This window comes from Stegodyphus dumicola, chromosome 6 (genome assembly GCF_044657685.1).
Source record: "Stegodyphus dumicola isolate Sdum_Otavi_A_Nest chromosome 6, ASM4465768v1".
In the NCBI taxonomy this organism is placed as follows: domain Eukaryota; kingdom Metazoa; phylum Arthropoda; class Arachnida; order Araneae; family Eresidae; genus Stegodyphus; species Stegodyphus dumicola.
Window position 1 is genome coordinate 190,152,156 of NC_140773.1, and position 144,179 is coordinate 190,296,334.

The 144,179-nt window shown below is 33.3% G+C and overlaps 2 protein-coding genes across 4 annotated transcripts; one reads left to right on the forward strand and one right to left on the reverse strand.

Moving 5' to 3' along the window:
• The first annotated feature begins 6,793 nt into the window (after positions 1 to 6,793).
• On the forward strand, positions 6,794 to 99,439 carry LOC118196548 (kelch domain-containing protein 1-like). 2 transcript variants are annotated; one of them, XM_035368010.2, is made up of 11 exons: positions 6,794 to 7,115; positions 7,235 to 7,311; positions 35,722 to 35,952; positions 58,784 to 58,865; positions 61,564 to 61,632; positions 70,797 to 70,936; positions 82,643 to 82,755; positions 87,694 to 87,854; positions 89,387 to 89,439; positions 92,010 to 92,044; positions 96,274 to 96,376. In XM_035368010.2, exons 1-10 carry the CDS (start codon positions 7,011 to 7,013, stop codon positions 92,026 to 92,028), a joined length of 1,050 nt encoding a protein of 349 aa, XP_035223901.1. In that variant the 5' UTR covers positions 6,794 to 7,010; the 3' UTR covers positions 92,029 to 92,044; positions 96,274 to 96,376. The 2 variants fall into 2 exon arrangements, with proteins under 2 accessions (XP_035223901.1, XP_035223900.1); XM_035368009.2 differs by lacking the exon at positions 92,010 to 92,044 and having other exon boundaries at positions 6,796 to 7,115; positions 96,274 to 99,439.
• A 17,443-nt stretch (positions 99,440 to 116,882) lies between these two features.
• LOC146996913 (uncharacterized) lies at positions 116,883 to 122,037 on the reverse strand. Of its 2 annotated transcripts, none has more exons than XM_085819278.1 (2): positions 121,797 to 122,037; positions 116,883 to 121,096 (listed from the first exon to the last, which is right to left on the reverse strand). In XM_085819278.1, the coding sequence occupies exon 2, from the start codon at positions 120,731 to 120,733 to the stop codon at positions 119,978 to 119,980; it is 756 nt and encodes a 251-aa protein (XP_085675404.1). In that variant the 5' UTR covers positions 120,734 to 121,096; positions 121,797 to 122,037; the 3' UTR covers positions 116,883 to 119,977. Both variants share the same exon structure in this region, with proteins under 2 accessions (XP_085675404.1, XP_085675405.1).
• Positions 122,038 to 144,179: the final 22,142 nt, after the last annotated feature.

Sequence of the window (144,179 nt, forward strand, 5' to 3'; positions counted from 1 at the left end):
TTGGATATATACATTAAGTAAAACTATGAGAGAAACTTTGATAGAGAGTTACAAAAATATAAACAAAGAATAAATTATGAGTAAAATCGAAGTTCTCCAGATAAACCTACAGCACTCTGGGGGTGCTACTACATACTTAACAGAACATTTAGAACAAAATAAAGATATAAAGACAGCATACGTAAAAAACAATCATCTACCAGTATTCCCCACAAAATTAAGAAAATTCTACACAACACAAAACAACAAAACAGCAATCACACCTACGGACCAGGCACTCCCTGCCTTAGAGGTCATAAGCACAGATAACATCAGAGCAGTGCGAATCGAAGGAAACCACCCTTTCCTGATTGCTTCTGTTTACTGCTCTCCACCACAGGAAATTGAGCCTATATTGGTCTTGCTAGAGAACTTAATCATAACAAATGATTCTATCTCAGTTATAATCAGTGGGGACTTCAATAAAAAACATCCAATTTGGAATCTTACCCAGCCAGACCTAAGAGGTCTCAAGATCTGTGAACTACTAGCAGCCACGAGTTTAGCTGTCATTAATAACCCTGATAGCCCTCCTACCTTCTCTGGTTCCATTAATACCTCGTGGATTAATCTCACTTTATTTCGGAAAGAAAAATCCAATTGAGATTTCAGATTGGAAGGTCCAGGAGGAAGCACACCTTAGTGCCATAACTACGTCCAATATGACATCAATAATGTAGACTTACAGACCAAAAACACCAACAAGATAAAACAAAGTCATATAGACTGGATGACATTCAGGCAAAAACTCAAAGAACAAGCAGTTCTGCATTCTGCAGTTTCACTACCACATACCATCACGGAAATAAATAAGCACACAGAGATCACCACGAAACTCATGAGCACACTCAAAAAGTTGGTAATTCAAATAACAGCTAGGTGGTAATTTCAGCTAATTGACTTCGTTGACTATGCACAATACGGTTGAGCGGTCTCACACCATGCTTGTTCTTGGTTAATTGTCCTTTGCAATTTGCCTTGATGGCTAGTTCATTTTCACAACATCTGTGTATTCTCAATATACTCTTGACACTATCGACCTTGAAACTCATAGCCCACTGAGGATTTTGGAAATTGAATGGCTCATGCGTCGAGTGCCTACTATCTGTCCGAGATTGAAGCTGTCTAAATCAGAAGTTTTACCCATACTGGTAATTGAAACATCTAATTAACAACAACCATAGTACTAGCCGTATGTGCATTTACCACAACTTCCTCACGTGAGCAGAGATGCTACGCAACGCTATAAAATTCCCATAGCCATGTCTATCCCTAATTCGGTGGCACTTCAGTGTAGTTGAGAATGAAAACATCTCAATAACAATAGCGTGGGAATTCTTAACACTACAATTACAGTATTTTAAGAAAGAAAAAAAAAAAAAAAAGAAGAAGCAACAACGACTTACATTGAAAAAAATGTTTAACCGAATAAATAGTCAGCTTTTTATTTTTATTACCTTAACTCTTTTGCATTGTGGAGGTCCCAAAATCTACTTCACTGAAACATATGAAATGCCCGTACATATGTGTAGTTTTGTTGAAATGGATTTCCTTCCCTCATGACAAGCAGAATGCTACAGAGATCAGATTCAGATTCTATGGTGCAGATTCTTTCTTCATCCCAGAAATGTTATTAAACTGCACTATGATGGATGTGCTGATATGCAAGTAACCAGAATTCTTTGCTGTCATGACAGTGTACCATCATACATTTGTGCTAAGGCCAAAGCTGCAGAATATCAACTGCTATTTCACCTTTTACAATCTTTCTTCAAGTGAGACAAGATTTAAATTTAATGGTAAAAACTCTTTAAAAACCTGAAGAATGAATGGTTGATCTTTGGATTATGGTAACTTGTCGATTTTTTGGCGAAAATTTGGCGACCAACTCTGCTACAGCAACCCTCTATTTTTTTTTCGCCGCCATTTTGTCTTCACGAAGTAAAGACATGTTTCTTTTCTTTTTATTTACTCAACACTTTTTCCAATAATCTACTAGCCGAATTTTACACTTATGCTAGAAATTTTATGTAACAAAACTGCATAATCATGACAAATATTAACTGCAAAATTGGGAAAAAGTGCACAATCGCAAACTCCTTGCGTGTTTTTCAGAATAGCACATACACATAAACCATTTACACATCGACTTATTTTTACTTAAAAAAACATCCCAGAATTGCACAAAAATGGCATTGCACACACTCTTAACTTTATCAATCTACACTGCTATTTTCTCATTACAAAAATTTGCACGAAAATGCAGAATTTTCTGAATCTTTAGACTCGGTAAAAAGCACATATATGAAATTACCTGATCGCGAAAAAGTATATACCCTTTCCAAGGATGAACATTTCCACGTATAAAATAAATAAAATATCCAAAAACTTTTACCTCTAAATTATCTATTATATTATAAACGTCAGCAACGAATTTCTACCGCAAACATTAAAAATACTTAGTGTCAAATATTTAAATTATTTCCATGCACGTTTACTTCAACTGAAACGTATACCAAATTGCTATAAACATAAAATTCACAAAATAACTATCATTTAATTAAAATATAACTAAACCATGTACACATCGACTTATTTTTACTTAAAAAAAATCCCAGAATTGCACAAAAATGGCATTCCGCACACTCTTCACTATATCCATGTACACTGCTTTTTTCTCATAAATTAGAAAAATTTCACGAAAATGCATGAAAATACTCAACGTATACTACTCAAACGTATTCCAAAATACTACAAACATATAACTCACAAAATCACGATCATTAAATTAAAATATAATTAAATTAAAAAACACTAATTAAAATATAAATAAGCACATACATTAAATTAATAAAAATTAGATTACAATCCTAATTACTTTAAACTAAATCATTGCTAATAACAATTTTTCAATAATACCATATTAATTTATTTACTCTTTACGTTTAGAACAATGCTTAAAAATAATATCCTCAAATGATTAAAAATACTAACTTACCTAATCTTCTTCAGAATCTTCATTACGTGGCACGCACACTTCCCTACAGAAAGAGTTCCAATCGGCTGCAGTACTACTGCTAATTTCTAAATCCGAAATCCAGTAGTCAACTGGCAGTCGATTCACCAAGTAATAAGAAATTAATAAAATTTCACCCATACTCAAACTACTTTCAGCAAACTATGTACCCTTCCTTACACTCCGTTTCACAAAATGTCCATTTTCACCAGATTTCTTGCACCGCCATTCAAACTTATCTGTAATATCCTTCCTTTCACACAATCTCAACTTATTATTACAATATTATCAGATAAACGCATTAAAAATTTAGAATTCACTTTACATAGCGCCATGCAATCCGAAAATTAATCAACACTATTTCATACAACACACAATGAAGCTTAATACAAAATAATATAGTACTACAGATATTTTTCCAAATTTTTACCCCCTTTTCCGATTAAAGAACTGTAATTCGTCCATTAATGTCACATGACATATCTCATGATCTCTCATTTCCCTCACACAAAATAATGCGTAATCGGAACTGAGTACTTTTCACATTATTACCAAAGTCCAATGTAGTAACCTTTATCACCTCTAAAATGTCGCCAAACTACCTGTTACCATATTCGAAAGATCAGCCAAATTATCTATTATATTATAAACGTCACCAACAAATTTATACACAAACATTAAAAATAGTTACAAATACTTAGTGTCAAATATTTAAATTATTTCCATACGTTTACTTCAACTGAAACGTATACCAAATTCCTACAAACATAAAATTCACAAAATAACTATCACTTAATTAAAATATCACTAAACCATGTACACATCGACTTATTTTTACTTAAAAAAACATCCCAGAATTGCACAAAAATGGCATTGCGCACACTCTTCACTAAATCCATGTGCACTGCTTTTTTGTCATAAATTAGAAAAATTTCACGAAAATGCATGAAAATACTCAACGTATACTACTCAAACGTATTCCAAAATACTACAAACATATAACTCACAAAATCACGATCATTAAATTAAAATATAATTAAATTAAAAAAACACTACTTAAAATATAAATAAGCACATACATTAAATTAATAAAAATTAGATTACAATCCTAATTACTTTAAACTAAATCATTGCTAATAACAATTTTCCAATAATACCATATTAATTTATTTACTCCTTACATTTAGAACAATGCATAAAAATAATATCCTCAAATGATTAAAAATACTAACTTACCTAATCTTCTTCAGAATCTTCATTACGTGGCACGCACACTTCCCTACAGAAAGAGTTCCAATCGGCTGCAGTACTACTGCTAATTTCTAAATCCGAAATCCAGTAGTCAACTGGCAGTCTATTCACCAATTAATAAGAAATTAATAACATTTCACCCATACTCAAACTACTTTCAGCAAACCACGTACCTTTCCTTACACTCCATTTCACAAAATGTCAATTTTCACCAGATTTCTTGCACCGCCATTCAAACTTATCTGCAATATCCTTCCTTTCACACAATCTCAACTTATTATTATTATCAGATAAACGCATTAAAAATTTTAAATTCACTTAACATAGTGCCATGCAATCCAAAAATTAATCAACACTATTTCACACAACACACACACAATGAAGCTTAATACAAAATAATTTTTCCAAATTTACCCCCTTTTCTGATTAAAGAACTGTAATTCGTCCATTAATGTCACATGACATATCTCATGATCTCTCATTTCCCTCACACAAAATAATGCGTAATCGGAACCGAGTACTTCTCACATTATTACCAAAGTCTTAGATAGTAACCTTTATCGCCTCCAAAATGTCGCCAAACTACCCGTTACCATATTCTAAAGATCAGCCGAATGAACACTGCAGTACGTATTCTATATGTGAAGATGATGCTATGAACGACATTTATAACTGGTTTTTACAACTTGAGGAATTTTTCTCTCAGAGATTAAATGAAAAGTCTGAGAAAAGTGCTTTGCCATAGGAAAGGGTTATATTAAAAATAAATGTGTTGGTTCACTTACCATTATGGTTAGAATAGATTTAAAGTTACCCCTTGGATTATCGCTAAGTTGTCTGTTATATGGTAACCTGAGTAGTTGAATGTGTGCATTAGATAAGTACGTTGTTATTTTGTGGTTTACACGGTACAATGGCTGAATGTGGTAAGATTAATTTGAAGTTTCTGTACAATTTGGAATGAAAAGGTAAAAAAGCATTAATTGATTGGTGTGCAAATGAAGGTTTACTTAGTAGCCATTATTAAGTGTCCTCTTTGTAGGAAGGAAATGTGTATGTTCGAATATCGGATATTTTCGATTGGAGGACATTTTTTAATCTTATTTTTGTGAATTTATGTGGTGAGGTCAGTATAGGTTCTAGTTCAGATAATTTTAGGAAGTGTTTGGATGATGTTAAGGAATTTTGTTTGACTGAGGACACATAAATTCATAAAATAAGGTAAATGGATATTTCCTTCATGTAGTGCTACGATGAATTTCCCTTTTCATGTTATGTCATTGTTTGATTTAAAATGTGGTTTATTGAGATTATATATATTTTTTGTTGACCGCTCCTTTGATGTTTTTAGTGAACATTGTTCGATGTGTACATGAACAAAGTCAAGGGAGTGTGCAATGCTTACTTTGTGCAATTCTCTGATGACTTTTTTTTTTTTTTAATGAAAATAAGTCGATGTGTACATCGATAAAGTTAAGGGAGTGTGCAATGCCAAATTTGTGCAATTCTGGGATTTTTTTTTAAGTGAAAATACGTTGATGTGTACATGGATACCGAGTTTGTGCAATTCTTTGTCTTGCTATTTTGGCTTTGTGTAACGGCGCTGCTACACAAGCCAAAGAATTGCACAAACTCGGTATCCATGTACGGCCAATTTTCGCCAAGGGGTACCCATTAATATACTTTTACCGACACTTTTTATTTACAGAACAGCCATATTTCCAGGTCATGCTCTCTTCTTTAATCTTAGGATTAGTATGGGAAACCTATATTCACGTACCTGACAGAATATGTAACATAACAAAAACAGAGTTTGTTCTGTCAGGTTTTCCTATCGAAAATTTCTTTCTTTTCTTTCAGTAGCATTTTACATTAATTTTTATGATTTTATGGACTAATAAGTTAATAAAATAGTAGAAAACTTTCCAGATCGCATTCCAAACAACAGAAGCAAAAAAATGTACAATTTAAATGAATATTATTAATTGCGAACTTAAAAACATAATAATATATGCGTAAAGTATACAGTACTAAAAAAAAAGTGCATGAAAAATCACTTACTGAAACTTAAAAAAAAATTACACAACTGTTATGATCTAAATAAAAATTTACAACATTAAAACAAATTATGAAAGTATCACTTGTTTCAAGACAGTCAATACAACGGAAATCATAACAAACAGTATATTGGTGAGTTGAGTTGTTTGATTACGCTTAAGCAATCAGTAAAAATAATAATAAAATATTTATTAAGATTTCAATTAACAGTGATTCACATATAAATAATATACTATTAAAAACAACTGTTGCATTTCATGATAAATATAAGAATCACGCAATACGTAATATTTGTGTCAATTTTTTATTTATCTCCACAACAGGGCATTTTTCTTTATTTTTCCTCAGGGTATGTATGACTTTTTGTTTTCTCAACACTATTAACGTTCAAACGCAGAGTATTTAACTCCGCAGTAGAAACAGAAAGCAAGGCCAGCTTAGTTGAAACCGAGGAGGCAGAAACTGAGTAAAACCTTTGAGAAACTGGTCTACGCATTTGAGAAATCTAATATTGGATCGCTACCAGATTTTGCAATGGAAAGTCATTGACCGTCAACTTGTAAACAACTGTAAGATATAATTAGTAAACGCTTTAAGGTGAGGTAAATTGTGATTCTTTCCGAAGTTAGTACCGATTCATTGCTCAATGGATGATATAGTTCGAACAGCAGAAAATGATTCGCCTCCTGGGCGAACAGGACATATTGCTGCTGTACATGAAAAATGTATGTATGTGTGGGGAGGATACAGAGTAAGTAAAATCCTAAATTATCTAATCTTAATTAATTTTGTTTTGCTATAATTCTTTTTTCCTCGTACTTTATATTTTTCTTGTGTTAAGCCTTGAAGTTAAATCGCAATTTTTCATAGGAAAACCCGGGCGTTCTAACTAACACTTACTTCGGTGGTTGTGAATTATGGATGTATAATGGCTTTTCAGAAAAGTGGTAAGATTTGCATTCTTATTGTTCATAAAAATAAGAAATCTGGAATTTTAATTTCTGTTGCTTGTTTTTAAGAATTCTGTCATTTACGATGAATTCTTGTTTTGCGTATGTATATATATTTAACATTTTTAAATTCATTGTTGCATTTATATGATTATTGGAAATTTATTAATTATGAATTTCAATTTCTTTGTGAGAGTTCTAAATTTCTTACTTTATATATAAAGGAAATTCATAATTAATAATTTTTATATAATTTTATATAATAATATTCATAATTAATAAATTAAATTACTTTATATATAAGGAAATTCATAATTAATAAATTTCCAATAATCATATAAATGTAACAATGAATTTAAAAATGTTAAAACCTAAACATTTCAAACAAGCAAAACCGCACTTCAAAAATTATGAAATTAAAAGAAAAATGAACAAAAACAGAAGAGGAATTCAATCAACCTCAATATCACTTCAATAGGAGGGAGGCATTTTGAAATTAATTGAAATTTCTCTTTTACAAAAACCTTGCTTTTCTGTATCCAGAATTAGCTGATGAACCATTTCAGTGTATTTTTAATTATAATAGTTCACCCGAAAATTCTGGCTGTTTCCCAAAGCAAGGAAAAATTCTGGGGTAGAGTAGACTTTAAAGTACCCCTTGTATTATGGCGAAATTGTTGTTTAATTTATCGCCAAGTTGTTGTTTCATTTATGGTAGCCTGAATAGTTGAATGTTATGGAAACTCTATTGTGACGTAATCGGGTGCATGATTTTGGGAAATTTTGAATCATGGGATGTTTTGTAAGCATTTTTGTTTTGTGTGTTGGTTTAATTCTTTAGACGGTAGAATGGCCGAATGTAGTAAGATTAATTTGAAGTTTCTGTACGATTTGAAGCGAAAGGGGAAAAGAGCTTTAATTGACTGGTGTGCAAATGAAGGTTTACTTGGTAGCCATTATAAGTGTCCTGTACGTAGGAAGGATATGCGTCTAGTCGAACGTAAAAAACCGTTTAGACGGATTTGAATGGGTTTGTAGGAAGAAAGGTTCAGATGGTCACTATGTGAAGCGTTCGATCAGAAAGAGTACCTGATTTGAAAAATGTCATTTGAGTATGACTGATATTTTGATTTTTACATGGCTCTGGGTGTGTGGAGTGAACTCGAAATTCATGGTAAGTGAATATTTGCTTTTCGTAGTGCTTAAATGTATAACATGTTTTTCCTTTTTTTATGTTATTTTGTTGTTTGGTTTAAAATGTATTTTATTAAGATTATGTATTTTTGTTTGCCTATATTGTGGAATTTGGTGCTTCTTTGACTTTTTAAGTGAAAATATATCGATGTGTACGTGAACAAAGTAAAGGGAGTGCGCAATGCAAGTTTGTGCAATTTTAGGATTTTTTTTAAGTGAAAATAGGTCAACGTGTACATGGAGAAAGTCAAAGGAGTGCGCAATGCCATTTTTGTGCAATTCGGGGATTTTTTTTTTAAGTGAAAATAAGTTGATGTGTACATGGATACCGAGTTTGTGCAATTCTTTGTCTTGTTATTTTGGCTTTGTGCAGCAGCGATTTTTGGCGCGAAAATCGCCGCTTCGCAAGCCAAAATAACAAGTCAAAGAATTGCAACAAATCGGTATCCATCAATGACTTCATATAACAGGTAGACAGCTCACCCAAAGAGAATTTGTCTGCTAGGGTGTCTCCAACATATACCACATGACTTATGCTCTTGGGGAGTGATAGCTTAGTCTGTTCATCGCCAGTTTGGCGTGCTTTTGATATGCCAGGTAGTCCTTTTTATTTCCGTCTGTTGGCAGTCAGCAGACAACGGCCTCGAATTAGGTTATTCGATTTTTGACAATTATTCTTAGATATAACGTAACCCCTTTTTTCCTGAATATTTTATCTATATTTTTAATAATTGCTTTAAATTATTTGCGCCATTGTTTAAGATGTTTAGGTTAAATAATTTTGGGAAGAAAATAAAAAATTGAGAGGGAAATTTTAATTTTGAATAACGTTTAAAAATTAATTGCACTACTGTTATAATATTTGAGAAGGTAAAAAAATTCTCGTTTATTTTTAATGCATTGCATCCTAAAGAGAAAAAGAAAATCACATTGTAATATATGTATTTAGGCAATTCATGAAATATATACTTACAGACTGTTGACTTTCACCTGGAACTATAAACTATTACTGTCCAAACTTATAGTATGGTTTATGATTCAAAAAAATAAATTACACTGAAATCTTATTACAGAAAAATATTTTACTTTCTTATATTTAAGTATAATTTTACTTAATTTAAAGCCAGAAATAGTTTTTGGAACAACTTCATTTACCTTTGACTTTTCAGTGTTACTAATAGTACTTGCATTCTGGAAATGAACAATAGTAAATAAAATTTTTATTTTTAAAAAGATCTTTCACTGATTGTAAGTGCCCATTTTTTTCAGTTACTTGCATATTAAAGTGCTTATAAACTGAGCAATGTCCAGAAAATAATTTCATGCAAACTTGGAAGCTACTGCCTTAACTGTATGCTGCTATACATTAAATTTAGTAAGATTTCATATTTTGCACATCAGCTGCAAAATGTACATTTCCAAAATAAAATTTTCTTTCTGAATTATAAATTCAAACATGACAATACATATTCTCTATTTTATTCATGTATCCCAATTAAATAAACACATTACGAAAATGTGCATCTAAATACAGTCAAAAGTCGTTAATTCGGACACCCATAATCCGGAATGATCTATAATCCGAACCTCAAAGCTAAAATTTTTCTGCGCATGTGCCGCGTTGACACATGCACAGAGGCGTTTACGCGTGCGCGTAAGACCTTTTACGTCTGCGCATATGCGTGGGCGCAAGTGCAGAATACGTTTTCGCGTGAGCGTTTTATGTATAACGGATGGTATAAACTAAAAATTATCTATTTCAGTTAATGTTGATGATTGCGTTGTTCCTTAATTTTCGAATTGGATCCGGCTTATTATTTTTTGCAGCCTGTAAGAGCAATACTATAAAAGTAAACTTGAACTTTCAATTATGTCAAATAGAATTTCCGATTCTGGAGCTCCCAAAGGATCATACAAAACGAAAGTATGTTTCGATGTCCATCAAACAAAAAGTGGAATTGCTGCAAAAAATGGATAAAGACATGAAGAATGTGACAGAGAGGTTAGTGAAAACGAAAAAATTTCGATTGACAAGTTAGTCGGTATTCTCGGCACAGCAATTAACGGGACTTGAACAGCGGAACTTTGTAACTGAACAAGAAATTATGTCTGTTTATAGAATTAAAGAGAAAGTATTATCACATAAAACGAAGCAACTTAAACAACTTACATTGAAAGAAATGTTTAATAAAGTAAACAAATAAATATTAAGCTTTTTTTTTTTTTTTTTTTTGTAAATTTTGATACCCTTTAGATCATAATTGTTCTTTATTTCATAAATTACGGTTTCATATTTTTAATTTTAGAATTTCTGCATGCCATCTTACGAGATTTAAACTGATGATCTATAATCCGGAAAAATCGATAATCCGGAATCGCCGAAGTCCGGATTAACGACTTTTGACTGTATAGTATTTACTATAAAGTAAGTGGATTTAAGTGGATTAATGCTATTTTTTTATTTATTTAAATTATTTTTTCTAAAGTATATCAGGAACAAGTACCAAAAATCACCTACTCAAACTAGTAGTCAAGTGTATTCCAAATTACCTATTTTTGATATGTGAATAAGTAATGAGCTTTTTAACACAAAAACACACAATTTGGCCAAAATATAGAAACTACACATTATTATATACTACATGCATATCTTTATGAAATACATTACCCTATATAAGGCTCTGATATGGGAAATTTGACTTATGAAACTTTTTTTTTTGGAGATAATATAAATTAAAAAAAAATTAGCTTGTAAAACTATTGAAATCTTTATAGATATATAAAGAATGTGATATTTACTTTTAAAAAATCAATATATAAAACAGTGTAAATAAAATACAAACTACAAATTAAAAATACATGCTTATATTTTAACAAATACATGGCTTAAATAAAACTGACTGTTTCACAGAAGAAAAAAAAAAAAAGCTTTTATGAATAGAAAGTGAAAACTAGTAAAGGTATAATGATGAAAGCCTCGTGCAAACCTGCATAGGTTCACTCAGATATAGTTTTGATGGTTTTTTTTTTTTTTTGACAAACTATATATATATATACACTGTTTGTATGCAACAAAAAGTTAAGGCCTGTTTTCAAGGATTTTTTTTTTTTTAAATTTAACTCTTACTAAAAATCACTTAATCCTTATTATAAATTTAAAAAAATTCTATAGTTATGATATATTTATGTTGCTAAAAAATAGTTTTAAAGGAAAAGGTTTTTAAAAAATCTTAAATTAAACAAATATTACTATGAAAGCAAAAACTCTGCAATCAAATATTGAGGTGATTAAGTTATAAATAGGTGGCACTTTTAAGTATAGGCAATCTGTTGACATTACAAGTTAATACCATTTTATTCCTTATACCTATAATGTAAGTTCGAATTCACTGCCACTTTATTTCTGCTTTACCCGATCATTCGTATGCATTGGCTTAAATTTAAAAAATTTAGGATTTATTCATGCATTATTAGCTAAGGTACACTATTTACACTATTATACAGATTTTCAGCTCATTTATAGATTTTGAATTAGTTTTTTTTTTTTTTTTTTTTTTTTTTTTTTTAACAAAGTAAACATATCACACAATCTTATCTCAATAATTTAATAATAATAGCTTTTTTATTTTATTTATTTATTTTTTATTTATTATTATTTACTTATTTTTTTAATTGCAGGCAGTACTTGTTTACAAAACCAAAACGTGTACGACTTGGCGAATAAAGGTTAGCGCCAATTGGCGCAGCTTTCTTTTTCAACAGAGTACGCGGAAAAAGAACATAAAATGCAATTATTTGTAAAAGGTGATTCCAGTAAATAATGTCACAGTATTTATCACATTTTGATGCTATTAATACATGCTGAAAATGTCATATACAGCAGCAATTTTCTTATACAATATGGCTGAAACTTTCTAACCAATTCAACAGAGATTGAAAGGTTCCGGGTCCTCCTTTTACAAAACTTTCTTTACATTCATAGGCACTGCAGCGGATAACCATTTTTTCTTAAATTTTATGTGACCAAGCAGAGCAGGCGTCTTTCGTCCCATAGAAATGAATGTAAAGTATTTCCTGACTTTCGGAATTCGACCAGCAGTCACGTGACACTAATGTTGGAACCGGTTGGAGATTGCAATAAGCTCTCTACCTATATATATCTCGTTGATATCCGTGTACCGCCAAAAATTGCCAAGTTTCACCAAGGGGTACCCTAAACTATACTTTTACCAAATTCTGATTAGAATAATCTTAAATAAAGAGAATTCTATCCCTTTAAAAGAATTGAAGTTAAAAAAAAAAAAAAAAAGCAATTTACCATAACTAAAATTTATAGAGCAAACAATAATTTCAGTATTTTATGAAAAAATTCTACAATGATTCATTTCAAAATGAACTTACAAATTCTACTATCTGTAGTATCTGCAAAAATAAAGAAAGAACTGTTATTAACAAGATTTCTGCCTTTCACAAAAAATAGAGAATTTCTCTCTTCATTACAAATAACAGATTTTCCAATCTTTATGCCTTACCAAAATTTCATAAAAATCCTGTAAAATTTAGATTTATCACTAATAGTACCAGAAACTTCAAGAAGAATTTTGATAATATTTTTACCAATCTACTTAAGACTGTTTGTAAAGTAGTGTTTGAACAAGTTAAAGAAGACAAAAACTTCTGCTGGATTATTTACGACAACATGAAAATGATTGAAGTTGAAAAATTTGCAACATTAACTGCTATGACTTTGAAAACCTCTATATGACCCTGCCACTCCAAGAAATCTACGAAAGTCTTATAGAGATGACACTTATATAGATTCCTGAAATACTTAATGTACTGGATTTACAAAAATGGAAAGAATTTCTACATTTTTCACTGTACAATAACTATTAAACATTCAAACTTTCTTTACCTGCAAACACAAAGAATTCCAATGAGGAGTTCATATTCCACTCATATTTGTAACCTATTTCTATTTTCTAAAGAATTTAAATTCCTTAAAAGCTTTTCTGGTGATGATTTCTGTAAATTTGAACACACTTAAGAACACATTGATGGCATTATTACTTTCAATAATTTTAATCTCGTGGAAAATGGGGGGATGATACTCAGATAACCGGCACTTGGCGAGGTTCCTGAAATTGTGTTCGCCAACTTGAGCGATAGACGCCAAATAGTGGGAAGAGTGTTTAGGTTGCTAGCCCAGATGTTAACTAAGGTAGGGGAAAGGAAAGGGATTTTTTCTTTCTGTATGGTTGATACTTCACGTTGGGTGTCCTGACTTTGCAGATAAATCTTTGTGCTGATGATCACATGACTTTGTCAGTAGCATAGAGTATAATTATACTCCGTGGTCAGCAGACGCTTTGAATTCTCTGTTTATTATTTTTTAATTAATTAATTTGTGTGAATAATTTATTTTCTAAATACATTAATTACACTTGCAATTAGGTGGTAAAAGTTTACAGTTGGGTGCCCTTTTCTTTTTTGACGGCCAGGAAGACACAATTTCAAGATTCCTGCTGCACAAAATCAAAATTAAAAGTCAAAGAATTGCACAAACTCTGTGTCCATGTACACATCAATCTGTTTTCACTTAAAAAAACATCCCAGAATTGCACAAACTAAGCATTATGCACTGCCTTAAATTTCTTCATGTACACATCAATCTATTTTCATTTAAAAAAAATCAGGAAGCTAAAACAAAGTTAAAACTATCATAATAATCAGAAATGAGGTTTCATCGGCAAAATTTTTTAAAAAATTGATCACTAATCAAAGTGGCACCCAATTCTACACTAGAGCCGTAATTAGAATAAGATAATTTTATTTTTATACAAGAAAATTACAAAATATGTTTCTTTTCCCTACTTATGGCTCACATTATGCCATGTGTAATTAATTTCTAAATAAATTAATTACACTTCTAATCGGAATAAAATGATTTCATTTTTATAGAATAAAATATGCTCTTTTTCTGACTTATTGCTCATATTTCCAGATAATTTCTAATTAGAATGAAAATTTTTTTAATTATTTAAATATTTAAATATATGGAGGTCTGGCCATAATAAACATGAATTAATTATATATTTTTTAATTTATGGAAGTAATTTGTTTAATCTAACCAGATGCCTTTTTTCTAATTATGTCCGCATATAAATACGATTAGGATTATTTAGAATATCAAAAGCACTCCCAGACTATTTGCTTAAGGAGAGGGAAGTCTGTTAGCCATGGCTGGACTTCGAGACGAACTACCAGTGTGTAACAGTTTTACCCTTGAGCCACTGGAAGACAGCCTGTATCATAAAAGCAGTTTTTTAACCCCTCATAATTATATTTATATTTATAATTATAATTATATTTATATTCAAATATAATTATTAAAAATGCAATAAAATTATAATCAGACTGTGAAATGCTAATAAGTTAGTATAAAATATTAAACATTATTCTGCTGTTTTTCTACATTGAGCATATTTCACTGATTTCTTTATATAGAGGATTTTGTGGATTGAAAGTTGGATATATCAGTAAAAAATCTAAACCATTAGCCAAAACATGAGCATTTCTTTATTTTTTCTCAAAAACGAATAAAAGTTAATTAAATTTGTATTTTCAAATCATTGAATAAGATTTATATTATTTCTGACGTGTTTCTCATGTTCATGTTTAATAGTCATGAATGCAAAATAAACTGAAACTTCAAATAAGTAAAAGATAGAAATCTTTGCATCACTGCATTTGCAACAAATGCATAACTGAAATACATTCGGCAACCACATAAAATTGCTTCAGGGGCCGGCAGTTTGAACCCACTGTTATAGACAATGTTCAGATTGCACAAAAAATAATATTTTAGTTTCATCAAAATAGTATTTTAGGATTTAACTTTTCATGGAATAAATACAGACAACTTCAAATACCCTTATCCTATTATATTTGATTGGTCTCTTTCTGAAACTTAAACAATTGCATAACATCGTGAAAAGCCATAGAAGCGCTTGTTATAAATCTTGTTTCCCTGCAGTTATCCAATTCAGGATTACATTTCTTTGGTTACCTACATGAAAACTATTTTCACACTTAAACGAGAAACAAAGAATAAAAATAACCTTCTTAACCTTATTAATTGAAATTATGTGCATAGAAGAATCCAGAATGTAAAATATCAACCTGACTGGATGATCGAATAGCCTGGAATACATTTCAAGGATGCAATATTATTGTGGAAATACATGCATATTTTATTATTTTAAACTTTTATCATTGACTGTGTGATATATATAGCATTTTCTTGATTATTACTGCATTTATATAAAGCACATGTGTTCAAACATATATAATCATTATTACGGATAATTGTTCAAATTAATGGTAAGAATTCAAAAAGCGAATTATAAAAGTTAATGGTGCTGGAGTTATATATATGTTATATATATATATTAAATACTAATATGAAAAAAGTGCGTAGGTTTACTTAATCACAACAATAACTAATCGTTTACAATTTGTTCTATGTAAATAGTTTATCATCTCAATGCAAACGCTACACTTTGCGTTACGCAATTTTTGCCCAGCAAAGCTTTTCACCCGATATTGAGCTGAGGGGGGAATTTTCGGAAAGCGCCTTTGGATGCCATTTCCCACTTGGTGTCAAAAAATTCTTCCCGAGGATATAGCAATTTTTCGAGATTCAAGATGGTGGTAAAAATTGCTTCAAGTGCCGCTTATCTGAGTTTTCCCGAAAACAGCAATATCTACCCAAATTGTCTAAAACTAAATAAAAAAAACTAATTAAAACCAAACAGACATAGTTTATCTTGACCTAAGTATTCATAAAATCAAGGAAATTAAACTTTTTAATAAAAGAAAAGCTTTTAATTTTTCTACTAATAAACTTATTAATTGGAATTCTAACATATCTAAAAAAAGTTATTGCAAATACTATTTTTAACCAAATTAGTAGAATTAAGAAAGTTTTCACTGAAGTGGAAACACAGAAAGAAGAAATTGTAATTCTTATCAATATTTTAAAAGAAAATGAAATTCTTTTATAATTCATCAACATGTTGAATGCCACGCACATTTTACGGGATTCGGCCGTGGTGCCAAGATGAATTTTTTATTATTCGATGCGTACTATGTTGAAATATTATGTACAGAAGATAAGGTGAGTCATGTAATCGTGTTTAATGCATTTTTCCTGGTGGGGATCACCTCTCACCCCCTGAGGGGCTGCAGACCATTTTTGTGATTTATTATTAAAATTTTTGCGATCTATTACTCTTCAAAATATTATACAGTACAAGGTCTGTAATCTGGACCTCAAAGCTACAAACTTAATGCATGCACATAGAGAATGCGCATAATGTATGCTTTATTGCTCTTTATTTCATAAATTACGGTTTCATATTTTTAATTGTATAAATTCTGCATGCCATCTTACAAGATTTAAATTGATGATCTATAATCTTGCATCGCCAAAGTTCCGACGAGTCTTGATTATGGACTTTTTACTGTAGTAACAATGATTACTATTTAAAAATTTATCTGTATCGATATTTACTCTAATCATATATTTTTACTGTTGGTCGTGTTGTTCAATCACCGGTGGCCCCCATGTGCTGTAGCCAAGTTGAGTGCTGGCCACTGGTGACCCCCAAGGAAGTCAACGTGTTAATAGTATGTTAAAGAAATTGGGAGTAGTCTACACCCTATAATACTGTTTTAAAGTATGAATTTTTTATTTGAAAGTTCCAAAAGAGAAGGATAAAGATAGATGTTTTAAAGGGTAAGGTTTTTTTTTAAATTTTTTTATTTATATTTTTATTTTAATTACTATTCTGTTACTAACATGGCCTTATATATTTTCAAAGTCATCATAAGAAGCCAATGACGTGAAGACCTTTTTACTTTTCTAACGTAATTCCTTTACTTCCTTTTCCACTTTTTCTGTAATTTAAAGTATAAAATTTTATAACTAAAATTCAACTTCATTGACATATTACTCTACAAAACATTATTAAAAACTATTTGATAACTTTTTGAGTTTTTAAAGGATTAATTGATTTTAAAATGTAATTAGATTTTACACTAAACTATTATTCATTCAATTGGTATTTTCCCCCTTTTTGTTTTACAAGATTAAAAAATTTTAATTAAATTTCATAAAATTAATATGCATTTTTTTCTTTGACTAAAATATAAATATAAATGTTCCTTGCAATATTTAAAGTCTTTCTTTTAATTTCAAAATGACATTTGCATACAAGATTTTAGCCTTTGGAGCAATTAATTTCTTGCCAAAGTTTTTTAGTTTCGCCTATAAAGTCAAAATGGCAAACCTGTACGTACCATTCTGCATCGCATCTCATATTTAGACTAGAGTCTAATGAGAGTGATGATATAAGATATTTCTCTCACTTCTCTAGTGTGCCTTCATGGTGTAATGGTAGCACACTGGGCCGGTATTCCAGATGTCTGTGGTTCGATTCCCGGTGTAACGTTTCCCTTCTCTGAAGACCACTTGGTCACCCGCCTTAAAAGAAAGGACAGAGAACCCTCTGCTCGCCTCGGCCAGAAGAGGGGAGTGGACTTTCCCCCCTGGTCGCAGGTGGGAGTAAGAGGAGATTGAGATGTGAAAGAGCGGACGCTGGCTTGCGCGCTCTACTGAAGTGAAAATGTATTTTAAAGTATTTCTAAATTGTAATCTGTACATAGTTGTATATAAAGATAAATATTTAGCCTAGAACAGGTCTTGTTTATTTGACGGAGGTACGACTATGGTACAACTGGTGGCAGCAGCGGTGGGATTTTAAAAGGCCCACTAGTCAAACGAAGAAGTGATGTTTGAATTCGACAGTGTTGAGTAGAATCATCATGATTCTAAGAGGTTTGCAGTTTTGAATGAATCATCCTGATTTAATGAAGTTTTGACAGCACCCTCACGATTCTGTGCAGTTTAGAAATCTGCTCAAATTCTGATGTTGATCTACATAAGTTGATGGACCAAAATCATCCTGATTTTCACATCCAATGAATCATCCTGATTCCAGTTTCTTCGTTTAATCTAAGTGATATTTTAGAGAACCGTGACGGTTCTGCACAATGAGTTTTCTTTATCAAAAACTCAAATCATCCTGATTCCAGTTTCTTCGTTTGATCTAAGTGATATTTTAGAGAACCACCACGGTTCTGCAAAACGAGTTTTTTTTCATCAAAAATCATCCTGATTTTAGTGTTGTAATCATATCAATTCCAGTTTCTTCATTTGGTCTAAGTGATATTTTAGAGAAGTGCCACGGTTCTGCACAATGAGTTTTCTTCATCAAAAATAATCCTGATTTTTGTGTTGTTGTAATCATATCAATTCCAGTTTCTTTGTTTGATCTAAGTGATATTTTAGAGAATCGCCACGGTTCTACAAAATGAGTTTTCTTCATCAAAAATCATCTTAATTTTTATGTTATAACGTTAAAGTTCCATGTTGTGAAGGAAGAGTCAGCACGTTCTACAGAAGTTGATCATATAAATTCTGTGTTTGTGGGAATCTTGTGATTCCGAAGATCGTATAAAATAGATATAGTGTCAATGAATCTTCATCTAACTAATCATCAAATGGGTTAAGTACCTTGATTTTTACATTAAGGCAGTGACTTATCCTAAGTAGTTAATTTTGTTAAAAGTTGATACATTGTCTTCCTTGCTATGCATTTTAACTCGTATGTATGCGTATGTTATGGTGTTAGTTCATAATGATTTCTCATAACAATTTGCATAATTTTTTAAATAATAAGGTAGAAATTCAGTAGTATAGAAAATACTGAAAGTCTTTTTACTGTTGTTATTCGTTTGTCCTGTTTTAACATATTTGAATGTAAGATCCAACAAAAATTAACTATGTTTGGAATTAATGTATATTGGTTTTATTGTTATTTAACAGTATAAGAATTATTGACAATTTTATATTGTTTTTTTAATGTATCAGAAAACACATCAGCACTACTTTAGTAGTGAAAACTGAGATTTACTAAATTAAGTACAGTTGAAATTTATTTAATTGGATTGTTACTGATGTTGGGTTTCTTGTGTACTAATTGTTATTGAAGTTGCGATGAATTACTTACTGTTTTTATTAGTATGTACTCAGGTAAAAACTTACTAAAACTCAATTCATTAATTCTGTAAATGTTGCCTTAGTGTGTATTAGATTTTAATAATATTAAGGAATTTCAAGCGTTTTGAAAATTGTAATACTGAGTATACTGAATTCTTGTTATATTAAGATTCAGATCATTTACAATGTTTGTAAAATCACTGTGCATTAATGGTTACTATTAATAATGATAATCTAGGGCAAACGGAAATTTGGGAAACGAAGATTCAGAGGATGTTAGATTTGCACATAATCGAGGTAGGGAATCGGACTACACTTCGCCTATGATTCTAGTGGAGGCACCCGGGAAAGACCCGAGACCGTGTATAGATTACCGGCATCTAAATGAAGTAATATGCACTGAGTTCCTTCCCCCTGCCAAATATAGAGGAAAGAGTGGAGCTTGTTTCGTCTGCCAGGTATATAACAATTCTAGATTTGGCAAAAGGATACTGGCAAATTCCTCTAAGGGCCCAAAGATTGGCCACTTTTGTCACGACATTTGGGGCATATAGACCACTGCGTATGCTCTTTGGGTTGAAAAATGCTCCCTACTTTTTCAGTAAGTTGATGGCTGAGTTATTAAAAGGGTGTGAAGGTTTTGCTGCCCCGTATTAGGACGATGTTGCTATTTTTTCCAATACTTCAGAAATAAAAAAAGCATTAAAATTGCAATTGCATTTATAAAGCATTTAAATTGCATTTTGGGAAAAATAATTGCAGCAAATTTGACCATTAAGCCATCAAAATGTTGTTTTGCTCAAAACCATGTAACGTATCTGGGGCACATCGTAAGACAGGGAATCAGATGACCAGCTGATGCAAAGGTTAAAGCATTACCTGATTATCCCACTCCGAAAACAAAAACTGAAATAAGGGCATTTTTAGGTTTGGCAGATTATTACAGCAGGTATATTCTCATGTTTTCGGTTATAGCTTCTCCACTGATGAATCCCTTAAAGGGGAAAGCAAAGAAGGGGGAAATTCGTTGGACAAAGGAATGCGAAGACGCATTTATTCAGTTGAAAGAAAAATTAACGAAGGAACCTGTACTACACGCACCAGATTTTAATAGAGAATTTATGGTGCAAACTCATGCTTCCGATTTAGGGATGGGAGTAGTATTAACACAAATGGATGAGAACACCACCGAACATCCCATCTTGTACTTAAGCAAGAAGTTTTCAGCGATGGAAGCTAAGTACAGCACAACTGAAAAAAAAATGTGCATGTATAGTTTTTGCTGTAAAAAAAATTGCATTATTATTTGGACGGTCTAAAATTTACTACAGTCAAAAGTCTTTAATCCGGACTCGTCGGGACTTCGGCGATTCCGGATTATCGATTTTTCCGGATTATAGATCATCAGTTTAAATCTGGTAAGATGGCATGCAGAAATTATAAAATTAAAAATATGAAACCGTAATTTATAAAATAATGAGCAATTATGATCTAAAGGGTATCAAAATTTACCAAAAAAGATGCCTAATATTTATTTGTTTACTTTATTAAACATTTTTTTCAACGCGCGGATGCGTAAAGCATACCTTACGCATAGCCGAAATTAGAAAATTGCAACCAGAAAACTATTTGATTTGTATTCGTGATATTTATAATGACGAGGAATTTGATTTAAATCATATCAAAGACGGAGTACATCGAAATTAAATACTACATTTAGTAAGGAATTATAAGCACAATAAAATAAAAACATCTGCCCTGAAGATAATGATAGTGTTGACAGATCAACTTCCAGTTCATTGCGCGCCGCGACGTCCCCCCCCCCCCCCGCGCAGAGCAGTGTGAAATTGATAAACAGATTTCGGAAGGGTTAGATAAACAAAGGATATGCTTTTATCCATTTTTTGTAGCAATTCGTTTTTTGTTTGATGGACATCGAAACATACTTTCGTTTTCTAGATCCTTTGGGAGCTCCAGCATCGGAAATTCTATTTGACATAATCGAAAGTTCAAGCTTACTTTTAGAAAATTGCTCTTACAGTCTGCAAAAAATAATAAGCCGGATCCAATTCGAAGATTAAGGAACAACGCAATTATCAACATTAACTGAAATAGATAATTAGATAATTTTAGTTTATACCGTCCGTTATACATTAAACGCGCACGCGAAAACGTATTCTGCACTTGCGCACACGCATATGCGCAGTAGTCAAGGTCTTACGTGCACGCGTAAAACGCCTGTGCGCATGTGGCAACGCGGCGCATGCGTAGAAAGTTTTTAGCTTTGAGGTCCGGATTATAGATCATTCCGGATTACGGGTGACCGAATTAACGACTTTTGACTGTATAATTACTCACCACAACCCCTTAGTTTGGTTAAAAACTAATGCAAGCTCTAATCCCAGGCTAATGCGGTGGGCGTTAGCCCTGCAGCCGTATAATTTCCAAGTTATTCATAGATTTTAATTGTGTCACTTGCCTTGATGTAATACCATGGTACTTCTATGTGATTTTTTTTTTCTATGTATGTGTGTAACTAACTCTATCTCAAATATACTTAAACATTTTGATGAGCAAAATGTTTCTTCAAAGGGGAAAGGAGCTGTAACGTTTCCCTTCTCTGAAGACCACTTGGTCACCCGCCCTAAAAGAAGGGACAGAGAACCCTCTGTTCGCGCCTCGGCCAGAAGAGGGGGGGAGTGGACTTCCCCCTTGGTCGCAGGTGGGAGTAAGAAGAGATTGAGATGTGAAAGAGAAAAGAGCGGACGCTGGCTTGCGCGCTCTACTGAAGTGAAAATGTATCTTAAACTATTTCTAAATTGCAATCTGTACATTGTACTTAAGCAAGAAGTTTTTAGTGACGGAAGCTAAGTACTGCACAACTGAAAAAGAATGCGCATGTATAGTTTTTGCTGTAAAAAATTTGCATTATTATATGGACGATCCAAAATTTACTATAATTACTGACCACAACCTCTTAGTTTAGTTAAAAACTAATGCAAGCTCTAATCCCAGGCTAATGCAGTGGGCGTTAGCCCTGCAGCCATATAATTTCCAAGTTTTTCATCGAGCTGGGAAGAGCCATAAAAATTCTGACACTCTAAACAGGTCTGCAACTTTAAAAAAAAAAAAAAAAAGAAAACTTTAGCTTTAACTTGTATTTATCTCTGTATTCTTTTGTGAATTTTATGTATTTTAATTGTGTCACTGGCCTTGATGTAATGTCACAGTACTTCTATGTGATTTTTTTTTTCTTATGTATGTGTGTAACTAACTCTTTATCTCAAATATACTTAAACATTTTGATGAGCAAAATGTTTCTTCAAAGTGTGTGTGTGTGTGTGATTATGGCAAAGCCTCGAGGGCTATCTGCCTAAGGGGAGGGATGCCTTTGTGGAGGACTTTCTAAGGGAAACTAGCTTGTATACACGTTACACATGGGTAAAACCACGAAAACGCCCATGCAGCCAGCCCGTTCGTGGGATTCGAACCTCGGACCGAACTACCAGTGTTCAGCGACTTTACCGCTCGGCCGCTGGTGGGCTCTTCGAAGGGGGAAGGAACTGTAACGTTTCCCTTTTCTGAAGACCACTTGGTCACACGTCCTAAAAGAAGGGACAGAGAACCCTCTGCTCGTGCCTCGGCCAGAAGAGGGAAGTGGACTTCCCCCCCCCTGGTCGCAGGTGGGAGTAAGAGGAGATTAAGATGTGAAAGAGAAAAGCCAGATGCTGGTTTGCGCGCTCTACTGAAGTGAAAATGTATTTTAAAGTATTTCTAAATTGCAATCTGTACATTGTTGTATATAAAGATAAATATTTAGCCTAGAAAAGGTCTTGATTATTTGACGAAGATACGACTATGGTACACTGGCGAAGGTGGTTGCATGTTTTTCATCTTTTCTGCTTCCAATTAACCTAATGACTCTACAATGAAAGTTCTTAATTACTTTTTGTGTGTTATAAATAGGTTTTTCAACTAGGTCTTGATTTACTGGATTGTCTGTTTAAAGGTAAACATTTCGATGTAAAAAAATTTTCACTGAAGTATTTTGTTTTTTCACTTTCATTTTCAATTCTTTTAAAAGGATAGAATTTTCTTTATTTAAGATTTTTCTAAAATTTAATTAGGTTTTACATTAAATAATTTTCCCCCTTTTTTTTGTTTTACAAGAGTAAAATTTTACTTAAATCTCATTCATTTAGTATGGTATTCTTTCATTAAAATATAAACATAAATTTTCCTTGAAATATTTAAACGTTTTCCTTTTGATTTCAAAATTGCATTTATGTACAAGATTTTAGCCTTTTGAGCGATTAGTTTCTTGCCAAAGTTTTTTAGTTTTGCCAATGAAGCCAAGATGGCAAACCTGTACTATCATTCTGCATTGCCTCTCATATTTAGTCTAGAGTCTAAGGAGAGTGAGGGAAGTTCTTAATTACTTTTTGTGTGTTCTAAATAGATTTTTCAACTACATTACTTAATTCATTGGATTATCTGTTTAAAGGTTAACATTTTGATTTAAAAAATTTATTACTGAATTGTTTTTTCACCTTTGTTTTTCACTTTCGATTTCAATTCTTTTAAAGGGATAGAATTCTCTTTATTTAAGATTATTCTAATGTTTCCACTTAGAATTTACTCTGTTTCTTTCCTTGCTTTGGGGTAAAGCCAGTATTTTTGGGTGAACTATTATAATTTAAATACATTGAAATGATTAATCGGCTAATTCTGGGTACAGAAAAGCAAGGATTTTTGAAGAAGAGAGATTTCAATTAATTTCAAAGTTCCTCCACCCTGATAAAGTGACATATAGGTTGATGGAATTCCTCATCTGTTTTTGCTCATTTTTCTTTTAATTTCATAATTTTTGAATGGGGTTTTGCTCGTTTGAAATGTTTAGGTTTTGACATTTTAAAATTTTTTGTTGCATTTAATGATTATTTGAAACTTATTAATTATGAATTTCAATTTCTGGTGAAAAAGTACAATTTTCGCAAAGATATGATTGTGTGTGAAGATGTATTCACTGATAAAAATGGGGCAATTTTAAGAATTCCGAGAAAACGTCCAATGTTAAAAGACGATGCATATTTAACGGCTGTCCAATATCTATATAACGGAAAACTTACCGACAGTCGGGAGAAGCAGAACGGAAAAATTAATGGAAAAGGAGAAATATTAACACTTTTAATGGAAAATGACAAAGTTAATGGCTTTGATAAATTACTAATAAATGTTGACATCAAAATTAGAGAAACTGTGAATGAAAATACAAAATTCATTACCTATAAAAATTCTGATGAACTGTTTATGTTTTTACGTATTCAAAAATGCTTAGTTTAATCCTAGTATACGGTACACTCGAGATTTGGCAACATTGACATTAGAAATGTTTTAGCGAGCCTGATGAATATTTTTTCCTAAATATAATCTTGTGAACATTGTTCATAATTCTATTCAGTTGAAATAATTCTTCTAGGCCATTTAAAAAAGATTTTATTAAATTATCAGAAGAACCGTCGAAAGGTTTAATGCAATCGTATAAATCGCTGAAAAGTTACACTGAATTGCTGTTCGACCGATTGACATTCTATGTATATTATTTACTGGATGATTATAGAAACGAACATCTGAGTTCGAGATTTGTGTGCTTTGGCTAGCTGCCAAATTCAAACAAGTAACTGTGAAATTAATTTAGATTCCAGCAGTTTTTTCAAGTAATTTGGTAAAGATGCCATCTGTAAGGCATTTGAAAAGACTGACTTCATGTTTGAAATTGAATCAATCAATGACTGATATAAATGATATTGCTTATATTAAAAGTAAATGTAATACATTGTCAATCAAAGAACGCACTGTGAATCTTATCATTGTTCTGTCCCTATCTACTTATTTCAACTGCCTTCAGTGAGTGAATTTGCATTGCTGCGAGACTAGGCAAGATAAAGCAAGTGAATTATTTGGTCACGTTAAATATTCAAAATTTTGATTTGCCGAAGATACGGGATTTGGAAGTTTTAGGGATTACAGATCTTGTAGAAAGTGAAAATAAGATTCTTCTTGAAGAAGAGACTTTGATCCATTTCAAGAAAACCTTAAGGATATGTGAAGATGGAGGTTATGAAGTAGCTTTGCCGTGACTAGCTGGGTATCCTGCTCTTTATGATGAGTACGATCTGGCTGAATCACGATTTCACACTGTAACAGAACGTTTGTTAAATGAAAATAACTTTGAAGCCTATGATGCTGTATTCCAACAGTGGAAATTAGAAGGCATCTCAGAAACTGTTCGAATAAAGCAGCTGCTTACGCTCACTCATTGTCTGTCTCATAGGCATGTTATCAAGCCGTTCAGCAGTACTCCAAAAGTTCGCCCAGTGTTTGACATTTTTTTCAAACGGCCTGGATATGCTTCTTTAAATGAGTGTTTAAGTCTTGGACTGAGTCTGGTACATCAGATACTGCCACTACTGCTGAGATTCCATTTAGGGCTCTTGTGAGTAGTTACTGATATAAAGCAAGCTTTTCTGCAAATAGGCTTAAGGACCGAAGAACAGAAATGTACTGAGGTTCTTGTGGTGGGAAGATGATGAACGGTACAAGCTTAAGATTTATAGACACTGCCAAGTGGTTTTTGGTATCACTTCCAGTCATTTTCTTCTGAATGCCACAATAAAATATCATTTAGGACTGCAGAAATTCCAAACAGAAAACTTTCAAAATACAATTGATAAATTGAGAGAACAGTTTTTATGTTGACAACCTAGTCACAAGTGTCATTGATGTAAAAGAATTGGAGCAACTGAAATCTCAAACTATGAAAGTAATGAATGAAGCGGCATTTGATGTTGGGCTTACTCCAGACTTCTCAGGAAAGTCAAAGTGTACTTGCTTTCAATTGGGATACAGAAACCGTTGAACTTTACTGCGTTGGTTCTCAAGTTGACATGAAATTTAGTAAAGTTGTAATGAAGAGAATGTTACTTTCTGTTGTTAACAGCATATATGATCCCATAGGCTTTACTTCACCTGCTGTAGAAATAAGTTAGACTGGGACGAAGAGTTGCCATCCAGTTTCCAATTACATTGTCGAAGATGGGCTAAATATTTAGATCTTGTTCAGAAATGTGGAATCCCTCGAAGGATATTTTATGGAACTTTCGGAAATGGCCAGCTTACATATATTTACTGATGCTTCATCTCAAGTATATGCTTGCTGTGTATTTCTACACTGTGAAGAATAGGAAGAAGTGAAAGTTTCAGTGATTTTGGCAAAGGCTAGAATAGCTCACGTTAAGAGACGGACAATTCTGCGACAAACTTTTAGGAGCTATCGTGGGAGCTAGAATTGGTTCAACAGTATTATAAGTTTTGAATTTTCCTTTGAAAAAATATTTTTGAATGGACTCTGTGATCGTCTTGGCATGGATTACAAACACAGAACCATTGGAAATCGAGTGAAAGAAATCAGGAAACTGACCTATATAGATGATTGGAGACATGTTCCCGGAGACATCAACCGAGCACACTTACCTACCCGAACTTGTGACTGGTCGGACGTACTGCAGCGTCAATGGTGGCAGGGACCAAATCTGTTGTAATGGAAGGGAAGAATCTTGGCCAATATCGGAACTGTTGGTTCCAGAGGACGCACTTCTGGAGGGACACAAAACAGTTATCACAAATTTAGTTACTGAGAAGGAAAGGAAATTTAGCGTAACATTTCTGTACATTTCAAGCTACAAAAGAATTCTTTGCATGACTGCTTATGTTTTGAGATTTTGTAACAATATCAAGGCAAAGTCTATGAAGCTGAGAAATGAGATTTCATGTGAAGAAATTGAAAGGGCAGGAAAAATTCATTCAGTCTGAATGGCCTTCTGAAAATATGTGAGAAGTATAATACTGTGATACAATTTTACATGGAAAATGGAATCTGAAGGTTCAGACAAGACTCATTCTTAGTCAAGATCCAGAGGATTTTACACGTCCTATTGTTTTTCCGGACTATCCTAATATAGAGAGATTGATATTACATACCCACCTCTCTTTGATGCACGCTGGAGTATTAACGACATTGACGCAGTTAAGAGAAAGTTTTTGGATTCCGAAAGGACAGAGAGTTGTTTGAAGAGTTTTATAATAATGCATACAGTGCAAGAAATTAACTTCAAGAAATCTTAACCCAGATTCAGTGCCTTTGCCTCCTGACAGAATACAATGAGTTGCAGCATTTCAAGTAACTAGTGCGGATCGAGCTGGACCTATTTCCTAATGTTGAGGGAGCAAAGCATAAATAGTCCTTTTCTCGTGTGCTGTCTATCAAGCAGTTCATCTGGAACTAGTTTCCTCCCTGACCACTGAAACATTTATGCAAGCATTACGCAGATTTTGGGCAAGGAGAGGAAGATTTTCTACTCTTTATACTGATAATAGTACTAACTTCACAGGAGCTGCAAATGCTTTAAAATCTTTGGACTGTGATAGTGTTTGGGAAAATCCTGTGTCACATATGAAAAAATGTTGCCTTTGCTCACTGATTGTGAGGCCACTATAAATGGACAACCATTGACATGTTTGTCTGACAACACTAACGAATTGAAACCACTTACGCCTGCTCACTGTTGTAAAACATTTTATAGCCTCGAAATTTCACAACAAAATTAATAAAAATAGAGAGCAAAATGATTCTTCTTACCTTGTATCCAGCGCAGCATCAAGCGAGATCATACCTAATTAACTTGTAATCTAAAATAGGTGTAGACGGTAATTGTAAAATCACAAAAACACATTCTTTATTGATACATGAAAAATAGATAAAAATTCGTTAGTATTCCAAATACATATTGAAAAAGGAGTTATATTATAGAGAGTGTCATATCACTGTCCTTTCCTGAAGGAGTGAGAAAAGTAAGTGTAAAGAATAAGAGTTAACTCTTTTGCAGGGTTTCCAGTTCATACAGTTTATCGTGCTATTGGCGACAGTCCATTATTATATGCATACCAACACCCCTACTTGATGGGCAGGATCGCCATTTGCAGTGATTCTCGAAGTTTCTCGAACACAGGTTTGCCTGGTGGTTTGGTGAGTAGATCCGCAATCATGTCGAAGCTTCTGCAGAAGTCTAGGCTCAGGATCTCGTTTTGTTGAAGTTCACGCAAGTAGTGGTATTTCACGTCTATATGCTTTGTTCTGGAGCTATTTTTCTCCGTTTGTGATAGTTTGATGCATGATTTGTTATCTTCATAAAGAGTAATCGGCAGATTTTGTTTTAGTCCTAGATATTTAAGCAAATTTAACAGCCACTGTGCTTCTTGTGCTGTATTAGCTGCCGCAATATATTCTGCTTCAGTTGAAGATAGTGCAATGCAGTTTTGACGTTTGCTGCTCCATGAAATGCAGTTATTTCCTATTTTGAATATGTATCCGCTAATGAATTTTCTTGTTGTTCTGTCACTTGCCCAATCTGCATCCGAATATGCAGTTAGTATAGGTTCTTGAATTCTGTTAAAGATCAACTTAAGTCTTTAGTTGTATGCAAGTATCGAATGACTTTCTTGACAGCATTCCAATCTGTGTTCTGAGGTTTTTCGTTTCTTCTACTCATTAGATTGACTGCACATGCAATATCTGGTCTGCTGACTGTTGCAATATATAATAATGCCCCTACTTCTTGTCTATATTCTGTATTATCCTCTAGAAGATCATCTTCAGCTTCTAGTTTGCAATAATTTGTTTCCATTGGCGTTTATGTTGGTTTTTCGTTCTGAAGTTCAAACTTTTGAACTATTTCTTCGATTTTATTCTTTTGGTTTATGGCAAAAGTTTCATCTTTAAATCTTTCAATGTTTATGCCGAGGTAGTAGGTGACTTCTCCTAGGTTTTTGATTTCGAATTTAGCGTTCAATTGTTGGATTGTTTCCATTACATCTTCTTCTCTTTCACTTCGTACAAGCATATCATCTACATAAAATATTATATACGTGAATTTTCCATTGATGTTTTTGAAAAACAAGCATGGGTCGGCTTTACTTTGTTTAAATGACATGTTTAGAAGTATTTTTCCAATTTTCAGATTCCAAGCTCTAGCGGCTTGTTTTAAACCATATATGGATTTCTTTAGCTTGCAATTTTTATTTTCATTTCCAGCTTTTGAGTATCCTCTGTGTTGAGTCATGTAAATTTCTTCTTCTAGTTCTCCATAAAGGAAAGCTGTTTTGACATCGATTTGTCTGACAGACATGTTCTTATACGAAGCTGCACACAGGAAGGCTCGTAGCTATGATGTATTTTACTACAGGAGCAAAGGTTTCATCATAGTCAGATCCAAACTTCTGGCTAAATCCTTTTGCGACTAATCTGGCTTTGTATCTTTCAATTTTTCTTTCTGCATTGAGCTTTGTCTTGAAAGACCATTTGCGTCCTATTGGTTTTCTTCCTTTTGGTAAATCAACTAATTCCCAAGTGTTGTTTTCGTCTAGTGAATTAATTTCTTCTCGAACAGCTGTTAGCCATTTTCTTTTTTCATTTTCTTCCAAACTTTGAATTTCCTTGCAAGTTTTGGGTTCGGAGGAGATTGGATATTTGGCATGGAATCCGTAGCGATCAGGAGGTTTACCTTTTGTGAGTCTGTTCGATTTTCTGAGTTCCAAAGGTTCTTCTTCGTGTTCTGATATTTCCTCCTCTTCGGGTTCTTCTATTTTTATTTCTTCTCGTTCTGAGCTTTCTTCCTTAGAATTTTCTTCATCCTTGTTTAAAGAGATGCTTACAGGCTCGTCCGTTCCAGTGTCTTCAATAAATCGCACAGATCGACTTATTATAATTTTGTCTTCAGGAATTAAAATTCTGTAGCCATTACTTCTGCTGTCATAGCCGACGAGTATTCCTTCGATAGCAATATCATCCAATTTACCTCTTTTAGATTTGTGGATGTAAGCAAAAGCCTTGCACCCGAAAGTCCTCAGATAAGAGAGGTTGGGTTTCTTGTTATTCCATAATTCGTATGGAGTTTTTGCATTTGGTTTTGTAGGCATACGATTCTGTAAATAATTTGCAGTCAGCACTGCTTCGGCCCAGTATCTGTGAGGTTGACCTGAGTCAGCTAAAAGACATCTTGTCATCTCCATCAAAGACCTATTTGTGCGTTCACTGACCCCATTTTGTGCTGGACAATACCGTACAGTAAGCTGGTGATTTATACCTTGTTTTATAAGATATTCTTCAAGTTCCTTACTTGTGTACTCACCACCGTTATCACTTCTTAGCGTTTTTACCTTTCTCCCGAATTTATTGTTTGTAAGAGCAATGAATTGTTTTAGTTTAGAAATTACTTCATTTTTGTTTTTCATTAGGTAAATGATTGTGAACCTGCATTAATCATTTTCATCAATAAAAGTTACGAAGTATATCCACTGACAGACGGTGTTTGTACTGGTTCGAAAACATCAGTGTGAACGAGTTCTAGTGTTTTAGATGCTCTGAATTTCGATTCTTTGGGATACGGAAAATCAGTTAGTTTACATTTTATGCACTGAATGCATTTTGTATCATGTTAACAATTATCTAGTTTAATTCCTTCAGCGAGTTCTTATTTCGATTCTTTGGGATACGGAAAATCAGTTAGTTTACATTTTATGCACTGAATGCATTTTGTATCATGTTTACAATTATCTAGTTTAATTACTTCAGCGAGTTCTTTGTTTACAAGTTGCTTGATTGCGTCATCGTTTCTGTGGCCAAGGCGTCTGTGCCAAAGTTGAACACAATTCTCATTTTTGCACTGAAATGCTACATGAACTGATGGTTCATTATTCCTGTTAATTGGTTTAATTTGGTAAAGATTATTAGTTGCATGACCTTCTAGAATAATCTGATCTCCCTTCATGATCATACATTTATTTCCTTCAAACAGAACCGGAAGTCCTTTTTCCGTTATTTTCTTAATTGAGATTAAATTCGTTTCTAATTCAGGAGCTTATAAAACTTCCGATAAGAGAACGTCAATTATTTTTTGTTTAGCATTTTAATGTTTTAAAACAGACAGTTCCTATCGCCGTTGATTTAATACATTGCCCATTCGCAGTTATAATATCTGACGGATTTATGGGTTTACATTCCGTGAAATATTTCTTATTATTTACCGGGTGATTACTTGCTCCGCTGTCGAAAATAAAACTCTCGGATGATTGATGTAAGTTAATAGACAGAGCGACTCTGTCACATCTGGATTCGATTTCACGTGTTTTAATTTTTGTTTGTTGTTGATTCATCGCGAGGTTACCGACATTCTTTGCTTGGCGTGTTTTAGAATCCGCGTATGTTTTCTTTGAGTTTTGGCGCGGTTCATTTCTTTGTTTCGATTTTAGATGATAACACTCTGATCTAAAATGTTATTTTTATGACAATATGAGCAAAACTTTTCTCTCTTTGTCTTGTTTTGAAATGAGGCTTTAAGCCTTTCTTTTAATCTGATGAATTATTTTCAACTCTCTTGTTAAATTCGTCAATTAATTTTCCTTTTAAGAATTCTGGATTCAGTTCCGATTCTGCTCTGGCTTCAAGAGCCGTAATGAGCGTATCGTAAGAACTAGGCATTGAACAAAGCAAAAGTGCCGAAACGTGTTCGTCTTTTATGTTCTCACCTATTGATTTGAGTTTATCCACCAACTCCAGTAATGTATTTATATGTGTTTGCATATTTCCGTCTTTCTTCAAGCTTCAAACTGTAAAGCTTTCGCAAAAGAAATAGTTTACTTGAAAGATTAGACCTTTCATGTACCTACCTGAGTTTTTCCCAGGTGGCTTTAGCAGTAGTTTCATGTTTAATGTGAATTATTTGGCTGTCTTCGATAAATAAATTTATCATCGCGCGTCATTGCCGATCCCGTTTACTCCATTGTTCTGTAATGGGGCTTGGAGGTACATCTTCGATTACATCGTAAAGATTCTCCTTTATTAGTAGCATTTGCATTTTGAATTTCCATGTTGAGTAATTGCTGGAATTCAGTTTTGCAATTTGCATTTGACTTGAATTCAACATTTTTGTATTGTCGAAAAAATTTATTTTCGGTTTTGATATGAAACTACAGTTTAGCTTTTACAGTTTTTTTTTTCTTTATTATTATTTAATTAAGCTATGATCTTTTCATCAGTCTCATAATCTTTTGTTGTAAAACATTTTATAGCCTCGAAATTTCACAACAAAATTAATAAAAATAGAGAGCAAAATGATTAGCAAAATGATTCTTCTTACCTTGTATCCAGCGCAGCATCAAGCGAGATCATACCTAATTAACTTGTAATCCAAAATAGGTGTAGACAGTAATTGTAAAATCACAAAAACACATTCTTTATTGATACATGAAAAATAGATAAAAATTCGTTAGTATTTCAAATACATATTGAAAAAGGAGTGTTATATTGTAGAGAGTGTCATATCACTGTCCTTTCCTGAAGGAGTGAGAAAAGTAAGTGTAAAGAATAAGAGAGTTACACAGTTAACTCTTTTGCAGGGTTTCCAGTTCATACAGTTTATCCTGCTATTGGCGACAGTCCATCACTATATGCATACCAACACTCACTTTATTCAAGATTTAGGGGAACGAGAAACCATTGATTTGGATTTAATTGACTCTCAGCACTTACCAGAATGTGTACGTTATCTTTATACTTTACGGCTAAATATACGAAAACGTTTTTCTAAAGAATATCTTGGAGAATTAGTAAGAAGTCCTAAATAATCTTCAAGGAGAAAAACGATTTATACGGGAAAAATTGTTCTAGTTGAATCAAAGAATCTAAACAGGATAAATTTGCCTTTAGCCCAGGTGATTGAACTGTTTCCTGGCAAAGACAATATCGAACGTGTTGCAAAACTACGAGTCGCCAGTGGTGAAACAATATGGCCTCTTCAGCGAATTTATCCTTTGGAGCTTACCTCTGCTGACAACTTCATTCAATGAAGAACTTCAAAAACCTGAGACTATGCCAGAATCAGAAACTTGCGAATACAAGATTCCGTAAAATGTAAAGGTAATGTGCAGCAGTCGTCGAGTAGTGTCTGTTAAACGTATGGACTTATGAACTGCTATTGACTTTTTTCCTCAGACGTTGATAATTATAATATCATTTGTGCGTTTATTGTTCTTTGATGTTATATTCACGTGTTTATAGTTCTTAGTTTAGTTTCATGGCTTGTGTTAAAATTTGTCTATTATATGTATACATTTTCATTACTTAATTTTGCATTGCTTTAAGAAAACATGCCTGCAATGCAAAAGGGGGGAGGATGTTACGACTCCTATTAAGTTTAGCATTTCCCATTTCAAATTATTTTATTAAATAATAAGAAACGGGCAATGCTAAACTTAATACTAGTCACAATATCAACAAACAATAGTTTGTTGTTGTTGCGACTCCTATTAAGTTTACTAAATAATTATTATTCATTAAATTACAAAACAAACTATTGTATGTTTTTCAATTTTGTTTGATGTATGAATCTAGCAACCAGTTTCGTTTTCGAATATTGTGATCAAGGAAATTCCCGTTCTTCTAGGTAAGCAGCAGTTAAGTTAGTTAACGTTACTGAAATATTTAATGCTTTTTCATCATTAAGATGTACTGATCACTTGATCTTTATGCTAAACTCTACATGTAAATTATCATATTTATCTGTATGTGTTCGTAAAGTGAAATAAATTGGATATAAAATGAAGTTGGATTTCGAATCAAAACAGTTTTTCGGTATTTACAAATGCATAATTACATTTGTATTCTTTGGCAATTTACAATTTTAATAGGATTCTTGCATTTATTTGCACAATGACCAGCCTTTAAACAGCGCCCCTTATCTCTTAAAAGGTTTTGCCTTTCTGAAAATGGCATTTTTTTGGCTTAACAATTAAAGGAATCGTGTTTTCTACTACAAAACATGTTTTATGCTTAGCAGGAGAATTAGCACTCAACAAACTTGCTGCTATTAAAAGTCTTTCATGAACAATTTTAATATATTTCATTCTTAAGGACCTTTCATTCTGCAAACCAAAACTAGCTGTAGCTAAATGTATGAAGTTTCAGATTATACTTTTGATTTCTAAAATTTTAATAAACTATCCAGGCTATATTTTGGGTCTAGATTATGGCCAATATTTGCACTTCTTTTATAGCTTTAAAAAAAAATCTGGTAAGCAAGCCTCAACTAAGGGATAAAGATGTATAGCACTTTTACCTGTAGTGATGTCAGCTGTACCCAGGCCCGAATTTGTTGTTCGAAGTTATCATACAGTACACATAATTTATTAGAAAAATTACTGGAATTTTCATTTCTCATGACCAATTTTAAAAATTCTCTCGCATAAAGCAAGTCATTTAGATCAAAACAAGTCTTCAAACATTCATGGCCTTGGGATAATTAGCAGCTGTAGGGAGAAAGCTTTCTATAATCTCCTTTTAAACTTGCTTATAAGCCCTCAATGGTGACTTGTAATAAATAGTGAAGTTTATCCACTGTCAAAAATAGTAGTATCTTGGTCCATTTTTTTCCATAGTGAAAAAAAGGCCACTCCTTAATTTTACCTTCATATTTTTGTAATTCAAGCTTTGGCTATTTAAATGTACATTTGCTTAAATTCTTATAAGAGATGCATTCAAAATCAAATACTTTCATTTTGAAGATTCTTAAGAATATCTTTCACTTTTTCAATTCTGACAACCTTATATCTGTAATCTTCAATAGCATCAAACTCTGCATGTTGAAAAGCATATTGAAATGCAGTTGCTCACCAACTGTACTGCAATGTCTGGTAGATGGTTTACATATTTTATGTTTTACCTTTAATATTTAGGGGACTGTATATGGGCTTGCTGGGGATTTAAAAAAAATTTATATGATACTGAACAGAAGCAGTGAAATTTCTGGAGGAATAATAGTTAATAATTATTTTATCTTAAAATTACTTAATTGAGTTGGAGTATAAATCTAATCCTTAACTAAGAGGTGAAATTTAAATCCATTTTCTTTCGGGGGGGGGTTAAAAAATTTTCAGTTTCTTTAAGCATATTGTAATATTAGAACTGTTCTTTTTAGGTTGTTGATAAGTTGTGTAAATTCAGATTTTCCACCGGGAATGTCTGGATCTGCAGCAGTAATGATTGATGAATACTTATATTTGTTTGGTGGTTATGGGTACAATGGTGAAGGTTGTACCAATAGACTGTACAGACTTAATCTTGAAACATACGATTGGGAACATCTAAATCCAACTGGACTAGCTCCATCCCCTGTAGATAAAATGGTAGGATGGCAGTATAAAGGCAAGTAAGTGATAATTGATTCTTTTTTATGTGAAACCATTAATATATATATGTAATGTATGGTGTATGTATATTTATATAGCTGAAATAAATATGTATGTATAGTTTACAGGCTTCATCATATCAAGCTATTAGATATTCTGAAAAGTTGTGCTGATGCAAAGGTTATATCTTACAGTTGATTCTTAAAGTACATGAGGTTTGGGGACACTAGTATCCTATACAGTTTCTGCAATTTTTTAACTTCAAATAATAAATAGATTGCTATTGATCACAAGTTTGATTAATGGCATAAAGATTAAATTAACACAGTGGTTTCCAAACTGTGTGTTACGGCCTTTTCACAGGAACGTAGCAAAGTATTATAAAAGGTTCGTAATTAATTAAAACAAGGTGTTTGGCCTATCTAAATAAGAAACAAGTGAGAAACTAAAAATATCTAGATACTTTTTTCTGTGTGTGCAATTTATTCTTACTTGACATTGTAAAGTTGCTGGAGTTGAATATTTTTGTGAACTTGAGATGGCAATGGCCTTCTCTATTGCGCCGATATACCCCTCGACAGTCTAACCTGAGAACACATACAGGCTAGAACAAAATTTTCATGACTCATTCCATAAAAAGAATCTGTGAACATTTCTTTGTATTGCTGCTGAAGTTACCTCATCATGTCATTTGATTCAGGTTTTTGTTTACAAACTTTCAGAGGTAATTTTTTTCCATCGAGTCGAAAATCGACCATTTTCCTTCGGGTTGTATTTTATGCTATTTATGCTTGCTACAGAAACAGCAGACAAATCAACAACAAAAGTAACAACTTCGATATTGGATTTATTAGGAAAATGCTCCCATAACTTGAAAAAAGTGCTCATAATGAATAATCTAAATAGAAATGTGTAATGTTTTTTCCAGTCTTGTGAGGTTTAGAAATTATACACATATGTCAAAGATAGTCCAGAATTGTTTTCTTCTAATCACTGTCAGTAAATCAATGAATGCTTTAATTGCTTTTTTCATTGAGAGTGTGGTGAGGTCGGGGTTGCTAGAATTTACAGTCTTCATAATTAATTATGCCAGAAAAGGGAATGCCTGCTTATTATTTATTCTATTAGTCATCAAATGATTGACATGATATTACTAAATTTTTAAATAAAAAGACAGATACAGCATTATCTATTGTTTTGCATACTTTTTTCATTCAGTTCTCTTTGCTCAAGAGTATTTACATTTCAGGCACATATATTCCATACATATATCGCAATACGACATCTCGAAATGGTAGAACTGTATTCTACAGCAGATGCATAAACTTTCTACTATATCCAGTGTTCTCATCTAAGGTTGGACAGTAGTATAGGTTTGTATTGGTGCATAGACCCTTTACAACGAATTTGGACTGTTTTGGAAGATCTTGCAGAAAGCATATAAGCAAGCATTGCCAGATCAATTCAATCAGTCAGTTTATAATATAGATCTAGTGAAATTAAACTTAGCACCTCATATAAATAAATAGTAATTTAAATTATTTCATGTAGTATAGTTAATGATAATTATTTCTTGTTTGTTGTTTTTGATAAAGATTGTTGTGATTTTTTTGGCTCTTGTATCTTTGATGATGGACTGATTTTTAAACAGTAATCATAGATTCCAACCTGCAGCAAAACTTGCCAGTAGTCAACGCGCGAACAACATTTTTACAACTTTGAAAATGCACATGTAATGTTTTAATTAACCTTTCATTAATTTTTAATTAATTATTCATTGTAATCAATTTTATTGCATTTAAATACTCGAATGCAAATTTCGAATTTATTCAGTTTATACATATAAACTGAATAAATTCGAAATGTCTTGTAAATTATATGCATATATAATTAGAAATTTTCATTTAACTCCTCAAGCCATCTATATCACTAGATCTACTAATATATGATTGAAGGAAGTATTTTAAATCACTACTAATCACAGAAAAACTCAGAATCCATAAATCATATATCTTTATTCTAGATTTGATTTCCGCAGAGAAATAAAATTAAAAATAATTTAGATAACCAAGAGTAATACATATAACTATTGAAATATATGTATGAGTAATGAATGGAAAGATTTATATGTAACATGCTTAGCAAGCTTAAGTTCTGATTTTGAGAATGTCTTTTTATAACACATTTCTTCATTTGCCTGCTTATTTATTTTTTCAATCAAAACTGCTTCGAGAGCTTTAGGACCTAAATTTTGTTGAAATTCAGTCTGATTTTTTTAACAATCAGGGTTGCCACGCTACCTGGAAAACCTGAAAAAGTCAGGAAACTCGAAATTTGACCAAAAATGTCAGGGAATTTAAATATTTTAGTCAAAATCTGGAAATTCATACGGAGTTTCATACGGCAATCTCCTCAAAAAAGCAAGTTTTGCACCGACATTGGAAGCGATCACTTTCTTGGCTAATTATGTATCAGGTGAGCATCATTCGGGCAGCTGGCATACAGCCAATTTTCGCAGCTCCAATCAGATTGTCTTTTAGAAAGGCAAAGCAAGTTTCCAGTAACCTTGAGAATCGCATGTGCTGTGCGTGTTGAATTAAACAAAATACTTTATCTCATATAAAACGAAATCAGTTTAATCCTAGTATAGGGTACAGTGGAGGTTAGAATCAAAGAATATGTATTGTTAAGAAGGAAAACTCCACAACAGGAGTGGTGTCGTTCCAGCGTAGAGAGAAACAGCTGTGCATGCGCGGAATATCTGTCGACAAAGTTCGAAGCCAGTGTTGAAGTTCAAAGGTCACGTTATCTTGAGTTCATAAAATGAATATCGTGTAAAATTTCTTTAAACTTTAAATGGAAAGAAAATATTTTTTCACATAAGTAAATTAATTAATGAATTAGTTATTTTGAGGGGGGGAAACACTATGAAAATCCATGTTTAAATTATTGTGAAAAATCAAAGAAGAAAGGTTTTGTCAAAGAATGTTTTTTCTTAACACGTGTTCCTTGATTTCCTGTCCAACATCGTGGGGGGAGAATTCACGCCGCCAGGTTCCGTTGCCAAATCCCTTGACAAACTTCCCTCTGCTTTCTGGCAGTGTAATAATTACGTTTAATGAAGCTTTCCTTCTTTGCATGGACATTCTTTGGTTAGAATAGCCTCCATGTATTCTATTCTAACCTCTGTGTACAGTACACATGGGATTTGGCGACTTTATGATGAGCAGTAACAACACTACCCAAGAGTTAAGTCTCGAGTCTTAACTGTCGGTGGTATCGGCTCATTTTGAAGTTTCCGACAATTTTCAAAATCATGCCCGAAGCCTTAGCGTATACTAGGATTTTACTGTAAAATCTTTTAAATAATGCCTTATTTGGCATTTTGCAGTAAGATAGAAAAAATAGTAATCAGCCAACTCTGCAAACCATTTAATATATTTGCTAAAATATTGTTGATTATTCCAATTCAATTTTGAAGTAATTATCTTTATTTTTATGTTATTCATATCATTTAATCTTGCTTCTTCCCTCTAAATTGATTTATTATTAATAAATAATACTTTCAAATTTCAGGAAATTTTTTCTGGCATAATTAATCCTGAAATTAATTCTAGCAGTATACTGACATACCATCATGAAATTTAATGCACATATTTTTTGCTTATGTATGCTGCTAAATAAACATAAAATACCTGAATTTATTTAAAAATATTATTAAAAAGACTTTTTTTTTTATCTAGGTTGGGCAGATTCTAATATCAATCTTTAGTGGAGAAAACAACTCCTATTATAGTTATAATAGTAATGCTTTGTGAATTATATATATATATTATTTACTAAAGAAATATTGATTATATTATCTCTTGAGATCAATTTTAGTAGAATTATCTAAAAAGAGTGAATCCAAGTAATACCATAATTAATTTGCTTCTTAACATAGCCAGTGTGCATTATGCGTATAGACTAGAATTTTCTTAAAACACACCTAGAAAAGTCGGGGAATTTCATTCTATTGTTTGAGTGGCAACTCTGAACAATAGAAAAAATTCTTTTGCAAGCTGCATTTGAATGAGGTATTATTAACCTGCGAGCGCTGGGTCTAATGGACCCACCCGATTAGAGAAACCTTTCTGAAAACACCCCTATTTTTCCAAAGTGGTTGTTTTTCAGTGTGGTTGGGGTCATCCAAAGCCATCTTCTTTATGTTTCCAAAATTTTTCGACAGAAATTTGATTTAAAGTTTTCATTTGATTGGATCGGATCTCTCAGATTCGCACAGCGCACCTATTCGCATTGCTGTAAAATAGTTCATTTGTGGTAGCACAGAAAGCTGCAAACATATAGCGTAATTTATCCTATAAGGAAGAAATGTTATGTTTTAAAAAATTATTAGAGTATGGGTCAACTTTGACGACTCCATTGAAGAAACCGATGATGTAAGTTATAATGAATTTTTTAGTTCTCATGATACTGATTCAGAAATCGAGATGCATTCTGAAAATGAAAGTGAGAATGACATTTATTATTTATTGTTTTTTGTCTTTTATTGGAAAAGACAAAAAAACCAATAGTCAAAAGAAAAGCCTAAAGCTGATGTTAGAACTCCCGCTCATAATATTACTACAGTCAAAAGTCGTTAATCCGGACTCATCGGGACTTCGGCGATGCCGGATTATCGATTTTTCCGGATTATAGATCATCAGTTTAAATCTAGTAAGATGGCATGCAGAAATTATAAAATTAAAAATATGAAACTGTAATTTATGAAATAAAGAAAAATTATGATCTAAAGGGTATCAAAATTTACAAAAAACAACAACAAAAAAAAAAAAAAAAAAGCTTAATATTTATTTTACATAAGTTCAAGTTTACTTTATTAAACATTTCTTTCAATGTAAGTTGTTGAAGTGGCTTCATTTTATGTGATATTACTTTCTCTTTAATTCTATATTCTATAAACAGACATAATTTCTTGTTCAGTTACAAAGTTCCGCTGTTCAAGTCCTATAATTGCTCTGTCGAGAATACCGACTAATTTGTCAATCGAAATTGTTTTGTTTTCAATAATCTCTGTGTCACTTTCTTCACTATCGGAAGCGAATTATAATGACGAGGAACTTGATTTAAATCATATCAAAGACGGAGTACATTGAGTTGAAATACTACATTTAGTAAGGAATTATAAGCCAAATAAAATAAAAACATCTGCTCTGAAGATAAGGATAGTGCTGACAGATCAACTTCCAATTCATTGTGTGCTGCGGCGTCCCCCCCCCCGCCGCCGCCTTTATCCATTTTTTGCAGCAATTCCTCTTTTTGTTTGATGGACATCGAAACATACTTTCGCTTTGTAGATCCTTTGGGAGCTCCAGCATCAGAAATTCTATTTGACATAATCGAAAGTTCAAGCTTACTTTTACAAAATTGCTCTAACAGTCTACAAAAAATAATAAGCCCGATCCAATTAGAAGATTAAGGAACAACGCAATCTGCAACACTAACTGAAATAGATAATCAGATAATTTTAGCTTATACCCTCCGTCATACATTAAATGCACATGTGTAAACATATTATGCGCATGCGCACACGCATATACGCAGCCGTAAAGGTCTTATGCACATGCGTAAACACTAACGACTTTTGACTGTACTAAATTGCCTGGAAACATCGGTAAGGCAAAATATGCGCAGACGCCAAATGAATCGTGGGAACTTTTACTAAATGAACAAATGTTGCTGAAAGTCGTCAATATATATAGCATCTATTTCTGACAGCTTTCAAAGAGAGGGAGATGTTTGTCAAGCAACTCTAACTGAAATTCGCACTTTTATAGGTCTTTTATATTTTTGTGACATAAGTCATCTCATGTAAATGTGCGGGATTTGTAGGCAATAGATGGAACCGGCTTAGAAATTTTCCCCAAACCTGTCCTACAAATGTTTTCTTTTTTTTATCGAGATGTTTGTGTTTTGATGACATAGGAACTCGCGTCTTCAAGAATAAAAAAACTTGTACCTGTAAGAGAAGTTTTTTTTTTTTAACATTTTGCAAATACCGCCAGAAATATAACACTCTCGGTAAGTTCATAACAATTAATGAAAAACTCAAAGCTTTCCTAGAAAGATGTTCTTTCAGGCGGTATATTCGTAATAAACCTGAATAATAATATAATGAATTCCTAATAAATCATACATTAATATAATACAATTTTCTGTTCTTTTAAAAAACTTTTATTTCATAAAAAAATACTATAGAAATTAAAATTTTAATTTTTATAATTTGCTTATTTTTTAAGTTTGATCATAATATTTTGGTATAAATTTAACACTTTTACTTCAGGTAAAAGTGTTAAATTTAGAACAAATAAAGAACAGTTTTTTCTACAAAAAATTTGAGTCGGGAGCGCGCATGCTTCCGTGTTAAGATGGCAAACTTCATACATAGAAAACTCAATTTCCTCTTGATTAACTGTTTGACTGCGCCGCGTTCATGCGAGTTTCAGTGTGTCTTTGTTGCTCCTCCTGGGTGCGAACATAGTCTGACCTCACGCGTACTTTGTAACACGAGTGCATTCTAAAATAACTAACTGCTTCGTGGTTTTCGAGACAAATGAATGCAGCGCTTTTGCGCCACATAGCAGTCAAATGGTTAAGATATTTTACATCAATAATGGACGGGGAAATATTCATCATGAAAAAAACAGATGAAAATGGAACTTCAGTTCTCAAGTTGATCTCAGCAACTTCACCATGTTTTAGAAATAGATCACTTGGTAGAAATTTATCTATTAAATATGAACATGCAGTTACAAAAAAGCTCACACAGAATTAAAAAATGATTTCAATTCACTTTCATTCAACTTCGCATTTTAAAAATATATTGTTGTTTCTTCTCCAATCAACATTTTCATTTTCGTTAGAAATTACTGATGGTTTTATAAATCTAACAAATAAATTCATTAAAAGTTCAAGAAGTTCTCTTCTCAATTTATGTATATAAAGAGCTTTTTGTTGCAAATTAATGTTTACTGTTATAAACAAAGGCAAAGTGTTTTTCAAAAAATAAAAAGTACAACTTGGTGGTAGGTGACTGTAACCTTTTTTTTATTTTTTTTATTATGTTTTACAAAGTCTTTCCTTCATTCTTACTGTTATCTGGTTGATTACCAAAAAAATTAATCAGAGCATCCCACTGCTCCAAAATCCTTGTTATAGATTCTAAAAGAAACAACCATCCCATACTGCAGTATTTCAAAATTTTATGAGATTTTGCATTCTGTCCCAAAATTTGTTGAGCAGCTTTGAAACTGCTTCCATTTCGAACTTTTCTCCAAATAAAAAAGTATATCTATTAACAACATTTCGATCAAGCCAATTAATTTTCCAGTAGCTTTTTTTGCAGCTATATGCAAGAGGTGGCATGTACCTCAGATGATTATATTTGGTTGATGCATTTTGATAAACAATGCTACAACTTTAAATGTTCCCATCGTATTACTAACATTATCTGAAGAAAATGATAAGCAATTTTTCCATTTTAAACCATTGCTTTTAAAGATTTCTTTTATACAATTAAGAATACCTTCTCCAGTATTATTTGTGCATTCTAAAACAGAAATCAGTGAAGTAATTATCACTCCCTTTTTTTACTATAATATGTTATAATCAAAGGGTGCAGTTTGTTATCATTACTTCCATCAGTGGCTTAGAGAAAATGATGTATTGCACACTGCTTGTATAACATCAGCAGCAGTACTTTCTGCAAAAGTTTTTACAATAGCAAAGCAGTTTTGGTATGGCCGCAGCTAAATTTTTCTGCTATGGTAGAATCTGGAAACATTGCTTTGAAAACTGTTTGGAATTATCTGAAACTGAAATCTGTAGATTATGTACAATTAAAAATGGAACAAAATAGCATTTGGCTTTTATAGCATCTGCTTCATCATCTTTTGTTAAGGAATTCCGTTATTTCTTTATATTTTTTGGTGCCAAATTCTTTGCTCTTTTGAGATGCCGTTTACAGTCATCTTTTCCGCCATGCGCATCTGAGAAGTCTGTGTTGCATACACTACAATGTGCATGATTCACAGAAATTTCGGATGTTTTAATGCATGGAAATTCTGAATAATCTGAATCTTTAAATTTCTGCTTTGATAATTTTAGCTTCTTTGTTTGAGGCAGCGTAATTAACAAAAAACTTCCAGTGAATCACAGCTCCGAAGGCACACGCTACGCTGTCTCCATAATCTAAACATTGGAGCTGAGGCAGGCTAAATGTCTAGCCTTGGCATGGTTTTATGCTTAACACATGTGCAATGACAAGCTTTGCTGCCGTCCGTTATACAGAATTGGCGATGTATCACGAGATTGGCAACTAAAGACATGTTGTTATTCTGCTAAATTTTGCCACGTTGCAGAAGTTAAGCCTGAATTTGAAGCCTTGAAAAAGTTAAGGTGTTACTTATTTCTTATATTTAGCATGATTATTATGGAAGGCAATTTTGTATGTTTGGAATGTTCGAAGACCTATTTTGGATTACCACTAAGGTAAGGTAATGTAATCAAGAATACGAAAAGAGAGGACCAAAATATGTTATTTTGCTGAATGCCTGTTAAAGATAAAATTTTATGATACCTGTAAATATAAAATTAAAAAAAAAAATTTGTAAAATGGGATTAAATTAATTGATTATGTTAAGATCTCAAGCATTATTTGCCTAGGATGAGACATGCCTTTGTGGAAAGCATGAATTTGAAAAGAAATTTTATGATAACAGTAAATATAAGATGAAATATCAAACAAAAATAAATTTGGAAATAAATATAAAATATGATTAAATTAATTGATTATTGCAAGTTACGAAAACCTACAGCATTAATTTAAGCAGTTCATAAACATAACTATGAGTGAAAAAAGAATAACGTCTATTTTGCCATATGCTTTTTCCAAGTCCCCAGTAAATAAATTCTCACATATTTGAGCAAAAAGCTCACCCCATACGATTTTAAATCCCTGGCAAATAATTTCTCTCATAATTGGGCACAAAGTGAACAAATTTCATACATTTTGCAGCACTTCACATGTGCATCGCTTAAGTGTGAACTGTGAGTTCATCGCCAAGCCAAACATATATAGATGTTGTATGGTGTCTCTCTTCATGAGTCATAAATTCAAAGATCGTTTCGTTTCAGGAGTCAAGGTTGGGAGAGCATTAGAATTTCAAAGCAAAACTTCAAGATTTCTTAGAACATAGAAATAACATTTATTAACGATAAACTTATATTACTTCCGCCTATAGCGGCCATGAAACATAATCAAGCATCAAATAAATATGACATGCCTCATTGTTCATGTTCAAGCGCCAAGTGATATATTTTCCATCGGCGCGCATCAAGAGCGCCACCTATCTACCAAAAAGATGGAACATACTCCGCCCCGATGAACATTGGTTCATTACAACATTATTATAAAAATCTTCAATTTTAGATTTAAACAAGTTTTCCAAAAGTTCAACAGTATATCATATAAAATAAAAATGCATAATGACAAATTTAAATTGAATAACAACATTAAATTTAGTACAAAATTTTACAAATAAAACATACTTACAATCTCTAGAAGGAAAACAAAATAATGAAACTGCTAAATTACCATAATCCACAATTGTGGTCCATTCTATGAATCTGAAACATAATTGAATTAATAATAATAATAATAAAGACACAAATTATGAATATACAATTAATGGTTTTTTTTTTTTTTTAGAGTCTTATTCACTCAATGGTAAGCGGGAAAGTTTATGTATAGGACGCTTCATTTCGCCCAATAAAGTTTTTAGTTTCACAACACGAACTTTTTCATCAGCACCAGGATATAGTTCAATTACTCGTCCAAGTCGCCACTTTAATGGAGGCAAATTTTCGTCCTTTATCAAGACTAAGTCATTGAGGGCTAAATTTGGTTTATCCCTCAACCATTTGGTACGCCCTTGTAACTGTGAAAGATAATCTCTAGACCAACGTGTCCAAAAGCTCTGGAAAATTTGCTGTGTCAATTTCCATCTTTCAGCAGGGGTTAGCTTATTATTTGTAAGATCAAGTTCAGGAATTGCTGTTAATGTAGTCCCAATTAGGAAATGTCCAGGTGTTAAAGGATTAAAATCTTCAGGGTCAGATGAGATGGAAACTTATTGGCCTTGAATTCAGACACGCCTCGATCTGTGTAATTAAGGTGTGAAATTCTTCGTATGTCAGAACCTGGGTTCCAACAGTCCGCTTTAAGTGAATCTTCATTTGTTTCACTCCAGCCTCCCAAAGGCCTCCAAAGTGAGGCCTAGCAGGAGGATTGAAGATCCATTGAATATTTTCACCGCTCAGGTAGTTTTGAATTGCTTCGTCAGAGGAAAGTGTAGCTATGTATCTTGTTAATTCTCGATCAGCCCCAACAAAGTTGGTGCCTCTATCGGAAAAGATTTTCTTGGGTTTTCCTCTGCCTGACACAAATCTTTTCAGAGATGCTAGGAATGCTTCAGTTGTTAGATCACTGACTACTACTAGGTGAATGGACTTTGTGGTGAAGCATATGTAAAGGCAAACGTAACATTTATATCTCGTTCCTCCTCTTCCTTTCCTAGCTTTAATTAAAAAGGGGCCTGCAAAATCTAGTCCTGTATTCGAGAATGTTCTATCCGGCAATACGCGAGAAGCAGGTAGGTCGCCCATTATCTGACTGGATGTGCTTGTTCGATTTTTAAAACATTTTATACATTTCCAAATTATTTTTCTTACAATTTCTCGGCCATTAACGATCCAATATTTCTGTCGCAGAGCAGATAATGTTAATGTGGCTCCTCCGTGAAGGTTCACTTCGTGAAAGTGTTTGACTATCAATTCAGTAGCTTGGTGACTTTTGGGAAGAATGATTGGATACTTTGTGTTTTCTGAAAGATTCGAGTTACAGAGTCTACCACCGACTCTAAGGATTTCTTCACTATCAAGAAAAGGATTTAATTTAAGGATTTTACTGCTGAGATTCAATTTCTTCCCTGCTTTCAAAAGTCTAATTTCTTCTCTAAATTCGGAATTTTGTGCATGATTTTAAAAATCAAATTGCTTGCCTTATCCAATTCTTGAACTGTTAAAAAACCCTTGAGTTTTAAAGATGTAGGTTTAATATTGTGGCAGAATCTTAAACACCATGCAGTTACGCGTTTCAATTTTTTCCAGGATGAAAACCTGGATGTCAATTCAAATTCAGCCTCTTGGCTAATAACAGAACATACAGTAGTTTGACGCTGTTCTACCTGTACCTCTTCCACCATAGGCTCGATCAAAAGATGATGAAGGTACATTTTTCTCTTTTAACCACACTGGTCCATTGAACCAAAGTTTATTTTCCACTAGATCAGAAGCTCTTAATCCACGTGAAACTATGTCAGCCGGATTGTCATTTCCCTTACAGTATTTCCATTGCGAAGGTGATACAACATCTTGTATTTCACGTACACGATTAGCAACAAAGGGTTTCCATTTATCAGCGGTACCCCTGATCCAGTGAAGAACAATTTTAGAGTCACTAAAAACAAAATACATTATATTCTTGGATATTAAATAATTTCCTTAAATATTTAACTATTCTTGCGGCAATAATGGCTCCCATAAGTTCTAAACGAGGCAAGGTTAATTTTTTAAGTGGGGAACACGGCTCTTTGAAAGAACAAAAGACGTACAGCAAGAATCAGGATCACGAAAATATACAATAGCTCCATATCCCTTGAGGCTGGCGTCACAAAAGACAAAAAGCTCTATTTTATCGAAATTTACACATTCATCATTTAATATGTATTTTCTAGGAATACACAAGTTGAGAATAACTTCAAGTTCAAAGTACCAAGTTTTAAATTTTTCACTCAAATAACTGGGCAAAATTGTGTCCCAATCAATACCCAATTCCCATAACTCTAATAAGAATTTTATTCTGATAACAAAGGGTGCAATGAATCCAACTGGGTCATAAATTTTTGCCACAATCTGTAATACCTTTCGCTTTGTAACGTGTTTCCAGTCAACTAGTTGTAAAAGTTCTTGTACATCTAATTTCAATGTGTCCTCATCCAAATCCCAAATTATTCCCAGCACCTTTAACGTTTTCTTATCCAAATTATCTTCCTTATTAATTAAACCAATATATTGCCAATGATTTTTTAAAGATACGGAATTTGATTCAAATTTTCTTAAGTTCATACCAGCGCCTTGAAGAATTTTAACTGCATCAGTTGATAATGATAAAACTTCTTCAACGGAGTTTGCTCCATGGATAAGGTCATCAACATATAAGAACTTATTTAACATGTCAACAGCTTTGCTATATTTCTTTTCATAACCCTTAATATGATGTTTGATAGTGGCGGACAAAATAAACGGACTTGTTGTCATTCCAAACGGCACTCGGCACATTCGGAAAACCTTAAAGCCTAAACTATTGTCACTATCGTCGTAAGAATGATCAAACCATAAGAACCTTAAAAAATTTCTATCTTCACTATCAATTTGAATTTGGTGAAAAGCCTTCTCTATGTCTGCACAAAATGCAACTTTATGTACGCGAAATTTTAAAATTATATCCAACAAATTAGGATTTAAATTAGGGCCTGTTATCAAACATTCATTTAACGATTTAGCTCCTTCAGACTTAGAAGAGGCATCATAAACTATTCTTATTCTTGTTGTTACTTTTCCTTCACGTATAACGGGCCTATGAAGCATATAATAACAGTTAGGTTCATTTTCAACAAACTTACATTGTTCAACAATCCCCCTTTCAACTTGTTCTCTAATTATATTATCATATTCATTATATAGGAAATCATTTCCCTTTAATTTATGCTTAAGTTCTAGAAATCGTTGTTTAGCAACGAAAAAATTATCAGCGAGTTGTGATTTATTGTCCTTCCAAAAGAGTTTTGTTTCGTATCTGCCGTTATTAAATTTTAAACTGTCGTTAAAATGCTTAATAGTATCCAAATCAGTTTCCGAAAATGTTTTGTTTTCATTTTCAATTCCTATCGAATCCAATTTCCAAAATGACTGTAAATCACATGTGTTTCCTTCAACCGCAGATAAAAACAACGCATTAATTCGAGTATTATTATTTTTTACTTTACCCATCACTGTGTATCCAAATATGGTCGGTACTATAAACAAACCATCATTTATCATTGAATTACTTCCTGTTTGTATATACCAGAAATGCTCCGCGCCAAGCAGAATATTTATGTTCTCATTAACGGGACTTGTATCCGAAAGTTCCAAACCTTTTTTAGTCATAAATTCTTTAATGTTTTGACATGTTGATGGCGGCTGGAATTCTATTGATGATATTAATTTTATCCCTATAGCTTCTACAACAAGGCAGTGATCATCGTTTTTATTTTTTATTTTTAGACTATATACATCAAATTCTTGCGAGTTACCGTGCTGATTTCCAAACGAATAAATTGTTAGAAATTCTTTTCTAATGACTTGCAATTCTAAATCGCGCGCTAACTTGTGGGTGATGAAGTTTCGTTCACTACCTGAATCAATTAATAATCTTACGATTCTCGATTTATTTTTGCTTTGAGCAATAACAGAACATGTCTGTAAAAGCACACTATTTTCAGGTTTTAGAGTGTTACAGTGGGAAGTAGATACTAAAGTTTTATTTTGCGTATCTGCGGAGTTAACATCTTCCATTTCTTTCGCTTTCAAACGGCAGAAAAGTTTATTATGTTTTTTGTCGTTACAATTTTCGCATGGTTGTATTTTTGAATGACAAAACGACCGCAAATGTGATCTCAGAAAGCATCTATAACAGCGACCTTCATGTTTTAATTTCTTTCGTTTTTGTTCGTCTGAAAATTTCAAACATCCGGCAGATGTATGTTCGTTTGATTTGCAGAATATGCAAAACATTTTTACCGATGTGTTAAAAGCAGAAGCTTGTGATTTGACTTTATAATTTTTTAACCCTTGTTTAGGATTAACCCCTGTGTATTTATTACCTTTTGAGCTATTAATCAAAATACTTGCTTCTCGGCATTCAGTTTCTATTTTAATGAACTCTATTAATTCACTTACTTCTATATTTTGGTTAGATGTTCTTTTTCTATGGAATTCAAGAGCTAAATCTTCAGGTAACAATTTAAGAATTATTGGGTTCAATAACTGTCCGTATGAACCACTAGTAACATCTAAACTACTTAAATTTCTAACGCAGATTTGTAACTGATCATAGAGCTTTCTTAACCCAAAAACATTTGAAGAACTTTTAACTGGTTCTAACTGTAACAACATCTGCATGAATTTTGATATAATAACATCTTTACGACCAAACCTCTCTTCTAAACTTTTAATGCATAGATCATAATTTTCTTCAGATAAAGCATAACCAGAAACACAATTATATGCTGAACCAGATAATAAACTTTTCAAATATGTAAACTTATCTATTTTAGATAAACTTGGATTAGAATGAATAGCATTATCATACGAATTAAAGAATTCGAGCCATTTACTGGGATCACCAGCAAATTTTTCAATGTTTAATTTAGGTAACTTTACTGAAGCACTACTTGTAACAACATTATTACCATTCAGAGTACTACTAATACCATTACTAGTTGTAATTATACTTCTTTCAACAACTTCATTACTGTTAATTTTCTTTACTTTACTAACAATCTTAGCTTTAAACGTTATAATTTTTTCATCATACTCTTCACATACAAGTAGTTCGTTATCATATTCTTTTTCATCAAATATGAGAGCATCGGTCTTTGAGTCAAGAGTTTTAAGTTTCTCATGGTATTCAATTAACAATTCATATGATGAATTTAGATATTCTAGATGTTCTTTACTTAATTCTTCCGATAATAATTTCTCAAGTTTATTTAGAAGTGTAGTAACTTTACTACGTACAATAGCACGTTTCTTTTTCTCTTTTGCTAAATCATCCATTATGTTTCGTTTTCAAAGATCGATACCAAGAACAAATGAATCAAAAGTCTTACCTTTCAAAAGGTAATTTTCCTTTTCGCGGGTTTCAGACCCCAAAAAAAAATGTGTGTTGTCTCTCTTCATGAGTCATAAATTCAAAGATCGTTTCGTTTCAGGAGTCAAGGTTGGGAGAGCATTAGAATTTCAAAGCAAAACTTCAAGATTTCTTAGAACATAGAAATAACATTTATTAACGATAAACTTATATTACTTCCGCCTATAGCGGCCATGAAACATAATCAAGCATCAAATAAATATGACATGCGTCATTGTTCATGTTCAAGCGTCAAGTGATATATTTTCCATCGGCACGCATCAAGAGCGCCACCTATCTACCAAAAAGATGGAACAGATGTTCTTTGGCCAAGCAACAAAGGTTACCATGCTGAAAATATGCCTATTGTACATGTGTAAAGAAGCATAAACCATGCTAGGTCTAGACACTACTGCCCTACTAGCAACGAACATGGGAGGGCAGGGGAACTACGATTAGCTATTCTTCAAAACTAGTAATGCACTCAGCACATGATGTATGATGACATGAGTATTCAGCCAATCATCAGATGAATCAGTTGGTTCCATTTTGCATACTGGTTCTCCTACCCTGTTTCTGTAAAATCTATACTTTTTCTCATACTTTTGGTAGATTGTAGATTTTCATGAATTTCCGTAGAAACTACGGATAATCCGTAGTAGTTGGAGTCTGTGAATAATAAACATCATAAAGCAAATTATATCTTCAACCAGTGGCACTAGCATTAAGAAATGAAAATATCATAAATATGATGATGGTTATTTAGAGTTTGGTTTTACATCAACATAAGTGAATGGTGAAGAGAGACCAAAATGTGTATTGTGTGTGAAGGTTTTAGCAGAGGATTGTATGCTTCCCAAGTAAGTTAAAGTGCCATTTAGAAGCTAATCATCACAGCATGGTTGGCAAACCTCGTGATTTTATTTGCCAGGGAGGTAAATGGACTGAAACAAGAAAATAGAGTAAATGTTTTAAGACTGTATCAATATCAAACAATGCTTAATAATGGTGTAATATGTTGTAAGTCAGCTTAGAGAATCATAAAATGTAAGAAGTCTATACCATTGCTAAAGAACTTATTCTGTCAGCTGCTATAGATATTGTAAACATTGTGGTTGGAGAGTGGGCTGGGAAGCAGCTTTTAAAAGTGCCTTTGTCCAATAATACAGTTAGGCAGATCATACAATATATGGCAGAGGATATCAATAATCAATTAATTGAAGTATTAAAAGAGTTGAATTTGGATTGCACCTAGATGAGGCTAGTCATAATGGTGCTCATTTGACATGCTCTGTATATTTATAGAAAGTAATATTGTTGCATTCTACGGTTTTGTGGATTTGGAGTAATTGATGAAGATTAAAAACATAATTTATTCATCATTATTACACAGGACAGTGCCAAATATGCATTACAATCATCAGAAAACTACGATTAAGACAGTGAAACAATCAGCAACACAACTTTCAGACTCTAACAGTGAAGCACTAAAGTACAGCTCTCAACTCAGTTCTGTCATTCGCAATCTCAAAACACTACTACTAAACTCAACATACTCTAGATACTCTTCATGATAAACCGCTCTGTGTAAGGCAGGGTATTATAGCTTTTGATCTGCTTTCGAGGACATTCTCATGAAAACCGGTATGAATTCATTCTAGAATGTTCTCAGTCAGTCTATGGCATATCGCCAATGTTTTTGCCAAATGGGAAATTTCAGGCCAAATCTGGCAACCATGCATTTCGTTGCCATTTTCTGCCAACCCTAAATGTGCTTTTCGGAGAAGCTATCTTACCATAGCTGGGCATTTCACAACAATATTATTAATGAAGACATTTGTAAAAATATCATTGCAGGAGTGAAGGCTCAGGACTTATTTGAGATTCTTGGTACATTTATATCTGAAAATAATTTGAATTGGCAAAAGTGCATTGATGTCTAAATCGATGGAGCTTCTACAGCAGATGAACAGTACAGCAGACTACAGCAGACCAAAGAATCCGAGTTCTGCATTGAATCATGTGTTAGAAAGTGAGGTGAATGTGGTAAATTTTATAAAATGTTCTCCATTGAAAACAAAATTTTTAAAAAACTGTGTGAAGATTGAGCCCAACACTCGTCTTTGTTGTACTATAGCAATGCACTTGTGGTGATAGTCAGTCACATACATACCTTTGAATTGCGGCAAGAAATTAATTTTCTTTAAAGAAAAGTAATTCAAAGATGCAGAAGATTTCGCTGACACCAATTTTTTAATAAAATTGGGATATTTTGTGTCATTTTTGAGAAATCTGAGTTCCTTTAATCTCTACCTGCAGGGGAAAAAACATGCATCTTTTGAAGTCAGCAGAAAAAAATATTAGCTTTTGTAAAAAAAAAAAAAAAAAAAAAAAAAAAAAAAAACCTCAAACTACGGAGAAAATTGAATGAAGATGCAGGCAAAGATTGTTTTTTAATATTGCAGCAATTTTTGATGTTGAATAAACTTGATCTCTCCCAAGATACAAAAACCATATTTGAAGAGCATTTATCACAGCTAATTAGCTGGTTTGCAAGAGACTTTCACAATGAAAATTTCAGTGGGATTGTATGGATTCAAGATCCATATAACATTAGTAATCCATTTGAATTTACTTCTTTGGAAGAAGAGAATCTTATTGGGTTAACTTGCGACAACAGCTTGAAAGTAAAAATTTGGCAACCTAGAGCTGACAGAATTTAGGATGCGAGAAGTAAAAGTAAAAGATGAATATCCCCTTCTAAGTGATAAGGTCGAGCATATTTTAATACCATTCTCATTCTTGTATTTTTGTACAAAGTTAGGCATTTGGGGGGGGTAGCTGTAATAAAAAGCAAAAAATCAGTGTGGAAAAGGAATTGAGGGTGGCCATATCCAATTTAATTTTACAATTTAAGAAAATATGCGGTGATTTACAGGCTCATCCATTACATTAATTATCAATAATAATAAACTTAAAAAATATTTAAAAATGAAGATACACAAGTTTTGTTTATTTTATCTCTTACTTATGATTAGTCATAATTTTGCCTAGGGAAAGAAGGGTACCATGGAAAATTTTTAGTTGAAACAAGGTGCCGCAACTCTGAAAAGTTTGGAACCACTGAATTAACACATCAAGTGTGTCTGCATGTATTATATGCTACATTGTTACAGTGGGAAGCAAGGGAGGAAAAAATTTCTGAGAAAGGATATTAAACTTCCGACTATCCAAAATGCAATACTGTAAAGGAAATATACAAACAGAATAAAACTTGCATCGTATGTATACCATGATGGATTATGCAAGTGATTAAAATTTCATCGCGCACACACATCATAGATGATTGTAGTGCTCCGTGTAATTTGTATGTAAAAGGAGGAAAGTCTGCTGTTTTGAATAACTTAAATTGTTCTCTCATGAAATTTTTTGCAGCTCCGGTATACATCGTAGAAAAATGAAAGCATCATTTGAACATGTTTCTGATTTCGACTTAGGTATAATCATTGCGTACTGAGATTGAAGATTATCCTTCTAGAAAATCAGTCATGTTGGATGTAGCCAAGCAATAGTCATGCAAATATGGAATTGCTAAATGGAGGAGATAACAATTAACAGACAGGAGAAATTGCAACTACTTCGTTTCATCACTGCACGAGAAGACGGGCATATTGTGTGCAAGGAAATAATGAAACACTCTGCCATATCTGTAGCCATATCACAACATGTGCAGTCTGTAACAAAACAATCAATATCTGCATGAACAGTTTGATGTTGTTTGCAGTACAATAAACTGTCTGCTAGGCTTTCCTAACTTTAAACCGCAGGCATTTGCATTTGCAATGGTGCATGGAATGTGAGATAGGTCATTTGAATGGCATAGTATTTTAAACAAATCACACTTTTGCCTGCAGTACCACAATGATTGAGTTTGGAGACACTGGAGAAAGGCTGCTCAATTGTTATGTTATACGAGGGTTGGAACTTTAATGGTGGCAACACAGCTGAAAAAACGCTACGCAACAAAACCAAAGAATATCGCGTATACCACACGTAAACTACATACCTACCTTACCTCTCAGCAAAAAGACTCGTCCTGCCTACGTCATGCGCATGCGGAGTGACACGAAGAACGGATCCTTGTATTAGCTCGCGGTCTAAAATAAGTGTTGTCAGGATGTTTTCAAAACAAGAACAACGATGTTGGATAAAAATTGAATGTGCCAGAGGTCGTACAGCACGACAGTGTCATCAAGGGCTTCAAGAAGCTTGCGGAGAATCTGCATTGCCTTACAGAACCGTAGCAAGATGGGTGAAAGCATTCAATGAAGGACGCCAAAACATGGCAGACATGCTGCGGCCAGGTCGTCCAAGTGTCAGCGATGCAGACGTGCAAGCTGTTGCCGCACTAATGGACAGTGATCGCCGCCAAACGATTCGTCAGCTGGCCGGACAAACAGGATCAGCGCATACGACTGTGCTGCACGTTCTGAAGGAACGCCTGTCCATGAGAAAAATTGCTTCACGATGAGTTCCACATCAATTGACGGAAATGCAGAAATGGCTACGATACGATGCTGCCCGAACCCATCTGGAGCGCTATGAGTGCGAAGGAGATGCTTTTTTACGCCGTATCATTACGCTGGATGAGACTTGGGCCCGATCGTACCAGCCAGAACTGAAACACCAATCAAACGAATGGCGTCATCACGGGTCACCACGACATTCGAAATTTCGTCAGAACCCCAGCAATGTGAAAGAAAGTTATGGTCATTCTCGTGTACAACTGTGATGGTGTCATCCTAATGCATACCGTTCCCCCACAGCAGACCGTCACTGCACAGTATTACTGAGCATTTTTTGAGCACAATCTCCGACCAGCTTTGAGAAAAAAACGGTGACACTTTCTGCAGAATGCTTCTCTCATTTTGCATGACAATGTTCGGCCGCATGCAGCGCAAGCTGTGACTGATTTGTTCAAGCGATGGGGCTGGAAAGTGCTTTACCATCCACCATACTCCCCAGATCTAAGCCCTTGTGACTATGACTTAATTCCTAAGATGAAGGAACCACTTCGTGGCACTTGCTTCCAAACTGTTCCTGAGATTCTTGCGGCAGTAGACCGGTCCATTCAAACTATCAACAAAACAGGCACTGCTACAGGTATTCTGCGACTTCCACATCATTGGAAACGGGTTGTACACAATGCTGGCGAATATATTGAAGGACTGTAAAACAGGGTGACATGAATCACTTTTGTATTCCTTGTAAATAAATAAATAGTTGCCACTATTAAAGTTCTAACCCTCGTATATCATCATACTGATCCTGCACCTGGAGTTATGGTGTGGTTTGGTATTAGATTCAACTCCTACATCCCCCCTAGTATGTATTATTGGTACATTTACCAGCCATATTTCTGGTGTTTGTTCTCTATCCTTACCTTCAAGGCTTGCATGCAGCCACATTTCAACAGGGCAGTGCATGACCACATGTTGCACACAAGCCGTCTTCTTAGTTCACCATATTGAATTTTTATTCCAGCCTGCCAGTTCTCCAGGCTATCGAACATGTCTGGTCAATGATTGGGGAATGCCTAGCCAGGCATGCCACTCTCATGGATGCGCTAGATGAATTGGCTACATTTGGAGGCAGCATGAGCTGCCATTCCTCAATAACACATCAAAAGCCAAAGCTTTCAACATCTAAAGCCATGGTGTTTAGCAGTGGTTATTGACAAAACATGGAGGCAACACTCCTTACTGATTTCTTGTTTTCCTCACTTCAAAGAAGGCTGTATTTCAAATCAGTTAACATTGATATTATATGTAATCGTTGAAATAAATTTGGCTTTGGTATCTTGTGCCCTTTGTGTTGCCTTTTGGATAGCTGGCAGTGTATAAGGAAGAGAAAATATGTCAATAGTATATTACACTGTATTCATCCATATCATAAATGTAGATCATCTGTTTACAAGATGAAGTTATCTCTCTCTGTCAATTGCAATAATATTGCTTTTTATAAGTTCCAAAATTCTATAGTTATTCTATGTATTGCAAATACTAGACATGAAAAATGAGAAGAGTTTTAACAAACAAAATGTCTGAAAAGTCTGCTGTACATATCAAACAGTTGACTTTTTTTTTTAAATGGCATAATTTCTCTGAGCTTCTTAGAGGAATACATGCATTAATTATGTGAATTTCATTTGCAGATTATTGGGGTATTTAAGGTTTTCAGTTACTTTGTTAAACACAATGAAAAATTACAAGTTCATTCTTGCCATGGCTCAGTTTATTGAGTTAATTGATGTTCATGCAGAAATGACTTAATATCATAATTGATTCTTACAGAACTTCACTTTCCCTGTACTACAGTACAAAGTCCGTAATCCGAACTTGTCGAGACTTCGGCGATTCCGGATTAGGGGTTTTTCCGGATTATAGATCATCAATTTAAATCTGGTAAGATGGCATGCAGAAATTGTACAATGAAAAATATGAAACCATAATTTATGAAATAAAGAGCATTTATAATCTAAAGGGTATAAATTTAAGGGAAAAAAAAAAAAAAGCTTAATATTTATTTTTTTTACTTTAGTAAACATTTCTATCAATGTAAGTTGTTTAAGTTGCTTCGTTTTTTATCTAATACTTCCTCTTTAATTCTATAAGCATACATAATTTCTTGTTCAGTTACAAAGTTCCACTGTTCAAGTCCTGTAATTGCTGTGTCGAGAATATAACTTGTCAATCGAAATTTTTTCGTTTTCAATAATCTCCCTGTCATTTTTTTCACTATTGGAAGCACTCATGGGTAAATGCTTTTACTGGCTTTACGCGCATGCGTAAGTTTAGGGTTTTGAGGTCCGGATTATAGATCATTCCGGATAATGGACGTCCGAATTAGGGACTTTGTACTGTAGTAACAAAAGACAGCTGCAGAATTTAAAATTTTAATTTTTTATTTAGCATTTTATGCTGTAGGTGCTGTGTGAAGCTTGCAGATGTTTGTATTATAATATGCTGATAAATTTAATCTTTTTTATAATAGATTTGTATTTATTTTACTGGCATTAATAAAAGAGACTAGTATCTATCTTTATTTTATGCACCTACTTTTTTGTGTGATAATCATAGATTACAATTATTACTTAGTTTTTTTCAGTATATTTAGTAAAAAGATGCATGAGTAAATAAAGCTGTGCTACTCAAACTTACATAATCTTGTTGTTAACATAAGGCTTAAGCTATTTTCATGGAACAATGACAGTTATCCAGCAGTAATCTAAACTTATATAAATTTTTATTCATCTCTCTATCAAAAAGAATATACTAAAAACCTACTAAATTATAGGTAATGGTAGTTACTAAAGTTTAGTTTTTTTTTTTTTTTTTCCCTTCATTTTGTAATTATATTGCTGATTTCTTTGTGTGATGCTGTGTTGATGATTATTAAGTGTATCAAAATTCATCTGAAGCTATTTTAACAATTGAAGGTTAAAGATATATGAGCATTTTTTTTAATATTGACTGTAAATTGGTTTATATATATATATATATATATATTGATATTGACTATGAAAAATGTCAACTTTTCTTGAAATTTGTTTTTTAAATGCTTAGCTTAGTAAAGAGAAATTTCCTTGAAAATTGCTGTAATAAATAGTATTATGTGTATTATAATTGTTTTCTGTTTAAAATATTTGGTTTCAACTTTAGCAACTTATGCAAAACATATGAAACACCTTCTTATTTAAAAATTCTCTTCTTCCTCAGATTATATACCTTTGGTGGTTTTGGAAACCCTGACAGTGCTGCCGCTTATGATTTTCAGTTTGTTTTCTACCATTTGCTTTGGGTAAGTAAAAGTACCACCATTAGAAAGTATGCATTATGAAGTAGGTATTTTGATTGGTTAGAATATTATAAAATATTATTTTACGGAAAGTAATATTTTACAGCCATTGCTTCTTAAATGTTTTTTATTCATGACCCCTTTTTTTATTATAGTTTTTTTTTTTTGTGACCCCACACATTAAATATAGAATAAAGATATAAAAATAATTTTCTTTTTTATAAGTGATGTATGTATTTCTATAGTAAAAATTATGCACATGAAAGAAGCAATTTTTGTATTTGTTTAAACTATATAAAAGTTAATGGAAATAAATTACAGTTTAATGAGAGGGATGTGCTTGTTTTTATGCTGTGTAACAAATTAAATCTTGGTGCAATATTCTACACTGCTGGAAATAATTTTTTTCAGTATTGAACAATATTTGGATCTGGATAAGCCATTTCACATAAGTGTGTAGTGTCAAATGACAGAAGAACATTTAATGCAATTTTAGAAACTGCGAAATTCAGTTCCAATCTAGAATTCAGTTAAAGATTTTTGTGGAAATACATATTTTGAGTCACATGATAGTTCAAAGATTTCTTTTGGGATTTATATTGCTGATGAAGTTTTTTAATGTAATTTCTTGTATCTGAATTAAATTTTCATGACCCCATTGGAGCAGCAATCCACAGTTTATCTTTTTAAAAACCAAAGCCTTTGCTAACATGTACCTTAAAACCCAAAATGGTTTTTGAGAGTCACAGCTATTTCTTCCCCATCCATGAACACACTAAGAAGTGTGAAGATTTCAAATGACATTCTTTATTCTTCTGACAAATAAAGATAAGAAACCACAAATAAATCCTTTTAGAACAAGCTGTCAACAATAAACTGATAACAATGCATTTGGGGAAACTGTACCTGCTACTGCATACCTTAGGGGAAGGGAGAAAACTACATCGGAATTTCGGGCGGTTGTGGTCATATGAATGAAAGGCCCTCTGGGCAGATATGGTCTTCAAAGAGGTAAGAAATGTCGAGAAGGAAAAGACTTATGCTTTTTATGAAAAGTTTGTAATTAAAACAAAATTTCAAATCTGCATTTAACAAAAATAAATAAATAAAAAAAAAAAATTAATGTCCAAAATCCAGTATCCAGAATAATTTAGTATCTGGACTTTCGAACCACCAGTTTTTTCTTTTTATTTAGAATTTTTTAAGCGTAAAGAGGGAAAGAGCTAGTTTTGGAAATTAGTGTCTGTATGCTTAGTGCTTCATGTAGATATTTTTTCATAATATAGTATTTGCAAGATCCCTAATTCTGAATTTCTGTTTAGCGCTAAATAAAATAAATACCTTTATGTTGAAGAAACACAATCATTTATTAACTTACATCTATACAATTGATGATTTGTTGACTTTGTAGATGCCTTTTTGTTTGTCTTACATCTCAAACCAAAATATTTTACCAAAGTTCATTGCTGATTTTACTCTTAGTAAATAACTTATATCCCTGAGGTCAAACTGGCAATCATTTGTTATTATTGATTGCTTTCATCTCTATATGACTATCATCTCATGGCAGCCTGAGAAATGACTCGTCCAGCGATGTCAAAAACATTTTTTTTTTAATATTAGTAATTGAATACTAAACAGCATGGTAACTTTTAATGTGTACATTACCCTTGCCAACAGTTATTAACTTCAGCCGATTTTACTATTAAGCATTCACAAGGAGAAATTTAAAAATTCCTTTCCCTGTGCAAAGAACTGATTTTGTAAATGATATTCATATGCCAAAAGATTACATTTAGTGCTGTTACATTAAGAAAAACTGATTTGTTATTCAAATTTAACCTGAAATATATGTAGGTTTTGGTTTAGGTTAGAAAGGTTTCAGTTCTTAAAATTTTGAGTTCAAGTTCCGAATTAGCTACATCATGAGCATTATACAAGCCATACGAGATGGATCGATCTAGAAATGATGTAGTCTAGAAAAATTATTACGATTTTTAGAATAGAGAGGAAATACACAAATTAAAAATGAGGAAGTGAGAGGTTATTACTAAATTTAATTATAAACCTGATTCACATATTTTTATCTTACACACACACATCTAATTAATTACAGTTTAATGAGAGGGATGTGCTTGTTTTTATGCTGTGTAACAAATTAAATCTACACTGCTGTTGTAAAGAGAGAAGTAGAGGGCGCTGCTTGGCAGTAGCGCAATGCATGTAAGTAGAAACGAAATGTCGTTTGATTAGGCAACATGATTTCTGTGAAGGTAGTCCACCTAACAATAGGACAGTTGTAAATATGTAAATATAACGAATAATAAATAGCATTAGAAAACTGAACCATCGGATGTTTTGTGATTGCTCTACAGGCCGCCATGGATAAATGCAGGTTCGTCACAACTGCTGGAAATAATTTTTTTCAGCATCATTAGAAATAATTTTTTTCAGCATATCTATTTATACATACATATACATATTTTATAACAGAAATACAAATAAATTTCTTTCTTTATGTTATGCATGTATATGTATTTATTTGGAAGTAAAATCTCACTTGAATAATGTCAATTTAAATATCTTAGTTTGCAGTATTTTCATATGTCAAAGCAATGTTATATACTATATGTAAATATATCTTATATTAAAAGTTTTTTTTTTTTTTTTTTTTTTTTTTTTTTTTTTAAACTCCTTGTAGAGAGGCTGGACAAACCAATTTTTTGAGTATGACCCACAAAAGAATCAGTGGAACAGACCAGTATGCACGGTAAGATTTAAATAATGAATCTCAGAGTACTTGTATGATAAACTTTGTAATGTAATTGTAAAAACTGTAGCTGTAAATTTTAATTTACTAGTGTATTCTGCCCTTTTTGCTAATTTTATCATGTAAAAATTCAGAGGAGGAAATTGTGTAAATAATTTAATTTCCAAAGAACACAGTTACAGCAAGAAGCTAACAAATGAAAGGTATTCATGACAAGCTACTGGTAACTATGACAATGTTAATATTCATCATACTATTCACAATACTGTTATTCGTCAGTTAAAGCCCATATGCCCAAAATCCACCAACAAATTAGTAAGAAAAAGGCGACCATTTGTGAATAAATCCATTTTAAAATTTAGGGGAGCTCACTTTCTGAATATTCTTGTGCAAGGGGTAAATTACATGAATATTAAAAAAATTTTCAGATCCCTCTGCTAAAAAAGCTTGGAAGAAATATGCAAGTAAATATGTTTTTTTTTTATTATTAAATGTGTCTTGTATTTGAAACAGGATTCATTTGCAAATAGTGGTCAGTATAATTTTCATGTATCCTATTTTTTTATGAATGTTTTCGGCATTTCAGCATATATTTGAGATTGCATATACTTTATTCTGTTTTATTTTTCATTGTGAAGTAAAATTTTAAAAACTATAATCTCGTTGCAACTGGTCTGATATTTGGAATAAGTGAAGCAGAAATTTTCTGATTGTTTCACTTTATTGTCACATAACTGGCATCCAGATTTAATTTACGAGTGCATTTTTTGCAGTAACTCAACATATCTATCAATAATATTTAAAAAATTGATGTATAATTCAGGGAGTGATAAATGTATTGTAACTAGTTATTGTTAAAAAAATATGTTTTTAAACACATGAAAGGGAGCAATTTCAAAGTCTGTGGAATTTGTGCATAGAGTTGGGTCCCCCCCCCTCCTTTTTGTGATCTCGGATATTCAATATAAAAATTAATTTTTTCCCATAAATTATTTGTTTCCTAGGTAAACCGTATACATATGAGAGGTCGTAAGATTTTTTTCAAGTATGCAAAAACTAACGAAAGAAAATCATGTTTTAATGAGATGAGTGGGCTTGTTTTTTGCTGCATAACAAATTAAATCTTTGTGCTATATTTGATATCACTCGTCAGTGTCTTCCAGCATTAAACAGTGTTTGGATTTAATAAGCTGAGAATGTTGTTTCACATAAGTATGTGGTGCTAAATGGCAGAAGAACATTTAATGCCATTTATGAGTCCATGTATTTACAGAGATTTAAAAATAAACAGCTGTTAAAGGCACAGCTTTTAATAAAGTTAAATAATTTTGATAGCATCCTGAAGCACATTAATGAATTCACTGTAAATTTTTTCACTGCAAGAACTTCCCTTTGGATCAGTCAGTGTGTAAAAGTTACGTGATCATTATCAGCAGCTTTAATAAATAATTCTAAACAAATATTTTCATTCATCCATTGCTTTCGCATCATCCCTGCATATTTCAATGCAATTTTTCCATTCTAAATCTTCAGTTTTAAAAAGTTCAGTTAATTTATTACAGATAGAGTTTGCACATTTTTAGAATAATTTCAGTATAGAATTAAAAAAAAAAAAAAAAAAAAAAAAGCAAATGTTTTGAAATAAAAATTTTTGGCAGTAGCTTATTATTTGAAATGAGAATTATCATCTGGTATTTTTAAATTTATTCTTCTTTAAAAATGTATCATGTAAACAATCTGTGGATTGAGAGACTTTTATATGCTTTATTAAGAGAAATATACCTAATACATTGTTCAGAAACATTGTGAAATGAATGGTATTAAAATTTCTAAGGGCAAAATAAGCAACATTATTATTTGAAAAGGGGAAAAAATCATCAGTCATTACTTTTACATGGAAATAAGATGCCAAACGAATACCCAAAACACATACTATTTCAGGTTTCTAAAATTATTGGTAACAAAACACAATCCACCAGCATAGAAATACATCTGTGTCTTAAATGTGTCTGTAGCAACAGTAAATAAAATATTAAACCTAGATTTACAACTCAAATAAGTTAAAAACGTAATGTTTGCCAGCTTCAATGAATGTGGCTCAGCGAAGAACAATTTGTAAAATCCTGTATGAAAACTATTATTAGGAGGTAAATAGAAATGCATTGTGACCCGTGATGAAATGTGTTTACCGAAATGACTGCAACAAAAAAGTTCATTATTGAAAGCAAAGAGGAAACAAATACATACCTGGTTCTGTCAATGCAAAGAAAGCTTCAGTAATGTTTTATGATTGTTGCAGAATTCTCTTATAGTGGGAAATTAAAAAGAATAGAAAAAAAATCAGCTCAACATACTATAAAGAGGAAGTTCCATTTCTTTATACTAGTGACTTTCTAGGAGTTAAACTTTACAAGATAAAGCAACAAGTGGTAGTTCAAAAAGTAACATTGCATTCCTTGAAAGAAATGAAAACTGATACAGACATTGCATATATATCTTTTCAATATATTCCTGTGAAATCGCTTGATGTTTCACCTTTGGACTATTGCAGTTATAGTCTCTTGAAAAGAGCTGTTCAATGCAAACCCATCATGATTGATGGACTCTGAAAAAGTAGTGGAAGATGCATAAAGATCAATACCCCTGAAAATTTTATGGCAAGCCCTTCTATGTTGGAAATCATGATGCAGACTTATTATCCAGGAAAAATAAAAGTCTATTAGATGAAGTATTTAAAAAGTTATGCTTTATGTTTTATACATTAATTAAATGGTCCCGAAATCATTCTAAAAAGGTTTAAGCACCCTCTGTATTGTTCCCTTTTTCCCTGTTGTATGTTCAGGATGACAAAATAACAATTCTTCCTTGATATTTTCTTTATAACTATATTTAACATATATTAACAGCTGAGCTATTTCTTAACATTATTTTGATCCAACTGAATTTTAAGTCTTGGTCATTCTGTAAGTTGAGTAGTAAGTTGTTCAGATTGGTTGCTGCTAATTTCAGAAATTCTGTTGGTGACAGTGTAGTTTTCATTGCCATATTTATTGTAATAGTATCAGGTAAAGATCTTCTCTAATGGTGTATGGCTTTTTAATTCTAGCAGTTAAATATGAAACTTCATATGATGCAGATAAATATTTTTCACTATTGGTCATAAATTTCCAAGATATTGTTTTCCTTTAGCTGAAGATTAGTACAATCATTTAAAATATTTTTTGTTTTAGTGACCTTAGGAAAGATTCTTTGATTCAAGATACCTGTTTAATTTTGAAGGTTTTGTTTTCTCCACAGTAAAAGCATTATTTCAAATTAAAGAAAGAGGTCGCTCATTACCATCACAGTTTTTGAAAGTAAAAGCCACATTAGAGAAATGACTCGTACCCTTTTTGCCTATTAGATGCCTATCTCTAATTACTAGATCTTGCTTGGAGAAACTTTGTAGCATTGCCATCTTTATTATTTACTTCTCAAGTTCTGAAGGGATTGCAACTAATGTTTCTTTAAATTCATGTATCTGAATTCAATTTTCGCAACTCCAACAATCCACTGTATGATCCCATGTGTGGGCATAATTTGTAGTTTAATAAATGCTGGTTTAGACATTTGATCGAAAGCCATCAATAATGTTTGAGACGGACCAGTTTCAGGTAGAGATCAGTGATGGTCTCATGAATGTCCTGAATAATGACTTCCATATATGGCACTAATCCCAAACTTGGATAAAACCACCAGGAGGCCTGGCTCAGGCCATTCAAGTGCCACAGCATGGTGGATCAGTCTATGGCACTAAATGCACACCATAAAGAGAGAACTATCTTTAAACCTTAGTGCTGTGTCTGTAACAACTTCCTGGCAAATCTCAGTTAAAAAATAATATATCAAATAACGGTTGTTGGAAAGGTTAAAGCAATAGAATCAATTTAATATTTATAAATATAGAGGTTTAAATATAGAACCTTCAAAGCTAATCTTGCAAATTTATGAATATTATGCTGATTCCTGTCGCCTGAACTTCTCTTATAGTTTCCACGCAAGCGGTGTACAGATACCTAGCAGAGCAGGCCATTTATATCTGGCAACTAGTAGTGCCTATCTTTCTGTATAGGTTGCAGAAGAGAGTCTATCTTTTGTTCATCCAAGAACGCAGCTCTTAGACAAAATATTGAGGCTATATCCTCTTCAGCATGCAGCTGGGATTCAATATACAAAGTAGTTTTTAAAAGAGTCTTCATGTGAAGAGAGGGGCTCACAAGTTGTTCCTGAAGATGGAGTTGTTGTGCAGAGAGGCATCTTGTTGGATGGCTGCACATTGCTGTATGTCTTCAATATTGGCATTGTGGCCATGCAGCATTACAAAGATGAGGTTTTTTTAACTTCATGTTAGGCTTTTCTGAGGAGCTGTTGGAGAAGTTTTTTTTTTTTTTTTTTTGAGACAATTATGCAAGGCCACTCAAAGCTCATCCAAGTGAATATTTTCTGGAGGAAGAGGGTATCTGCCATTTGGTGCCATATATGAAGTTGCTGGGCCTAAATCCTATAGAGGATGTTTAGGATGTTCTAGGAAGACCGATTACATAATGTCAGCACATTCCCAGGACTCCATGCTTACAGAAGCAAGAATTTTAATGCCTGAAGGGTCCTGGAAGTCTGTAGCTATGACTAACAACCTCATTTTCAGCAGAAGGGTGTGCAGGGAGGCATATAAAGCAATTAAAGGTGGCCACCTTTTTTAGAAATATGAGATGTCATGTTTTGGCAGTTTTGGGTTTAATTTTGCATATCGCCCCCCCCCAAAAAATTACCTTATATTTGTCTTGTTATGTTACCTTTGGCTATCTCTCATGGTATTGGGCATTTTTATATAAAATATCATTCCAGTAAATCTATTATATTTTAAAATATCTTGTTCTGTGTTTGTAACCTTAATTATGGATACTCTGATAATTAAAGAAAATGAAACCTGAAATTCATGAGTTTGCATCTACCCAATGCAGGGTGCTTTACATCAGTGCTCCGCAACCGGTGTGCCGTGGCACACTGGTGTGCCATGAGTAGGATATAGGTGTGCCGCAATCAAATACATGTATTTGACATTTTGCAATTTTTTATCATGTATTTAATACACAATGACAACTTTTTTTCCTTAATAATGTCTATTTTAAATGTTTTTATATATTTCACTGTTGTGTGGTTGTGTGTGTGATTGTAAGTGTGTCAGCATTTGAATTTTTTCGGCACTTCCTTGATAACTCGGAACTCTTTGGTGTGCCATGAAATTCCAGAAAGATTTTTTTGTGCGTCGCAGGTGAGAAAAGGTTGCGGAGCACTGCTTTACATTTAATTCATGGGTTTGCATCTACCCAATGCAGGGTGGCTGGCAAAGTTCGGAAAGTCAAAATTAATTCCAGAGAACATGAAAACACTTTATTGAAGCAAGAATAAAATGCATACAAGAACCAACACAACAGCCAAAATGTTTTTTTCACATTCTGAACGTAAGACTAACTCTGATTCTCATACATTCTAGAAGCAGGTGATCAAACTCATCTTCAGTTTACTTCAGTTTACAACATCTTCCCCCACTCAGACTTAAAGTAAATCTCAAATTTATTACAAGCATAGCTGAATAAATCCAGACATTAAGATGCTTTTGCACATCAGCCTGAAGAGGTATATCTTTTCATTATTACATCATCAGGAGGCAAACTAGTCTTAAATCCAGAAGGGTTCTGAGAGTTAGATTGCTCCTCTCCCATTTTCTTGTTTTCAGTTAACATTGTTCCAATAGCCTGTATATCTGAAGGGAAGATCTGTTGCACCACAAGACTTCTGTGTTGAGATTTAAGCTTAATGGTGGAAACTTTAATAAGTTCACCGAGATATTCTTTCCTAAAATGCATTCTTTAAATCGTTTAAAAGTTTTCATCAGTATGTTAATTTTTTATTCAATTTTTTGGGAATCAAATTCGTCAGTATCCCTAGCATGGGAACAATAGTTTTCAATAAGAAATGTAGTGGTTGTAAGAGGAATCAATTCTTGTGGATCTTCTGATACATATGTTAATGGTCTACAATTAATGAATTGATTCACAGTCACAGATCACAGCATTCAATTCTTCCTGTCTCAATACAGATTTATTTAAAATATGTTTTAACAATTCTTTTACAATGCGAACCAACCTTCCCACTAAGCTGCTGTGGGTGGTATAAAATTCCAAATTATTTTATGTATGAATCTTTCTCTAGAAATTTTGTTCCAATCTAATTTAGAAATGTCATTAAATTTCCCTCTGAAATTGGTTCCATTATCACAAATTGTGCTTGGCCTTCAGCTATTCCTATAATTTCAAGATCCCATAATGCGCTCAATTTATCTTCCTAATATGCATTGACAAAGTTGTTATAGTGCTACCGCTTGTGTATGAATTCTGTTTCCCAATTATTGTGCACCCAGGTTTATTTTTCATGGCTATAAGACCTGAATCTAGCTCAACTAAGTTTTCAGTCAGCAGTTTTCCCAAAACATCAACCATGATTTGATTGAGCCCCAACTCAATCAAAGTACCCCCCCCCCAAAAAAAATCACAAAGTCTTGATTTTTTTCGCTGAAAGAACCTGTTAAATCTGTTTTATTTCATTTCAAGTCCTTTAAAATTCTAAGTCATTAACTTTTGAAAAATCCTCATATTTGTTTCTTCGAAAGAACTCAAAATTGCAAGTGCATGGGTTTTTTTAATCTGCGACTTTAAGAAAAAAATACCTTAGGTTCCTTCAATTTTTGTTTTATCCCTTCCCAAGCAACACATGTATTACAGTTTCATGTCTAAATGATGGATCGTTCTATAATGACATAATTTTTTCTTTTCTAATATATCTGCTTTGTCTATCCAAGTTGCACAAAGCATGAACTTTTCTCTTTTGACCTTAGACCCTAATGACTATGCAGAACCGTTTCACTTCTTCACAATTAGAGAGAAAATACTCTGTTTTACGTACATTCTTTTTTGCTTTGTTTAGGACACGTAATGTCAAAATGAGAATTATTACACTGAGAACAAGTTTAACACTGTAACGTATTTACATTGCTACTCTACCAACATAATTCCACTAAAAAATGTAAAGAAACCTTGTGTATAAAATATCCGTGCTTGCAGATGCATGTTCTTAAAATGTTTTTTCAGTTATTCTAAGACATGAAAAACATAAAGCTTTCTATACGAGAGAATAGAATCTCAATAGAAGCTTTCTATTGAGAATGAAAAGCCGCAGTATAATTCATGGGTTCGCATCTACTCAGTGCAGAGTGTTTTGTAAAATCTAAGACAGTAAGTGTCATTCTGAAAAATGTGAAACACTGTGTTATAGCTCATGAAATATATACCAACACAACTCTACAATCTCAAAATGTAAGCTGACATTATTCTACCTCAGCTTCAATTTACTTAGCAAGTATATTTAAACATTTCCTAACCTTTGAAGCTTTCAGTTGCTGTTCACAATTCCATATGACTGTGATTACATTATCACCTCATAAAATAAGCTTATTAGTAATATTGTATGTAATTGTGAAACATACATGTCTAATTAGTATGTTCAAGTCCTAAAGACTCATAAATGAAATTGTTCTTTTTTGAGACCCTTTTCAAACTTTCAGTATAACCAATCATTTGGAAGAATTGTTAAGGTAAAAATTAGGCAATTTCCCTAAGTGCATCAATATTGTGAAAAGTCAATTGCTAATGAAATCTCTTATTTTACAAACTAAATTTAAATTTGAAAAATTTTGCTGTTTTTAAATTGTTTTCGTGCAACTCATGAATAAATGTGAAATCATTTTTCAAATGTTTGTATGTAGAGATATGCAGTATATATACTACATATATGTAATGTATATGTAGAGACTTTATTTTAAAAAAAAAATCTCATTATTAGCTTCCTATATGTGTGTGTGTTTGTAGGAAAAGAAATTTCTTAAAAATATAAATACTATCTCAACTAAAAGAATAATTGTACTTAAGCAGCAAATTATACTGTAATTAAATTGGGTTAAATACTAGAACTATAACCTCGCAAAGTTTTACAAAATGTAATAGAAAAAGTTGACAGAATCAATAAGAACAATTTTTAGGAACTAAAATGAAAATGAAGTCAAGACTGTATCATTAGAACAGTGAGATGAATCAGTTTTTGATCTCGTCAGGGGAAGAGACAAAATTAATTCAATTTTCTGTTCTAAGTGGTAGCGGATCAATGTTCCTGAAAGTATGCAATTTTTAAATCGTGAAAGCAAGTTATATGTATATATATGAGATAAAAAAAGTAAAAGATAAATTATAATTTAGATTAGGAAGAGCCTCTTAATGATTAAATTAAATTCATTTGCCCTCTCTATTCTAAAAGTAATGATCTCTCTCTAGTTTTTCTTTTTCACTGTGTCATTCCGAGATGACTCTTACATAACACTGATTATGTAAATGGAACTAAAACTGCCCATAGTAATTTTGCAGTAGTATTAGTTATTCAATCAAAATGCATTGAGAACCAAAATTAACTCTGTCTGAATTAAGATTTCATCTTGAACAAAACACACTTGCTTTTTACTTTTCAGCTTAGCTGGACTGCAGCTTCCTCCTCTCTTCTTATTACAAAACCATAAAAAATGTAAGCATTTTGAAATAGGCACAAATAATATGCCAAGTTGTGTATAGTCATAATATGTATACTGAAATAAAAGTGGAGATTTAATCTGCGTGGGCTGCCAGTTTACTATTATGGATCTACAATGTACGTTTCTCTGCTATCTGCGTACTCTTATCATTACCTCTAAGTCATTTTTATTACAGTGAATACAATGAATGAAATGCCATGTTTCAGCATTCTAGACTATCAACCTATTCTACAGCATCATTGCTTGCTAAGTCTTTCAAATAATTAATAATAAAAAAATCTGCTGCTGTAAAATTCATCCCAGTTTTAATGAATTTATAGGAAGGAGTCTGTCTTAGCATTCAAGAAATACAGTAATAATACAATTTTAGAAATATCCCTTTTTTTATTTTTTTAACTTGGATTTCAAAAAAAAAAAAAAAAAAAAAAAATTGGTTGGTGCGAATGACTTACTAAAAATTCTTATGCTTTCCTAATTTTTTATTTATTAGGGAAACTTTCCTAGTGCTAGAGCTGCACATGCTGCTGCTGTCATGAATGGAAAAGTTTATATTTTTGGAGGTCGACATGACAGATTCAGATTGAATGACATGCACTGCTTAGACATGGAGTCCATGAAGTGGAGTGGCCCGTATGTATTATTATTATTTTGTTAGAAAACTATTATGATATAAATTTTCATTAAAACTGGAAAATATAAATAAAACTATTTCATTAGTAGAAGCTTTAAGGAAAGATTAGAATCCTGATCTAATAAATTATCAAAAATTTCTTCTTCCCCTCTTTATGATTCCCTTGTACAGAATGTTAGCCAGTTTAGCTTATATAACGTACCTAAAACATATGAAAATAACGTACCTAAAACCTGGAAAAGATAAAAGCACATCTAAAATCGCACATTTGTAAAATGATAGATTTCATCTGGAAATAACATCTCGACAAGTTAAAATTATTCTCATTCACTTCAGTATGAAAGTTGTTTCTTTCTTCCAAATTGTACCAATTTACTGGATATGGAAAATGAAGGCTGTTCTGTGGTAATCATTTTATTATTTAAAGTGAAATGTAGAACTGTACTATTAGTTAAGTATGGATTAATATGAAAGCAAAATTTCTAATTTTGAGATTTAAACTCAATGTTCTTAATGTAATGAGATTAATCAGAGATTTATGGAATGAAGTGATATCAGATACTATCAGTGAATATTTTAAAATGATACATTTATTATCAAGTTTATTGTAATGTGTAATTAAATGCACCGCTGTCACAAAGAACAGCAAAGAAAACACATCAAACCATAGACTTTTCACAGACTTATAGATTATATCCTGACAATGCTGATTTTTTTAATCTTTATGATATAATATGATGGGTGTGAAATAAGTAGTGTGTCTTATATATATTAAAGACGAGAAAAAACTACTTAACAAATTACATTCATAAATATTCTTTGTGGTGTAAAAGTTTCAAAACTTTTCTAGTAAAAATTATATTAGTTAAAATAATAGTTGGTTAGGTTATACAAGTAAAGTTAGTGAAGGTTCTTAAGCTCTACAGCCCAAGACAGCCTCTCTTAAGTTTTCTCCATCTGACCCAATCAGGTGCCATGGCTTCCAATCGGTTTACTCCTATCAGTTTCAAATACAGTCAGATACCGAAAATCCGCGGACCTGAAATCCACGTTGCCTCTCAAAATATAAACATTGAGTTTATAGGTTCCGGAAACCACAACATGGAGTACGAAATATCGGAAAAAAAATACTTACCAAATAATGACATCATAATTACCAAATAATAATGAGTCATAATGGAAATAGCAAATTATTGACATTATGATAAAATAAAAGTGTTTTTCCCCTGCAATCTGCATCGAGGTAAAAAAGCAGATGATTCACTCAAATCTTCTTTCAAGTTCACGATTCACGTTGTTGTATTTTCTGAACTTTGTTATTGTTTAGTGCTGCCTTTTTTTTTTATCCGGATATTCTGTGGATCAATTAAAGATATTTTAAATTTCAGCGCTTTTTAATATAATGACAGATAAGAAATGCACTCATGATTTTACTGTTTGCAACGTTGAAAAATGTAAACATGTTGCATTGACGGTGATGCAAAAAGTGGAAATTCTGCAAAAGATGGAGGCAGGTGCTACTCCTCGCTTTGTAGCAGAATCATATACAATAGCAACACGGACTTTGTATGATATACGAAAAAATAAAGAAAAACTGTTGAAATTTTACAGCAACAGTGATTCTAACACCGGAATGCGAAACTGGAAATCTTTGCATGAGGCAAAATCAGCAAACCTCGATGCTGTCTTGTATGAGTGGTTCCGGTAACGGCGGAGTGATGGAGTACCAATTTCAGGACCGTTCCTGAGAGGAAAGGCGAAGCAGATTCATGCTGATTTAAAAATAGAGGAGCCATGCAATTTTGAGCAGCGGTTAGCTGAACAGATTTAAACAGAGACACGGTATACGTTATCTGAAAGCATATGGGGGAAAACTTTCAGCAGATAAAGATGCTGCAGAGGAGTTTATCAGGGTTCGTATGGTCCTTAAGAGTCCTTAAAAGTCCTGAAATTTTTTTAAATCGATTTTTGGTCCTTAAAAGTCCTGAATTTCGGCCAAAATCATCAGAAGGTCCTTAATTTTAATCATCTGAAATTTCGGTCTTGTTTTTACGACTGCTATTTTGAGTGTGAATTGCCATTTCGGAGGAATATTTTTGGCGATTCACTGACAAATATGATTATCTTTTGAATGAGTTCATGGGTTATAATTTGTTCCTATTTCTAATAGAAAGGGTTGGGTACTTGGAGTTTCTGAGCAAGAAGTGAAACATAAGCATTTCAAATTTTTTTCACTTTTTTCTAATGAAAAGCTCTTAAACAACTTTCCACTTTTGTAGATGTGAATTCTTTTATAAAACGGCTCGAAATTTGGTGACTTTTCAGCATTTCGGCGATTTTAATATCACTTTCTATAGAAAATTTTTAATTCGGAGATCTGGGAATTGTTCATCGATTTTTTTAAAAAACATTATAACTTTGATAAATTTAACTAAATTAATGGTAGTATATTGAAATTATATTTAGGAAATAACGTTAAAATACAACATTTATTTATTTTTTTTCCTCTCGGATTATGAAGAGACATTACTTTCCGTTTTGGCTATTTATTATACAGTATTTGGAATATGAAAAATAAACAAAATAATAAATGTTATAAAGCACAGTTTACAAAACAATTCATAGCAAAAGCAAAATAGCTATGTAAATAATTAAAAATTTCTTCAATTTTTTCATGGTAAAAAGTTTTTCCATGTAATTGTTTCAGAATTATTAGAATATGCATCAGTTTTCTCTATAAAATTAATTTCACACTTTTTTCCACTGATTTTTTTTTCAAACTATTTCTGGCCTTTTTTCTATTACAGAATTGGTAGGGCTAATTTTTCTTTAGGATTTTAGACACTGCAACTTGGATAGTTTTAGAAGGATTTGAAGGCAAGATTTACAGACCCACAATCCTAGAAGGCTCCATTAAAATGTGACAAAATAAAAAATATCTTCATTGTATTAACAACACATAATGGATGTATTTTACAGAAATTTTATGATGAATTTCATACATTGTGAAGAATTTTTGGAAGGACACTGAAAATATAATGTTTGAATGTTGTACTTCTGATGCTAGAAGTCTTTTTCTTTTTATCTTCTCTTTATTTTCTCAACTTTTCACTAGACACAGGCATCGAAAATACCAAAAATGTTTCTAATCTTTTCACCTGGACAGTCATTTATAAAAAAAGAATTTTTTTATTAATAAAGAAATTTAAAACTGACAATTTAAAAGATTCACATTATACATCTCAATCGATCATACACAGGGCTGGCGCTGGGCCTTTTTCCCACCTGATGAAATCTCTGTAGTTCTTAAATTCTGCTGCCTAGTGCTTTCCTAAATTCTGCTGCTTAATGCTCTCTTAAATTCTGCTTCCAGTCCCGGTCCTAAATTCTAAAATGTTTTGCCATTTCTGGATTTTGTTGCTCGGCATGTCACTCAAATCTAAAAATTCTGCCTCATCAACTCAAACCAGTTCTTACCACATATAATTTCATATTTATTCTGAATGTTCATATTACTAAAGAAATAAAATTAGCAGCTTTTCCTTTATATTCTAAATGAATTTGTTTTTTAGAATAACAGAAATCTTTAATTCCAAAAATTCTGAAGTGAAGAGGAAACATATTGAAAGAAACTGAATACATATGCAAATTAATCAGTTGTTTAGAATTTTAGCATTTACTATAGCTTTCCCTTTCCGTTTCCTCACCATAATGCAAATCAGATAGTTTTTAACTGATATTTTTGGATTGTAAGACAGAAAGTTTAGATAGTTTTTTAACTGATATTTTTGGATTGTAAGACAGAAAGTTTAGATAGTTTTTAACTGATATTTTTGGATTGTAAGACAGAAAGTTTATGCTCTCCACTTGGATGTTGCCTGAGTTCCTGCTACATCTGATAATTTGTAATTATTCATCTTTGCATTATCATTGCTAATATTTGAATTTGTTACTACAATAAAGTTACTGAGTCACCTTAGATTAAATTTAAATTGTGTAGTCTTTGAATACTAGTCCACATTTTTTGTTTGAATTTGGCTGTTCCTGTTTACTTGCATCACCAAAAGCTGTAGTTTCTTAAGTCAACGTAACATAAGAACGTGCCTGTATGTTCCATAGTCTTTTTAAATGAGAGATATATTTAAATCTTTATGTGACGCTGTAGTTACCTTTAGACATAACGATAATTTGCTTCATGTCTATGAGAGGTTTTTGGATTATTTAACTTTTACCAGATCATGTAAAACCTCGTTAGGTACATTGTTGAGAGATTACAAGTTAGGAGATAAAGCATGCAGAAACTACTGGGAACATTGGTTTGTGTACTGAAACAGATTTCTAATTGTTAGAAAAGATGTTTAAAGAGAAGAAAATTGATATAAATTAGATATAAAATATCTAGGAACACTTCGAATTAAAACAACGCATAACTATTTTGTTTTGTAACTTTTAATGTGTAATTATCCTAATACTGTTTAAGAATTTCAATTTTGTTCATAAATTGTGTGTCATAAATTATGTGTATTTTAAGCTGTAAAATGTTATTAGATTTGTGATTTTAATAATGGCCATGTAAATCTATAACGACTGAGGGTATTTAACTACCTAATTTAATTATTTATAACTAACTGCTCATCTTTAAATGCATATTAAAGCAAGTTATTGCTTTTCATTAATCATTACTGTGGCCACAAGATAATGCACGAAAATGTAAAAACTATTATAAACTTATTCTTTGCATCTAGGGAGACTTAAAATAATACAAAACAACTTATCACCTCTGCTTTATTAGTGCCTTATTGGAGCCTTAAAATAGATTAACCAGGTTACAATCCCAGAAACTCTATATGAAGGTACAACACTTGTAGAGACATTAGAATTTTTTTTTAAAACAGGAACAAATGAAAAATGAACAAGCGCTTTCCCCGAGAATCGAACCGAGGACCTCTGGAATACATGCCCAGTGTGCAGACCACCACACCAAGAAGGCGGGAGAAATTCCTTATATACACCCCCTTTTAAAAGGCGACTGGGGTTTTAGGGAACCCAGTTGCCAAATCCTGGATGAGGAGAATCATTATCCACCACCCTTTTAGTAGGTATTTTTTGGAAGCAGGAAAGATGAAAATATGCAAAACCTTCGCCGGGAATCAAACCACGGAACTGTCAAATATGAGCCAAGTGTGTAGACCACCACATCACGAAGAAATGCGGGAGAAATACCTTACCTACAACAGGCTTTCAGGTTTTTTTCTGATCAACAGGTATCTCTCTCGGCTAGCAGCAGCTAATCTTCTGTTACAAATCATACTGATTATGATTTTATTTCTCATTTTAACCTATGCCATTTGACATAAAATTTACCTGCTATTTACTAAACCTCTAGACTGAATAAGTACATGGCAAAATGAGACATTTAAAAAAAAAAAAAAAAAAAAACAGCATAAAGCTGTTAATAAAATGTAAATGAAATATCCCCAATCTTCTTTCAAATATGTCCAACTATTATACGTGTAAAATATTTAATACTATTTGATAAATTTTATAATGTGGATTTCATTCTCAGATTTGTTTTAAAGTTATGTTTAATAAGAATGCATCCTACATACGGATCTATTTTATTCTTAGAATGTTATTACAAAAGTAAAATTCAGATATAACCTGATTGAATTGAATTTTTTCAGCTTCTATTGGCTGATAGGTCTTTAAAAGTCCTTAAAAATACTTAATTTCCATGTGCAGAAATGTGTACGAACCCTGGTTTATTGATGAGTTTTCTGTGTTAGTGGCAGAAGAAAATCTTAGCCCAGAACAGGTTTTTAATATGGACGAGACTGGACTTTTTTGGCAATGTTTGCCAAGAAAGACATTTGTGACAAGCAAAGAAAGTGCACCGTCAAAGGTCAAAGATGCTGAAGAAAGAATTACCATTTTAATATGCAGCAATGCAGCTGGAACTTACAAATGTGAACCAGTGATAGTGGGTAAGAGCACCAATCCCAGAGCTCTGAAAGGAGTAAAATCCATACCTGTGATTTACAGGAGTAATAATTCCTGGTTTACAAAACAACTTAAGACTGAATGGTTCATGGAGCATTTCATTAAAGAGGCTAGAAGGCATTGTAACAGTGTGGGGTTACCATCAAATTGCAAGATTTTACTATTGTTAGACAACTGCTCTGCACATCCAGAAGCAAGTATTTTAACACGTGATAATGTCATGGCCCCCAAATACTACATCATTGATCCAACCAATGGACCAGGGCATAATACACACTATTAAATGCCACTATAAATCAAAGTTTCTGAAAAAAATTCTTTCAGGTGACCCTTCTATTCCACTTTGTGATTATATAAAAAAAAAAAAAAAAAAAAAAAAAAAATTCACCATCAAAGACTACGTTTATTTGTTAGCTGAATCATGGAATTATGGGTCTCAAAAGACATTAGTAAATGCCTGGCATAATGTATGGCCATCTTCTCTGTATATTGAAACTAAGAGTGATGACAGTGATTTTTCTGGTTTTAGGGTCAGTGCAGCAAGGGTTAAAGCGAGAGAATTGCTTTTGTTTTCAAAAGAAAAAATAAATGAGGAAGCTTTACAAGAAGAAAATATTGTTGAATGGATGATGTGTTCAGATAAGCCAACGCTGGCATATCAGATGACTGATGATGAAATCATTGGCTCTGTTTTGAACTTGCCACAGCAAGAAGACAATTCTGACACCGACACAGATAGTGAATTTGATAGAAGTGAGAAAATATCTTTTAATGAGGGTCTGGAACTTGGTGAAAAATACCTAAAATTTTTAGAACAACAAAGCTATGTCACAGAGCAAGAGATTGACTCTGTATAATTTACAAAAAAAAAAAAAAAAACTTACTCTGGAGCACCCTAAAGTTTTAAAACAAACCTCCATCAGAAAAATGTTTGAAACATGTAGAAAAAAATGAAATATTTTATGCTTTATTAATATCCCTTATTTTTATGTCTATTGAATACATCCCCAATGCTTTTAAATATCCCTGTAAGCACTAATGTAAATGAATACTAATACATATAATATAATCAATTTATATATGTAATAATTAATGTACATAAGAAATTATTGTAATAGTGTATAATAATTTAATTAAATGTGTCTAATACACCTTATTTATTTAGCACTTTTAGTCTCAATATTATGATTTATCTTTTCTGTTCTGAAATCCGCACAACCTTTGCGGATTTCTGAAATTTTACTGTATCATGTTGGATGATAGGTGAGTAAGATAGCTGAAGCTATGGGGGCACCAGAAGAAAGGGTGTGAAACATCTTGCTCAGATAATTAGGGATGCGAAAGCTCTGCACAAGATGGGTGCCAAATGCCAATTAAAAGTAAAGGTGCAAACAATTTTTGCAGCAACCTTTGGACTGATTCAACGAGGATCCGACCAATTTAATGTGGCGTTTCGTTTCCATGGATGAAACATGGGTCCACTACTACACGCCAGAAATTAAACAGCAGTCCAAGCAATGGATGAAAGCCAGTGGTTCAGCGCCAAATAAAGCAAAGTCAATCACGTCGCTGGAAATGTCATGGCCAGTGTGTTTTGGAATGTGAAAGGAATCCTGTTAGTTGATTACCTTGCAAAGGGCGGAACAATTACAGAGGAATATTATTTTAACCTTCTTGACCAGCTGGATGCCAAAATTCGCGAGAAGATGCTGGCTTGAAGAAAACAAAATATTTCACCAGGACAACACACCAGTGCACAAGAGTGTGTTAACAGTAGGAAAACTGTGGGATTTGGGGTACGATTTGATTGACCATCTTCCTGTTCTCCTGATTTGGCACCCTCAGACTTCCATCTATTCCTAAACTTGAAGTTTGTTTCTGGAAAGTGCTTCGCATCCAGTGAAGAAGTTGAGAGGGTCGTAGATGAATATTTTCACAACCTTCCACACTCCCACTTTCGGGAAGGAATACTGATGTTGGAAAAATGTTGGACCAAGTGTATTAAAGTCTAGGGAGATTATGCAGAAAAATAAAATCATTTTTTAACTGAAAGTCACAATCTTTCATTTTCAGACTGACAACTTTTCACCTTACCCTCGTATATCAAGAGCTCTCCAAGTGAACATTATTATTTGTTGCTACAAATAAATATGTAAAACATGTAGAACGCAAGTACCATAATTAGATTGCTGCAGATGAGAATGGAGCACATCATACATGTGATGGTTTGTAGATTACATTTATATAGCAAATCTGTGACTCTTTGTTTGTAAATCACTATTGTATCTTATTAATATTCTTTATGTATCTATATATGTGTACCTATATAGATGCAGCACTATACTAAAATACTGTGTCTATATACTATATGTATATTGTATCTATTATCAGAGGAGCCGAAGTGAGGCAAAATATGCAAGGCTTAGATAGCAGAACAGTGAGGTAATGTACTGCTTGCAGATGAGAATAGACTTTTCGTGTCAGTTAATGCAGTAGGAAGAAGAAATACACTGTTGGCTCAAAAACCTGCTATGAATAATGATTTAGCAGTTTCATTATTCCCTGGAAAAACATTACACTGGATGGATTTTTCTGTCTGGAGAGGGGAGGGGCGGAAGACAAATAAAAATCTGAAAAGTTTCAGATTTTAAATTACGTCCAAAAAAGGCGTTTTTTTTTACGTTTTGTCTTTTACCTTTATTTATTAAATAGCATGTTCTTCGCACTTAAAATTTAGTTCAAGAGCAATATCTCAAAATAGTTTTAAATTGAGCATATCTTTAGAATTTCCGATACAGAGTCTCGCATGCTGAAAATAAAAATGTCATTGCTCGCTTTAAAATCCTTGAGTTTGTTAATCAAAAATTCCTTAATGATTTACAAAATATGAAATTGATAATAAAACAAATTTCAAATTTGGGCTTCTAGTTGCCCGTATTCGCAGTAGGATTACATCATTCAAAATTCGATGGCTCTATGTACCATTGTTTTATCCCAATGGGAGAAATATACATACATTTATGCAGATTTTTCATTATTTAATTTCTTCAAATATAATGCAGGACTCTTAACATTTGGTGCCAACAGTTTGAAAAGTGAAACGGACATTTATAGTGAACCAACACAAAATCACAAAACGAAAACAAAAGTCCTTCTGGGACAAAACCCCTTTGGACTAAAAAAAATCTGAAAGGGTTCAGGTTTTAAATTATGTTCAAAGGGGAATATTTTAAACATTTTGTGTGTTACCTTTAGTTATTAAATATCATGAATTCGCACTTAAACCATAAAATTCAGTTCAACAGCAATATCGCAAAATAATTTTAAAATGAGCATATTTTTAGAATTTCCAATGCATAGTTCCACACGCTGGAGATAAAAAGGATCCCATCCTCCTGTAGAGCGTTGCCATTGCTCGCTTTTAAATCGTTGAGTTTTGTAATCAAAAATCCATTAAAGTTTAACAAAATATAAACCAGATGATAAAACAAATTCCAAATTAGAGCTTCCTTATGCCCATATTTGGTAGAAGATCACGTTATTCAAAATTGGATGGCTCTAGGTACTGTTGTTTTATCACAATGCGAGAAACATAACACATTTATGCAGATTCTTCATTATTTAATTTCTTTAAATATAATACAGGGAGATAATATTTGTTGGCAACAATTTGAAAAGTAAATCGGACATTTATAGTGAACCAATGCAAAATGCCAAAACAAAAATAATAGTCCTTCAGGGCAAATTTCCCCTTTAGACTAAAAAGAAAGAACAATGCTCTTCTGATAAGGTTATGTATGTTTCTTTCTTCTAATATGTCACTACCTAACTTTTTTAATGGATGTTAATGCTACATTTCAATATTATGCTTATGGCCTAGTTTTTAATAATTAATACATCTTGAAATAAAAATTTCCCAGAATACATGTGGGATGTTTAAAGGAGGTTTTTATGGCACCTTTTGAAAGATGTATTGAAGGCTATGCTGATGGAAGAATGATAGTATTATCATCAAAATTTTTAAACGATTTCACATGAAATATGGACAGAGGATCTGCATCTTGCATAGATGTTAAGTGATCATATTTCAATCAGGGGCTTCCCTTCACAGCATCTATATTATTATATTGCATAGCATCCAGTGTGCTATGTAACATTCTCTATGCAAAATATCTCTATACCTTTTTATGTTAATTATCTGTGTTATCTTAGCTACAGATCTTATGTTAAGCATCTGTGTTATTTCCATCATTATTTTAGTATGTTAGATTTCCTGTAGTAGTAAGTTTCACCTCTTTCTGATTATCTGCACCGCTGCCCCACAAAAAGCAGCCAATGAGTTGACAACTGATTTTTTGCAAAGCCAATATGCAAATAGCAACAGCCGTTTTTAAAATAGCAGCACACTGAGAATTTCATAAATGAGTAATCAATCAATTAAATAAATTTTAAAAAGGAATAAACATCTTTAATATAATGCTTTCATTTTTTAAGACATCCATACACATCCATCCAATTTTTTTTTCACTGTTCTCTTCATATACATAGTGATCTCTCTCTGCTATTAAAAAAAAAGTGAATTGTACAAACTTGGTATTGCACACACGTTGTTCTCTCCATGCACACAGCAATCTATGCCCCCCCCCAAAAAGAGAATTTCACAATTTCAACATCTTGGATTCTGATATTTTGCTTACAAGTTTCCACATTGCATTTCTACAAAATCCAGTTGTTTAAGAGAGAAAATTTCAGAGCATAAAATTTTGCATTCTCTACTTACGGAAAATGTCAAATCTGTAAAAAAATTCAAAACATTCCTTTTTATCAGCTGGCAAACTCCCATTATGTCCCATTATGATTTGCTACAAAGAAAAAAGTGCTGTCGATACAAAAACAAATAATATTTAGAAAAATTATCATTCCTTTCAGTTAATCTTGTGCTCTTGAAGTGGAAAACCTGATCTATTGTTTTAAAAGTTTTTCTAATTGATATGCTGATAATGAGTAGGTCAAATTCTGAGAGGGAAATTGTAACGATTGTCACCAGAAGTCACGAAATGTGAATTATGTCTATATGAGAATTTTGGGGTTGTATATTTTACTTTCAGGCATTTTTTATTATTGAATTTTGGATTAGTCAGGGATATTCCCCCTAGTTTAGGGAAATTTATTTTCAAATTCAATCTTATAAATGAAATTTCTTTGCATTGAAAGCATAAATGATAAAATAAATGCACATGGAAGTATTTGCATTAATTTTCTTTAAAATAACTTTCTTGCAAAAAATATTTAAATTAAACTATTCAAGGAAAGTAGTGTATTATAATCTGTTTCAAAGGTAGTTTATTATAGTATGTTCACTATGAGAAGAGGCTTGGCCATGACTAAATCATATGGTATTGGGCAATACCAGTTTCTGACTTAAACTGGGAAGTTTATTTAAAATCAAGTGCAGTATTTTTTTAAGTACTTTTCTCCCTAAAGCAATTCTTCTACTTAATTTAATACGAAGATGTGTAGATCATGTTTGAAGTGAGGGATTTTCAATCATCTTAGAAAGTGTATGTTTAAAACATTAGTTCAGTTTAATCAGTAGTTCAATTGTCAATAGTTTATCAATAGTTCAGTTTTATTTTTCAAGTTTTATATTTTAATAATACAACATTATTTTTAATAGTTGTATATGAGTATTTTCAATATTCTAGGTTACCTATTGAAGGACCTATACCTGAAGGTAGATCATGGCACAGCTTGACAGCTCTAACAGAGCGCTATCTAATTCTTTATGGTGGTTTCAGTCAAAATAATGTAGCTTTAAGTAAGTGTGAATGGATTTGTCATTTTATTATTATAAACTAGCCACTACGCAGCCAGCCTTCATCTGGCTTTTAAATGTACCGGGAAAATGCCTAAAGTGAACACTAAACATGAAATTTTAAAACTGCACAGAATTTTACTCTGCAGAACAACTTTATATATATATATATATATATATATAAACAAAGATCAATGAAAATGTATTATGTATATGAAAAATTACAATGAAATAAGCAATATCCCTTAATGCAAATATTAATTATCCTAATAAAAAATTAACCAACTTCCCATTGCAAAATCTTAAGAATTCAAATGGTATAAATGAAGTTACAAACTTTGTTTCCTAAAAAAAAAAAAAAAAAAAAAAACTTATATAATTAAAACGTAATGTGAAAAAAAAAAATTTCCTCATATTTTCAAGAGAAAACAGTTAGCAGTCTAGTATCCAAAGCAATGAATGAAAAACTGTTGCCAAAACCACATTTCTAAAAGAATGAAACTATCATCAGAAAGCAATAACCAATCAAAATTGTGCTTTGTGGATGACGTAATTCAAAATATACAAACCTCTTTGTCATTAGCTAATAAAGAGAAAGGGGGGGAAGGAAATTCATGCTGTTGTGCCTCGCAAGATACATGCAAGTCAAAATAAGAAGATTGCGTTGGCGTCTCCAAAAAATCAAAAGAAAATAAGCAGAATTTTATCTCATATTTTCAGCAATCAACAGTCCAGTATACATTGAATGAAAAACTTTTGCCAAAAGCACATTTCTAAAAGTTTGAAACTATTCAAAATGATGCAATTTCATCAAAAAAGATTTTTAAAAAAATCTCATTCGAATTTCGGAAAAAATCGCTTTGAGGTGCTTGGCTCTTGTCTAAATGCATCTATGTAGCAAATTCCGTAGCCCTAGGTCTATTAACTTGCGTGCAGCATGAATGAAAGACACGCACACACATAGACAGGCTCTTTCTTTTATTATATGTGGAGATTCTTGATTTTATTACAGCAACTCTATCGTTTGTTCTGAACTCTTCATTCATTATAATAGTGTTATATAATGCTTATTGCTCTTGTTTTTCATATTTTTAATTTTGAAGTATGTAAATTAAGTGCACATGATATTAAATTGAATATTTTATTTTCTCAGTATATACATAAGTTATTAATTAAGGAAGTTTCACTTGTGAATGAATGTCTTATGAAATTTTTTGCATGCATCAGAATGAGTGTATGTGAAGCCTCCTTTGAGCAGAATCTGATACAATTTATATTCAAGTCTGTATTCTTCGTAGTATTAGATTAAAATGTTAGAAGATTGAGCGACCTGTCGATTATGAAATTCGGTGAGTTACAGTTCTTAACAACAAGAAACATGAAAGCTGCAGATGTTTATTCTCATATATATGAAGGGTATGGTAACAATAAAATGCAAAAATAGATGAAAGCTTGGAGCACTGATGGAGAGATGAAGAGGACCATAAATTATTGGCTGTCATCACATGTGGTAGAGTTTCTATGAAAAGTATGCAGTACAATAAATGTATAAACCAGGGTTTCTCAATCGGTTGTACGCAAAGAAGCAAAGTATTTTTAACTATTAAATTAAAAAACTAAAACTGCCCAACATCCTGGTTGAGTTTTTTTCTCAAGCACTCGTAAATTTATACATTCTGAGCTTTGTTCAAGAGTAGTGGTGGTACTAAAGTTTTTCAATTTTTGTTTAGATGGTGCGCATTAGTCAAAAGGTTGAGAACCGCTGGTTTAAACTAATGAGGTAATTATGCAGAAATATATAAAACTATGTAAATTCAAAATTTATTTTTTTTTTAATTCCAAGATGTACCTTTTTTAAAAAAAATGCTCTTATATTTTAGGTTATCGGAACATCAGATTTTTATACTTTGTTAGCATGTGGTATTTTACACACTTAGCATTTTTAGCACTGAATTTTACAAATGAAGATTGATTTTATTAAAGGTTTTGAGTGAATGTGGAACATTTACAGTAATTATATCATTTATATGTCTGTGTCTTTTTAAGTTAGTAACTACGTGTAATTAAGCCTTTACTTTGAAACTTAGAATTATAGAGTATTAACCCTCCACAAGATCCGTGAAAATAATGTCTTCACTTTTTATCCAAAATATATGGGGGGGGGGCATTCATATTGCATCAGCAGAAACTGGGATTTCAGTAGCGAGCAGTTTTGCAGAAAGGAAAAAGTAGGTTTAAGTTTTTTTTTATTGTTTAATTTTATGAATTTTGTACCCATTGTCAGAAGGTTTAAGCTTAAACAAAATCTCTGTATGATACTTTATTAGCATTTAAATGTATTCATTGCAGTCATTTTAGTAGTGAAATAATTTCATTATTAATTAGGAAATATTTATTTAAATTACCTAATCAACTATTTAGTCGTATTCTAGGTTTTTATAAAAACATAAATGTAAAATGATTGTGCTCCTTTGGTTCTATAAATGAATACTTTATTCATTATTGTCAATTTAATATAGGAGGTGATGTTAGATTTATATTCAAGGCTAGTCTAAGGCAGTATAAATGTACTTATGAGTATTGCTTTGAAGAGTCATTTAAACGGCTCATTTCGTTACATTGTGACCTTGTATTTTGTAAGTACCTTATACAGTCAAAAGTCGTTAATTCGGACACCCATTATCCGGAATGATCTATAATCCGGACCTCAAAGCTAAAAACTTTCTGCACATGCGCACAGGCGTTTTACGCGTGCGCATATGCATGTACGCAAGTGCAGAATACGTTTTCGCCTGCGCGTTTAATGTATAACGGACGGTGTAAGCTAAAATTATCTAATTATATATTTCAGTTAAAGTTAATGATTGCGTTGTTCCTTAATCTTCGAATTGGATCCCGCTTATTATTTTTTGCAGACTGTAAGAGCAATTTTATAAAAGTAAACTTGAACTTTCGATTATGTCAAATAGAATTTCCGATGCTGGAACTTCCAAAGGATCTACAAAACGAAAGTATGTTTCGATGTCCAACAAACAAAAAGTGGAATTGCTGCAAAAAATGGATAAAGACATGAAGAATATGACAGAGAGATTAGTGAAAACGAAAAAATTTCGATTGACAAGTTAGTCGGTATTCTCGGCACAGCAATTAACGGGACTTGAACAGCGAAACTTTGTAACTGAACAAGAAATTATGTCTGTTTATAGAATTAAAGAGAAAGTATTATCACATAAAATGTAGCAACTTACATTGAAACAACTTACATTGAAAGAAATGTTTAATAAAACAAACAAATAAATATTAAGCTTTTTTTTTTTTTTTTTTTTTTTTTTTTTTTTAATTTTGATAGCCCTTTAGATCATAATTGTTCTTTATTTCATAAATTACGGTTTAATATTTTTAATTTTAGAATTTCTGCATGCCATCTTACGAGATTTAAACTGATGATCTATAATCCGGAATCGCCAAAGTCCCGACGAGTCCGGATTAACGACTTTTGACTGTAGTAGGCTATATGCCAGAATGCATTTTTTTAACTGAATTTTGATAATCCTGCATGTATTTCCTACTAGAAATAGAAATTTTGTGCAGCTTTGTGTGTATGAATTATTTTTCAGTATTGCTGAAAATCAGTTGTACAATATCTGTTGAACCCTTTCAAATATTTAATTTTTATTTTGATGTTAAATATATATGTACCTGAATTGTTTTGGAATGCTTCTTAGAATAAGTTACACGTGTCGTGTCTACCAAACCCTTTTAAATGTACTAAATTGATGTTGGTATTAAATTTTCTCTATTCATTTTAAGTTTCTCCCCTTTTCTTTATATTTATTTTATATTTATGTAATATTGACCTTATTTATAAATATTACATTCTGCGGATTCATGGATTTGGAGTAATTGATGACAACATTTGATGAAGAATCAAAACATGATTTATTCAGCAGCATTTCGCAGGAGATTTCCGAAGACACGTTTACAATCGTCGAAAAACTACAACAAACATGCTGAAACAATCCGCAACACAGCCTTCAAGCTGTCAGGCTATAACGGTGAAGACAGCTTCAAAAAAAAAAGCACTAAAGTGCAGCTCCCGACTCAGCCGATTGCTCTCGGAGCTCAACACAAGATAAAACTCATTGATACATTGACGATAAACTCGCGATGCACTGCTACTCCAAATACAGGCAGGGTTTATATAGCTCTTTTGACCTGCATTTGAGAACATTCTGGGGTAAACCGGTAAGAATTCATTCTTGAATGTTCTTCCATCAGTGGCATGTCACCAAATGCACGATTTTGGGCCAAATCTGGCAACCCTGCATCTTTTTGTCATTTTCTGACAACTCTCAACCTGCTTTGTGGAGAAGCTATCTTACCACGGCTGGATATTTCGTAATAATATACTGTCATTTGTTTACTAGTTTCAGGTAAATGAGAAACAAAGAATATTAAAACAAAACAAAAACATTTTGAATGAAATTATTAAAAGCTTGATTTTGAAAATGAAAGCAGTAAATTAATTATATGGGATGACTTATAAATGTTTAATCCCTAAATGAGCTAAATGAAGTGTAAAGTTAGAAATAAAGTTAAACCATAATTCTCTATTTTTTTTTAAACATTCAAAAGAGATTTTTCAGGTGTTATTGTTTTAATTCTTCCCCCTTAATATAACAGTACAGTGCTAAATTCTATGATGGCTGAGGCATGAGGGACAGAAATTTCTTCATTTTGTTTTCTTCAAGATTTGAAAATTTTAGATTGCTGTAAAGAGACTGTAAGGTCCTCTGGTTGCAGTAATCTTTGTATTCAATGTTTGTCAATTATTTGAAAATCTAAATTAGGGTTGGAATCTAATTATTTTTTCTTTTATAATTAAAAAATATATTTATGAAAATTTTATTGATATCTAATCATTACATTTAAATTTCTAAGGTGATTGCTGGAGGTTTGATACTACAAACCATGTCTGGACCATGATTGAACTTCCTTTCAGAAAACCTCGTGTCTGGCACAGTGCTTGTCTAAATAATTATAATGAAGTTTTAATATATGGTGGCTGTACATCTAATATATTAGACCTTGAAAGAACACCGGTAAGTCTTTGCAAACATTTTTTCAGTGTAATTTAGAAATGAATTATTTTTTTAATAATTATTAGCCCAAAGGGGCAATTTGCCAGAAGGGCTGTTATTTTGCATTATAAACAGCGGTTCACTTTTCAAATTGTTGTCTCCAAATATTAGAGGTGTGCATTATATTTAAAGAAATTAAATAAGGAAGAATCTGCATGAATGTATGTATGTTTCTCGCACTGTGAAAAAAGAATACCTAGGGATATCAAATTTTGAATAGCATAGTCCTCAACTTGACTATGGGCATCTGAAAGCCCAAATTTAGAATTTGCTTTATTATCTATTCCATATTTTGTAAAACTTTAATGACTTTTTTATTAACGAACTAAACTATTCAAAAGCAAGCCATGACAACACTGCAGGGGAGGGTAAGACTGTGTATCGGAAATTTTTAAAATATGCTGTTTTTAAATTATTTTGTGATATTGCTGTTGAATTGGATTTTATGGTTTAAGTGCAAAGAACATGATATTCAATAAATAAAGATAACACACAAAACATTAAAAAAAAAAAACTTTGGCCATAATATAAAATCTGATTTTTTTTGTTTTTGTAATTGTTGCTTCATGAAGATTAGTTATTTAAATTGCTATTTTTACTGATTATGTGAGGTATAATTGCATAATATGTGTGGATCTTGAGTGCCTTGTATATTTGTAATTTTTCATATGTAATAATTCCCGTTCCTTTTCGCATTTCTGTTATTTATTACAGTTCTTTTAATGTTTAAAAAAAAAGAAAGAAAGAAAAAAAGAAATTGTGTGATAATTATTATAATTTTAGTTTTAGCTGGCAAGTGAAAAATGAAGATATTCCTCATAGAATTTACCTTTTTTAAGATCTGTAATGTATTCAGATGTACAGAAATTTTGGGAAATATTTTAAGTGTAGAAAGGTGACAAAAAGTTACCAAATGCATTAATTAATGGGTTTTAATATTTTATGTTGCAGAGAAAATATTTGTTAAATGTTTAAATTTTTAAAGGTGGCAATGGATGTTTTTAATGTTATGCTGAAAGTGATGTGAATACTAGAATGATGCTCCACAACCCAGTGGCTGTAGTTGTTCATTAAGCATCAATAAAAATGATTAAATCCACTGTTCATTTAGCCCTTTTTCATCCAAAATGTTACCCAGGGGGTCACCAATATTAACCTTCTAGAAGGGGATAGATGTCTATAAACAGGCATGCTTTGTCCAGAATTTGTATTTGGGCTCACTGAGCAGGGCAACAGAATAATAGAAACTGTAATGAATATACCTGCAATCGTTTCAGTGCTGTCTTGATAAAAATTCATGAAAAATAACTAAAACCCTTAAAATTATATGTATTCTATTAAGTTTTGAATCCATATTTTTTAGCCATTGAAGTTATGTAAAACAAATATACAAAAGCAATATTTTTGTAAGTTAAATAACTTTGAAATTGATTACTGTCTTTGTTTTGAATTATATGTGTAATAAAATGCAATATTTGATACTTCACTTTCAGGAGCAAGCTAGTGACATCATAGTAATTGGAATAACTCCCAAATCACTTTTTAGGTATGTACACTTTTTAATTAATTTACAATAATTTAGAATTTATACAGTGTTTAAGAGCTTACATTAAAATATTTTGTAATTGCATCAGGATTTATTAAATATCCACATCTTAACGAAATTATATTATTTTTAGAATACACTCGTGTCTGAAATTATCTTTACATGCATGAAATCATAGTATGTCTCAGAAACTGTGAATGATAATTTTATGAATTTATATAGAATGCTACATAACTTTGTAACATATAAGTAACAAAAAATTAAATTAATTTAAAGCACTACTACATAGGATATAAAACTGTGGCATGCAACAATAAAAATGGTAATATGTTATTAGTAAAGTTCAGCAAAAAAATAAGGCTTAGGAATTTAATGTGGAATGTGATCTCATCTGACTTGTACACACATATCTTAATGTATTTTCGTAATTAGCTGACCAAAAAGCTTTTGCTATGACTACATCAAAAAGTTTGCACATGTGTATTGTATTATTTTTGACAGTTTCGTCTTTTTTTTTTCACCTGAAATTTCAATTTTAGACCCTGCTAATTCAAAGTTGTCTATCCACTCTTGTGGATGTTTAAGACACCCAAGTACCTAGGTGAGTTCTATCCCGAATCAAAAATACAAAGCTTCGAAATAGTATCTCAACTAACTTAAGATTGATTGTAATAAAGTTATATTTAGCGACTTGTACTAATATTTACCATCAGTGGAAAGGTAGAATAAAAATTACATATAAAAATACACAAACATACTGCATAAATAGGAAAAAGCTAGATAGTAATACATTAATCTTCTATAATAATTCTAGATTTGAGAACCATAGGCTGTCTTATGTTTTGCACATCATTATAATCATAATTGTAAATTCGCTGGTCATTGTTGTTACTATTTCTCATACAACAATGAAAACTTTTAGCGAGTTGGTAGTAAAAGATTCTGAGCTTGACAATGTCAAGCTGCGCATGAGTAGTGTTATTATGTGTCTGTATTCTGGGAAGTTTGCAACTTTTTTCTGTAAGATTTATCTGGCTTTACGCACGCAAAACTTCTGGATAATGTAATGTACATGTGGGTACCATGTGAGAGAATTTTAGAGGATCACCTCAGGATAAGAGATTTGCTTAGTCCAGGAGAGAGTTTCTTTATAGAACTGCAATTTCTGAGTTTTGTCAACATTTATCTGAATTTTCCATTTTCATAGCCAAGCCTCTAATGCATGGATGTGATTTTGGAAGTGTTGTATGGCTGGACTAAGAAATGCATTCTGAGCAATGATCATTGTATCATCAGCATACATTGCAAGTGTATTGTTGGGTGTTCAAGAAATGACATTCACTAAATGTTGGAGACTGGGGCCCAGTAAGGATCCCTTGTAACACCAGTTGAAATAGCATGGTGAGTAGAATATATGTTAGAGGTGTGAACAACAAAGTGTCTACCTTCCAGGTAGGATTTAATTATGACTATAATGTAACCTGGGAAGTCTAGATTATGAATCTTGCTATTCAAACTCAGTCAAATGTTTTGCTGTATCTAAGAACAGTCCATCATTAATTTTTTATGATGCATTCCGTCTGAGTTCTGTTCACTGCCCCCGATAGTTTGGAGGTGATCGACTGGTTTTCTTTCTTAAAACCAAACTGATTGTTGTCTATTCGAACAAAAGATTCTGCTCCACCAGAACTTGTTTTCCCATAGCTTAATGTAACCAAGACATATGTCATAAAATGCTGTAAACTCATATAGAATTGTATTGTTATTAATAGTTCCATTTTATATATATACATATATATATATATATTTTATTTTCTAATATTCTAAAACGTTTTCTCCCTTCTTCTTGAGACATAAATTTAATTTCATGTGTTTTCTATGTTTTATTTGCCATTACCACTGATAATATAAAGTGCCTTCGCATTTGTACTTCCCGCTATCAAAACAGCTTTGTTAAATAATTTGAATTACTCTTGCACTTGCCAAAAATCCCAGTCACCATGATCATTATAAAAAAAACTGTTTTATCGTCACTGGAAAGAGTTCTTGTGAAATAAAATAGGATTTAAGCCCTACATAGACTTCAAGTATTCAAATAGATTTCAAGTATTCTGCCAAAAGCTAGAAGTAATCAAAGAAATTAGGTGTTGCCATGTTGAAGAAACTTTGTATTGTTACATTTTCAAATTCGCAGAACTATTTTAGTTTAGTCCTTCAAATTATATAAGTGTGAAAATACTTATCAATTTTGACCACTAAAGCTTCTGTTTCAATAAATAAAACATCATCTGCAGTTTGAAACTAATTGTGTACGCTGCAGCCAATGCCAACAATGTGTTTTCCTAGTTTCTCATGTAAATTTTGTTTTCTGCTCTGTGTTTGACATCCCCAAAGGTAGTATTGCAATGATCTCTACAAAATCCAATGTTTTTTTCTTTTCTCTCCCTGCTCTATTTTTATATTATGAATTTTATAAAATGCTGCACAGTAATTGACACAGTTTTAATTTCTTTTTTGTTAGAAGAATCTATTGAACCATCGTAAAATTTGTTTTATTTAAATCTTTGCAGAGCTGCTGAAAAACAGTGACTCAATCGCATTAAGAGTGAGTCTAAATTTTGTTTAAAATATTTTCAAAATAAGTTTAGATGAACAGTTGACTGGGTTAAATCTGAGATTGTGAATAGTAACATGAAAAAGTTATTTCTGCTGTTAAGAATTCTTTAACAGTTAAATCAGTACCTTTGAAGTATGATAATACATCTCAGGAAGTTCTTTCCACTGCTGCGAGGTTTACCTTATTTTTCAGGCATTGGTACTTTTCTGTTATGGGATTGGATTCAGAAATGTAGCTGTGTTTGTAAATATGTATATATTTGTCTGCATATACACACATACATGCACACACACATATTTACATGCATAAATACCTACATTTCTGAATCTGGTACCGACAGCAGAAAAGTACTTAAACTTTTATTTAAAAATAGATAATGTTTTTATTATTATTATTATTATTATTATTGGTGTTTCTTTTTGGTATTTTGGAGATTAAATTAATTTAGTGTGTAGCTCAAAATAATCGTGAATGCTGGTTGTTAATTTTAACTCAACTGAGATAGAACATAGGCAACAGTGTTTAGTTCAGTGTTGGCAGCTCTGATTGAAATAAAATATTTTTAAAACGAAGTAAAAATATGTGGATCTCATAGCCTACAGTGTTAAGTTCAGTGTTGGCAGCTCTGATCAAAATAAAATATTTTTAAAACGAAGTAAAAATATGTGGATCTCATAGCCTATGTGCTGTTTCTGTGAAGAAATATCTTGATAAAAATATAAAACATCTAATTTCATTTAGCCACCTGGCTATAGGTAAACATCCAGACAACATTAAAATTACTTAGATCTAGATGCAAAATATTTAGAGTGGTAACAGTGAATGGAACAGAGGGAATATATTTATTTCCAAATTGGCTGTTTTACCTGAGGCTGCACTAATTTTACTCCTTGTGTCTTCAGAACTTTAAAATTTTACCAAATAACATAGATAAAATGACAAACTGACCAGGATGCAGTAACCTCATCATGAAAGTAGGACATTCGGTAAGCTTATGCATTATACATTCCTAGGGATATTTTATATGTAGATGCTCTTGATTTTTATTTGTAAGTATGACAATATAATAATATATATTGAATTTTTGAAAGTTATCTTTTATGTGTAGAAAAGATTTTAACATCAGCATAATCATAACTATTATAATATTTCAGTCTAATTTTTATTTTTTTAATTATATAAATTAGGACTTTCTGTTTATATGTAAAATTAAAATTTTATGTGTAATGACTTTATTTGATCAACCAACGTGTAACACATTAAGAAACTTTTCTGAGAAACACCTTTCTCCCATGAGCAGGATGTTTCTAACCACATCTTTTGGGTAACATTAGTATTCAGCAGATGCATTTCCCTACCTGCATGATTTTGGCCTAAGAAATAATGAATTTTGTATCATAAGTAGCATCAACGGTCCTGATCTCTATTTATTCGACTGCTCATATACTTCAAGTTATCACTTACAGTATATGAACACTTAAGTTATCATCTTCATGACCTCCTTCAAGACCTACATACAAGCTTAGGTCAGGGACACCAGTGTGCACTTAGTTGCATACTAGACTGTGCTGTTGCTAAGAGTATAGCTTGGAAAAATTCCCTGCTACTTTTCTGCTGAAACTACCTAAGCAAAAAAATTTTTATGCAACCAGTTACAAGCTAGCAGATGTTCCAGGGAAAAGAAGTATGTTAGACATCTTCAGTAATAGAAAATATCAAAGAGAGAATTCAATGTAATTTTAAAATGTTAATGAGAAAATTTGCATAAAATGTGTTGATCAACCAAGAAACAGCTCTTAAAAAAATGGATTTGGAGGTTTACAGCTTGGGGGATTATGAAATTAACCCTTTCAGGGGTGCAATGTTATGATTTTTTAAAAGTTATGAAAAAGTAAGCGTAATGACACGCAATGGTCCTATAGGCAACATAAATGAGTTTAAAAAAAATTTTTTTCGTCCCCCTTTATGGAAAGGGGACCGGTTTCGCCTTGAAACCAGCGCCCGTCTGGAGCACTTAAGACTAGACATTTGCTTATTTATCTTTACTTTGCTGAAAAGTATCTAAACGTAACCCAAATCGCAGATTATACTAGTAAATTACTGAACAACTAATAAAGTAAGTAATATTTGCATAAACACGCATTTTTAATTATAAATAAAAAATTTAAAACAGGAAACAAAAAAGTATGAGACAAAAAGTAACTAATAATGCACTAAATTACTTGCATAAAACTATGAAATGTTTAAAACTAAGAAAATTATATGTAAAAGTAAAATAAATTAAGATGCATACAATTATTTTATTATGAACTAGAAGCATGAAAAAAGCGACCGCTAAGAGAAGCATAATAAAAACGCAACTAGGAGTGTTTTTCAGTGTGCTCTGTGTCTCTGTGAAAAATAAGAAATGTTTTCCCTCTCTCAAAAGCTCCATAAATCCTCATCTTTGAAGCCACTCAAATGAAGATATTCTGCAACTGTTTACAGCAGTGATCCGAAAGCAATAAACACAACTGCAAAAAATCTCGCGACTGCGTCATCTGATCATTTCTTTGATGTCCCAGAGGGGCGGTGGTTTCATACTGAAACCGCAATGAAAACATTCAAATTTAAAAGGGTTCCATTACTTTTTTTTTTGTGAACTAAGGACATTTCATTACTCATTGATGCCTGCTTATAAAATATATTGTGGAAAAATTAAATTTTGGGGGCTTTTTTGCTTTTAAAATGTGTCAAAAAGAGTAGGGTGCAAAAGAAGCTATTTTTGAATGATTCGTATCAATTAATGGATGCCCAGAAAGGTTTGCTGCTGTCATCTGTTATCAGTTTTAAGAAGTAATTTAATTTTAGCAGCGGTTTTGAGGGGGGGAATTTCTAAATTAAAAAAAAAATGTTGAAAATGTGGTTTCAAGGCGAAACCACCGCTCCTGAAAGGGTTAAATTGTAAAAACAAGTAAGTATTCAAAACTTTAAAGACTTTAGACATAAGCTGAGGATCATTCACTGATATTTATTTTTACTGATGAACTTTCCACCATTGAACATACTTATAATAATCTTAATAGTCGAAAGTAGTTGAAAGGTGCTGTTGGGCTTACAGCATTATAGAATAGCATGCAAAAAACTATCATTTTTGTTAATCAAGAGGTGAATGTTAAACCATAAGCATATAACAGCCACTTTTAGAAGATGTTTTGCTAGCTTCCTCAGATGCTTAAGAAACCAAAAATAAACTTTCCGTCTAGTCTGTGCACTAGCTTTCAGAACTGAAGGCAATCAAGAATGGCCAGGCATCTTTCCCAGACTTTATGAAAAATTGGACATCTTACTTCTTTCATATGATGGCTTAACAGTCACAACTAGTACAAGCAGAACTTGTTGCTGAGTAATTAGATCTTTCTTCATCACAATAACCTCTATAAGGATTTTGTCTAAATGTTTTAGCCTTTCAACTTTATACCAGATGTTATAAGAAGCAATTAATTGCAACAAAGTAAGCAAACTGTAGATTAATTTATACAAGAACAAATTTGCCTTTCATAATTAGCTTTAGCTTATACCCTGTTCCGCAGATGTGAGTAGAGATAATGACTCTTTTGCATCATGACTATGATAATTGTGACTGTTCAGCCATCATTTAAATGCTTTGTTACACAGAAAAATCTTGTGCTAACTTCATGCCAGTTTGTTGACTGATATTCCTTGTGAAAAGAATGAGTAAAATTTTACTGAATAATTCTGGGCCCTTATAGAAAAATTTTGTGAGATTTTTTTTTGATTCTACATCAGAGGTGAAGGTTGAATCTTTGAAAACTTGTAAATATTTAACAGGAATATTTTTAATTACTTTAACTCTCTGAGCATTATGACCGTCTTTATCCGGTTGTCAGAAGTTTTGCTACTTGGCATATATTAGCTTATATTTTAAGATAGTTTGCTTTCTTACTTTCTTTAATAATGTAAATTTCATCGTAATGAATGTAAGTTTAGGAAAATACTGATAAAATAATTAATTATACCTGTCTTCATGAACATTTAAAATCCTGTGCCACTCAGAGGGTTAAAGTATGCTTGAGCTTTATGTATTACAATGTATATTTGAGTTTATTTCTTGTCACCTTGTATTTATATCATGTGTATCTGAAGTATTTACAAAAGCATATAGTATATACAAAAGTGTTTTTATAGAACTGAAAGTTAGATATTTATTTTTGCAGATTATGTGTTAATGCAGTGCTGCCTATGACCTTACTACACAAGCACTTTTGTATACTGCCTATCAGTATTCAGAAGGTTCTTCGTGCGAGATTTGCCCTGTATGTGTCAAGTAATTTAGATGGTTCTTGAAAGAGGTTCAGACAACGAGTGTTTTAAATTTGAAACCAAAACAAAATTTTAAAAGAGAAAAGCAAAACTTTAATGTGATGAAATGTTCTCATGCATTTCTGTCTTATGTGTACAAAAATCATGTTAAAATGTAATTTTTGAATTTTATGCAATATATACTTTTTATATAAATGGTTAAAATGTATTGCATATAATTGTAAAATTATATTAACAAGATTTTTAAAGGGTCATAAAATTCCTAACTGATCATATTTAAATCTTAAAATAGTGAACAAGTTATTTGTGGTCATTTATTTGACAGTGCTGTTTCAGTATCTGTCATTAAGTATGTTTAGCATTTCAGAATAAATATCTCATTATCATTGTTATAATGTTGTAGGAAGTGATTAAAATTAACTGTGGGCTTTATTTCTTAAAATACTGATGATTCTAGACATAATAATTCCAGTTATGTGTATAATGCCATAATGCCATCAGGTCCATAATGCTTTCCTGCTATTCTGCATATTTATGTTCAACTGTGGTATTGTCAAAGTATGTAACAAGATTTTTTGCTTCAAAGAATACATTTTCATTCTTCAGCCGTGATGAGCTTTGTACTGTCTAGTTGTCATGATTTTTAGCTTATAAGCCACTTCTTATTCCTGATAATTATATGCGTTCACTATTGTGTTGAATAATCCTAATCATATCAATGTATCCTGATGTATGCCAAAATTCAATCTTGATTAAAATTATTCAATACAGTTGTATGCTTCACTATTGTGTTGAATAATCCTAATCATATCAATGTACCTGATGTATGCCAAAATTCAATCTTTATTCTGCCTGCAAAAGCAAACTAATTTAGATGACCTTCTTAATCTATGTCCATCTGTTTACGAAGGCTATGCCTTGCTGCTATTGCTGCATCCCATTTCTAGTTTTACTGGGATGTAACCCACTGTTCATTATTTAGGTAAAGTGAACATGTCCAAACCTCAGAACATAACTTCCTATTTTTTGTGCAGTCAGATACAATGTCATATTTAAATTTATAGAGTGTTTTTTACTAACAATGATTTATGTATTATGTTTGATTTGCTACTGTTTACACAATGACTTAAGCTCCTTCAGATTTCTTGATTAAAATCTTGCATAATTGTTTTATTTGAGCCTTGTAATATCCATTAATGTACTTCTTTTGTACAAATGGTATAAGAAATTTATGTACGGAATCTCTTAATTCACTGCAGAATGTAACAAATATCTTAACATCTAGATGTCAAATATTTAGAGATTCTGTAAGAAAGCATATTTTTTTTCTTTTTTTGGGGGGGGGGCATATATTAAAAGTTAAAAATGTGAAATGTATGCTTTGCTTGTTTCATTAAATCATTACATTATCATGTATTTGAATTTTTTTTATTGTTGTTATGATTATTATTGACTTGGCATTTACCAAATGGTATCACATTGAGGTAAGTCTCATTTGTAATCTTGGAAGGTGAATTTGCATTGTTCATTTTTCTCTTGGATCTTATCATCAACATTGATAAAATGATTTTTGGCATCATATTTCCACTTCTACCAGAACATTGTGAAAGATAGAATTTGAACATATTATGCATTGCTTCGCTTTGTACATTACTAACCTCTGGCTAGAACTTTGTGAATTTTATATGAACTGATAGATTTTAATTGCTCCAATTCTTCTGTGCACACAAAAATCCACCTTAATCTCAAATATGGGCCTTTGGCATGAGTGCAGACTTTGCTGACAACATATGGTCTGGGTGACCAAAATAAAGGGCATGCACAGAATAACTTCCTGCAGATGAAGATTGCCAATTTTTTTAATTGCTTTGCATCTTTTCATTTCAAATCAGTGCGAATTTAAGATTAAGTGATTTCATATCAGTGCGAATTTAAGTAATGTTTATTTTAAAAAATTCGCATATATCATTGGTATTACTTAAACACAATACTTCACTGAAAATCATATTATTAGAAGAATAGCCACTTGTAGGATCGGCAGCCTGAAATAGTTATTATAAAAAAGAATATATATATATATACTATGATTTTAATGAATCTAGGTAGTGCAATTTCATCAGTCCTGTTAGTGATTAACAATAGAAGTGCAGAGTTATATTAATTGCTTTTAACTTCCTCAGTTTATTAATCAATAACATGCAGATTAAATTTGAAGGAAAAATTAAATATCTTGCATTTTACCAAATGGTATCACATTGAGGAAGGTTAAAATCGCTTACTTTCTAGCAGTGGCAATACTCTTTTTTAAATTTCTGAGCTTGTTAAGTTTGAAAGACAAATATCGTAAACTTTGCAAAACGGCCACTTTTTTCTTTTAATTTCTGAGTTCTCTGATTAAATTAAAAAGTAAATATGTTATGCTTTGCTGAGTTGCAATATATTGCTTTTAAATCACAGAGTTTGTTAATCAAGAAGTTGCTGCATTTACATAAAATATGAAATAAATAAAACCTAAAATTGCACTGTGAGGTGCACATGCTCATGTGGATGGTTATGTATGTTTAAAATTTGGTGGGTCCTGTTGCTGCTGTTTTATAACATGAGGAATATACAGCTTTTTTTGTTATTTAATAATAGAGATATGTTGTTGAATTTTAGGTAGAAATAAGATACAAACTTAAATTTTTAACAAACTTGTTCTTGTCTAGATTAATAATAAAAATGCGGATAAGGAACTGAAAGTTCAAAAGGAAAATTTCAATCATTTTATTAAATGAACTAACAAAAAGTCTGCTAAAAGTAAATGTAAGGTATTATTTTATCCAAACTTGCATTTGTTGTGAGCTTTTCTCTTTTTTATACATATACGTAAATGTATAAAAGATCTGTGTCTATAGGTGTATTTTGTATCACTTTGGTTTTGCTAGAAACTTAAAATTGAGACTTTTTATTTTCAGATATTATGTATTTCATCAGTTTTTATTTTTGCTTATTATTCTCATTTCATCTGTTACTGTGTTACAAATTAGACATTTATTTCTAATAAAGTGTTTTACTTTAGATTTTGTGCTGTTTTATTATATTACCTATGCATTTATGATATAAATATATACACTGTAATCGTGTAGATGATGCTTATATATTATGCTGAAAACTTGCTTTAAAGTAACCAAAATGCAGTTTGCATGAAAAATGCTCTATTTTGTTCATTTATTGTATTCCTAGAAAATCTTTGTTATGATGCATTCAAATAGTTGATTCTAAGATTTATTCTTTTGCACATCTCCAGTTTTCCTTCACTTCTTGTGGGATGTGAAATTAATTTGAATAGAATTATTTGATTCAGAGTGAACCTTCTTGGAAACTCCTGTAATTTTTTTCAGAATAGTCCATATCACTAATGCTAGTTCTAATGTAACGTGCTTTTTAAGAAGACTTAATAATTCAATATTTTTTGTTTAAAATAACTTTAAAAATTTTTACTTTTTGGTACATTTTATATTCATTTGCTACATTGTTTCTTGTATTTCTGTAATTTTGCATAAGGATAGTTCTTTTAGTTCCTGGATTGAATTTTTTTTTTTTTTTAATCATGGAAGGGTTTTTATAATCTTTGCTGTTTGTTACCTTCAAATAGTCCCTTAGTATAATATGTTCGTATCACTCTCTGAAAAAGTATTGGAACATTTTAAATGCTATAGCGCTCTCTTCGTGTTTTTCAGTGGGCAGTTATGGAATCTTTTTTCATTTAAGGTGACTTTCAACCTGGAAAACAGGAAAAGTTTCAAAGGATAAAATCAGGCAAATGCAGTATCTGGAGTATTGGAATTTTCTTTTTAAGCTAAAAAGTTTTGATACTAGTTTAGTAATAGTTGCACGTGGCATGGAGTTATGGACGGCTATTTCCAGAAATCTATTTTTATAGTATTTTCCACAAGTAAGCATTCTAAGACATCTAAGATTCGAAAGCATAAATTTCGTTTCTCCGTCCCCCTTTTGCCAGTGATGGAAGAGCAATCAGGATAAGAATTATTCTCTTCAGATATTTGAGGGAAAGAGAAATTCAAATGCCATTCAGATGTCATTATGTAGCTCACTACATTCTTGTCAAGTGTACATTACGCTAAAAAAAAAAGAAGACTACGGTTCTATATCACCCGTGTATATTTCTACTGGGCCAATTGACAAAATTCAGCTTGCGTTTTTCATGTCTTGGAAGCACCACTTAGAATATATATTAGATTTATATATAGCACTGTTCTAATATAGTTATTCCGAGACAAAATCGGACTTTTCCTGAAATGACATGCTGATTTTTTTTCCATATTTCGATTTGACGACTCAAATTACGCCAAACTACCAAGTTTTGTAAAAATCGCATGAGTGGTTTTTAAAAAATTAGCTCTCAAAATTTTAGCTCCTCAATGTTAATTTGGCATGTATTCATTAATATATCTTTTTTTATTAAACTTATTTGATTCCTTCTAACGTAGTTTGAAATTTAGGTTCATTTCAAATAAAATTCACCCATTTTTTAAGATTTATTTTTAAAATTTGTATTTTTAAATATTTCGGAAAAAGTTTTGAATTATAACTTATAAAATTTTTACATTCATCTTAAAGTAGATGTATTTTTAAGCATACCTGTAAAAAATTAGAGCTTTTTATTTAAAATTTCCAAAGATATACGTGAATTTATATATTGGCTCATTTTGAAATTTGGCATATTTGTTGAAAGCGATAATAACGAAAATGTGGTTTAAGCACTTTGTTAAAATGATTTGAAAGTAAGAAGGATGTGACTCCCCCCCTCCTCATCTACAATGTGAAAAGATAGGAAATAGGTGCCTTTTTTCCCCATTGCGGCATAATGGAAGGGTAAGAAAAATAAGTTGCCATATATTAAGAAGTTCGCCAAGTGAATTATTCTTGGCGCAAACTGAAAAAATTGCGCAAATATATATTTTTGAATTTCTCCGTAAATTTCGCACCAAATTTTATAAAATTTAATATCTAGGCATAATTTGAGTCGTAGAATCAAAATATGGAAAAAAAATTGTATGTTATTTAAAAAAAAAAAGTCCTATTTTGAATCAAAATAACTATGTTAGAACAATGCTATATATAAATCTGATATATATCCTAAGTTACTGTTTCTAAAGTTTGTTGGTCACAAGAAAAAATCCGCCGACGCAGAAATCAATTTAAGTCTATAAATACATCAGTGGCAACAATAAATAAAATAAACCAAAGTTTACATTTGAAAAAATTTTAAAGAAAAATGTCACCAGCTTTTGCCGAGGTCATTTGACTCAACGAAGAACAACTTGTGGAACCCTGTATGAAAACTGTTGTGACCCTCGATGAAGCATGGGTTTACCCAAAATGATTGCAACAAAAAAAAAAGTCTATTTATGATAGAAAACGAAGAGAAAATATTTACAAATTGATTTGGTCAATGCAAAGAAAGTGTCTGTAAAGGATTTATGATTGCCGGAAGATTCTCGGTCAATGGGAAATTTAAAAAAAGATGATTGGGAAATCATGACGTACTCAACGTACTATCAAGAGAAAGTTTTACAGAAGAAATTCTACTTATTTATTATCAGAGACGTTCAAAATTGTGAAACATCATCAAGACCAAGTAAAAATGTATACTTCGAAAAGTACCACTGCGTTCCTTTAAAAAATGAAGACATACAAGTATTGCATGTCTTTTCAATGTATTCCCCACGAAGTCGCCTGATATTTCACGTATGGATAAGTCTGCCTTTCATCTCTTGAAAAGAACTCCTGTACAAACCCACCATGATTGACGGGGAAAGTAGTGGAAGAGAAATAGAAATCATTATCCTTAGAAATTTAACGAAAAGCCCTTTTCTCATGAAAATCACGATGCAGATTTTTGTCCAAAAAAAAAAAACCGCTGTCGTTTCAAATATTAATTAAAAAACCCCGAAATTATTTTAAAAATGTGTAAACACCTTTTGTATATCAGTAGCACTTCATTCATGTAATCGAGAGAAGGATCAAGGAAGGGTTAAATTACGAGGCCCATAGGCTTAATGCCTTTATCCCCACATCATCAAAGATTAAATAATTATCATCAAAAAGAGGGTTCGGCAAAGAGGTAAAATTTAGTGTCGAATTGTCAAAATAACAGAAGGTTAAACTGCCATCCACAGTGAAAAAAGGTAAAAACACTGAAGGACTTAATTAATTTTGAGATCGAATAAAGGGCCAGAATCAATTCTGAAGGGCTGCATCATGAATTTGAAAAAGAGTCGATATTTTTTTGATCAATGATCTTGTGGTGTTAACATTACGCGAAAGGCCATTCAGGTCGCAAGTGATTCGGGTCTGGGGAGAACATGGAGGTAGGAAGTAAGATGGAGTTGCTCTAACAAGTTTCTCCGGTACCCTGCTTTGAAGCACTGGCCATCCCTACGTGGTGACCAAAACATTGGGTAATTTACCATCAAATTGAATGGGTTTTGACGCTATCGGATGTAAATATTTTGTAATTACGTCGTAAATATACATATAAATGTATATATTTTCTTTTTCTACAACACTTCAGAGTCCTAAGTATATGAAAACAACACATTTTTTAACAACATTTTATTCTGAACGGAATTAAATGCTATACTTTTCGCAGAACAATTTGCTCAGAATGGTTTAATTTGAATGAAATATTTTCACAAGTTTTCGTTAATTACATTAGAAAAAAATTGTAAGGTAATTCGATTTTATTCGGCTATGGTACAAAAATTAAGATCAGTTTATTGTATTATTAATATTAAAATTATGCATTATTTCTTTTCTATTTATAGAGCTTCTTCCTAAAATACTTTCTTAAATATGACATGATTTTTTGGCTTCGAAATCGAAAAATATAAGTCGGTTTATACCTAATGCTCTATTCGGTTCATTTCTAATTAGACCAACTTTTATTTTAACAGCGAAATACTTTAAATAGTACTTAACTGTCTCTGAACATTTCTGAAAGGGAATAAAATAAGGATTTTTTAAAAGTATTATTATAAAATGTAAAGAGAATAATTCTAGAATCAGTCAGAGGACCATTCATGATCGACCTCCTTTAGCAAGATACACAAATGTTTTCACCTCCGTCGGTTACCCTATTTTCAAATTCTTGATAAGCTGTCTTGATGATGTAGAACGTTCACATGGTCACATCATCTTGACCGCACATGGTACTTCCAAATTCTCAAATGAATCTTGTCTTCTGTTCCACACATTTGTGTAAAACTGTACATAATTTTACGCAAATGTGTGGTTCCAAATCAAGAAAAAGTTAACTTTCCTTGATTTGGAACCACATATCTAACTGAACTGGCATATCTATGTGTATATTTATTTATTTTGACGAGGATTGCAGTTTTTGGTGATAATTTTATTTTTATTAACCCAAATAATTATAAGACTTTTCTGCACAGGCTGAGAAAGAAAAGTATACTGCGTATAAGGTACACTGGTGTGCAAAAATTAAGGACGAGATGGTTTTTTCAATATAACTTTGTACAAAAGCTTTCCAAATCAACACATTTAATACTGTAAGATCCCCAATACGTAAGGACATGAGTAATGTAAGCAACACTTACGAAAAGAGAAATCAGGGATAAAAAGAAGCTTTATTGAAAAAGTAACATGGAGCGCAATGCGACTGAAGGCCGAAACATCCCTGTGATGGGTGTCCAGCAAGAAACATCCTTTAATAGGGGATATGATCTCCCCTGACTGCTAGGCAGGTTTCACAGCGTCTGCCCATGCTGAGAATGAGGGTGTCAATGAGTTGTTGAGGCATTGCTGCCCATTCTTCTTGCAGCGCCAATCGAAGCTCCGGAATCGTTACTGGTGGTAAGGTACGAGCTGCCAAGCGTCTGCCTAGAAAATCCCATACATGCTCGATGGGATTGAGATTCGGAGATCGTGCGTGCCAATCCATACGTTCAACATCCTCACTCTCTAAGAGCTGTTCGGCAGCTACTGTGCGATGACATGGTGCATTGTCGTCCATGAAAAGGAACTGCAGACCCATAGCGGCTCTAAAAAGACGCACATATGGAAGAAGAATCTCGTTACAATAACGGGTCCCGTTGACTGAACCTGCGTCGAAGATGTGAAGGTCTGTACGACTACCAAGCATGATGCCTCCCCAAACGAGAACACCGCCACCTCCATACCTGTCCCTTTCAATGATGTTCGAGGGATGATTGTGGCTTCTCCGCTCTCTCCAGATGAGTATGCGATGAGAATCGCTACTCAGACTGAATCTGCTCTCATCTGTAAAGAGTACTCGTCCCCATTCATAGTCTTTCCAATCCCGGTGTTCCCGGCACCACAGAGAACGCCTTCTCCGATGGGCAGGCGTTAGAGGTACACACCGTACAGGGCGTCGTGCAAACAGACCACCACCGTGCAGTCTTCTGGCCACGGTAAAACGCGATATCGGTCGTCCAGTCGCCTGTGTCATGTGTCTAGCGATTTCTCCCGCTGTCTGCCGCCTGTTTCTTCTGGCCTGTAAGGCAATATACCGGTCATCTGCGGGTGTGGTTCCTCGTGGACGACCACTACTAAACCCCCGGATAGCTGTTCCTGTAGTTTGAAATTGTCTCCAAAGTCGTGAAACGATGCTGTGAGCAATTCTGAACTCTGCAGCCACACTTGTCACACTGCGGCCTTCCTCCAACTTCCCAATGATTCGACCTCGGATAAAAGCATCCAGATGTCGTCTAACAGATTGATTATTCGCCATTTCTCGCTGAGGCAGCAACTCGGTGTGATTTTAACTGCTATACGGCATGCAATCTCTTTGCCAGAAATACTGATCTTACACCGACAACATGCTTTATACTACTCAGACACTCCCCCATTACGTGTACCTGTATATCTGCGCATGTGCTACCGTACATCACCTTACTTAATCTCCTGATTGGTCTTTCTGTCCGCTCTGCCTCTTCGTTCAGCTGATATGCTAATTTTTCGACTTCGTCCTTAATTTTTGCACACCAGTGTATTTTACCTTAGAATCAGTCCTGGATTTGGGAAGGGGGGGTAAGCCTTTGACCCAGGTGCACAAATTCAAGTGTGGCACTGGATCGTATTTGGAATGTTGTGTAATTTATCTCTACTATTAGTGGTTTCCAGGACAGGTTTAAAAAGCTCTTTTAAGAAGATTTGTGATAAACTACCAACCGTTTAATGGGAACAAAGTTAAAAAAAAGCTTAAAGTACAGCCGGATTACGAATGTAAAGATAAGATTAGAGAGAAAACAATAGAGGAGCTGACAATCTCACACTTACCATGAGAGTGATGCCTGGAGTCACTCTATTGCCTTCTTTCGGGTAAGGGATATTTAAATGAGAAATAGAATAGCTCGGAGGCGCCTTGTTTCCATAGCTATGCCTCTTGGGAAATGGAGAAGCATTGTAAATATTTTCTAAGACCGCACCCAATAAAAAATAATCTTGGACCAATGAAATAATTCAAATCAATACATGCCGAACATACACAACAGCCTGGACTAGAATGAATAGCCGTCTGTCTGCAAAAATTTGCATTCTTCAAGAAATGAAGCAATGCATTTAGATTTTTGCAGACAGTCGGCAACATAGGCTCACCTTTGACTTCATTGGAAACAATGGCGCATGTTTGGCGTTATAAAGTTCAATTTATTATTTTAATGTTTTTTAGTTTTGATGTTCTTTTGAATATGCTTGCTAGTGAGACGCACCCATTTAGCTAGCGCGCGTCCACGGACGCGGCCCTAAGACTAGCGTGGCAAATTACGTCAGTTTTTAGTTACTAAGGGAAGTCATGATGCATTTTATTTAAGATAAAAGAAATCACGCGCTTAGAGAAAGAGCCGAACAGGGAAAACAAATTGCAGCTACGATCTAAAATTGGCATCTCCAAACAGTCTAAAGTCAGAATTTGAGACAACATTCTTCATCGATCTCAAACGAACAACTCGTGGACATGAAGCCAAGATATAAAGAATTCCTTATTAACACTAGAACGCCCGACAGAGTCCTTTCGACTCCGCACGTTAAATAAACACCCATATCTTTCCTAATTTTTCATTTCAGTTGTTTTCCTTTTCTGACATTTAATGAATTAGTGATGTCTATGACTTGAGAAAAGCAGAAATATTTAACTTAATTTTTAAAATATTTATGGGCCTATATCTCTAGAACGCCCTATGGAGTCGCATCAACTCCGTGGGGAAAAAGCCGCAGTTTTATCATTTCTTTCCTGTTTAGCGGTCATGATCTTGTAATGTACTTTCTTTTTGAAATGGTGATATATCAGTTATTGCTACATTCCTCTTTTCATCCCTAAGTTGAAAAAATGGTCAGGTCTTTGCACCTGCTGATCTAAATGGCTTACTTCCTGGGATGACTCCTTTCGTTGTTATTTGTGTTATATTTTTCATAAATCTTCATGCTACTCAGTTTGTTTAAATGTATTGCAAAAAATGGCTCGTAAAAAAGGACTAACGCTAGAGGAAATAGCAAATCTTTTACGTGAGCTATCAGATAATGAATCTGAAGGGGAATCTGATTTTTTACGATTTGACTTGAAATCTACACGCTTGCAAATAAACAAATTTGGAGTGATATCTGAAATTTGCAATCGCTTCATTGATAATTGTATTTCTTGCTTCAAACCGGAAGAAAATATAACAATAAACGAACAATTGTTTCCAAGTAAAACACGATGTCCGTTTACTTAATTTACACTGTCAAAACCCGTAAATATGGAAAAACGTTTTGGCTTGCTCTTGATGTAAAAGCAAAATACATCCTCAATGCTTTCCCTTATCTAGGAAAAAATGAAGAACGACCAACTGATCAAAGATTATCTGAATACGTAGTTATGAGACTGGTGAAACCTTTTCTAAACGCAACCTCCGGTCTAAATGTCAACAGTTGATAATTTTTTTTACATCACTTTGCTTAGCTGATTGCAAAAGAAGGAAACAAGCTTGGTAAGAACTGTCAGCAGTGCAAGAAGCGAAATCCCGAAGGCCATGAAGATTCTCGAGAGGCACTGCATGAATCTAAAATTTTGAAACATGACGAAACAAGTGCTATTCTTACAGTATAGTAAGGAAAGAGAAGGGAAAATGTAGTGATTTTAAGTACCTTTCATCCATCTGTCGATACAAGTAATAATGAAACGAAAACTCTAAAAACAATAAGTTTTTTAATTGCCGAAAAACTAATTATAAGACAGACGTTCGTCCAAATGTTAGCTGATGAAACATAGTTGTATGTTAGCCAAAACTACATACGCCGTACTAATAAACCAAAAAGAAATGCAAGCAGAGCAGAGAGATCAGCCCTAAAAAGGAGGAAATGTGAAATAAAACTTAGTAAAGGTAATATGGCTACTAATGTCTGTATTTCATGCAACAAAATGGCGTGCGGAAAATGTCATGGCAAGCTTGATTATACATGAAAAAAAAAAAAGAAAAAACTGCATTCCTGAATTGGAAAAGGATTGTAAATATATGAATTTTGTGAAAAGCCTTTTTTTTTTTTCATTTTCTTATAATTGTTAATTCAGTTATCCCTTTTTTAAATTAATATTTGTATGTATTGTTCCTAATTATAAATTTTAAAATGTTTTAATTGAATAATTGTATACATTATTGTGTTTCTCGTTTATGTGTTTACCTTATAAATCCCGTTGGAGTCGAAATGACTCCGGCGGGCGCTTTAGTGTTAAGGTGGTGATGGGAAACAGAAAGACTTGATTTGTCGGACCCAGGCTGTTGGACAGTCATAGGAAAAATGAGCGATCCTTTTTAAGCTGTCAAGCTGTATTATTAGCTGGAAAACATCCAGAAAACATAAATTGTAGGTCTAGGACGTGATGGCAAACAACTGACATCTTCTATGTGGTATAGAACGTTAGCAAAGAATGAAAAGATTAAGATCTTGGCTTATATTTTCTAAAAGCTAAAAATGCAAGTTTTACCGGAAACATGCCACTGCAACTACATCAACATTGTGTACCGTAGGATTCATTAATTCGATAAAAGCTTCAGAAAGATTAACCGAGCACGAAGCATATGAAATCCACAAATAGTGCATGATTAAGTGGAAAACTTGAGTACAGCAAATGAAATCGTGCGACTAATTCACACAGAGAAAGAAAAAGAATGCAAATCCTACACATTGTCATGGTTGCTTTGTTGTAGCTTTCAACAAACTGCCTTTTCTTTCCATAGGTCTGATGGAAACACCTAGCAGCCTGCTCACAAAGTGTTCCCTGCCTAGCCAAGGAAATTTTTTCATTTTAATGACTGTGTTTGCCAAACATAATTCAACTCTTAAATACCAGTCAGGTCACCTAAAAAAAGGGACAGGTGTCATATTTATCAACGACAATTTAAAATGAAACTATGGACACATTACGGCGAAAACAGTTCGAAATAGCATTTTAAACGATACCTAAGAAGCGAAATGTATCTACTACTCATTAATATTCGACTACACTTCAGATGTTTCGCCTAGGAACCAAATGAGCCGGTTATCCTTATTAGCACTCTCAGACACTCCCCGCGTACCAGAGAAAAACATCGCTACCCTTGTGACATCCTTCCCACATAAGAATCACAACCTTAATTGACTCATTCACGCAAAACTGACTCTGCGGTTTTACCACCCGCGGCTACATCTTATAACGACACTGAACTTAACACCCCTCTTTTTTCGCCGCCGCTAGTGCGGACCTCACTCTCTTTCATCCGCCTCCCACACTCCTTTCACCCTTCTCTTTCTACCCCCACCCGCTCTTTATCAGAAGTCGAGTAAAAAGATGTTTCTACATCTTGACACTCGAAAATAAAATACGATCTGTGTGATATGCTAAAAAAAAGTGTGATATGTTTGAAATAAAGCAAAGTTTTATTAATTATATACAAGTTGGTGGAAAGACGAGAATATACTGTTTATCAACAGATTGTGGAAAAATTGATACTTGCTAGTTTGGATATTGGACAACATCGTGATCAGACTTCCGATAAAAGGTCTAATATGTCCTGTACTTATGTAGGAGTACAAGCCATGATTACAAAAATGAATGAGCTGGCTGAATTGGTGCCATGTTTGGCTCACTCCTTGAATCGTGTTTGTGCGCATTCTGCCTTATCGTGCCCGAAAGCAGTTAAATTATTATGAATTATCCAAAAGCATTTTGCATTTTTGTCAGATCGATGGGATGTTATGAAAAACAATGTATAAGAACCATCTAAAAAGGAAGCAGCCAGACAATATGTTCTGTAAAATATGTGGTGGCTGTGAAAGGTCAAAAAAGGGTAGCGCTTTCTATCTCTTGCAACCTATGATTTGCAGAATGCCTTTTACAATATTTGTATTGCGCTGCAGATTTTCTCTGTGCTTACGAAACATCCTGAAACCTGTGAGTGAAGTTTTAGTATTAAAACTATCTATGATCATCTATGAGCCAAAAGCATCTATCGAGTGGGAGCCACTGGCCAGGCTACCGACCTAAGGTTTAACCAAGCGGATTTTGTGCCTGGTCAGTGGGATGAATGACAGCCAGCGCATGTTTTTTCTTTCAATTTTAGAAGAGAAGCTTACAGAGTCACAATTTTTTCTGGTACAGGTCATCTGAGTTACATAGGATATTTAAATTAGCTAAAATTACAATGATATCTTGTTTCGTGATGTTACATTGGATATAATTGCAGTTATTCTTGAAAGGTATTTATGTTACATTTCGCGTTTCATAGTAGTATCTTAAGTTTCATTTACATTACACTCTATTATTTTCTTTCAATGCATGCGTTATGTTAGGGTGTAGTACATTACACCCTACATTATATAGTACAATACATTATACATGGAATTACTGGGGATTATTATATTAGAGTACATACATTATATCAGAATACAAAACATTAAATCATACATTATATCGAAAATCAAACCCGACATCAAATTAATTATGACGATGACATAGATTTATCTATAGAAAAAAAGGCTCGCAGAATAAAATTTTAACTTTCACTACTAATTCCATATTACTTGAATAGCGTTAGGGAACATTGAAGAACTTAAAATTACTAGAAACAGGAAGTATGAAAATTAAGATAGGAAAGTGCGAATTCTGTCATACGTTCTGATACCGTTGTATGTTTAGAGTATATTAATATAACATCTAGTTTAGGCATTTCTTCACGGAACATACAATGGATACAATGTAAACAACATAAAATGTATAACATATCATGACAGATAAAATGCATTGTGTGTACTTAATGCAGAACCCAGTTTTAGAGGGTCCAGTGTAATATAATCACTAAAAGGTAAGAGAATGTAGTTAAGATAAAATGAAAAATGTATTTTGGTAAGAAATCATAAATGTATTTATATAAAATGATTCAACTTTGACAGGTGGCAGGTCTAAAATTTTCTACATAAGAAAATTATAAAATACCTGTATTCCTTTTACAATTAGCGATAAGAACGGAGGCCCAATTCAATTCAAATTAATATTTCCTCACTATTACATGATACTCAATGGCTGAAAAATATAAGGCATTCAGTCAATTTCTGGTGAAACACACTAAAGACCGGTTGACTCGGGGAACATATAATCAGACAGAAATTTTGACAAAAATCCATTCACACACAAAATCCCATCAAACTAAGAAAAATTAATGCACAGTAAAAAAAAAAAAAAAACTTGAAAACCAGCTGTTGCCGGAATGAATTAAGATATAATTTCCGTCGTTTACATTCAAAAATAAGAATTTTCATTAAACAAACATCACTATGGTTGATGAAAGATAATAAAATTTTATAAGGCTAAATCTGGGAGCGAAAGTGGCAAAATCTTCTGGAGATGTCGTTACATATTTTCAGTCGCACTACTTGTTGGCAGATGATAGCAATGAATCTTCCATACTGCATACTCTGTAGATATGGATTCTCGACGACGAAAAACATCTAAAAATAGAAGGAAAAAGCTATTTAGTTTGAAGAAATAATTCTAAACGACGGTATCCCATGGTCTGTTCGTCTTCTCGAACCATCCCGAGGGTCTGTCGCGGCCATGATTTTCTTTGGCCTTCCTCAGCTGTCTCAAAGCACGAGAATAATTTTAACGAGGTCTCCACTTCGAACGTCTTGCTGACGTTTCTTCTTCTCTTGAAAACAATTCTCATACTTGGCGAAGAGATGATCTAGAGGGACACCAAGCACCAACAACCTCAGTGGAGCCTCTTAGAGGAAATCGTTAAAAGTCTACCAGAAGTTGTCGCACATCGTTCCTCCCTCTATCTCTGCACTCCGAAGCCACCATTCCTGGTCAACCACTGGTCTTCTTGCTTTTCGTAAACACATTCCATTATTATCCGCGCGCAACAATGCCGATCCAACCAGAACAACTGCTGAACACTCTGGGTTTCGCCCCTACAGAGCAGACGTTGCAGAATAACCACATACAAAATTTTAACCTCGCAGAAGGGTGCAAAAATTCAAACCAGGTCATATGGTAATATGGCAAAGGAGCTACTGATAAGGGCAAGAATGCAGACGCTGTTTACAGCTTATATAATAAAATAGTTTTAACACATTCGAGGTACTAAAATCTTTTATATTACATAAGTTTTCCTACATTATAAATTGTCGAAATATAGTTTAAAGCATATTCTAAGTACTGAATTCACACTTCGTTACAAATTGTCGAAATACCCACCTGAGTTAGATAATAAAAATTTAATAACTTGTAAGTTATTTCTCCCTCCTTCCTAGCGTGCCTTCGCGGTGTAATGGTTCTGCACGCTAGGCCGGTATTCCTGAGGTTCGTGGTTCGATTCCCGGCGAAGGCGATTGCTCATTTTTCATGTTGCCTGCTTCCAAAAAATATCTTATGTCTCTACAGTAACGCCCGAACTAGGGTTTTGAATAATGATTCTCCACAACCAGGATTTGGCGATTGGGTCCCCTAAAAGCCCAGCCGCCCTTTAAAAGGAATAGTATGTAAATTGTTTCTCCCTTCCTAGCGTGCCTTCGTGGTGTAGTGGTTCTGCACGCTGGGCCGGTATTCCTGTGGTTCGTAGGTTCCCGGTTCATTTTTTCATCTCTCCGGCTTTTCTAAATAACCTAATATGTCTACAAACTTTACAGAAAAGAGGGGTTAAAAATTACGCAGAATTAAATTAGTAAAAGAATTAAGTTTTAACACCAACAGTAAAACAAAAAAAAAAATTAAAAAATTTATAACTTTAAGGGTCATATAGACACGTGGTCGCCAACCGGTGGTCCACGGACCACTGGTGGCCCGTGAAAATGTTTTGATGGTCCGCAGAAAAAATGACATAATTTATGCTTTTTTCACGAACATTTTTCACTCAATAATAATTTTCTTAAATTTTTTTATTTCACCTTCTTCTTCACATTGAGGTGAGATGGCTTTCGAGAGGTAAAGCACTGACATGACTGTTCGTCCTGCGCGAAGAAATCAAATTATTTTTCTCTAGCAAAATAATCCGGAATTTCAAGAACTCTTGTCTTATCTACAGTAACGCCCTTGTCTACAGTATCTTGTCTGATGATTTGAGTGGGTAGCCAAACTTGCATACCTGGTAAATGATGGTTTTCCTCTGTTAACCGAACTAAACATATGCAAGGACAACTTAAACACATGTTTACAGTACGAGTAAAATAGATGCTTTTCAAAAATATCATTGTGGCAAACGCTATAGAAGGAAATCTAAAAATGCTTATAAATTTTAATGAAAATATTGGAGAGAACGATCTCAACCAGCCATTGAATAGCTGCAAATTAGGGGTTTTTAAACATTTATGACTTTAACTCAAACTGATTTGTGGTGCCGGACAAAACTAACTAAATATATATATATATATATATATGAACATATCATATAGTGGTAGTACAAATTAAACTTTAGGTTCGCCTTGTGAGTAACCTATGCAAAAGGAAAATCAATAATCCAAATTCAATTAAACTCCATGTTTCTTAAGAAGCCCCCCCCCCTCCGGCTCAAACAAATGGAGGAGCATGACAAGTAAGTTAACACACAAAATAAACAAGTGCAATTAAAATTCTAAATCAAACACATTTATTAAGTTCTTGAATATAATAATATTATTAGTAAATACTTGGGTAACTGATCAGTATCCCCTATCCACATATTTTTACTATGAAAATATCGCCTCTGTCACACAAAATTTCAGCTTACAATAATTAAAACATGTAATTAATAGTTAACATTTTTTTTACAAATTAAGAATGTGTAACATATTTTAATTCTTTAAATAAATGGCTCTCATTAACTAGGAATTAACATTTCTCTAACTCCAAATTCAGTAGGTGAAACGCATTTTAATCCTTCTAAAACTGGCCTTAACTTGAAATTATAAATCACTTTCTCAATGTTACTAACTAGCTATATTTAATTTATATAATTAATGACAATATATACATGGTAGATAAATCATTATTAACTGTTTCCACAATGGCATTTGGAGAGAAAAAATAATCTTAAAAATTTTTTTACTCACAGATGGAAGACAGCTTTTCGTGGTAGCAGGATCCTTAGTGTCTAATCCACAGAGAAATGAGCCAAGCCCATTTTTCCTTCTGTCACAACCCTTTCGGAAGCGTCTAAAATTATTAGAAATCACGAGTGGAAACTACAGTCTAATAATTCTTCAAATAGCCAGGAATCGCTTTATCTGTCCATTAGTTGGGAACCAATAGTCCAATTTAGAAGGATCTTTTATTTCAATTCAATAACAAGTAGCTGAATATACACAAGATTTTAGCACGATCACTTGCATCATCGAAGCGGCGAATCAACATTTTATGCTGAATATCTCGGAAAAAGGCTCTTGGAGATAAACCTGCGATTCGAGTGAAGAGAGAAAATCTGTGCTAAATTTTCTTGGCAGATTGCTCTATATCTCGCACTAAAGTAGTAATCAGATCTCAGTCAAATGCTCTTTGCAGCTCATACCTCTCGCACTAGAGTAGTAATCAGATCTCAGTCAAATGCTCTTTGCAGCTCATACCTCTCGCACTAGAGTAGTAATCAGATCTCAGTAAAATGCTCTTTGCAGCTAGCGCACGTTTCTCTAGACATCTCGCAGAAAAATGTTCCCTGCATCTCTCATACAAAACTTTTAAACATCTCTCAGAAAAGAATGCATCCACTAGAGCAAGGAAAAAAAAACGCAGCTCAAGCCCTCTTGCTCAGGAGGTCCGCAGCAGGGCAAAACGCCCCTCGATCTTTTCTTTCTCTTTCACATCGCGGCTGCTCAAAATTCACTTAAACTCCGCTACAATCATAATCGCAGCCCGCAGGTTCACGTCGCTCGGGAGACCAAGACCCGCAAGGGGTCAAGCTCCCACTCTTTTCTCCTTTTTCTTTCTCTTAGCTCGAAAATCAGAATCAGAATGAACTCTAGCCTCGTGCAAACACCGAAGTAAACTCTCCTCTCCGCCCCCCGAAAAATTCATTGGCTTACAAAACATCATAAAATTAAAATCACACCAATGCCAGAATTTTACTTTACTTAAACTGAGAAAAATGCACCCCCACGATGAATCAAACACCAGAAAAATCTGACAATGAAGCCAGCATCAGAAAAAACGTCGGAGCTAAAGTGGACCCCCCAACTAACAAACGGAAACTAAGCTTTACGAGAATCCAATTACCTAAGCTTACAACAACCCCACTGTCTTGATGTAAACAAAATTGCAAGATTTCCGTTTCAAACGCCATTAGTAAAAGGCGACAACACAACACCCTACTGCCTCCACTGTTAGTAAAAAGGGCAATAAACCAATAAACCAGATGTTTCCTCGCTACCGTCTCTCGCCTTTGTTACACTTTCTACTCAAGAATAGCGAGTTAAATAAAGCCTTAACAACTTAAGAAACTCTTTTTACCGGATTAAAATATACATGAATACAAATAAAAATACCAGAATAATGATAACTTAAAACACATATTAATAATTAAAATTCGCGACATAACACAGCAAGTGGTATCCATTATTCAACAGCACTTTCACTCACTGACAGAATGTTTTAGCTATCATTGCCTAAAGCTGGGAGATCCTAGGCATGGAAATATGTGGATAACAGAGATTTATTTTCAGCAAACGCTGAAGATAGCAAATTAATCATGAATGAAAAAGAAAGCCAGATAGATCTGTCTTTCAAGACAGTTTAAAAACTGAATTCTAGTCATCTTTATAAAAACTTCATTATTGCGTCTGTATAAAAAATGACTACCCATCATTGAGTGGAAAAGCTATGAAAATTTTAATTCAATTTTCAGCAATATATTTGTGCGAAAAGACATTTTCTTCTGTAATAGCTGTTAAAACTCGGTACAGGTCTCGGCTTGAAATAAAGGTGGTTCTTCGTCTTGCAGTGATAGTGATATATCACTAGAACAAAAATCCACAAACTAGTTTCAAACAAACAGGAGCAAATATCACACTAAAAATAGCTCGTCCTCCAGTCCAATCACACTAAAAATGTGTAATATTTAAATAAATCTAAATTTTTAATTTCTTTAAATAATTACTCTATAACTCTGTTACCTTTAAGGGATGCATTTCACATTAATAAAATAAAAGTTTTCTGATTATTATTGTATAAATGTACTTACCATTTTTTTTATAAACTCATATTAGTGATCCGCCAAATAAGAAATTATATTACATTTAGTGGTCCATGAAGTTCTAAAGGTTGGCGACCGCTGATCCAACACCTCCTTATAGAAGGAAGCCGGGACACTGGATTGTGACGTCACGCGTAGTCGTCTATGTCGAAACCCCGAGAGAGCAACGAAACAAAACAGGCTGCGCGCTAGTGCCGTACTTAACGTTGATTTCACTATTTGATATAGATACTTGGGTGGGATTTTATTCAGAGATTCAATTATATATAATGAATAATTTAATTACTTCAAAATTTAACACAATAAAATTTGACATAAATTTAAGAATTTTTTGTTTCTTATTTCTTGACTTTAATGAATTATACTTCCTTGTAGGTTTCACAGCAGCATTTAAAAAGTTAAAAATCAGTCATACTAACTCAAAAAAGGAATTTCTGACTTTTCCCTCATAATTTAATATTGCTTTATATTTTTCTAATATTTATGAAAAAAAACCCAAATTATCTGCATACAAACTATTACTTATCATTTCATTTTTCTTCCAATCAGTAATTTGTCTTTAAAAGAAAATGGTATAAAAATGCACTAAATTTTGTCTATAATATGCTATGTGTCTTGCAAGTTTCAAATAAATTAGTATATCAGAGGTTTGCTTAGCAAATAATTCAATGTGCAATTTAAAATTATTGCTTAAATCTGTAGAACCAATAATATTAGTTGTATATGTACTTAACTGTATTGTGTTAGTTATATAGCTGAACTTGAAAATAAAGATTCACAAGTGAAAAATAAAAAAAATTTATTTACAATTTTATGCAAGCAGTCAGCATAACAACACAACACCTAAGTTATAACATACAAATAAGTTAAAACCAGCTGATCTCTTTTTATCAATAAATTATTCAAACTTTCTTGTAAAAATTGAAGCAGAAATCTCATTAAGCATATTGCCATACTATTTTGATTTGATTTTGATACTGCAAGTTCAAGTTTCTATTCGTTAAATTTCAACCCATTTTGTCTGGCAATTACAAACACCGTTATTAACTTTTTACAACAGCCAATTAATAGTTTCAAAATGTATTACGATACTGCCATAATATGGATAAATATCGGGCAAACACTTGAGAAGACCGTCCATTACCATTTAAAACACTTCAGGTGCACAAATGATATTAAATTTTATACGATGGCTATTATTATTTATGAAGCATATAAAGATACATTCAACAGCAAATGGATGTCAGCATCACCAGTATATGTAAAAACATTTATTGATGTTGTGTAAAGGAAGTGATTATCAGTTAATGTTTCAAATATAGAAAATAATAAAAATGTTTTACCTATGCACCAGTATCCAATTTCACTACATGCAACACAATTTTGTTGTAATTTTTCCAAGCTAAAATCGTGATCTTCTAAGTTACTCGCTATCAGGCTTGTTTAATTTAAGCAAAGAATATATCAAAATGATTTGTCCAGAAAGCCACCAGTCTTAATTATGGGACACCGGTAATTTCAAAATGCACATGAAAATCACAGGTTTGTGAAATGAGTGCTCCTAATCAGAGACACCCTTTATTCAGCCAATTCCCAGAATAATAGTAGGAGTTATTACAAACCTGTTATTTTGTCGCCATGCTGAAACACATAACTGTTATCTTGATAAAGTAATTTATCATATGGTAACATGAAATACTCAATGAATTATACTCAAATGATATAAGTAATGGCCACTTAAAGACACAACATAGACCCTTTTTTACACAACAACAAATTAAAGACAAGGAAATGAATTTTTCAATATTTTTAAGTGTAAAACAGTCAGTACATGCCCATATAAAAAATATAAATTATAATGACCCATTCTCAGTATAAAAGCAGCAGTTACCATAAACTTGTCATCTTGTAAGCATGCTGAAACACAACTTTTATCATGAGAAAGCATTTTACAGTATGTTAACACCAAATGATAACCACTTACTAAACATTAAGTGGTAGCCATTTAAATACAACCCAGATACCATTTTATGCAGCAAACACTCAACAGCACGAAAATGAATTTTTCAATATTATCATCTTTCAAGTGCTCTGAATATAAAACAGTCAGTGCATGTCCATATGAACAAAATTATAATGACCCATTCCCAGTATAATAGCAGCAGCTATTATAAACATACAATTTTCTAATCATGCTGGAAACATATAACTGTTACCTCGATAAAACATTTTACCATATGTTAACACAAAAATTATATCAAAATGATAAGAGTAGTGGCCACTTAAAACATAACCCAGACACATTTTTATGCGATGACAAATTAAAGGCAAGGAAATTCCTTCTTCAATATTTCAAGTCATAGAGTGGATATATATATAAATACATTTATATACGTTTGGTGTGGCCGATTGCAACCAAAATACGAGGTGCACATATACATGTTATAGCAGTCCTATATATAAAATTTCAACGTTCTGAGGCTACTCGTTTTTGAGTTATGCGAGATATGTACGTACGCACGAACGTACGTACATACGTTCGTACAGAGGCCACGAAAAATTCTCTTCAGAATTAATTTTAGTTTAAGTTTTTTTAAGCAGTTTTATAATTTTTTTGAAGGAAAAGAGTATTTTATTCTGTCCTTACGTACAGATATGGTGCAAAAACATCGTTAAATTGCATTCGATAGCGGTCAAAATGGATATTTTCGGTGAAATATGCTGCCTGAAACTTTTCGCGATTACAATACTTCCTTTTTACTTCGTACAAGGAAGTAAAAAGGACATGCCTTCTTCAATATTTCAAGTCATCTAAATATAAAACAGTCAGTATATGTTCATATCAACAAAATTATAATGACCCATTACCAGTATAACAGTGGCAGTTATTATATACATATCATTCGGTAAGCATGCTGAAACATAACTTTTATCAGGAGAAAGCATTTTACCATATGTCAACACCAAACTTATACCCAAATGATAAAAGTAGTGGCTGCGCTAAAACACAAACCGAGACACGCAATGACAATTTAAAGGCAAGGAAATGCCTTCTTCAATATTTCAAGTCATCTGAATGTTAAACAGTCAGTATCTGTCCATATCAACAAAAGTATAATGACCCATTACCAGTATAACAGTGGCAGTTATTATATACATATCATTTTGTACCCATGCTGAAACATATCACTTTTATCAGGAGAAAGCATTTTACCATATGTTAACACCAAACTTATATCCAAATAATAAAAGTAGTGGCCGCACTAAAACACAAACCGAGACACTTTTTTACGCGATGAGAAATTAAAAAAAGGACATGCCTTCTTCAATATTTCAAGTCATCTGAATGTAAAACAGTCAATATCTGTCCATATCAACAAAAGTATAATGACCCATTACCAGTATAACAGTGGCAGTTATTATATACATAACATTTTGTAAGCATTTTGAAACATATAGCTGTTACTTTGATAAAGTATTTTATCATGTTAACACCAAAATTATACCCAAATGATAAAAGTAGTGGCCACATAAAAACATAACGCAGACACTTTTTTACACAACAAATTAAGGGCAAGGAAATGAATTTTTCAATATTTCAAGTCAATTATAATGATAAAGAATCTTACCATATGTTAACACTAATTTGATATCCACATTAATAATAAGGACCACTTAAAATACAACCCAGACACTTATTTACATAGATGCATAGAAATGAATTTTTCGTTACTATTACTTTTCAAGTGATCTCAAGGTTAAACAGACAGCATACATGAGTAGAAAAAAAAATAATAAGGAATTCACAATAATGTGTAACAGTAACTGTTAGATGCGAAAATATTTTTTCAACAGAAATAAATCTGAACTAACATCACTAGGCTTTGCAATTAATTTGCAATGGTAATATATGTGCCACATCCTTGAAAGGTGATAATAAGCTACGTATCATAAAAACATAAGCACTTGTAGCAGCTTTTTCACAGTTGTAGGCCATGCCACACAAATTTCCTCCTTTAAAATCGAAACATGAATTTAAATGCACTTCATCCATCATAATAATTACAGTTTTATCATTTTCTTCTAAATCCTTGCATCTTTGTTTAACATATCCTAAAAAGTCATCATTAAATTGCTCAGTAATAGGATTAAGAGAAAACGTTGAACAAATTCTACGAATAGTACGTGGATGGGGAATAGAAATGTAACCTGAATGTCGTAAAAACTTGTATGCATGCGGTGAGATCGAGTTTAACAAACTGCAAAAAATAAGTAAATCTGGAGTATATCGATACTTCTCTTTCTTTACATTTAGTTTATTTACTTGCTCTGAAAGGAAGTTCAGTTCAGTTTCTTTTTCAGGTAACACTCTTTTCAATTCTGAAAGCATATCATCCACAATTTGTATAGAATTCTTAATATATTCTTCATTTTGTAAGTTATGAGATAGACTTTCAACTTCCTTTAGTACTTCTAGAAACATATTTACATTACTAATTTTTAGAGGGAAAACAAATTTACCAATAGATTTTATAGCGATGTTTTTAATATAAACACATACTGTTAAATCCTCATTTATTACTACCGATTTCTGAATTTCTGGAGCTGGGTCACTTAAAATATCAAGTAACATAGTTGAATTTTCAGTATGTACAGTTGTCCAAAATGTTTCTAAAATCTGATGTTCTAGGCAATTATTGAATTCAATTAAACTTTCAAATGATCGTTCATTATCATACCGTTCTTACATTTTCAAACTTTCTTCTATCGCTTTCTCCAGGTATTTCTCTTCTAAACGAGCTTTCTTCTTTTCTGGTGACATTCTCGATACAGAATTTGATGACATGTAGGATGGGCCATCAGGGAACTGAGAAGGTATGCATCCTTTTTTCAAACGTGGCCTAGAAATTGGGGCTTTAATTAACTTCGCTGATTTCTCATCATACATTTCGATTTCTCGTATTATTTCATCTGATCGAAAATGTAATTCACATACCTATAAAAGAAAATATTCAAAAATCAACTTGTTGTGAGTACAAAAGTTAGATGCATGTTAATATTTAGTAACAGAAGTCAATAAGCCCTATGATTTAAATAAATAATTTGATACATAAATACGAATTAAAAAACCAGTAATATCATTTCAATTACGTGTATAATTTAAGTAATTTGTAAAATCTGGAATGCTCATCATAATGATTACAGCTTTATTTACATTTAAAGAAAATTATATATTTGAGATAATTGTTTACAACAAACACTGGTTACCAAATACAAATAATTACCTTGAATACATCATACCAAACTTTCATATATCATTACAAAAATTTTAAAATGAAACCTATTATGATTACTTAGTAGTTCCTTGTCATATAAATTATGATAAATTTGGAATAACTACAGAATCTGCCTGCACAGTATACTAGAAAGCATTTACAAATTATTGGCATTTATGTAACTACTAAATTTAGAATTATTCCTGTTATATGGAACTTTATTTCATTCATAAAACTTTGAAGGAAAATATTTTTTTGAAATGATTAAAACAGGCAAGATTAAAATCTTTCAAACATAAAACTTCTTACCCACAGATCAAAATCTAATATCGTAAGCATAAACATCACATACCTATCAATAAAAGTAATAAAAAAATGTAAAGATACAAAACATAAAAAATGCAGTAAAATTGAACTTACTGTGGTATGTTTAGTAGGTTGAAAGCCATCTTTTCTTCGTAGACTCCTTATCCATTTCATCCGGAGTTCAGTCTCATTTGGAAACTTGAATACAGCCACTTTTGGTCCGTTTTTATAATTACCACGACATGTGGCTACAGCACATTTATGAGGCATCGTATGAAATTATAAAAGCACGAGACAATACAAAAACTCTGTCGCTAACGCAAATAACCGCTCCACGTTCGTCGCTCTTGGCTCAACTACGGGGCTTTGATTTTGTTTGAAGGAGCGATGTGAGTCAGAGACGACTACCTGTGACGTCAGAGCTTCCCCTCGCTTCAGTGTCCCGGCTTCCTTCTATAAGGAGGTGTTGGCTGATCTAGACAGCCCACCAATACAACCAAACAAAACTAAATCAAGTTTTTCAAACAGAGAATTAAATACGTTAAATCAAAATTTTACTTTTAAGATAAAAAGATTAACAAACCAAAAAATTAAGTAAAACAATTACAGCTCAAATCAACTTTTAAATAACCACTTTTACAGAACTAATCTTTTGATTAATAATAATCAAATTAGGTAACAGTTTTACAACAACTCTGACTGTTTCCTTTCAGCGGCAGCCCGTATTCTATATTTAATGGTCCTACCAGCGGCCAAGCGGTAAAATCCGCTAAACCCCGGTAGTTCTGTCTGAGGTACAGACTGGCCTTCATGGGCGTTTTCGTGATTTTTCTCATGTCCAGCGTGGATATGAGACAGTTTTTCTTAAAACATGCACCACGGGGCATCCTTTCCTTTCTGTACAACGCCTAATGGGGGAACAGGAAAAAATAAATAAAAAGAAATGGCCTCACCAGTGGCCGAATCGTCAAGATGACTGAATAGTGGTAGTTCGACCTGGCTTGGATTTAAACCTCGGAAAACAGCTTTGCTGTATGATTGGTTTTAGCGATTTTCCCTATATGTGACGTAAATGCGAGTCAATTTCCCTTAAGAAGACTTCTACGAAAGCATCCCTTTTCTTAAGCAGATAGCCCTCATGACTTTTCCATATTCAAATAATCTAATCTAACCTATCTTTATACAATGAATAGAGAGTGATGAGAAGCTCAAAGGATGGCCGGTCCCCCTAGAATGGAAAAACGAATGATGGCAAGAGTTGGAGGATTAGAAACGCTCTTGCTTGAATCCGAGGGTAAGCTCACCTTAGATGTGCGACTCGCCTAAGAAGGGTGGCTCAGGTTCTTAATTATATAGCTTTTGGTGTGTATCTTTTCCAAATAATAAAAAAATGGCACATAAATAATTTCTTAATATAGAATGGATTTTATGTTTTATCAAACCCTACCTATTTTTGTGTTTATTAAAAAATTTAACTTAATTATTAATTTAATTAATTAAAGGAGAATGGGCGAGAGCAACAGTTTTAAGTTTTTGGCCCCACTTCGGAAAAATATGTGTTGCCAAATTTTCATACATCCGAATGATGCACACAAAACAGCTGTATATACTCCTTTTAGTCTATTTGAAAGTTCGAGGATGCAGTTTGGTCTTTGTAATGCTCCCTCAACTTTTGAAAGGTTTATCGATAGTCACTAGGGGCTTATTATTTGTTTACGCGTTTGTTGACGATTTACTTGTGGCTTCTAATAATTCAGAGAATTAAATACGTTAAATCAAAATTTTACCTTTAAGATAAAAAGATTAACAAACCAAAAAATTAAGTAAAACAATTACAGCTCAAATCAACTTTTAAATAACCACTTTTACAGAACTAATCTTTTGATTAATAATAATCAAATTAGGTAACAGTTTTACAACAATTCTAACCGTTTCCTTTCAGCGATTCCGCGGATAATCGGGAGTGTACTGTACATAAAATCATTATTATAATTTGACATTTACCATATACATCAACATTATAACTCAAAACAATGCAATATAACATTTCAGTTACATAATGACATTTTATGTGAACCACATTCAATACTACACAAAAACGATAAAGACAATACTCATTTTTGTATTGGTAAGACACATAATTTGGTAATTGGTCGTTTGAAAGTTCCAGTTTGAGTTTTTACATTGCACACGCGAACCTTTCCATCTTTACCATAAAATACTTCTATTATACGACCAACTGCCCAATTACAACAAGGCAAATTATCTTTAATTAAGACCATGTCTCCAACTTGTATATTGTTTTTAGAGCTTTGCATTTAGATCGTTTTGTAAATGACTTAAATAATTGGAGTTCCATTTTTTCCAGATAATTTGTACTAATCTTGTGATCTGTTGCCACAATTTTAACCTGTTAATGTTGACTTCCGTGATATCTGGCTCAATCGAATTAATTGCTATACCAATTAAAAATGCCCAGGTGTTAGAACTTCTAACTCATCAATTTCTGAAGACAAGGGTGTTAATGGTCGGGAATTTAAAATTCTTTCAATCTGAATAATAACTGTTAAAAATTGTTCTGAGGTCAATTTTGCATTTTATACGACACGTTTGAAGTGGCACTTAAAAGATTTAACTCCAGCCTTCCAGAGGCCTCCAAAATTGGGTGCTCTGGGAGGGAGAAGTTTCCATTCGATATTCTCAGAGCTCAAATAACCAGCTAAAAGCTCATCTTGTTCGTTCACTAGTTTATTTAACCTCTTTAATTCCGCATTTGCACCTACAAAATTAGTAGCGTTATCACTAAAGAGTGTAGAACTTTTACCTCTTCGTGCAAAGAAACGTTTCAAGGTAACTATTAATGCTTCAGATGTAAGGTCTGCTATCAGTTCTAAATGAATGGCCTTAGTAACCATACAAATGAATATACACACATAAACTTTCTGATGTATACCTTTTCTCTGGTTTTTGTACTTAATTAAGAATGGGCCACAGAGGTCAACTCCAGTACAATTAAGTGTAAGAATAGCTGTAATTCTTTCCTTGGGTAAATCATCCATGATTTGCTGAGCTACAATGGGATTAGCTCTAAAACATGTTTTATACAATTTTTACAATTTTTCTACAAATATTTCTACCACTTACAACCGAAAAGTTTTGTCTTATATGATATAACAAAGATTGCGGACCCATATGCAAATATTTTAAATGATAGTAATTAACTATTAACTCTGTTAATTTATGTTTAGAAGGCAGAATAATAGGAAATTTTTTCTCGTAAGTTAAATTACTATTTCTTAATCTACGTCCAACTCTCAACAGTCCATTACTGTCAATGAAAGGGTTAAGATTTTTAATAGAACTATCTCTTGGAACAAGACCTGATTTTTTAAAACCATTTATCTCATTTATAAAATACTCACCCTGCACTAATTTTAATAAAGCTTCTTCAGCAGCTCTCAATTCTCCCACTTGTAAATAACCTACCTTCTTTTGTTCTTGCTTACAATTTTTACAAAACCTAAAACAAAAACTTATAATACGAATTAATTTTAAATACTTATTACTGCAATTCAATAAATCATTAACAAAATTATTCACATTTAGATTTAAACATGTTGATAATTCAGAATCAGCAAAGGTTTTAAGTTCATTACTGTCCTTTTCAGTAATTGCTTCAGGTATAACTCTTATAGGGTACTCATCCTTCATTAAAAAGTCAGGCCCGTTCCACCACAGTTGACTTAGTTGCAGTCTTTTGGCAGCCAAACTTCTAGATATGAGATCTGATGGGTTTTCTTCGGAAGCGATATGATGCCACTGCGCAATTTCAGTCAGTTCTTGTATCTTTGAAATCCGGTTTGCAACAAATGTCTTGAGCAGATGTGGGTTTTTTGATCCATGACAGCACAATCATAGAATCGGTCCAAAGGTGAATAGCAGTAAGGTCCAATTTTAACGATGATTTCACTCGATGCATTAGTTTAGCTAATAGCACTGATGCGCAAAGCTCAAGTCTTGGGATTGTAGTCTTCTTTAGAGGGGACACACGTGATTTACTGCACGCCAACCTCACTGATGTATGGTTTGTTGCTGATGTGGCTTTACAGTAGATAACTGCTCCATAGGCGACCTCTGAGGCATCATGTAACTCAATCTTGGTTGTATCTGGTAATAAAATACATCTATGGACTAAATATGTGTCCAATTTTAATTAATGTTGTTAATTAACTGCAAGGTAGTGAAGAATTCTTTCGATTCTTTAGCCTCCTTTTCTGGAAGAACATCATTCCAGTTCAATTTTAATAGCCATAATTTCTGCATAAATATTTTTGCTATAATTATAACTGGGGAAACTATACCCAATGGGTCAAAGATGCAAGATATGAGGGATAACACTTACCGTTTTGTAACCTTTGTGTTGTCTTCGATTTTAACGTTGAAGCTGAAACAATCTTTTTTTTTTGACTTCCATAAAATACCCAATGCTTTAGATTCTTCTGATTTACCAAAGGGATATGTTTGTCGTTTGTTTGATATAGTTCAGTAGCATTACTACACCACTTATGGAGTAACATACCACCACTCTTCAAAAATGCCTATTAACTGATTTTGAAGTTCTAACCCAGAACCTAGCCACTCAGCTCCAGATAGAATATCGTCCATGTACATGTCTTCTCTCAGTACAGGTGCTGCTAAAGGAAATTTATCTCCTTCGTCCTTTGACAGCTGTACAAGTGTTCTCATTGCTAAAAATGGTATACTCACAGTTCCATAGGTAACGGTGGTTAGCTCAAAGTTTTTAACTGGCTTATCAATGTATGCTTCTTTCCATAAAATCCTTTGCAACTTCCCCTGATTTGGATGGATAGAAATAGCTCGATACGTCTTTTGTATATCTGCAGTGAAAGCAAAAATATAGTTCCTGAATCTCAGCATATTTGAGAATAAATCATCTTGTATCATACCACCATTATACTGTATAGAATTGAGAGAGTTTCCTTTGGGTGTCAAAGAAGAAGCATTAAATACTACCCTCAAGGCAGTCGGCTTACTTTTCTTTTCTCTCCTATATACTCCAATATGAGGAATGTAATATGATCCTTGTTCTTCCTCGCTTTCACTCACCTCAACCATATGTCCTAACTATTGATATTCTTTTAAAAAGTCTGGATATAATTTTAAATATTCGGGATTCTTTACTAAGCGTTTCCATAAGGAATTTAATTTACTCGTTGCAATTTCTTTAGAACTTCCTAAAGTGTCCGGATCCTCCTTTAATGGCATTTTAACAATTTACCTACTGGTTTTGTCTCGTGTATAATTTTCTACAAAACGTTTCTCACAAATTAAAGATTCTTTGTTTTTGGGTTTATCAGTTTCAATATTCTCTAATTCTCAAAATTTTGTAAGATTTTTATCTAAGTTGTCTTCTTCTTTTATCAACCCACAATGAATCCTGTTTTAAGTCTCTGTTCGAATACTTCCAGGCACGATAAAACCAAAAACTGTATCTTGAAAAAATAAGATCAGGATTATTCATTCGAATTTGACTCGGTTTCAAAAGTTCATAAAAAACTCCCTGCTCCCAACAGTATATCTACCCTTTCTGGAGCATTAAATCCTTCATCTGCTAATTTTAAATTAGAAATATCTTGCATTGAAATTTTAATTTTGCGCGAAGGTGTTAATTACAGCAGTTATTTTTGGAATTTTTTGGAATTATTAAGTCCAAATTCTTTTTAAAAGTTCCTTCTTTATTGCATAACGAAGCATTGCTTTATTGTCAAAGTAGCATCATTTATTCCCGAAACAGAAATGTTTGTTTTTTCTTTCGCTAACTGCACGTGACACGTGACAAAAAGTTCGACATACTGCCGCCATCCAGCAGACACTTCACCCTGTGCTTTCTTCCCTCGTTATCAATTAAAAAAACATACGATGGTTGAAAGCAAAACTGTATTTTGTTTATTCGAATAATTGCTAATAAATGTTTTTTGAACGAACTCCTGCGCATTAACATTCAAGGTCGATGGGTCATCTTGTTTGGGAATGTTGCACTTAGATACATTTGTTTTGTTTTTATTTTGTTCCGATGAAGAACATTCTTTCTCATTTACGATATTTGTTTTCGGAAAATGAATAGTTTCGTGGTGCTGTTTTTCACAAAAACAAGAATATTTCGATGGGCAATTTGATACTTAATGCATATGTAGACAGTTAAAACATAATTTGTTAGATTTCACAACTTGTACTCTTTTTTGTACCGGTAATTTTAAATACGATGGGAATTTTGCCAAACCGTGGTTCTCATGGCATAAAATACAGTTCTCTGTTTTAACATCTGACAAAAACACTTTAGCCACACTCTTTGAGCTGTTATACTTAACGATTAACGTGAGAATTCTCAATAAGAGGTTTTCCTCGTGACGTGAAATATAAATCTATTTCTTTACCTAACTCACTAGGTGAAAACCATGAATAACCTTTTTCTTCACTGCAATGTGAGAAGCTGTTTCCGTACCTAAAGATTGGTATAACCTGTCTGAAACTATCAGTTGTTTGAAGGTCTCGAAGTCAGTTGCATTCCTTAATTTTAAATAATAATCCCAGGTAGTTACTAAGCGTGAAGCGAAATGTACATGAGTTTCATGTGGTTGTTTAACAGTTTTTCTTAAGTTTTCTAAACACGAATATGGTGTTGGCTGAAACTCCTTGAGAGCTACTACTTTTACTTTTTCATAATTCGCGAAATCCTTATCATGTAAATAGGTTATTATATTAGAAGCTTTGTCTCCTAACAAATTTAACAGAATTTCTGCTTTAAAGTCCTCCGACAGATTTTTTGTAATAAACTCTCGTTCTAATGATGAAAAGAAAAATCCCCAACTCTCAGGCCGAATAGGAATTTTTCCAGTTGAGGTCCTGATACTCTTTATTAATTGATCTAGTGACTATTGGTTTTGTTTCGGTTTCGCTTACACCATCAAGTTTTGTTTCTGCTTTAAGCTTAGCCAACTCATTCTTTGATCTCTCAAGTTTTATTAACTCTACAAGTTTTTGCTGTTTTTGCTCTTCTTGTTTCCTATTTTCGATAATAGAGTTTGCTATCTCTTTTACTAAATCTTGTTTAGTTTTAAAAATTTCACTATTTTCAATAACATCAGTTAAATCTGCTATAGTCATTTTTTCGTCAACATTTAGATTTATTTCTAAGGCAATAAGCCTTAAATCTTCTTTTTTAGCACCCTTAAATAACATTGTTATTCATAACAGAACAAAGCACAGAATGTACAGAGTTAACAAGAGAGGAATCACTTACCTCTGCAGTGATTCACTTTTGATGAATATCCTTATCCAAAATCAGCGATATTCGTTGAATAGAACAAGCTGGGAATACTGACAGACACAAACACTCCTGCGTTCTCAAAAACGAAACACTATATATTCACCGACAAATCTCAATCTCCGGCCAGATATGTTTGGATCCCATCTCAAATAAAACATACAATAATAAATTCGCTGGGTCTTACTTTATTAATTCTCATGATTAATTACAATCACTCATTAACTCATAGCTGTGACCAACCCTAGTACACCGTCGATGGCAATTCTCAAACTCTCTAATCATCATTACAGATGCGCATGCGCGGATTACATTACAGGTGCGCAGGCGCGAACAATTTCCCTCACCAGGATATTTGTCTGTATTACGACATGCCACCAAAACATCCCCGTCCTTTTGTTCCACAATGCGTGAGGTTAGGAGTTTCCAAAACTTTACATTTTTTCTCTTATTAACGGTATTATATCAGCCTGCCCCGATTTAATCGTTTAACGTTTTCTATGGCCAGGCATGCGAAAAGAAATAAAATTTTTGTGCGCAGCTGTGATAAATGTCAACGAGTTAAAATCACTGAATGTACCAAATCTTCCATTGTCACATTTTCTGAACCTAGTGCTCCTTTCGGCCTGATACATATAAATTTTGTAGGCCCTTTCCCTCCATCTGATGGAAAACAATTTTGCATGGCTATCATAGATTGGCTAGTTCACAAAGACGGCTGGAAGTTATTTCATCAACCGGCATGACAGCGAAAAAAGCCGCTCTTAGCTTGATACATGACTGGATATCCAGATTTAAATGCTCAGTTACATTTGCATCTTACCAGAGTAAAAAGTTTGAAGTGCAACAGGATTCGAATCTCTGCATGTCACCCTCAATAAAATTGAATTATTGAACGCTTTCATCGGCATCTTAAAATAGCCCTTAAAGCACATAATACAGCACAATGGACAGAAATTTTTACACCTGTTCTCTGAGGCATATGCTCAGTCATCCTACATTAAAATTACCTTCGATCCAGTAACCGGTAATGCCACACACCAGATCTAAAATTCTGCTTAATTCAACAGTTAATTTTATACAATGAGGTCCTTACATCTTAATTCTCCTGCCCTACATGGTATTCCCAAAATTATCATCAATCCCTCATTAAAAATTTGTTCTCGTACATTTTTATGATCTAAAAAAATTAATTCTCCACTGAAACCACCTTGTATTGGACCTCATTTAGTCGTTAACAGAAATAATAAGAATTTTATTATTGATGTAAAAGGGAAACATACTACAGTTTAAATTGATTAAATTGAATTCAATCAATTGAAAGTTTCAATAAAACCTGCTTACCACCTGCCGGATCAGATAACTCATTTTCCGTCTTCCCCTCTTCCGGTTTCTTCTTTTCTTTCCAGCTCTTTTCCCAAGCTGCTCTTCTTAGGTGGGCACGGAACACGGGTTCCTGGGCAGGAGTCCTATCCCAGGCTAACAAGATATGTGCTAAACGTAGCTTGAAAACATAACGTATAAAGAATATACGTAGGTAAGTTGAAAAATAAGTTTCCCCTGTCGACTGTGGTCAGAGTTGTGTATGAAAGTCAAAAAATAGAATGAGACATTAAAGATATGACATACCTTTATTTTTCCACATAGGTACCAAGTACATTGAGACATTTGTCATAACGCTTGATAAGCTTCAAAAAGCCCTCCAGGAAAAAATCAGGGCTTTGCATATGGAAGAAGCGTTGAACGGCTTGTTTCACTTCAGTATTGCTTCCAAAGCGCCTTTCCCCGAGATTTTTCTTCAAAGCCGGAAACAGATGGAAGTCGCTTGGTGCGAGATCAGGACTGTATGGCGGATGGTGTAGGCGCTCCCAACCAAGAGTTGCAATATGGTTTTGCGTTGCCGTCGCCGAATGTGGCCTGGCATTGTCATCCAACAGCAGAACGCCAGATGTGAGAAGGTCAGGCCGCTTTTTCCGTATCGCCTCTTTCAATTTCAACAGGGTGTCACAGTAGCGCGTGGCATTGATGGTTCCAACCTCCAAAAAGTCCAGCAACAAAACTCCTTGGGCGTCCCAGAAAACTGTGAGGAGCACTTTACCTGCAGAGGGAGTTGTCTTGAACTTCTTTCGGACAGGTGATGACGGATGTTTCCACTCCATAGATGCGGCCTTCGGTTCTGGCGTGAAATGGTGGACCCACGTTTCATCCTCCGTCACAATCCGAAACAGAAAGTCATTGCCATCTTCATAGTAACGCACGAGATGTTCCAGGCGGATCCCCATGCGTTGTTCCTTGTGTGTCGAGGTCAATTGTCGGGGCACCCATCGTGCTCACACTTTTCTGTATCGAAGAATGCTTCTTCCATATGCAAAGCCCTGATTTTTTCCTGGAGGGCTTTTTGAAGCTTATCAAGCGATATGACAAATGTCTCAATGTACTTGGTACCTATGTGGAAAAATAAAGGTATGTCATATCTTTAATGTCTCATTCTATTTTTTGACTTTCATACACAACTCTGACCACAGTCGACAGGGGAAACTTATTTTTCAACTTAACCTCGTAATAACGTGTAATAAGCAGAATAGTCCTAGTAGGGTGAAAAAACGATTACAAATTGTTCGTAATAAACGCTATACGAAATGAAGCATGTTCGTCGATGTCGAAGCTTGTATGCAAAGCAACGAAGGAGAAGTGAGAGCTACGAGATGGGTCAAATGGTACACGTGACAGAAAGTTTAACGATTGGCTGGCGGAAGCTTAGCTATTGGCAGAAAGTAAGGAAAGCACCAGAGCACAGAAATCCTCGGGCTTTGTTCCAAATAATAACATATAAATAATAATACAAACAGAAATAATATATTATAACAGCATACTAGTCAATTGAAATTAAAGCACAACAAATGAGTACAATAATCAGTCTAATTGTCTAAGAAGGCTTCAGGCCATCTCCTGTTAATTTCATTATAAGGATTATAATGTAGCATTGGAATTGAGGGATTGTTAACCCTGTAAATTCTCTTAAAACATTTTTAGAAATGTTTGTAATAAATACAGTAATAGGTTTTTTTGCCAGGCTCTTCGTGTATAGTTGCATTACGGTAAAACTAGAGAGCACGAGCAATTTGGCGTACCGTAATGTTTTGACTAACTTGCAATCTCTGAAACGAGGCTTTACATACAAAAACCCACACGGGACATGCATAAGTAATAAATAATGGGACGCAACTTGACTTTATATATGAGTAACTTGTCAAGGAATAAACCGAGTTCCGGCGAATTAAGAGGTGAAGAGCAGCTTTACACTTCCGGAACTTATAGATTACATGTGTAATATGGAGCTTCAATGTTAACCTTTAGTCAAGTTTTACACCAAGATATGTTACTTGCTTGGACCACGGGATAGCAGTATCATACATGCAAATATTAAAGATGATAGCTCTTCGGTATGAAAACATGACCGCCACCGTTTTTTCTACGTTAATCTTTAATTTCCAGCTCTGAAGCCAGGATTCCAGTGCATTTATGTGAATTTGTAGTACATGATTAACTGAATCCAGAGATGCGTTTCGTGAGAGGATAGCAGTACTTTCTGCATACATTGTGTTGGGAACGCGGGGTATATCGTTCACATAAAGTAAGAAAATTATTGTGGCAAGGATTGATCCTTGTGGTACACCGCCTTTGATATGACGGTTTGTGGAGTATGTGTTTTTCAAGCGAACGATAAAATGTCTATCGGTGAGATAGGAATTAGCTGTATATGTAATGTAGTCTGGGAGACCCAGAATAATAAATTTGTAAGTTATTCCCTCTAGCCAAACTCGATCAAATGCGTTTGAATATCGATAAAGTGTCCACTAGTCGATTCTTGGTTGCTATCTGAGAAACCTTCAACAGCACGTAGAAGTTGGTGCACCGTTGAAAGTCGATGCCGAAACCCATGCTATTCAGGTAGAATGATGTTTCGTTCAGCAGCGAAGTTCAGTACTCGTTTGTGTATCACACATTCAGCGATCTTACTGAGACCAGGAAGCAAGCTAATTGGTGATTATGAGGCGGAGTCATCCAATGGTTTGCCTGGCTTAGGTATCGGTGAATTAACAGTTGTTTTCCAAACTTGTGTAGAATATGTTTTCTCCAGGATGAGATTTACGATGTCCGTAAATCTGCATATGATAAGCGCTCCCATATGCTTGATCATTTTATTATTGGTGCGGTCAATTACAGGGCTGTTCTTGGTTTTTCATTTGTCAATATAACTCAGAACCCCCGAGGGTTGGAATGGGGTAATGTTGCATGTGGGTGGTATTGAAACGTACTGTGTAAGTATACATGAAACAACCTGTTCTGTTTCTAAATCTAATATATTGTTTATGGTGAATTGGGAAGAATAGTGATCTGCTATGGACTCAGCGTTTTCCAGTTCAGTATATGCGATACCGTTTTGGCCTTTTAGGGACAGAATAGCAGTGTAGCATCTCTTGTATCTAGAAATCACCTCTCACAGCGAGTTATCATCATGAGATAATGACCCTAAGTACCAGTTCTCCTGTGCATAGTTTTTGGTAAAGGACCTGATTTCGTTGTGAAGTCGATTCATCGTGTCTTTATCATCAGGACATCTTGAACGTTGCCATGCACGGCGACAGGCGTTCCTTCTACGTGTATGGTCTTTAACTTCAGGGGTTTTCTATCTTTCTGAGACAGGAATTTCCTTACTGTTATTATTCAGTGCAATATGGAGTTCTTCTGTAAATGCATTAACTAAGTTATCTAACTCCTTCCCGGTTTGTATCGGGGGTTTAGAGTACTGACTGTTGTTGAGAGCTTTGGTGTGGTTACACCAATTGGGACTGATGTGCTATAACGACTAATTGAAGTGTCTATAATAACATGATTGTGATCAGATCAGGGCTTAATTTTTAAGATGAGAAGTGCCGGAGCCCTATGGAAGACCGTCAGCAAAGAGGAACAAGAGTAAATAAATAAATAAAATGACTTTTAAACTCATTAATAATTTAAAAATTAGATAGTTAATTAGTATCAAATTAATAGCTATTTAATTAATGTTTATAAATTATTATTTAATCGATAATTATTATATAATTAATTAATTATAAATTAATTGATAATTATCAGATAATTAATTATTACTTATTGAAATAATTAAAGATTGAAGTAATTAAATAATTAAAACTAAATGAAATGTAAAGAGATAAATTGAAATTTAATGGGCGATTTTTAATATAATTATATTGTTGCGTGCGTACGTGTTCGTTACGAAATGAATGCACAAGTCCGATGAAAAATGAACAAAAATTTATTATTATCACAACAAATATGATTAAATGTCCTCAAATAATTGTACAGTATCACAATATATCACAGTAGTTATCTTCTAACAACTGAAACGTTCAAGAGAACTTAATTCATAACAGCTAAAGAAAGCTAATCCGCGAATTCGTTACAGTCAACAAGAGCAGTTTTCTAAACAACAAACTAAGTAATTACTCGAAAAAAGGTTTTCCTCCTTTTATAAGATTTTAAAATCGCGTGTGAGAATTTTCGAGTACTTTCTGGAAATCAAAAACAGATATTTATTAAATGTTAAATGCACGCGCTCTTGTATTTTCAATTTTCCGGCTTAGCTTTCTTTTAATATTCGTCACGCGCTGCACTGCGCGGGAAATAAAACCATTTAATTTATAATTGAACTAACATTAGCCTTTTTTTTTTTTTTAAAATACCAAATTCGTAACACTACCCCCTTCCCAAGGGCTGCACGTCCCGAGCAGTACAATCCCTGGACAGGAAGCTAAACTTACAACTGTGACATAAATGCAATAATAAGCATTACATTACAATAATAAACAACATGAACAATAAATGCAATAAATAAAACAAATCAATTGCTATCAAATACAAATCAAATACTAAATGCAAATCAAATACTAAATACAAATCAAATCAAATACACATTTAAAAACAAAAAGGACCATGGTCTTATACTATTTACAATTATTTAAATTACGTACTATGGCCATAGTAATGAGCTAACCTGTCGTAATGAACTACTTTAGGTTTAGAGTTCGAAGACTTACGAATCCGAACCACGACGTCATTCAGCTTGTTTAGGACTTTGTACGGGCCATCCCAAGGTGACTGTAATTTCGGACGAAGTCCTTTCCGTCGAGTCGGATTCCACAACCACACCTTGTCTCCTTCGTGGAATTGATGTTCAGTAGCTCTTGTGTCGTATCGGGTCTTCATCTTCTCCGTCGCCAAGTTGACTCGCTCTCGTGCAAAGTTGTGCATCACTTCAAACCAGGCCTGGAGATCTTGAATATATTCCTCAGACGATGAAGGAGCATCCGGAGGGCGGCCAAACAATAGATCACAAGGCAGACGAAGGTCACGACCGAAGAGCATCTGTGATGGAGAATAGCCGGTAGTCTCGTGGACAGCACTGCGGTAAGCCAGTAAAAAGAGTGGTAATTTCTTGTCCCAGTCCTGTTGGTTTCTGGAAACCACTAATGAGAGGTTATTAAGGATGGTTCGATTGAACCTCTCTACCATGCCGTCCGACTGGGGATGCAATGGCGGCCGAGTAGTTTGCATAGTTCTTTGATTACTGCCAAGGCAAAATTCCTTCCCTGATCGGAATGTAACTGAAGAGGCACTCCGAACCTGGAAATCCAGAACGGTTATCCCGGTGAGACAAACCAATGTAACTGAAAAGTCGAGAGTTATTAAGAAAGGTGAAGTGGTTGCAACATGTACTCCAGTAACCAGCGTTGAAAGAAAGAGTAACATCCCAGAATCCGTGTCCTCAGAGAGCATTACATCGGAGTTATTGCAGAATGCACAATTAAACGATAAAGAGAGAAATGTGAACCAAACTTCTCTGGACGCCGCCCTGCGTTACCCTCCAGACTGTCCGGTGAGAAGATCGACATAGACGGAAAAGAAAATGTTAAGATCACGTTTGGAAGTGCCGCTTACCATCACACGGCATATGTAGCAGAGATCACTGTTTCTTGCATACTCGGATCGGACTTTCTAAGGAAATACAATTTTTCCTTGGATTTTAAAAATAACGAATTGCATTCTACATCTGAGGACATAGCGTTATTTCTAGTTAGTGATGAAGTTAAATCTGTCCATAAAATCATAGCACAAGACAATATCACAATACCGGTAAGAACAGAAATTTTACTTCCTGGATCCATAGCCGAAAACAGAAATTTCCGCTACGGCATCATAGAATATCCCAATTCTGACACCAAAAAATGTTTCGTGCGTACGGGTTTCTTACGAAATAAATGCACAAGTCCGATGAAAAATGAACAAAAATTTATTATTATCACAACAAATATGATTAAATGTCCTCAAATAATCGTACAGTATCACAATATATCACAGTAGTTATCTTCTAACTACTCAAACGTTCAAGAGAACTTAATTCAAAACAGCTAAAGAAAGCTAATCCGCGAATTCGCTAGTCAACAAGAGCAGTTTTCTAAACAACAACAAAGTAATTACTCGAACTTATTTATTTATTTATTTCTGATTCACCTCAGGTATACAACTACTTTGAGTTTTGACCTGTTCAATCTGTGCAGCCTATGAAGGCCATTCACGGTTTTTAGTACGTTAAGGTGCTACTGCACCTCGCCCGAGGGCGTGACATTAGAACAAGGTGCAATCATTCTGTGGCGAAGTCAAGCTGAATATACGAAAATTGGGAAATTAGTACTTGGAAAACAAAATCATCCAGCATTCAAGTCCAGGCATGATGCATTCGGTCAGGATAGTAGCGTAAGGTTACTGAGATAGGGTGCGCAGTCCAGCAGCGCATCAGGAGTGGAACCACAGCAGTAGGCGTGGTGAGATCACACAATAGACAGTCCTTAACACATATTAATTAATTTAGAGTCTCTAGTCTGCTTCCAGGCAAATAGCCAATTTTGGCAGTAACACAGTATTTTGTTAAATAAGGTTAGATAGAGCACAAAACACAACTTCATATGTACGCTATTTACATATTTACATCACCACCGCGCATTATGGTGAATTGACCGAGGTCTCTTTACCACGCTGTCCACCGTAGGGTCATAATTACCGAGTTCTCTTAGCGTGTGCACTGGAGAATTATCCATTTTTTCGGAGAAGTTGTGCGCCTCCATGAGGATTTGTTCAGGAATGGGCTTTATTTTCAAGTCTGCATGAATGACGCTATTTCGTACAAACCAGGGCGCGTTAGTGATGGCTCTCAAAATTTTGTTTTGGAGGACTTCTAGTTTTCTCCTATCCGTCTTATTGGCAATTGCCTACGCTGGGGCGGCGTAGAGCATAACTGGCCTAATCATAGTGAGATAGATCATGCGTTTAGCTTTTAAGCTCAATTTCGATTTCCTACCTATAACAGTATAAAGCGACATAAAAACTCCGTTTGCTTTATTTACTTGGTTGGTTACGTGCTCTTTGAAGGTGATCCTATCATCTAGCGTAACTCCCAAGTACTTTGCGGACGAGCAAACTGGAATCACATCATTCTCTATCTTGATATCCGTGTTCGTAGTGACATTTCTTCTGTAGCGACGCAATTGGACAATTTTACATTTCGCGGTATTAATTTTAATTCTCCAAAGTTGACACCAAGCAGATACTATGTTGATGTGAAACTGTAGGTTAGTAAGAGCAAGTTGGGGCTTTAAGATTCCGATAAAATCACCGTGTCGTCTGCATATTTCAGGGTTTTAGCATTCAGTGGGTTGGGTAAATCATTAACGAAAATGTTGAATAATTTTGGGCCAATAACAGACACTTGCGGGACGCCGCTGGCAATGATTTTCCTTCCGGAAAGGGAGTCTCCCTCTCTCACCTAGAAGGTTCTTCTTTTTAGGTATGAGATGATTAACTTCACAAAGCTGACAGGAAAAAGAAAGTTATTTAGCTTGTAAATCAGTCCGTGCCAGACCTTGTCGAAGGCCTTCTCAAGGTCTATGAAGCATGCTGCCACACCAGTCTTGTGGAAAAAAGCTCTCGTGGTAATCTCAACGATATTTAGTACTTGATGGGTTGTACTGTGGTGTTTCCGGAAACCAAATTGGGCCGGGTCTATCAGATCCAATCTTTCTAGGTGGTCTGTAATTCTGTTGTTTAAAGCTTTCTCAAATATTTTTCCGATAGCCGGAAGAAGGCTAATAGGACGATAACTGTCTGCAAGTGAGGGGTTTTTCCCCGGCTTCAGTATAGTGATAATAATCGAGTGTTTCCACTGCGAAGGGTAATAACTCGTCCTGATGCAAGCATTAAAAATGTTTGTAAGTAGCACTATACACCTTGGAGGGAGGGCCTTCAGAGCACGATTGCTGATCCCGTCAAACCCGTGAGCTTTCTTGGTATTGATATGTTTAATGATAGTATGGACTTTCGGGGAGATGAATTTTATATAATCCGTATTATCCCTGTTTTTGAGCATGTTAACGACATTTTGAACCTCCTCTTCGTGCTGGGGGTTGGTCGAGGGGTTGGGCCTAAACGTCTCCTCAAGTTTCTCTGCGAACACATTGGCTATGTTTTCTTCAGAATAGTGGGTGGATCCCATGTGTCCTTTTGAGGTAGTTTATAGTCCTTTTAAGTGAAGGGTCTTGCGTAACATTAAACCTTTTCCTAATTCTATTTCTTTCCTTTATGTCGCGAGATATATCTACAGGGAGTTTATTCCTCAAGTTATCTCTGCAAGCATACCGAGAACTCTTAATCGCATTTTGAATTTTGGAAGTCAGCGAATAAATTTCACATTCAATTTCCCCGCTGTCTCTCAGATGGGGATTACAAGGCATGTTCCGTAGTTTATCTGTAAAGCTGGTCCAATTCACTTTAGTGCGTTTCCTTGGAGGGTCAGGGTAAAAGCCGTGAAAATCAAACACTACTGGATAGTGGTCTGACGACAGTTCTTTCTTGACTTCTAAGTAGGGAGTCTGACTAATACTTTTAAGTAATGCAATATCTAGTATGTCTTCGCCACTTCGACAGTAGAAAGTGTATTCACTTGGGATGACTAGCTGTAAGTTATTTGCATAGATATAGTTTTTAAGCAGACTACCATTTCTGTTTCCCATCCTGGCTCCCCAGGAGCGATCTTTTGCATTTAGATCACCCGCAAGTATGGTAGGGAAATTTGTCGACATTATGATGCCTAAGTCCTGTAAGTTGATATCCTGGGGGGGTTGTACGCTACTACTATAAGGTAATTCTCATTGGTCGTACTGCTAGCAAGAATTGCAGTGTATTCTAATCTCGTCGTTGGCGGGAGCTTCATAGTGTTGAATTTAATGTGATTCTTGATCACAACTGCAGTACCTCCGCGGGTAGTCCTGAGACTATCGCTTCTAATAACACTATAACCTGGGATTTTGAACTTATCACAAGGCTTGAGATGAGTCTCACTTAATAACATAATATCAATATCATGAGTCGATAAAAAGTCCATTAATTCAAGTTTCTTGTAGTAAACAATATTTGCATTGAAAAGGGATATCCTTAAGTAAGAATGCGTCGCATCGATCAGATTTGTCACATGAGCATGGTTATTAGAACTCATATTCAATATTTGAAATGTATTCGAGGGCTTCCATGCCGACTTCAATTTTACCCATTAGGGACTTTGCTGACTTAAACTTCGTAGAAAGTTCCTTCACTTTGCAAAGCTGCTTTTTGAACCAATCAAATATGTTCTCTTCAGGTTTTCCGCCTTTCGCCAAACTGGGTCAAGTTTTGGCGTTTTCGTCAGTTTTTCCACCCGGCAAGGTGGGGAAGTCATCTGTATTCAAATTAAATCTAGCTTCCTGCTCTTTCGCTGAGAGTTGGGGTTTATTTCTTCGGATTTTAGGATACTTTTCACATCCCTTGTACGACGAGACATGACTTCCATCACACAGCGCACAGCGCGCCGGTAGTTTCTCCTTGGGCGTTTTGCACGTGAACGTTTCATGCCAGCCTGCACATTTCATGCAGCGGGCTCTGTAATGGCAGTGGTCTCTTGAGTGTCCGTAACGCTGGCACCTGTGACACTGCACAGGTCCAGGCTTCTTCTTGTACTGTCTGACTACGACATCAAGTCCTCTAAGTTTTTCCAAATTCCAAATCTTCTTTCCATCATCATTTCGCTTGGTTTCAACTAGAAACAAGGGTAGCTTCACTATCTGACCTTCCCTATAGCTGGTTAGCTGCCTCACTTTTTCTACGGGTATTTTTAACTCCTTCAGCTCGTTTTCAATAGCTTCTACTTTCATCGTTCTGGGTAGCTTTTTGATCACCGCTTTTAGCGGTCTATCTGAGTTAATTTTAAAAGTGTGGAAAGGGACTCCTTCACTTGCGAACACGCCGAACATGCCTGTGATCGCTCTATAATCATCAGGGGTTTTTGCTCGAATGGTTAGGGTATTATGGTAGTAATGGTGGCTTTGTAACTTTTAATTTTTAAATCTTCCTCTATTCTCTCTTTTATCTTATCCCAGTCGCCACTGAACTCGTCTAACACGACTGGGGGAATATGAATTACTCGAACTGAGAGATTTTCCTCCTTTTATAAGATTTTAAAATCGCGTGCGAGAGTTTTCTAGTACTTTCTGGAAATCAAAAACAGATATTTATTAAATGTTAAATGCACGCGCTCTAGTATTTTCAATTTTATGGCTTAGCTTTCTTTTAATATTCGTCACGCGCTGCACTGCGCGGGAAATAAAACCATTTAATTTATAATTGAACTAACATTAGCTTTTTTTTAAATACAAAATTCGTAACAATTTTATTAAAATAAAATTTTCGAGATAAAATTTCAACTGAAATTGTTATTCAGATAAAAAGAAGTGCCGCAGCCTTCTTATTCAGGGCTCCTTTGCGTTCCGGCTAGAATTATGATTTATTACAAAAATTAAGAAGCACCGGACCCTAAATCTGGTGGGCTACGGCCCAATTTAATCTCTGATCTTAGGGGAAGGGAGTTCTTTTATCATCATAAAAATTAAATATACTTATAGCTGATGAAAATTCCGAGGCGAAACAGAATGAGGGTATGAGTGGTTGGAAACAAAAAAAATGAGGGAAATCTTGGTGAGAAAGAACGTTTTCTTTGACCGCGGCTCTCTGCTGATATAATTATAGCCATCAAGCAGATGTATGTCAAGTGTAAAATGAGTCCTGAATTTGACTCCTAAGGATGAATGTAAAGTTGCTGGTCACGCTTCCCCCCATTAGTGGGTACTGTGGGAAGTCGATCTATAGGACGTGCTTGAGCAGTTTATCTCAGTATTTCACTCTTATTGTACACGCTGTCACTTAACGAACATTTAAGAACACAAATTTTCGTTCCTGCGAGGATAACTAACCGTAAGCATCGATAACAATACGCTCTATACGATGGCATGGCGAGAAATTTACGCGTTAAACAAACTCCCCCAAATTTATTGCTTTTCTTAGAGGGAAAGGTTTCCGCATGTGAGTGAGGGGACTTTACTTGAACGTCTCATGTTCTCATGAGTTCGTATTTCTAGGGAAATAGAGTATTGCAAGGTCTGCTTATTGTTAAACTAAAACGTTAGGAATTCTAAATATTTTCCCTTTAAATTGCGGTTCAGTTTTATAAAAAGAAGTACCGGAGCTCATCTTATGTAGGGCTCCGGTGCGCTCCGGCTAAAATTGTAATTTATCTTAAAAATTGAGAAGCACCGAAGCCGGGCTCCGGTGGGTTCCGGCACAATTTAAGCACTGGATCAGATGAAAGTTCATCCACAGTAGCAATGTAAGTAGGGTAGTTACCCCTTCTGATGTAAAAGAAATCAATCTAGCTGACCGATCGTTATAGCGTATTGGAGGTGGGGGAAGCTGCAATAGTAATAATTGCCTGTTTGGCGAATTTATGAATTACATGTCCATATGTGTGTCCATATGTGTAATACTGCAGTTCCAATTACGGTGACGTGCATTAAAGTCCCCACCTATAATATATTCGATTGTTAAGAGGCTGATATTGATTGTATGTCATTTTTAATATCACATCTAGGTTCATTGGATTTGTCAAGCTACTTTAGTTGAACATCTACCATCAAGAGCGGGTGTAACGTCCAATTACTGCATTCCTTCAGTACAAACTCATACTATATTTAACGTTTTGCATTACGCACAAGTTCCTACTGCATCGATGGCTATTATATAGCTTTATTACACTATACTTCATTTTCTGTATTTTACTAATTTTGCATTTTGTCACCCTTTTCTGTATAAATTGTAAACATTTATTATCATTTGTAATTGTGACGTCGACCCTGAGGCGATTTCATTCATGCGAGCGAAAGATACTCTGCATCAGCCAGTCAGTAAGAGATGTACATGACGTGTATGTGTTTACGTCACAAACTTCTGTCTTCCCTCAGCAGTCTTTTTTGGTAGGTCCGCTGGGGAAGAAAGGTAGAGGCTCGCAGCACGAATTACGTTTTCGTATACGAAATAAATTATGTTTTTATACTTAATGTTGTTCCATGCTGCTTCATGAAAGTACGGGAGTCAGATCAACTAACGCAACTCTTCATATCCAGTTTCAGTACTGTACACCCTTTCTGATTGTCTCCCACCATACCTCATATTCTGTCATTCAACTAAACAAATGTTAGTTCCTTTGTTTTCCAAGCACTCCAAGTTGGCACTTGATGAAGAATTAAATCACTTAAAACAGTTGTTATTGACAGGCACATTTCATTTCACCTTGTATTGACCAAACAGTTAATAAATCCTCATCTCCGCACAATAAATAGCACTCTTTCGTTTTAGATTATAATAATTCTGCAGCCATTCTTTTCTTTTTATTTAATATTTATAATATTGCATGTATTTTATAAAAGTTTAACTCCCGTGTCATTCTTCAATCAATAATGTTTTCAGTTCCATACTTAAAGACTCCAATTCGAATATGGACTCGTGGATTATATGCACTGTTTCTTGCCAGTGGGGTTTAATATACATTGCTCATGCTAAGACAGCCTTAAAATTTATCAGTAACCAACATGAGGCATATATTAGAAAAAGAAAAATCCTCTTGCTCAAGACTGTTGGTCAAAAATTCACATTTTCTATTTTTTTGCAGCCAGAAATACTCAAAAGCACGATCCGTCGGCGTCTCGCGTTATGAGGTTGGGATGCAGATATATACGATAATAAGCTTATACGATTAACGAGGTATAGAAGTTTCTGGAAGATAGATTCGATGAAACTGCCCAGTTGCTGATAGCACACATTGGAACTGATTTATTGGTTCGCTGCTATAGGAGCTTGAACACAAAACTAAACGCAAATTTGATCATCTGACAAAAATTGCTGGAGTATAGTTGAAACTTGTTGCTACGCGTATCATACTCGCGTGATCTTGTGCCCTCAGATATTCACTTGTTCCGGTCTCTTCAAAATTTCTTTCGTCGTATAACGTTCAATTCAGATGAGGATGTAAATCAGCACTTTGCTCTGCTTTTCGCTGATAAAGCTAGGTTCTTTTGCGATTGAGATATTACGAAGCTTATTAAAAGTAAGTAAAAGGTTATCCAGCAAAACAGGCAATGTAGTATTAAACGATAAGTGTTTTTATGTAAAAATGGACTTTTGAAGAACATAGAAAGAATGCGTCATGACTTTTCAGCCTACCTAATACTTTGATGGAGAGTGAAGGAAAGTGTGGCTACAGTGAGAAGTGGAGAGAGAAAGAGTTTAACAAAGTATTAATGTACATCCCAGTAAATTTTTAAATACGTACATTGTAAATAGAATCTGATTCATGAAGCATTAAGAAGAAATAATGCGTAGTTGTTTATTTGAGTCCTCACATAAGAAGAACCAAAAACGATCACAAGAACAAGAACTGATAAAATTATATTAATGGGTTTGTGTTCCATTCCGGCCGACAAAACGGAAGTTTACAAATTGTTGTTTAGCATCGATCATCGTTTGGGTAAGATACCATAGATCAATTTTGTATTAAAGTTAACTTTAAGGTGAGTGATACAATTTATAAGTCTTAAGAAACAGTTGAACGAAACAGAAAAATTAGAGGTTCGGTTCGAACGACTTTCACAAAATTAAGAAAATTGAAAATGAACTGC

Coding starts and splice junctions, on each gene's coding strand:
- LOC118196548 (XM_035368009.2), top strand. CDS start 7,011: ATGGATGATATAGTTCGAACAGCAGAAAATGATTCGCCTCCTGGGCGA. Junction 7,312..35,721: donor AATGGCTTTTCAGAAAAGTG/GTAAGATTTGCA, acceptor TGTTCTTTTTAG/GTTGTTGATAAGTTGTGTAA. Junction 58,866..61,563: donor TTTTCTACCATTTGCTTTGG/GTAAGTAAAAGT, acceptor AACTCCTTGTAG/AGAGGCTGGACAAACCAATT.
- LOC146996913 (XM_085819278.1), bottom strand. CDS start 120,733: ATGTTACTTGATATTTTAAGTGACCCAGCTCCAGAAATTCAGAAATCG.